Source organism: Dendrobates tinctorius, unplaced genomic scaffold, assembly GCF_039654945.1.
Source record: "Dendrobates tinctorius isolate UK_male_01 unplaced genomic scaffold, ASM3965494v1 ptg000086l, whole genome shotgun sequence".
Lineage (NCBI taxonomy): Eukaryota > Metazoa > Chordata > Amphibia > Anura > Dendrobatidae > Dendrobates > Dendrobates tinctorius.
The window spans coordinates 29,520,172-29,642,067 of NW_027361754.1; the positions used below are offsets into that span (position 1 = coordinate 29,520,172).

At 45.4% G+C, this 121,896-nt stretch overlaps 2 protein-coding genes across 8 annotated transcripts; one reads left to right on the top strand and one right to left on the bottom strand.

The window, feature by feature from the left end:
• Positions 1 to 6,373: 6,373 nt before the first annotated feature.
• On the bottom strand, positions 6,374 to 60,326 carry SMIM35 (small integral membrane protein 35). 3 transcript variants are annotated; one of them, XM_073585251.1, is made up of 5 exons: positions 60,190 to 60,323; positions 32,491 to 32,592; positions 14,192 to 14,302; positions 12,212 to 12,245; positions 6,374 to 6,963 (listed from the first exon to the last, which is right to left on the bottom strand). In XM_073585251.1, the coding sequence occupies exons 1-5, from the start codon at positions 60,239 to 60,241 to the stop codon at positions 6,846 to 6,848; spliced, it is 417 nt and encodes a 138-aa protein (XP_073441352.1). In that variant the 5' UTR covers positions 60,242 to 60,323; the 3' UTR covers positions 6,374 to 6,845. The 3 variants fall into 3 exon arrangements, with proteins under 3 accessions (XP_073441352.1, XP_073441351.1, XP_073441353.1); XM_073585250.1 differs by having other exon boundaries at positions 32,491 to 32,607; XM_073585252.1 differs by lacking the exon at positions 32,491 to 32,592 and having other exon boundaries at positions 60,190 to 60,326.
• Positions 60,249 to 121,682, top strand: TMPRSS4 (transmembrane serine protease 4). 5 transcript variants are annotated; one of them, XM_073585246.1, is made up of 15 exons: positions 60,257 to 60,272; positions 61,952 to 62,018; positions 62,121 to 62,260; positions 75,583 to 75,625; positions 76,090 to 76,464; positions 76,919 to 77,071; positions 77,436 to 77,559; positions 78,195 to 78,293; positions 88,628 to 88,668; positions 88,791 to 88,953; positions 114,755 to 114,921; positions 117,492 to 117,590; positions 117,708 to 117,844; positions 119,315 to 119,470; positions 120,029 to 121,682. In XM_073585246.1, exons 3-15 carry the CDS (start codon positions 62,258 to 62,260, stop codon positions 120,038 to 120,040), a joined length of 1,572 nt encoding a protein of 523 aa, XP_073441347.1. In that variant the 5' UTR covers positions 60,257 to 60,272; positions 61,952 to 62,018; positions 62,121 to 62,257; the 3' UTR covers positions 120,041 to 121,682. The 5 variants fall into 5 exon arrangements, with proteins under 5 accessions (XP_073441349.1, XP_073441347.1, XP_073441348.1 ...); XM_073585245.1 differs by lacking the exon at positions 60,257 to 60,272 and adding an exon at positions 60,430 to 60,523 and having other exon boundaries at positions 61,954 to 62,018; XM_073585248.1 differs by lacking the exon at positions 61,952 to 62,018 and having other exon boundaries at positions 60,249 to 60,272.
• Positions 121,683 to 121,896: the final 214 nt, after the last annotated feature.

Below are 121,896 nucleotides of genomic sequence, written 5' to 3' on the forward strand. Positions count from 1 at the left end.
TTTACAATGCACATATAAAATAGTACATATTTAACCATTTTGTGGTGACAAAGACACAGGGCGCCACACAGGAGTATCAGTAAGTCATGGCGAGTTTGTCGGAAGGCAAAGTTCTTGAAAAGAGAGGCACAACTGCAACATAACAGTCAGAATGTGTCATTGCTTCTATCTTCTAACCAGAGAACTGTTTTCCCCCAAAAAATGAATAGTGATCTGTGGAAAGTTACAACCTTATCGTTTCATCTATTACATCCACCCTGAGGGACCTTTCGTAAGCTTAGGTGAGAAATACATGATCAAACACAATACCGCAGAGATCTATTGTAGATGTGCCAATGTCTGGTAAGAAAGGTTATGCAGTTTACTTTGCTTAATACTAGCAAATAATAAAAAGCTAAAATATACGGACACAAATTAGACTAATAACAAACTGATCAGAATGACGTGTCTATTGTTCTTAAATATCAGGAAAACCACATAAAATGGAAAACGGCATTTCAGAATTTTAAAACCTGTGAAACCAAATATAAAAAGGGAAAGATTAAACGATCAAATTCTAAAGAATTGAGTTTGTAATAGAATTCTTGGGACTTGTATCATGTATGTATCATTATTCTTAGATAATGAGTGGCTTTATCAGCAGTTCTGTGAAAAGCCACAGCTAACAAATTGACCACATATTAACCCTGTTTCCAAGTTCAGTGTTTCCTCTCTAAAAGGAATTTATCATTTATCTTAATTAATTATTAGAACTACAGTATATACTAGAGATAAGTGAATCTGACCAAATTCGATAAATAAAACTTGTTCTAAATATATTTGATGCAAATCAAATGGCTAGGAAAAGCAATTTATTGTGCTCTTCTCTCCAAACTTCAGAGTGTGTAACAAGGTGGCACGGGGTGGTAGTCCTGAACGAGTCTATTAAAGCAATAGCCCATAAGCACTCCAGCACCTTGCACATGAAAAAGACAGGTGTGGTCTCAGTCCTACTGCACAGTCAGTTACCTTATTTTCACGTTCACTGCAGCCACTGGGGAAGAGGATTCAGGAAAACATGACAGGCACAGTACTGATCCAACAGGGAAAATATTTACTATACATGAAACAATGCTTCCTGCTCAGTCCCTGCAGCTACTTGATGCCGGTCAGTATCAGTGGCTCCATTCCGAGCTCGAGAGCCACAACAGTCTTTCTGATGATGGTCTCACAGTCCCAGGGTCCATCTACACTGCCTGGCAGACTGAGGCAGCGGTCTGCGACAGCTTTGTCCCGTCAACCGGGACACCTTCTACGCCTGACTGTGGGGAATGTCCTGCCCTGGGCAAGCCTGCCCAGGCACTGACTGGGAGACAGGAACTTCCTATGTATCTTAGGCTGCTAATCCAGCCCCCTTTTTAACCCTTGCTGTCCCTGAACTAATCATGTTGAATACAATATAATACAAAGACATTAAATAGGGTAAACATCACACAGTTCACATACAGCAATAAAACAGTAGTTCATAATGGTAATATATAAGCCAAACTATCATGACACAGCATGGGGGCCACGTGCCCAACATAAAGGAGAGAGGGAGCAACTAAAGGTCCAACCTACAAGTGTAATAAACATAAAGGTTAAAAAATAAAACTATAATACTCAATAGGCCTCAAGCAACACCACATAAGGTCTCATCAATACCAGAAGAGCCAAAGAGTGAAGACTGAAGACAAAAGATAAGACTGGAACCTGAGAATGGTAGTGAGCCAGCAGAGGGATGCTTGGGTTGGAGAGCTTCTGAGTGATGGGTTTTGTTTTTTAATTGTGGAGAAAAGTATTCTAAGAGTAATACCATTATTGGCTAACCAGAAAAATTATACTTGCAATCTTTCAGAGCACAGAGACTCCTTCATCAGGCAAGGTTACAAAGGAGCTTCTGTACTCTGAATGCTTGCAAATATAATTTTTCAGGTTAGCCAATAATGGAATCACTCTTAAAGCTTTTTTGCCTTTTGGGGCTTAAATGCATTCACATAGATTTTTTTATAAAAATAATTGTACATCTTAATTGTGGAGATTCAGAGTAAAACTAAAAGATCCTTCCTTACTTCATCCCCTTCTTTCCTTTCTTCTGTCCTTACTTCCTTCTATCCATCCACCTCCTTTTCCTGCTTTCCTCCTACCCTCCCTCTCTTTCTTCTTCCTCCCCTTCCTCCTCCCCGTCCTTCCTTGCTCCATCTCCTTTCTTCTTTTCTTCCATCATCCCTTTCCTTCTTCCATCCTTTCTTCTTCCTTCCATTCTTTTCTACCTTCCTCCTTCTCTCCTTACTTCCATCCACCCCTTTCCTCCTTCTCTTCATTCCTCCTCCCCTTAATACTTCATTACCTTTCTTCTCCTCCTCCTCTACCTCTTCCTACTTTTCTCCTCCCCTTCTTCCTTCTTTCCTGCCTTTTCCCCTTCCTCATATTCCTTCCTTCCTTTCTCCACCCCATCCTCCCTTCCTTTCTCTTGTCCTTCCTCTTCCCCTCCCTTTTTCATCTTCTGCTTTTTTCCTTCTGTGGGGAAGGTGACTTGACGGACAGACGTGACTGGCAGTAGGAGGGGACGGTTTGTACACCAGGGACGGAGATTGACGGCATAGAAGGGTGACAACTGGGAAGGATAGATAGGAGAGGTGCAGTACTGCAAAATGACCACAAGATGGCAGGGGAGAGTAGTGCAGGACTATACATCAGCTTATGGCTCGGATATGCTTAGTCATGGGGGGCGGGGAGATAGGAGCCCGGGTGGGAAATTCCCCTGTGAGAGAGGGGATAAATAGAGGAAGGTGGGGCTCCAGATTAGATTAGTCCCGGGAGAAGCTCAGAAGAAGATGGGGAAGTGAGAAGAGCTCGGCCAGGGGACGGACAGAGAAGAGACAGTCAGGGAGGTGGCCCTGACCCGACGGACTGCAGGACAGACGAGGCCCCGGGGGTACCGATTGGAAGACGACCTCGGGCAGGTGAAGCGCTGGGGGTAGATTGGTCTAGGACAGCCCCAAGTGAAAGATCCATGAGGTGCGTTACTGCGACTGGAGCTAAGGAATAGGTACCCGGGCCTGGAAACAGTGGTGTAAAGAAGCTGCGGTGCGTGTTTGGTGGTCGTCAGGAGGACGATGAATAAATCTGGAACTGTTACAAGTGGAATCGTCTCCATCTCGTCTGTGCCTCGTCTGGTAAGCAGTGGTCCACCCCCCGTGCCTGGCCTCCTACCACACTTCCTCTTCTTGTGGCACCCCAGGAGTACGGTTGCCACAGTGGCATTGCCTCCCACACAGGGGGTGATGACATGCCTGGAAGCAAGGAGCGATCCCTTAGCCAGGTAATACCAACATCCAACACTTTTCCTTCCCCAGACCAGAAGGGGGAGCATTAAACCCAGTTTCAGAGGAGCTTTCCTATAAGTTCTGGGCTGGAGGTGGAGTTAGTTAATTGCAGTCTGTGAGAGTCTGTTCAAGATACAGGAGCTGTGAAGAGCTCGTCCCAAGAGCAGAGTAAAGAGAGAGGAAAGTGGAAGTTTAGGAAAGCCTGGGGATTGGAGCTGTGACCAAGCTCACCCCAGGGAAGTGTGCTCAACACCAGACGCCAGAGTCCGTGGCTGCATGGGTGCAACAGTCCTAGCAGCCAAATCTGGAGGGCAGGAGACAGCGGGCCTCCTAGCCCCATCATACACCTGAAGGCACAGCAGCATACTAGAGCTGGAGCCACCACGAAGAAGTGACACCTGTAAAAGGCTAAAGCTGCCTGTCATACAGGCAAGGACTAAAGAACAGTAAGGAACAGAGGACTGAGCATGGCTTCAGGCAGCAAGGACCTCAGACAACAGCACAGTAAGGAGGCCTCCAACACCATCTGGCTTAGGGAATCCTAAATTGCTTCCAGGCTGCCCGGATCTCCATTACCATCTGTACTCAGTGCCCTGGTCTGCACCTCAAATTGTGGGTAAAAGTGTGAAGACTGCACCCCGCTGTGTCCTCCTGTTTATTTGCTGCATCACCTCAGCCCTGCACTACAACCACCATTACCATGATTTTACACTATTACTGCCCTGGGGCTTAGCTCTACCTGTGGAGAGCTGTAACAACTCTGCTGCATCATCATCAGCCCCAGCGGTCTCTTCAAGCAGCGTCGGCTAACATCTAATTGCCGAATACCACAGGTAGCGTAATTTTTCATAAACTTTATCATCCCCTTATCATCATTTAGAAGAGGAGTTCCACTAAATGGCAGCAACTTAATTTTTGCACACCTGATAAATCCATATTTTTAAACTGTGACAAACACTGAGGAGGCAGAGCTGCAGAAAAGAGAGCAGCAGTCTGAGCCAATAATGAGGCAGAAGGTGTGTCTCAGACTAAGGCTGGTTTTACACTTACCGCATTTTTGCGGTCCATTATTGCAGCCCGTTTTTGCAGGCTGTATCGACGCATTTTTTGTGTTGCACCAAAATAACGGGCTGCAAAAAATGTTTGCGGATCGCCTTTTTTTCCCCCAATACTATGGAAATAGTATTGGGAAAAAAAAAGGCGCTCTGCAAAACCGGAAGTGACGGCGCGCCACAAAAGCAAACTTCCATTTGTTTTTGCGGCCCCATTGATTTAAATGTGGGCTGTGTCCGTACGCCGTGAAAAAGACTTTTTCACGGCCACAAAAATGGCCCTCGTGGCCATACGGCACACGGCGCACCACTGAATTTTTGTGGGCCGATTTTGCGGCCCCATAGAAAGCTAATGGGGCCGAAAAATCGACCCCCAAATACGGTAACTGTAAAACCAGCCTACCACAAACTTTCTGTAGGCATTGTAGCTAAGCTGTAGTCAAAGATACAAGCTCTTTTTTTATAAACAAAGAGCTAAAAATCAATCAAACTACAAGAAAATGAAAACAAAATTGCAGGTTATCCCCATCTAGGTATTGACTTACTTCTAATTTCTAAGCTCCTGATACGACATTCACGTTCATTTAAATGGAATCTGTCATCAGGTTTTTGAGATAGAATCTGAGAGCTGCAGGAACAGATTCTGATTTCAGTGATATGTCACTTACTGGAATTCTTGGGGCAGTCCTGATAAAATCCCTGTTTTTTCTGCTTTAAATGTACTGGTGCTGAGCTGTGCATAACCTCGCTCACACTCTGACCATTGGTTATTTTAATTAGTTCGTTCTACAAGTTGGTGGTTACTCTGCAGACACAACCTGAGAGTGAAGTCCAGGGGTTGTATATGGTGAAAACCAAGGAAATCCTTAGATTTTTCCAGAGTGGCCGTCACCAAATCTGACTGTGGAAGCCAATTTTGGACACCGGGATTGGGCTGTCAAATTCCTTAGCAGCAACAATGGATGCTATGGTAGTAGTCCCATACAATGATACACTCAATCCAACTGGCCCTCAATTATTGCAAGTCTTCAATAACAATGGTCTTTTTGGATAGGCAAAGTGGACTTTACAGGCCCCCGAGGAGCCAGGGCCCAGGTGTGATTGCTACCCATACATCTATGTAGTTACCTCCTATGGGGTTTGGGGCCCCTGCATCCAGCTAGCTACTCCACTATCTAAACTATGACCCATATGTCATCTCAGTTCCCAGTGTTATTATTGGTTTAATCAGATTATAACAGACAAAAATGTGTGCAAATGTGTCGAGAAAATGTAAGAATATCTACAGAATAAAAATCTGTACAACAAAAAGGTCTGGAAAATGCCAGGCACTTAATGTCAGCACTTCTCATATTGCACAGTATTACAATGAAAGAAACAGGAAGATGGCAGTGACATTATCTGAAAAAGGAAATGAAACCGGAGTTTCACTTATTGCAAAAATTAGAACGAAAGTTAATTTTTGTTGGCAACAGTTAACGAAAGTAACAGAATGTAAGGAGTGTGAAGAACATTCTATATTATACACAGCATTTGGAGGTCACTACAAAAAATCTTGGCGGACGGTGTCCATAATTAGACTTATACTAAACAGTCTGCAGTCATCCAAGCAAAAATAACATTGCTTCTTTGAGCTTGAATGAACCGTGGAACGCTGCAGCCAAACAGTAATTTTTTTCCACCTTTTTGGGACACAAAACATGGGGTTGTCCCAAAGTGGACAACACCTTTAAGCTTTTTGCCTGTCAAGAGCTTCATGTAATGAACATTACATCTGATGGGATCAAAAATAACTCAGATTCAGGCGCTTTAACCCCTTTAAATAAAAAGATTGATAGCAAAGAAATGTATAAACCTTCTAATAGTCCAATATATTAATAAAGTGCCTAGATGGCACACTTTTGCCTACTATATGTAGTCGTTTTTTTAACTGAATAGAAAATCTTTTAAATACAAAAGATGCAAAAGAAAAAATTACAGCAACTTTTTTTTAATTAAAATGATGGGAATAAAGTTATATATGTAAGTGCAGACGTATGGCAGAACACTTCAGATGTCTATGCTTTGCATATAAAGTGAATGGAGAATTACTGTCACCTGCCCCCCTGCCAAAAACTGGATGGAAAGCATAGTTCCTCAATGACAGTACAGGACAGTACTCGGCATGGAATCGGGGTTTCCCCCTATCACCCCCAAGTTGCTGGGTCCTTGGGTATTGCCGGATTACTCAACCCCCCGTGTGTCCATCACATGACTCCAGCTCATCTGATCCGTTCTCACAGACTTGCGTTGTGATCTTGTACTATTGCTGGTTAACCAGGACATGTTCACTTCTACTTTTTACAATGAGTGTGCAGGACCAGTTTTTAGTAAGGACTTTAGATAAAAGAGAAGGTAGCAATGTATTCGCTCATGTCGTCACCATGTCTCTATTTATCACCTGCTCCTAGACTTCGCTGTCCTGGAATTGAGAATAATGGTAACCAGACATGGGACCATGCGCGTGCATTGTGCCGCTGACGGTAAAGGGAGGTGCCAGCTCCAGGTCCATGGACTTCAGCTGTCTGCAGGGAAAAGGACACAAGCAATAATAAGAACACAATTATACCATTTGTAACTGCAGAATAAATGTTGTTATTTATTACTCTACCCAGCTCACAACAATCGAAAAAATGTAGTCAGATTCCAGAAACCTCCCAAACCGCATCCATAATCCAGCATCACCATCATGCCTTTGTCCCATACTGTTATTGATTTATCCACAAAAACAACTTTTTTTTGCCATTGTCAAGCTTATGCAAATTCTCTCAGACTTGTGTACCAGGACTTGTCAGGTCTCAGACGCTCTAGTCACAACCTCCTTGAGAATGATTGACATTTTCCACCCGGCCCACATAATCTCAAAGGTGATCAAAATCTTGCTCATTTTCAGGACTTCATTTCTAGCTTTGCTGTGTCTGCCAACTGGTTAGAACATGGCGACACTCAGGGGCAGATATATCATTGGTGCAACCAGTGCAGTGGAAGAGGGGCCCAAGAGGTAAGACGGCCCATTTCTACATGCAAAGCATGTGTAATTGTGCATTATGATGAGCTATTGGGTTGAAAAGGGCTCATATATTGTTCTTGCACAGTTGCTACCTACCTGCCTGTTGTGCTTGGTGCCAATATTGTTACAGACCACTCCTGCTGGCGATTAAGTGGCTTCTGCTGATGTCACGTTGACGGAGCAAGCTGCTTGTCTTCTATTTTGCTCTGTTGACAGGACGTGACTGCCGACATCATGGTGATTGCCTAATTACAGGAAGCATGACGTCAGCAGTCACGCCCTGTCAACAGAGCAACCTGAAAGAGGAAGAGCTGCTCTTTTGACGTTCAACAGCTAAATCGTCGGCGGGAGCAGTCGGTAACAGTTCTGTGCCGGTGCAAGGTAGAACAGGCAGATCCTGGATAAACCCTTTAATTATACCAAATCCAGGAAGACTTAAATGGAGTGCTGGTTGAGAATACATCCTGCCATTCCATTCAAAGTTTGTGGCACTGAGTGACATAGATGACCACCTCCAAGTATTCTTCATGAATTGGATTCACAGCAGAACATATGTTGGGAGAACACAGCTTTCCAGGAGGTTTCTGCAGGTTTTCTCTGGCACTAAGCCCTGTTTCACACATCCGTTTTTTGTGTCCGCCAAACGGATCCGTTTCCGTTTTCTGCCGCTAACAAATGCTAACGGATCTGTTTGGATCCGTTTTTTTGACGGATCCGCGGTAGCCGTTCATGCAAGTCTATGGAGAAAAAAAACAGATCCGCCAAAAACATGGAGGATCCGTTTTTTAACGGAAAACGACGGATTTGGACTGATTTAAAAAAACAGAAGTGTGATCCAGGCCTAAGAGAGTTTCCAAGTCTTCTAGGAGTCAGGGAACTTTCCAAATAATAGAGTTTGCCCACCTGTACCTCTTCTTATTGCGTCTCAGGAGTTATTGGAATCATTAATATACAGCTCTAGCAAAAAGAGACCACTGCAAAATTTTCAATTTGTCTGATTTTTCTCTTTATAGGTATATTTTTGAGTAAAATGTAAATTGCTCTTTTATTCTATAAACTACTGACAACGTCTTTGAATTTCCAAGCACTAAATTTTGTATTTATTTTCAGAAAATGAGAAATGGTCAAAATAACAAAAAAAATGCAGTGCTTGCAGACCTCAAATAATGCTAAGAAAGCAAGTTCATAATCATTTAGAAACAATAACACTAATGTTTTAACTTAGGAAGAGTTCAGAAATCAATATTTTGTGGAATAACCATGATTTTTAATCACAGCTTTCATGCGTCTTGGCATGCTTTCCACCAGTCTTTCACACTGCTTTTGGGTGACCTTATGCCACTCCTGGTACAAAAATCTAGCATGTATAGAAAAAAACAATGAGCAAGAAGCCCCAGCCAGCTCACTGACAGCCTGTGGTGCTCGGAACTCCATCTGGACAGGACATATAGTATCCAATGAAATGTGAAGAAAAAATGTTCCAGCTCCTTAAAATTAAGACATCTTTATTGATCCATAAAATTGATAAATTTGGCAAATCCACTACAGTGAAAGTGTACACCAAGCATACAGCGACGTGTTTCATTCTCAAGGGACTTTTTCACAGCTCAGCTTTTACAGTGAAAAAGTTCCTTGAGAACGAAACGCGTCGCTGTATGCTTGGTGTACACTTTCATTTTACCAATTTTATGGATCAATAAAGATGTCTTAATTTTAAGGAGCTGGAACATTTTTTCTTTACAAAAATGTAAGCAGTTCTTCTTTGTTTGGTGGCTTGTGACTATCCATCTTCCTCTTGATTACATTCCAGAGGTTTTCAATGGGGTTCAGGTCTGGAGATTTGGCTGGCCAAGACAGGGATTTGATGTGGTGGTCCTTCATCCACACATTGATTGACCTAGCCAGTGTCAGACTGAAGAACATTGGGCCCACCAGAGAATTTGATTCTGAAGGCCCACCTTTCTCCCCCACTAAAGAGCCCCATAGCAACTGCAAGGTTTACACTATGAACGCTCCTGAAGTAGAAGCCAGGGCCCACCGGAGGATTCTCCAGGTCTCTGGTGGGCCAGTCCAACCCTGCCTAGCTGTGTGGCATGGTGCATTGTCCTGCTGGAAAAAACAGTCCTCAGAGTTGGGGAACATTGCCTGAGCAGAGGGAATCAACTGTTTTTCCATGATAACCTTGTATACGGCTTGATTCATATGTCCTTCGCAAAGATTAACCTGCCCAATTCCAGCCTTGCTGAAGCATCCCTAGATCATCACCGATCCGCCACCAAATTTCACAGTGAGTGCAAGACACTGTGCCTTGTACGCCTTTCCAGGTCTAACCATTGTACGCCTGTCTAACCATTAGACGACCAGGTGTTGGGTAAAGCTGAAAATTAGACTCATCAGCAGGTAGGGACTGGGGCTGAAATTCAGCCCTGGAATTTGAAATTACGCAGGCCCATGTTGTCCCCATCCCCAAGCACCAGATGCGATATTTTACTAGTATTACCTGGATGGAGGAAAGGAAGATTTACTATAAGACCGATGTTTCTATTAATACCCATGGCCTGCTGGGGTAAGTGACGGAGTCATCAACTTTGTACTCCATCACAACTCTTAATAGTATGGGTGTCTTGAGAACACCGATTCTGTTAGCAACATAGCAGACAAGGCAGCCTATGACCAGATAGGCCCTTCTGGCATTTGCCAGAATTGCCGATGGCCAGTCCAGCCCTGCTCACCAGAGAAGATTACCTTACTCCTGTAATGACCGGAGGTCCGAATAAGATCCAGTGGGTCACAAACCGAGACTGAGGCAGAAATCCCAAAACAGTCTTTTACTCAAACAGCAGATGAAGTAGAACTTAGTATATGGAAGAAACAGATTGAATACCCTTATACAGTACACTCACTCAGCCAGAGCTGAAATCACTAGGCCAATCCAAGGTTCCCTGAAGAGTGTATTACACAGTGATTTGTAATAAATTTGCCTATCAGAAAGGTCAATTCAGGTACTCAGATAACTGGTGTAAATGGAATGTAGTGATATCAAGGGACCCCCTGGAATGGCACACTGAGTATAACCTATACAAACCTACAATAACAATACATATAAATATAATACAAAGGTCCTTAAGCGCTTCAACTAGGGATACCCGGGTATTTAGGACTGTGGTACCTTTAACCTGAGGTGAGTCTCCTCTCAGGCATATAGATTGCATAGGCTGCAGCCAGTCTCAAGTCTTTGGCACCAATCAGTTGCAGCAACACAAGGTTCCTTGTCTTGTCAGCTGGTGCCGAGCCCAAACACCGGGGACTTATAGTTTTGTACCCTCAAGATGCCGTCTCTCCTCCTGTAGTCCTCACAAATTCTCCTAGAAGCAATACGCCTGTTTCTGTATAAAATGTCTGTCCAATATTGCTTCCCAGCTCATCACAACAGGGACTCCACAGAGCTCCAAAGTCACACAGCTCTCAGGTATGCTCAGTCTTTGTTCCACAGCAAGGTCTCAGGCTCCCAAGATGAAGGGTTGCACTGCACAGTTTCTTACAGCATTCAATCTCTTTGCTTTTCCAAACTGCTCCACACACACAGTGTCTCTCAGGGCAGTCTCTCTTCTCCTCCTAGAAGCTTCCCTTACAGCTCTAGACAGCTGACACTAGGCCCCACCCCCAGCACACACAGCTTCCCGGGCACTCGCAGCACCTGCTCTTAGCTGCAGCAGGCAAACACCACAGGATCCTAGTGGTCTCCTGGTGTAATCACAGTTCACTCTCTAACACTCCAGTCCTCTATGGTCTAATCTTTATGGTCTTTGGCAAACTTCAGCCTGGCTCTCTTTTGCTTCTCATTGATAAAAGGCTTTTCTCTAGCTTTACATGTCTTGAGCCCTGCCTCTAGGAGACTGTTACAAACTGTTCTTGCCATGGACCCGTGGAAGCGCTCGAGTAGCGTGAAACGGCCGTAGTCAGCCATTTGACACACTCTCCTTCACATCTCCGACGTGACATGTAATTCAGTGTCAATAAACATTCATCATTATCCCGCAGAGTGCGACCTTTTTCTCTTGGCAACTTAAATAAGATTTAGTTCAGGTGATCACCTAATCAGAAGCACATTAAGAAGAATGAGGTGTAATCTGGTTGGAATTCAACTGACACCGGAATGGAATGGCTGTCAGACATGGAGAGAAGCTGAATTTTAAAAAACTGTGCAGTGGTCTCTTAATTTTTGCCAGAGCTGTATATCAGTCAAGGTGGTGATATTGGTATCACTTAATACAAGTATAACTAAAAACGTGTTAATTGTTGGTCCCACCACTGATTCCGAATGCTCTTGACCGTTACATGCAACGTTACCGTTTTTGTTTTCTAAACCTTTATGGTATGTGCACACCAGACATATATTCATTATGCATCTCCCTTAGCAGAAAAGTCAGAGATATCCATAGATGTCAATACAGCTGCAGAATTCCTTTTAGACACAGTGTGATGAATTAGGAAAATTTCACCATTGGAAACTGAAAATTCGCAGTATAAATTGACATGCAGGCTGCAGCAGATCTATTAATCTTTACACCACCGATATTCCATTGTGGATTTTTACACAGTGCGTGGAAGAGATTATGTAACATTTCATCCGCAATGCGGATACTGTAATCAGCAGCGCATTTTCAGTCCACAATTCCAGCACGAATATACCTGTTATATACTAAGCAGCTGTCATAACCAAGTTTAATTTGATGGAAAGTTTGAGCCGTCGCCTCACTTACCGAATGTTGTAAAGATTGAAGACGAAACTTGTCTCTAAAAATGAAAGCAAAAATTAAATCAGTGTTTATGTCGATTAACCTTTAGCATATACAGTAAGGAGGGGGGTATCGGCACCATGTGAGTGAAATATCACGCACACCACAAAGCCGTTTGACAAGAGGCTCTTTCTTGCAGTTTCTTTTTTACTGTTTATTTTGGTTTGTGTGATTTTACAATCAGACACTGAACATCGTTGTGCACGGTTGGATATAATTTCATAAAATGGTGGTCCTGCGCTGCTCACTTGGGGGCCACACTGATGACCCACCTACCAGGACATGTACCGCAGTGGACTAACTTTAACCTTATGGGACCCCAATGCAAACGCAGAAACGGGATCCCCAATTATTCCAAATCTAAAATTAGTCTTTTTATATAGTCCAAAATGACTTTTTGGGCCCCTTAGGCTCTCAGACCCGGGTGTGTTTGCAACCTCTGCATCTTTTGTAGTTACACCGCTGCACAATCGGCAGGTATCATGTACATGGTCTATAATGACATGGGTCCACGTGTTCTGGCAGATATACACCGATATAACATCATGAAAGCCAACCATTGAAAGGCGCAGAAGTGATAACCCCTTTAAAAGGGACCCAACCTGTTTTTTGTTGATTTTTTTTTTTTACCAGTATTCACATATTTTACCAAAACAACCCCAACTGAATTGGCTGAATTGCTGCAGATTGGCTCTGTTAATATCTGCAATGGATCACAGTAGCGGGCAAATGGATCTGATTTATCAAATTTTGTCCACATGCTGCAAATTCTGCCATGTAGGTATTAAATAAAAAAATCTATATCATGTCTGGGATTTTTTTTTGTGCAGATTTTCACTGCATCTTCACCCTTTTCAACCTAGTAGCAGGTGATATGTGCTCTGTGAATCATCAGCAAAATCATCTGCAGATTTTTCTGCTGCTTGCATATTTACGGTAGACAAATCTGCCACATATGGAGCTACCCTGAACGTTTTCACCATTTAGGCTATGTGCCCACGCTAGCGTTTTTAAACGCTCAGGAAAAGGATCCCCTTCCCAGAAAACGCGCGTCTTTTTCCATGCGTTTTTTGCGCGATTTTTGACGCGTTTTTTGACACGCGATTTCTGGGATCATTGGGGATGGCTAAAAACGCTCAGCAATGCGAGAATTAATGAGCATGCTGCGTTTTTAGCCGCTAAGCGATTCCTGAGCGGTTAAAAACGCATGCATTGGCACAAAAAGCCAAAAACGCATGCTAATTAATTTGATGCATCTTTTAAGCGTTTCTGCAGCGTCTGATCCGGCTCAAACGCTGCGGAAACGCAAAACAAAACGCATCGTGGGCACACAGCCTAAAAGGGTTTTTTACAAGTTACACTTGTTTTTTTAAGGCATTGTTTTATTAAAAATAACCAAATGGTCCCTACTTAACCCCTTCCGCCCCAGCGCTGCCTCTGGTTTTTGTTGACACAGCTGAAAATAGGATGCAGCTAATAAAGCACTTGACTAATGCAGTCAATCCTTTAGCTTGGCATAACTACTGAGCCCAGTGATTGGCGGCAGCGGTCACATGCAGTAGTCATGATATCATCGTCTCAAGACTGGAGGCGTCACTAGAGGTTGGGTATGAATAATTCAGTATGCCTTTAAGATAAAAAAGAGGCCTGGAAAACCCTGTTAAGAACCTATGTATTATTGTAGAGGCAATTCTAAAATGGACTGCAGTGCAAAAGGGTGCGATCGGTGGTCGTTTAAAGCAAGTGTCGGCACGTCTAAATGTGCCCTTAAACTCTGCGAGAGTGACACTTGTCAGGATTCCCGTCACTGTTGCCCATAGCAACAAATCACATTGCACCTTTCATTTCCCCCAAGCTGTTTATAAAATGAAAGCTGAGCTCTGATTGGTTTCTATGGGCAACACAGTTTTGATAATTTAGGCCTGCTGAAACATTTATACTCACCATAGCAACAACGTCCGCTCTGATACCAACGAATCAAGATGTACAGGGCCGTGGCGCCAAGCATCACTGTCAAACTACTGCCCAACACAACACCTAGCGCATCCACCATGGCTACGGGAGAGAGGGGAGATAACAATTACTATATGACCGAGCCAAACTACCTGACAGGCATAAACCTCAAAATAAAATCAATAACAAGGCCCACATCTGCAATGTTTGTCTAAAATGCTGGCACGTTTTTGCCCCTTCAGGTTCCCCAATCCTGATGCCCCTACTATCATTGCATCCCTACAGCCAGGGCCGGCTCCAAGTATATGAGGGGCCCCTGAAACCACAGAGCACCAGGGGCCCCTCTTCGCTTTTTATATTTCCTCCTCACATTCCTATAGCTATGTTTTTTAGCTTTTGCTCTATATGAGCTGTAGTTTTTTATAATTACCATGCTAAGGTCCGTACAACTTTCTTTTTATTTCATTTTTTAGATTTTTTTTATTTTTGGCGAAAAACATACAGGATAAATATTATAAGAATTTATCAGTTCACATAGAGCAAAAATGTTGATTTTTAACATGTAATTTTTTTTAAGTTCAAGGAAACGGGAGTTCATATGAACTGATATATACAGTACTGTGCAAACGTTTTAGGCAGGTGTGGAAAAAATGCAGAAAAATATGAATGATTTAAAAAATAAAAGTATTAATAAGGTATTTTTATCAATTAACAAAACGCAACATGATTAAACAAAAGAGAAATCTAAATCCCATCACTATTTGGTGATCGCCCGTCACCTTCATTAATTTTTTTAGGTTCTTGCACACAACTTTTGAAGGAGCTCAGCTAGGACTTTGGAGAGCTGACCCCAGGTCTTCCATGTATGGGGCTTGTGCAGATTCTTCATGTGATCCCAGACAGACTGGATGATGTGAGATAAGGGCTCCGGGGTCAGGTCATCACTTCCAGGACTCCTTGTTTTTTATTCTTTGCACTGAAGATCGTTTAGAGCCAATCTCTGATGTATTACATGATGGCTAGATATCGGCCTGTATCTCTTAGCATTGAGGACACCATTAATCCTGACCAAATTCCCAACTCCATATGCTGAATTGCAGCCCTAAACTTGCCAGACCCTCTGCAAGGCCGGAGTCACACTTGCGAGTCTCTCGCATCAACACCATGCACTGCCGCCGGCAATTGAGTCGGAGTGTGCGGCTGCATGTATTTCTATGCTGCCGCACACTCCAGTCCCGAATGCCGGCAGCAGCGCCGGGTATTGATGCAAGAGACTCGAGCCAGTTTCTCGCATCACATTTGTAAGTGGGTACAGAGACTGATTGATCCCCTACCCTTCCTGAACATGTTCTCTGTAAAGCTGCTATATTTGGTATTATAATACTGCTGTATAGTGCAATATATATATATATATATATACACAGTATATATATATATATATATATATATATATATATATATATATATATATAAAGATATATATATATTGTATTGTGTAGATAGGGAAAGTGTAGTGATAGGAATAGCCCACTAGAGGGGGCATTGTAGGACAGCAATAGGAATAGGATCTTAGAATAGAATAGGAATTAGTTAAGATTGGAGGGGCCAACTGGGATAAATTAGTAAGCTTCCTGGTTTTCAGTCAGTAGGGCCTGGTAGCCCGGACAGGGCAGTTGAGCCCTGTAATGTTACGTTCAAGTAAAGGAGCCCAGCTCGTCCAGGGCCTAGGAGTAACATTTGTCAGAGAAGCCAAGGAATACAGGGCAGCTTTGTCATGATGGCGGTCAGTTACTTAGGAAGACATCTGCATGTCTGGAGCTAAACGGACCGGGAACTCCTACAGTTAGTCAGACAGGTCATACAGAATGCTGATGTACCAGGGACAACGGTGTGACCCTGCAATATTCCTGGAGAAGTGAGGGACAGCACAGGGACAGAAAATGTTGTGTCTTGTGAAGTATCTTGTGCTGCTCCTAAATGTGAACTGGACGAGCTGAGAATGGAACTAAGTAAAATCGTTTGTTTTAAGCTGGAATTTGACTCTGTTTCTATTTGTGTGGAACCCCAAGAAAGAAATCCCCAGTTGACCAGAGAGGATCCAGATGGACAGGAGAGTGGACAAAAAGGTACGCTACCACTGGGACATTATGTGTTTGTGACGGAGGGCCAGGGAGCAACAGCAACCCCATTGAGAGTCACGACTACAGCCCTAGTCCCCCTCACACTCGCAAGTGTGACTCCGGCCTTAGGAAGAAAACCGGGCTGCGGGTACCTGTACAGGGCCAGGTCCAAAAGTATCGAGGTTCACATTGAACAGCAGGGGGTGCGGGGAATATAAAGAGGACTGAGCACAGGAACGGGTCAGACTCGGCAGGAAAGTGACAGGAGAAGGTTGACTGCTCTAGCTGACAACTCCACGCTATTGAGATATTGTCTGACCCTGCTCTTGTGGACAGTCCAATCATGCCTGTAGTGACTGATAAGCTGATTTGCTGCATTCCTAGAGACTATCCCAGAGAACCGTCCACTACCGCGGTCTGTGAGCGGACACACGGCTCGTGTTCGGCGCCATCGCTGAGGAATCCACACAAAGGACTGTTTCTACAACCCAGCGCACTCAAGCCAGCCAGGACCGGATCCATCAGCATCGTTGGAAGGCAGTGCTTTTCGTTTCTCTGTAATAGAGCCAGAAACTTTGTTTACAATCTGCGACGCCGTCAGAAGATTTTCCAGCCTTTCCTCTGCAAAGACTGCAAGCGATAAGTTAACCCGTTTTCTTTACATATCTTTCTATCGTGCATGGTGGTTGTGTTTAGTGGAGTTTTCCTTGTTTAGCTTCCTCTACAGTAAAACTCTGCTAACCCCTTGTAGCAATATGTTATATGTTGATGTGGCCTCTAGGGGTCTCACTACTTTGATATGTGTACTATAGAGTGTAAGAACTTGTTGGTTAGTTGTTGTTAGCAGACATCTTGTAATGGAGGAATGTATCACAAGTCTCATGTAATAAACAAGCCTGGAGATACCCAAGGAGTGTGATCCTTGACCGGAAATACATAACAGAACATGGTGGCAGCTGGGCACAGAACCTGCAAATCCTCAGAGCTTCTGTGAGGCTGGGACTGTACAGAGGATCACAGAGAATCACAGCACCTGTAAGTACAGACTCCCTGACATTACTGCAAAATGGAGACTGGTCTGAGGCCCCCTCAGGGACTGGATGTGACTTCATGTAATTTGTCCCAGACTTGGAGACATTGGAAGGAAGAGTTTGCACTGTATGTGGATCTCACAGTGGCCCCCACTGATGACAAATGAAAAGTGAAGCTGTTTTATTACCTTATTGGGGAAAATAGCAGAGAATTAGCCCACACCTTACTCCCAGACACAGACAACCTCCTGCTAGCAGATATTGTGCAGGCATTTGATAAACACTGTGACCCAAAGAAGAATGAGACAGTGGAAATATATAACTTTTTCACAAGACATCAGGAGGATGGTGAAAATGTGGACAGATATCTGACAGAGCTGAGGAGGCTGGCAACAACATGTGGTTTTGGAGAGATCAGGGACAGTCTAATCAAAGACAGAATGGTGTGTGGCATGAGACAGTCATCTCAAAGAAAGATTACTGAGAGGAAGACATGACTTTAGAGAAATGCATGCAAATCTGCAGGGCTGCTGAACTGACAAAACACAGCCTGAAGATGATGGCAGGCACCACTGATAATGATGATGATAAGGTACATGCAGTATCTATGAAAGGAAAGACAAGACCAAGCTCCCCTATAAGCACTGTCCACTGCAAGTATTGTGGGAAAAGACATGAGAGAGACAAAACCAAGTGTTCAGCATATGGTGAAACCTGCAGATTGTGTGGAAAGAACAATCATTTCTCAGCTGTCTGCAGGCAAGGAACAGGCAAACAGTACAGACAGCTCCACCAGACACTGACAGTGCAGAGGACATTATGGGTCACCCTCCCAGGGCTGTGGGGTACTCGGTACCTGGCCCGATGAGCTTCAATTGGAGATGTCACGGCAGCTGGGACCCGGCCCGTGGCCCTGGGCGCCCATTGTAAACAAGGGAAAGTTTATGAATGATTCGTGACGCCACCTGTGGTGTTTGGCAATACAGATGTAAGCCGACGCTGCAGACAGATCCTCTGGGACAGATGGTGAGGTGCAGCAATGATGTTATAGCCCTCCACAGGCAGGGCTGTAGTCCCAGGGCAGAGTAGGTGAAATGACACTTAGATAGTGTAGTGTCGGGCGCAATGGATGTAGCGGTGCTGGGCGTGTTGGCGCAGGAATAAGTGGAGGACACCAGGGCATGTAGTTCCAAAGCTTTACTCACAGTCTGTTGCAGGTACAGGTGCCCGCATCCGTGCCGTGTCCTCCGGGTCAGGAGCTCAGCCAACTTCCAGGCAAGATGAAGTACTCCTTTCCAACACTCCGCCAACATATGTGCCTTTTCTGAACGTCTCCTCTTATAGCGCCTTTGAATGAAGTACTCCTAGTACTGAGTTACACTGGAGTTCCTCCTATCAGATGTTCCTATGAACTCTACTTGTACGGCAGACAGCTGTAGCCTGCTTCGGGGACACCTTCTACCTAGTCACGGCTCACTATCGTTGCTGTTGTGCCCCCAAGTCTGGTGTGGGAATAAAGTGGTCACTACATTAGTTCTATTCCTCCGGTGTCTGCTGCAGGACCATTAGTATCCATACAACCTCGGGGACCGGACCCCGGCCTTGCGCTTAGAACTTGGGAAGGGTTCTCTCTTCCAACCCTGATCCTTAGTCCTCCTATTCTCCTTACGTTCCGTACTAATCCTTCTTTCCAATGGAGAATCAAGCTTCCTTTTTCTGTCTCTTTCCTGTGCCAGCAGACCCAGATCACTGTGGCCTGCTGCAGCACTTACTTCTTCCATCCCTCTCCCGGGGATCTTCTCTGTCTCGCTCTCTGTCCTTCTACATCCTCACTCACTGACTGAAAGAATGACTGACTGACTGACTCAACTCTTCCCGCTCTTTTATGTAAACTCAGCTCCACCCACCTCCCAGCACATTTCGTGTTCCAAGCAGGGAGCCACCAAGGGGTGCTATGCTACACTCCAAGCAGGGAGCCGCCAAAGATGCTTTGCTACATTACTTTGTGGTGTGGGGTGCAGGTGTTGGAGTGTGGTCAGGTGTCTCCACCTAACCTGAATGGTGGGGCACCACACCTCAGGAGGAGGTGCAGCACCTCCGCGGCGACCGAACCCCCAGGGGCACCACAATTACATGGCTACAACTGCAGCCTGCAGAAGAGAAAGTCAATGTAGTCAGGCAGTCAGTAGGCAAGGATGCCAAGCAGCTTTATGCAACATTCTTGTTGGATGAGAAACCCATTAGATTTCAGCTGGATTGTGGAGAAAACTGCAATATAATTCCATCTGCTCTGCTGAGCAAACAGGTTTCTATTGAGCCAACTGACAAGGTACTGGTGATGTACAACAAAAGTGTTCTGAAACCGATGGGGACATGTAAGCACAAAATACGGAACCCATTTAACAGAAAGAGTTATAGAGTTGAATTTACCGTGTTGCGTGGTGGTAACCATGTACCATTATTGGGAGTAAAAGCTGTTCAGGCAATGGACTTAATAAAAGTACAGTCAAAGAATATTATGTCTGTTGAAGCTTCCCAGGATATACCAAATCCCAAACTAAATGCAGAGCACAACTTGGATATTCAGAAAATAAAAACGAAGTATGCTGCTTTATTTGAAGGTGATGGGTGCTTTGAAGGTAAATATAGGCTAGAAATTGAAAACACCATGCAGCCTACCCGATTACCTACAAGGAGAGTGCCTGTAGCTTTAATGCAACCGCTGAAAGTAGAACTGCAACATTTACAGAGAAGAGGCATGATAGCACCAGTCCAGTAGAGCACAGATTGGATCAGCAGTTTGGTCATAGTGCAGAAACCATCTGGCAAGTTAAGAATATGCATTGATCCTAAGCCACTCAACAAGGCGCTGAAAAGAAATCATTACCCCATGCCGAAATTAAATGATGTTCTACCAGATCTATCAAAAGCTAAAATATTTTCTGTATGTGGTGTGAAAAATGGATTTTGGCATGTGGCACTGAATGAAGAATCAAGTTTATTGACAACATTTTCTTCACCATTTGGACGTTTTAAATGGCTGAGAATGCCCATGGGACTAAAACCTGCTCCAGAGGTGTTCCAGCAGACGTTAATGCAGGCTTTGGAAGGACTTCCTGGAGTGAAGACAATAGCAGATGATATACTAATAGTGGGAGAAGGTGAAGATATGGAATCTGCAATCAAGGATCACGATCAGAAGATGATACAATTTTTGGACAGATGCAGAGCAAAACACATAAAGCTGAACTTGGACAAATTCAAACTGAAAATGACAGAAGTGGCCTATATTGGACATCGTCTGACTTCAAACGGTGTAAAAGTGGATCCTGAAAAGGTGAGAGCAATTCAAGATTTGCCTACCCCTACTGATGTTTGTGGAGTACAACGATTTTTGGGCATGGTAAATTATCTCTCCAAATTTTGCAGTCATCTATCAGACATGTGTGAGCCACTGAGACAGCTAACCCACAAAGATGTGCTCTGGGAATGGAAGGAAATCCAGGAGACTGCTTTCCAATCAGTAAAGAAAGCTATTGCAGATGCGGCAACACTAAAGTATTTCGATCCAGATCAAGAAGTAGTGGTACAATGTGATGCTTCAGAAAAAGGCCTTGGAGCTACATTAATGCAGAACAAACAGCCACTCACATTTGCAAGGAGAGCCCTTACAACAACAGAGCAGGGATATGCTCAGATTGAGAAGGAACTACTGGCTGTGGTATTTGGGTTGGAGAAGTTTCACCAATACACCTATGGTCGACGGGTAAGAGTACAGTCGGATCACAAACCCTTGGAGAGCATTACAAAGAAACCACTACTGAATGCCCCAAAGAGACTACAGCGCATGCTGTTACGACTTCAGTAATATGATTTTGACATCGGGTACTGTCCAGGAAAAGACTTACTGATTGCAGATATGCTAAGCAGAGCTTACCTTCCTATCACAAATGATGAGGAGAAAGACATTGAAATGTGTAACTATCTTGCAGTGTCAAAAGAAAAGTTGAAGAAAATCCAGACTTTCACAGAGAAGGATAAAAGTCTCCAGAGTTTAAAGACTGTCATCTTGCAGGGCTGGCCAAAATACAAGCAACATGCTCCAAGGGAAGTTTCACCATTCTTCCACATAAGAGATGAATTGTCAGTGCAGCAAGGAATCATCTTTAAAGGAGACAGGGCGGTTATACCAGAAGTTCTCAGAAGAGACATACAGAAAACATTGCACTCTTCCCAATTAGGCATGGAAGGATGTCTACGTCGAGCGCGAGAATCTGTTTATTGGCCAGGTATGAATGACCACATTAAAAATTATATACCACAATGTGAAATATGTGCATCCTGCAGTGATAAACAACCAAAGGAGACATTGCAACCACATGAAATTCCACATAGGACATGGTCAAAAATAGGAACGGACTTGATCACATGGAATGACAAAGAATACCTGATTACAGTGGACTATTTCTCTAACTTTTGGGAGGTTGATTTGTTGCAGGACACAAGGGCGGGAACAATGATTTTGCCAGGTATGGCATTCCAGATGTCGTTTTCTCGGACAATGCGACGCAGTTTACTTCAGAAGAGTTCAAAACCTTCAGCAAGAAATGGGAATTTGAACACCAGACGTCTTCTCCCAGATATCCTCAGAGTAATGGGAAAGCAGAGTCAGCAGTAAAAACAGCCAAAAGACTCATGCAGAAAGCAAAATAAGCAGGTACTGATGTATATCTGTCTATACTGGATCATAGAAATGTGGCGCCCCTGAGGCTCAGTCGCCACAGAGGTACTGCACCTTCTCCTAAGGTGTAGTGCCCCACCATCCGGGTAAGTTGGGAACTCCTTTCCACACTCCAACACTCGCACCCCACACAACAGGGTAGTTCTGCACAACCACATTGCGGCTCTGTGCTTGGAGAGTAGCAGAGCACCTTTGGTGGTTCCCTGCTTGGAACACTGGACGTGCTGGGAGGTGGGTGGAGTTAAGAAACAAAAGAGTGGGAAAGTGTAGGATGACAGGACAGTCTGAGGTCAGTCTGACAGAAGGTCAATTGAGTAGGAAGTCACTCGGACGGGAGTGAGGATCCCTGGAAGAAGGGATGGAGGAAGGAGTGCTGCAGCTGCCTCAGTGACCTGAGCCAGCTGGCACGGGAAAGGAAAGAAGGTGGAAAGATGTAGAACTGAACCCTAAGCTTCCATAAGAAAGAGAGATTTGTACGGAACGAAGGAGTAGAGAGAACAGAGAGGACGTGGGTTGGAAGAGGAACCCTGCCTATAGGTTCTCAGCGCAAGGCCGGGGCCCGGTCCCCGAGGTTGTATGGACACTTATGGTTCTGCAGCAGACACCGGTCGAGTAGTTGGCTGTAAATGCACTACTCCCATCTAGGACTTGGGGCACAACAGCAACTGTATAGAGAGCCGGGACTCAGGAGAAGGGAGTCCCCGAAGCAGGCTACAGCTGTCTGCCGTACAAGTAGAGTTCTTGGGAACATCAGTCAGGAGGAACTCCAGTGTAACTCAGTACTAGGAGATCTTCACACTTTAAGGCGCTATAGAGGAGTTGTTCAGAAAGGTACATGTTGGCGGAGTGCTGGAGAGGAGAGTCCTAACTTGCCCGGGGGTTGATTGAGTCTCTGACCCGGAGGACACGGCCTGGAGGCAGGCACCCGTGTGTGTGTACAACGGACTGTGAGTAAAGCTTTGGAGCTACAAGCCCCGGTGTCCTCCATTCATTTGTGCGCTAACACCTTCAGCCCCGCTGTGGCTGGGTACCATTCTCTACACTGCCTGCGCCTCTCCTCTTCCATTACAACTACACTGCCCAGGGGCTACAGCTTCACCTGTGGGGAGCTACACCATCTAGGCTGCAACACACCACCAGCCGCAGAGGATCTGCATGCATCGGCCTAACATCCCACTTGCCGAACACCACAGGTGGCGTCACGAACTATTAATTTAAACTACATTACAGACCACCCTTGATTTGGGCGCCCAGGGCCACGGTCCGGGTCACCGCTGCTGTGACACGTCCCCCTGACGCCGGCCCGGTACCGAGTACTCCCGCTGCCCTGGGAGGGCGACCCAACTTGGCGTCACGAACAGGATGACGAGACCCGATGCCATCGGGTTCTGTGTGCGTGAAGTTTGTTGGACTTTACTCTTTTGAAAATGTGCAGAAGACCTAATTTAATAGACTGTAAAATGGACATTAGAAATGGCCGCTGGTGCGGAGAAGAGGGGCGTGAAGAGATGGGAGGTCCTAGGAAAAGACCGCGAAGAGTCTTGGGCCTCCCCTGCCTGGATTACTATGTGAAGGCAACGTGTCCCACCCCCCGAGGGGTTCGTATACTGGCTTGGCATGGAGGCGCTGGAAGAAGATGCCGCCCCCGGAAGGAGGGGCAGAAGAAGCCAGTGGCGGGAAAGGGGCCGAGGCAGGAAGAAGAACGCCAGAACACCATGCTGGAAAGAGAAAGGAAGACAGAAGAACGGGGGGAGGAGAAGCCACTCGCCCCCAGGCCGCCCCTGCGGAGGCTACGACCGCTGATCCATCCTCAGCAGCGTCCGCCACCACCTCACAACCGATATTGCCACTGGGTGAGCCCCGTCCGGAGGAGATATATGAGGGCCCTAGAACAGAACAGAGGGCCGGGACCGCGTCTCCGTCTGGACCGGGCGCGGTTGCACCAGACTCCACCGACGACCCCGGCAGAAGCCGGCCGTGCCCCTGCCCGACTTCAGCTGCGGTCCATCCCGTCAAGAACTCTGGGAGTTGCAGCCGCTGCTGTCCACCACCAGGTACCGGAGCCGGAACCGCGGCTGGGAGCGCCAGGTACGATTACCGCTCCAGGCCTGACCCTAGCTTTTGGAGCAGAACCCACGAATAGGGGTGGCCCGATTGACCTCCGCCAGCGACCCCCGACTGTCACGTTGTTAGCTGAGGTCCCGATGGACACGGAAGAGTCAGACCCAGAGGAGTCAGCGACAACACCGGCAGAATCACCGACCGCGGCCAAGGTACCATTGGTGGTAGCGGATATGCCGTCTCCGCAAGCGGTTGATGTTTCCATGGCCCTTTCCATTACCCCAACCAGTCCTTATTTCACCCATTGGGAGGCAGAGTATATGCGTTTAGCAAGAAACCAGCGACAGGATGAGGACATTCCAAGTACCACATCTGGTAGCAGTTCCATTACAGCTTCCAGAGCCCCAGGAGGGGATCAGCATCTCGTTACCCAGGAGGGTATTCAGCACCGTTGTGCCTTTTTGTTCTTATATCATGGTTTAGTTTGTTTTTCCAGAGTTGCCCTGTTTTGATTGGCAGCGTTTCTACATTTGGAACTGAGGAGATCATGAACGCTGTATGCTCCAAAACTGTTATTGTAAATAGTTGCGCCTCTTTAGGTGCCCTCTCTTGGTTTTACATAAGGACACTTTTCGAAGATAGAAGTCTACCTCAAAGGACACTGCAAGAAATCCCGGCTGGGAGCGGTGTCCAGCACTTACAAGAATTATTGAATGTTTTAATGTTAAGTATTTGATAATGTTGTGTCTTATAGAGTAAATATCTTTTATATATAGAATTAGGAATGTTTTAATGAAGCAGTGAGAGATTTGAATAAAGAATTGAAAATGACAGGTGACGGACCAGGTATTTGCGGTTGACGTCCTAAGTCTAGAAGAGACAGTGAAAGTGATAAAGAAAATGAAGAGTATTGAAGTAATAGAGCGTAATCAAGTAAATTTTGCACTTTTGACTTAGAATTTTAGATAGGTAAATAGGAATTGTTTGCAACGTTAAAGAAACAGTGCCTCTCATATTGGGAAGTTATAGTATAAGAAATGTTGTTCAGCATTGAAAAATTTTGTATGTTCCTGTACTGTCAACTTTGCCTTGCAGCCCACGGACGTGCTGTGTTTAACGGGGGGGTATGTGGCGCCCCTGAGGATCAGTCGCCACAGAGGTACTGCACCTTCTCCTAAGGTGTAGTGCCCGACCATCCGGGTAAATTGGGAACTCCTTTCCACACTCCAACACTCGCACCCCACACAACAGGGTAGTTCTGCACAACCACATTGCGGCTCTGTGCTTGGAGAGTAGCAGAGCACCTTTGGTGGTTCCCTGCTTGGAACACTGGATGTGCTGGGAGGAGGGTGGAGTTAAGAAACATAAAAGAGTGGGAAAGCGTAGGATGACAGAACAGTCTGAGGTCAGTCTGACAGAAGGTCAGTTGAGTAGGAAGTCACTCGGACAGGAGTGAGGATCCCTGGAAGAAGGGATGGAGGAAGGAGTGCTGAAGCTGTCTCATTGACCTGAGCCAGCTGGCACGGGAAAGGAAAGAAGGTGGAAAGATAAGAAAGAGAGATTTGTACGGAACGAAGGAGTAAAGAGAACAGAGAGGACGTGGGTTGGAAGAGGAACCCTGCCTATAGGTTCTTAGCGCAAGGCCGGGCCCCAGTCCCCGAGGTTGTATGGACACTTATGGTTCTGCAGCAGACACCGGTCGAGTAGTTGGCTGTAAATGCACTACTCCCATCTAGGACTTGGGGCACAACAGCAACTGTATAGAGAGCCGGGTCCCCGAAGCAGGCTACAGCTGTCTGCCGTAGAAGTAGAGTTCTTGGGAACATCAGTCAGGAGGAACTCCAGTGTAACTCAGTACTAGGAGATCTTCATACTTTAAGGCGCTATAGAGGAGTCGTTCAGAAAGGTACATGTTGGCGGAGTGCTGGAGAGGAGAGTCCTAACTTGCCCGGGGGTTGATTGAGTCTCTGACCCGGAGGACACGGCCCGGAGGCAGGCACCCGTGTGTGTGTACAACGGACTGTGAGTAAAGCTTTGGAACTACAAGCCCCGGTGTCCTCCATTCATTTGTGCGCTAACACCTTCAGCCCCGCTGTGGCTGGGTACCATTCTCTACACTGCCTGCGCCTCTCCTCTTCCATTACAACTACACTGCCCAGGGGCTACAGCTTCACCTGTGGGGAGCTACACCATCTAGGCTGCAACACACCACCAGCCCCAGAGGATCTGCATGCAGCGTCGGCCTAACATCCCACTTGCCGAACACCACAGGTGGCGTCACAAGCTATTAATTTAAAATACATTACAGACCACCCTTGATTTGGGCGCCCAGGACCACGGTCCGGGTCACCGCTGCTGTGACACGTCCCCCTGACGCCGGCCCGGTACCGAGTACTCACGCTGCCCTGGGAGGGCGACCCAGAAACACACCCACTCAAGGCCTAGACAGCAATCCGGCACAGAGGCTCATGAGTAGGCGTACAAAGACACTCTTACCAGCTGCTAGTCATCTGTTAAAGCCAAAGTTGCTGGGAAACTTCAAAGCTAAATTACAGAAGAATCAAGATAGGCAAGCTTTCTATTACAATAAATCTGCAAATCATCTGCCTGAGCTCCAGAGAAATGACAACATTCAGCTGCAGCCAAGCAGCTCGTTTGACAAACACTGACAAAAGGCAAAAGTTGTCCAGAAACTAGGACCTCGGTCCTATGAAATCCTAACAGAGGAAGGAAGAAGACTAAGGAGAAATCGGAGATATCTGAGGAAATCACAAGAAAGAGATAATTCATTTTCATGGCCTTTTGAGCAGTATCCTGACACCCAAGACAACGAGGCAGCAAGTACAAGTCAAGTACCAACAGTGACAGCTGACCATCAGTGTGAGGATTCTGGCCAGAGACAGACAATATCAGAAGGCATATTACCAGAATCAGAAGAACTACCAGATGTAGGCAGTGACACATCTTATGTTACTAGAGCTGGCAGAATTATCAGAAAGCCGGCGCACCTCAAGGATTATATCTAACTGGACTTATTATGTTATAGCTCTAACTTGGCCATGGTATACATTGTTTATTAATTTTATTGTTCTTTCAGTTAAAAGAGAAAGGATGTAGCAATATGTTATATGTTGATGTGACCTCTAGGGGTCTCACTACTTTGATGTGTGTGCTATACATTAGAGTGTAAGAACTTGTTGGTTAGTTGTTGTTAGCAGACATCTTGTAATGGAGGAATGTATCACAAGTCTCATGTAATAAACAAGCCTGGAGATATCCAAGGAGTGTGATCCTTGATCGGAAATACATAACAGAACACCCCTTCTCTGTCTCCAGCTCTCCTCTGCATCCAATGAACTTCTCTTCTTACAACTGTTCTTGAAGACCCTCATTATTGTGCAGCTCTCCAGCCTTCCGGCAAACTGTCTTCTGCTACAGCCACACATTTCACATTTTACTCATCAGTCTAGAGCACCTGCTGCCATATTTCTGTATCCTTATGAAGCATACCCACAAACTGCAGTAGACCATGACAATGCCATCTCTACCCCATTTCCAACCTCTTTAATGCCACTGCCAGAATTGACAGCTGCATCTAAGGGGTTAAACTGCAGCAATCAGAGCAAACAGCTGTTAGACCTAGGTTTCATTTTTCATATTTATAAGGCTATGTTCACACTAGGCGTATTTTCAGCTTTTTTATGCTTTTTTTTTAAGGCAAATTTTCAGCTGCATTTTACAGTACCAGCAAAGTCGTTTAGATTTCAGAAATCTCATGCGCACAGCTTGTTTTTTTGTATCAGTATTTTGTGCCTTTGCTTGGTTTTTGCAGAATAGATCATGCTCTTTCTTTCAGCGCTTTTTCAGCATTTTTTCAGTATTTTTCATCCATTGAAAGTAATGGGTGGTGAAAAAAACGCTGAAAAAAATGCAAACATCAGTTGTTTTTGCTGCGTTTTTTGTGCCAAAACCAATTTTGTTGTTTTTAACTAAACTTTATCAGCATGCACAAGAGACAAATGTAGCATGATAAAAAAGCAGTAAAACACAAAAAAGAAAAAGCAAGCAAAACCCATTTTTTTCTGCAGCTTCTTTACTACCAAGAGAGCAGTATTTTGCTCCAGAAAAAAACAACTGAAATAACGTCTAGTGTGAACATAGGTTCATACAGCTCTTGACTGTGCGCCATACATGCAGTGTGCAAAAGGGCAAGTGGACCCCCCAGAATCAGAGGGCCCCCACAGTTACCTGGATTTTCCAGGTGCCCACCATGCCCAGAGATACCCTGATGATTTACCATATACACACTACTATGAATACCCTAACATACAACATGCAGTGGTCATTTGCAGGCAGCCATGCAGATGCACGGCTTAGGGCTCATACTAAAATGCGAGAAACTAGGACGAGTCTCGCACCTCAATATCCAGTTCTGCCACTGGCACTCAGATCGGAGCGTTCAGCTGCATGTATTTCTATGCAGCTGAACGCTCCGATCCGAGTGCCGGCAGCAGTACCGGGTATTGACGTGTGAGTTTCTCGCATGTGGGTATGAGCCTTTAGTCAGTAACTAGGATTTATTGCCATATTATAAAGTCATCATACGTTGTAGATATTTTACGGATTCCTGCGGACGATCCTTCACAACTGCAGAAAGAAGTTATACAGAGTAATTTCCATCCCTATTAAGCTGTCATTGTCATCAGGAAGCACTTTGTGATATTGTCGGAGTTGAAATTCTGCTCCCTCGGGTCGATCTCGGGAACTAATTAATATAAAGAGTGCCGTATGGTCCCAGGACATGCATAGAGATCTGTGGATATATCTGTGCAGCAGGCAGATGGTTTATATCAGCTACACAACTCTTTATTACAATTTAGCTCAGACAAGTACACGGAGAATTTATATTTTGTAGGTCCATCTTTGCCATTCATGTGACATCCATTTTTCATATCTCTGCGCGACTGTTGTCTTAAGGGCAGAAACACGGCAATCACTGTCCACACCCTTACAGCTGTCAAACTGAATGTTGTCATGCATTTTTGTACATGCATTGTGATATGTGAAGTGTGAACTATGTCATGCGCTTCTAGGAATGTATGTAATAATGCATAGTGTTTTAGGCAATGGCACTGCTGTGTAGGAACTGTGAAGGTACTGCATAGTGTGAGTAAGGTATACTCCAGCACAAGTATAGGGTGAACACAGGATAGGAGATGGTTTAGTGTTTAGTTTAAAGGTAGGTAGTGACTGTAGGTACATTAGGACTAGATAAAGTTAATGTTTGGGACTAGGCCAGATTGGAAGGGGGTTGGGTAAGTAAAAAGGGAACCACATTCTGTTTTAGGGAGTAAGTATCACACACAGTGTGGAAGACTAAGTGCCACACGAGGGGAAGGAAGCCCAAATGCTAGAGAAAGGGGAAGTGTATACCCCTAGGGAGATGTAGTAGCACCCTGCCTCCACTAAAGTCCATATATTGTTTCCACACCAATCATGGAGCAGGAACCTAAGCCCTGTATATCCTTAGAGCTAGGCCCTTAATAGGGAAGCAGGGGATGAGCACTGATCAGCCGCCACGGCACACTAAAGAGAAGAAGGGAGACAAACAAGGGGAAGCAACCAGGGCGTAACATCCGCGGTTGCAGAGGTCGCAGTTTCGACGGGGCCCGGAGCGCTTAGGGGCCCAGGCCCCAGGGCATATGGAGCCCAATGAGCAGAGGGGGCCCGCATTGGGCCCCAGCGGCAGAGCAGTCTGGGCGGGAGGGGGCGTCAGAGGGGCACCATGTCAGGGACCAGTGCAGGTAACTGCTCTGCTCCTCAGCTCTGCACCGCTGCAGCCCGGCTCCGCCCACACACGTGACTGCTCACGTGAGCACGATGTCAGCGAAGGTCCTTTCGCCCACCAGTGCCTGATGTTGCAGTGAGGTAGTGTACAGCTGTGTGGCACTGGCAGCGCTGTGCTATATACTGTACCATGTGGGGCTGTGCTATATACCATGTGGGGATGGGCTATATACCATGTGGGCTGTGTTATTCACTATGTGGCTGTGTTATATACCATGTGGGGTACATTATACATTATTCTATGGGGGAGGCTGTGTTATATAATATGGGGGGGCGACATTATATTCTATGGAGAGGTGGGCTGTATTCTATTCTATTTGGGGCTACATTATATTCTATCGGGGGCTGTATTATATTTATTATATTCTATTGGGGGTGATTGCATCATACTCTATAAAGGGGCTACATTATACTATATGAGGAAGCTACATTGTATTCTATGGGGGGCTGCATTTTATTCTATGGGGGGCTAGATTATATTGTATGGGGGCTTCATTGTACTTTATGAGGGGGCTACATTATATTCTATTGGGGCTGCATTATACTATATGAGGAAGGCTACATTGTATTCTATGGAGGAACTACATTATACTATATAAGGGGCTGCATTATATTCTATGGGGGGCTGCATTATACTCTGAGGGGGCTGCCATATATTCTATGGAGGGGCTGCATTATACTATAAGAGGGGGACTGCATTATATTCTATGGGGGGTTACATTATATTTTATGGTGGGGCCGCATTATACTCTGTGGTGGCTGCATTATGCTGTATGGGGTGGCTGCATTATACTATATGTGGGCTGCATTATACTGTATCGAGGACTATGGGGAATACATTATACTGTATGAAGAACTATGGGGTGCATTCTACTATGGGAAGTGAACTGCACTACAAGGATGACTGGCGGTGTATTATGCTATATGGAGCACTATGAGGAGTGTATTATACTATATGGAGGACTATGGGGAGTGTATTATACTATATGGAGGACTATGGGGAGTGTATTATACTGTAGATGTGCTGCTGATAACATGATACTGTATGGTGATCTGTTAGTGATCCATTAGTGATCATTCTGTCCCCATCATTCTCTCTCAGACGGTGGAAAGAGGCCGGGAAACAAGTGTTGAAAGACTTCAATATTGTCGATCACACTCAATTAGTGGCCTGAACTCAGCGCATGTAAATACAATCGAAATGCTTCTGTGTGATGTGCAATATGTTAGCATTTGGGGCCCCATTTTAAACTTTGCCTAGGGCCCCACTTTGCCTAAAATCGACCCTGCTGTGTGGCCCCAGGGGTGCACGGGAGAGGGCGGTGCTCAGTTTCTCCGCTGTCGGACATCGCTGTGGTGTGGTGTAGTGTGACCTGCGCTGTACACAGCCCCAATCCGCAGGGAGAGTCTCCACAGTGTGTATACTCACAGAAGTTGCATTTTTAGCATTTGAGGGCAGCAGAGCTGGAGTTCTGTCACTGTGTGCAAGAGATCTTTACCCCGCAGCAAACAGACAGGGGCAGATTGATGACACTGTCTTAAAGAAAAGAAAAAACTTTGTTGTCCATAGCAACCAATGAGACTGCAGCTTTCATCTTACTAGTGCTGTTTAAAAAATGAAAACAGTGCTCTGATTGGTTACTGTGGGAACACAGAGATTTCATGACCGTGCCCCATAAGAGCGGCTCCATGTGTGTTGTGCTCAGTTGTTGAGGCTTCTTCTTCCTCCTGGAGGAAACCCGAGACAATATTGCTCAGACACCCCAGACTGAAGAACCAGCCACACAGTACCGAGCTGATGCTTTGGAAACATGGTACTCTTCCCATTTTTGCGCCATGACTGCCATCTGTGGGGCTCTTTTCACCCCTACATCAGACATATAGTCTTGTGTCAATTAGAATAGTACACTATAACATTAGTGGGGTCCTCCTCATGTTGTCACCAGCTGCAGGATATCCATGGCATAGATGGTAACTTGGGTAATGACTGCCGAGGGTCTGCACTGATCAGCATTTCTGCGGACTTGTAGGTAGGCCCTTTACAAGATGGCGTAGCAAATCAGACACCTGCCCTCCGCTCCTGTCATTCTCTATGTGGGAGTGGAGTTATGGGGGTGGTGGGGCTGTGGACAGTTCGAGGGATGGAGCCTGGGCTGGTCTCAAGGGGGCCCCGAACATTTTGCCAGTATGGGGCCCCGAAATTCCTAGTGGCAGCCCGCGGTGGGGGGGACCCATTTGAAAGTTTGCACCGGTGCCAATAACTTTGTAGTTATGCCACTGGAAGCAACTTAGCTTGAGCAGATTCAGAGAGGTAAGGATTGTCCGGCACCATGAGCGGGTGGGCACGTGATTGCACGTAGGCAATTTGCACACGTGCAGTCATAAGCCGACTAGATGGGTGCTGCCTTGCTCAACGGAAACAAATAGAGTGAGGCTGGATACGTATACGTAGTCAGAATGTGGCCGGGAATATGCATATTATATACTTACATGACAGACTGGTCTCTGCACCGGCTCCGGAGAATCCTGACTGTGCGCTTTGCGCGCTTTGTGCGGATTCACAATCACATAAAGTAACTCCAGACTTGTAGCCTAAGGAAGGAAAACCTGGATGATGTTAGACAAAATGATCTCTTACAGTAGGATCAGGAATTTTTAGTACGGCACCAGTTTTTCCGTAAATTTGCTCATCAAATTGCCATCCGCTGTGATTGATACATTCATGACATTAAAAATTTAGCTCCAGTGCAAAGAAACCACAGTAATTTCACCTTACTACACCTAAACTCTTAGTTCATCAGGCCACTGTCTTCTCTTCTATGCTGCCAGGTACCTGGTCCCTTTCTAGGCTTTTACACAGCAAAATGAATATTTACCCCAATACATCACAATTATAACTTTTTTTTATCATAAAACTTCCTCCTAGTGGCTGAATGTTTGATGTCGATCACTGCTTTATCTAGTATGCATTAGCTATTACCATGTGCATTCTTCAATAAATTACTTGTACATTTCTGATGATACCATCCTTGAATAACAGCTCCTCCATGCACGCTCGCTTCTCCTTTTCCTGCCACTAGAGGACGCCCATTTCCGTAAAATAAATCCGCTGTAACGGTGTTGACGTTAAGTCTGATCAGTGTCGGACGGATGTTACTTTCAAGACAGTATGGAAACATGAAATGCGCAATAAAATACACGTTTTTTTGCCGCATTTGCGTATTTTTTACCAATTTTGCAGTTTTTTTCTAAACGTAGTATGGATTTTTTATGCTTTTTTCTATAAGCGTTTCTATTTGAAATAAAAACAGCATGAAAAAGCTTCATGTAAAAAAGAAAATAGCTTATAAAGGCATATAAAATTCATGATTAATTCTTAGTATATTATATTATATATCTTTTAATATTATGAGATTATATAGGATCACTTGCTAAGACCAAAATTGTATCTCATCAGAGTAAAATAGTTTATTGTGTTTTTTTTTCCCTCTACGCTTTTTTGGACTTCGCACAAACCAAATACATGGCAGTGTCAATACTGGCCATTACAGTGCTTGGCCACCTTTCAGGACATTTTTTTTATAACTTAGGCCCTATTGACACTTCCATCTTTCTGGTAGGTGTGATGTCTGTTTTCACGTACAGCCATTAAAATGTATGGGGCTGCACATACAGTGGGGAAAAAAAGTATTTAGTCAGTCAGCAATAGTGCAAGTTCCACCACTTAAAAAGATGAGAGGCGTCTGTAATTTACATCATAGGTAGACCTCAACTATGGGAGACAAACTGAGAAAAAAAAATCCTGAAAATCACATTGTCTGTTTTTTTTTTCATTTTATTTGCATATTATGGTGGAAAATAAGTATTTGGTCAGAAACAAAATTTCATCTCAATACTTTGTGATATATCCTTTGTTGGCAATGACAGAGGTCAAACGTTTTCTGTAAGTCTTCACAAGGTTGCCACACACTGTTGTTGGTATGTTGGCCCATTCCTCCATGCAGATCTCCTCTAGAGCAGTGATGTTTTTGGCTTTTCGCTTGGCAACACGGACTTTCAACTCCCTCCAAAGGTTTTCTATAGGGTTGAGATCTGGAGACTGGCTAGGCCACTCCAGGACCTTGAAATGCTTCTTACGAAGCCACTCCTTCGTTGCCCTGGCGGTGTGCTTTGGATCATTGTCATGTTGAAAGACCCAGCCACCTTTCATCTTCAATGCCCTTGCTGATGGAAGGAGGTTTGCACTCAAAATCTCACGATACATGGCCCCATTCATTCTTTCATGTACCCGGATCAGTCGTCCTGGCCCCTTTGCAGAGAAACAGCCCCAAAGCATGATGTTTCCACCACCATGCTTTACAGTAGGTATGGTGTTTGATGGATGCAACTCAGTATTCTTTTTCCTCCAAACACGACAAGTTGTGTTTCTACCAAACAGTTCCAGTTTGGTTTCATCAGACCATAGGACATTCTCCCAAAACTCCTCTGGATCATCCAAATGCTCTCTAGCAAACTTCAGACGGGCCCGGACATGTACAGGCTTAAGCAGTGGGACACGTCTGGCACTGCAGGATCCATGGTGGCGTAGTGTGTTACTTATGGTAGGCCTTGTTACATTGGTCCCAGCTCTCTGCAGTTCATTCACTAGGTCCCCCCGCGTGGTTCTGGGATTTTTGCTCACCGTTCTTGTGATCATTCTGACCCCACGGGGTGGGATTTTGCGTGGAGCACCAGATCGAGGGAGATTATCTGTGGTCTTGTATGTCTTCCATTTTCTAATTATTGCTCCCACAGCTGATTTCTTCACTCCAAGCTGGTTGGCTATTGCAGATTCAGTCTTCCCAGCCTGGTGCAGGGCTACAATTTTGTTTCTGGTGTCCTTTGACAGCTCTTTGGTCTTCACCATAGTGGAGTTTGGAGTCAGACTGTTTGAGGGTGTGCACAGGTGTCTTTTTATACTGATAACAAGTTTAAACAGGTGCCATTAGTACAGGTAATGAGTGGAGGAGAGAGGAGACTCTTAAAGAAGAAGTTACAGATCTGTGAGAGCCAGAAATCTTGATTGCTTGTTTCTGACCAAATACTTATTTTCCACCATAATATGCAAATATAATAAAAAAAAAACAGACAATGTGATTTTCTGGATTTTTTTTTCTCAGTTTGTCTCCCATAGTTGAGGTCTACCTATGATGTAAATTACAGGCGCCTCTCATCTTTTCAAGTGGTGGAACTTGCACTATTGCTGACTAACTAAATACTTTTTTTCCCCACTGTATGTCCGTGTTTTCACGCGCTCTTCACAGTCGCCGGGTCTCGCTGAACGCAGCATGAGCCTGATTCGGGGAACGTCATGGGAGGCTTTGGACTACTCCATTCCTGCATTTGGGAACATTTTTGTGAATGGCGGACAGAGTCTTGTTTCTCTTTCTCTCTCTTTTATGTCTTTCAGATTTCCATTTGTGGACTAAGGCCACGTTCACACATTCAGTATTTGGTGAGTTTTTTACCTCAGTATTTGTAAGCCAAAACCAGGAGTGGGTGATAAATCCAGAAGTGGTGACCTGTTTCTATTCTACCTTTCCTCTCATTGTTCCACTCCTGATTTTGGCTTACAAATACTGAGGTAAAATACTGACCAAATACTGAATGTGTGAACGTGGCCTAAGCCTGGTTCCCTGGACTACGTCAGACCTCCGTGGGATTTTTTTTTTTTTTTTTTTTTAAATTAATTGATGAATCAAGGAAAATGTGGGGGAGTGTTTATAAATATTTTTGTGAGGGTTTTTTTTTCTTAATTACTGGGTTAGTAACGGGGGTGTCTGATAAAAACAGACACGCAGGTGACACACTGATGGTAAAAATGGACACACTGAGGGCGCACTATTACAAAATACTGATGACGCCTGTGCCATTTTTCCACGTGCGTGTTTAAACATGGACGTGTGAATGAGGGATAAAGGAGGAGCTGTAATAGCTGGAGACCTTGTGGAGAGACAACATAACCTCTTTCTATAGAAAAATGCCAAATCTAAAAAATTAAGTCCAAACAAACTGAGCTAACAGGCAAAATTTTTCTGGAAGAGGACAACCCCTTAAATTGATTGGGACAGGGAATACTTTCCTCCATGTTTTTTCACTTCTCAGGATTCCCAAGCATTTCATGTAATCTCCTCTGTCATGATTCAACCCGTCTTGTAAAATTACTGCCAGGGTATCGCCCTGCCGTGCCCACTTCTGATGTCACCACAGTGTAATACACCGATAAATATGCTTTTATGAGATTTGTTGCTGCTGCTGCACCACAAAAATACTTTTTAAAGGGGTTGTCTGCTTCAGTTTTCTTTTTTAACAGATGTATAGTGGATACTATTTTGTGGCCCTTCCTGATGATTACATATTACAGATTCTCCTCCTGTACTTGTTAGCACAGATTTCATCACAGATTGCACAGTTCTCTTGTCCTCAATATGGCTGCCGATGGAGGCGCACGAGAACGGACCTGTGCATCCCCCTCCTCCAATAAAGAATCAGTTTATCTATTTGCAGTCATTTTCAAGTGGAGGAAGTTGGTGGAAAAGCATACATAGTGTCCAACATTGAAAAAAAGTTTTTTATGGTTCCAGCACACGATGTGAAAAAATTAAGAAAAGCCTTTATTTAATCCATAATTAAAAAATGCAATTCCAGTGATGATAAAAGCATGTGTCCAACATTACCTTCAAAGAGTGCCCACGGGGAATACTGTGCTATAAAGAGCCCTCTTTGGCCCACAAAGTAGCATTCTGTACCCACTTAGTGCCGAACAGTGACATCGTAGTATCACACGCTGGCCAAAGTGTTATTTATTTCCTGCAATTTGCTATACTTTGCCCACAAAGTGCCATCCTATCCTAAATTAGTGCTCAATATCGCCCATATAGTGCCATACAGTGCCCAGAGTTGGATACCTTGGAGAATTGGATATTTGGGGCTCCAAACAGCTCAGGGAGTCCAGTGATGATGAATCCAATACTGGATCCAAGAAGTGATTGGTCTACTTTACATATTAACTATGTGGATACGTAGAATTTACATGATCTCACCAACTAATTGTATCAGTTGCTCATTTTATATTTGCCACTGCCTTAATGAGGTCATGCAGGAAGAACGCTGCCGAGTCTGACTGATACACAGTGTGCCCTCTACAGCACAGCAAAATTCATTAGCAAATGTAATAATGAGTAATCTGTGCTAATTATTTGTAGTGATGAACATGCAAAACTGATTAAAAGATACAGTGTATGAAGAAAGTATAGGACACACAAGTCTTATTCATTGAATCCAGGTTTCTCCTTCTACCACATTGCCCCTGGTGTATAACCTTCGCCCCCATTGCCCCTCAGTGTATAATATCTGGCACTTCAGCCTTCCCGTGTATACCCTCTGGCTGACGGTAAATAACCTCCGGCTCCCCACCTGCCATCCACCTTTCTAACGTGACAGAGCAGCCGGTGATACCAATGTGATCCTGTAATAGGAGCCACCGGTGTAACATGTCCGTTAATGACATTTCTTCCCTGAGTTTTCCCCCACCACCTGTGAGTCATATTATTGAGAAGTGGAAGAAACTGCATCAACTCAGCCATGAAATGGAGACCCCGTAATGTTACAAGCAGGGGGACGAGTGCTGAGGAGCACAGGGCAGAAAAGTCACCACTGCTCTGCTGACCCCATAACTGCAGAGACCAGACCTCATAGAATCATAGATCATAGGATCATAGAATCGTAGAGTTGGAAGGGACCTCCTGGGCCATCTGGTCCAACCCCCTGCTCAAAGCAGGATTCGCTAAATCATCCCAGTCAGATGTCTGTCCAGCCTCTGTTTGAAGACTTCCATTGAAGGAGAACTCATCACTTCTCTTAACTGCAGAGACCAGACCTCCTCTGGTATTAACATCAGCACAAACACTGCACCCTGCCAGGAGCTTCATGGCCGAGCAGCTGCATGCAACTGTATATCACCAAGCACAATGCCAAGCGTCGGATGAAGTGGTGTAAAGCTGCCACCACTGGACTCTGAAGGAGAGGTGTTCTGTGCAGTGACAGATCACACTTCTCTATCTGGTGTCTGATAGAGAAGTCTGGGTTTGGTGATTGGAGATGTTAGGTATCGATTCAACATCTATCTAAGGTTGCATCAAAAGTATCTTAGACCCTTTAAAATTGAAAATAACTTAAGGCCCCTTTCACACATCTGTGTCTCCGGCACGTGTGGTGACAGTTTTCACACGTACCGGAGACACGTACACATGTAGGCCCATTCAAATGAATGGGTCTATGCACATGTCAGTGTGTTTCAACGGACCGTGTGTCCATGGACAAAACACGTTGACATGTCCGTTTTTTGCCATCATCACGGATGGCGAAACGTCCCGTACGCATGCACACAGAGAACACACTTTGATGTCCTCCGTGTGACACAGACGGCCGCCAGGGAAGAAGCGCTACTGTAAGCCGGTGCTGTCATCATTCTCCCCTGCTCTGCCGGCGAGCAGAGAATGATGAGCATTGTATTAAAGTTCGAACGACAGCAGGTGGTGGCTTTTGGGACTCTTACCCCTATCATCTGACACCTGCTGTCGCGAATAATAGTGACAGTAGGTGCGGATGATGGGGTTAACATTCCCAAAAGCCACCACATACTGTCGTTCGGACTTTAACCCCTTCCTGCCATCCGACGTACTATCCCGTCCACGGTACCCGGGCCCGTATGACCGGGGACGGGATAGTACGTCGGCGCGATCAGCGGCGCCCACGTGGTGAGCGCCGCTGATCGCGGCCGGGTGTCAGCTGATTATCACAGCTGACACCCGGCACTATGTGTCAGGGGCGGTCACGGACCGCCCCCGACACGTTAACCCCTTGCACACCGCGATCAAACATGATCGCGGTGTACCGGGAGTTAAAGGGAAGCATCGGCAGGGAGGGGGCTCCCTCCGTGCTTCCCTGAGCCCCCCACGGCAGCGCAATGTGCAGCGCTGCTGCGGGGGGCTCCTATCCTCCAGGCCCCCGAATCCAAGATGGCGACGGGGGCCTTCGGGGACCTGAGGAAGCTGGCTTCCTCAGTGCCTGCAAAGCACAGGCAAGAGGAAGTCTGCTTCAATGCCTGTGACAGATTGCTGATCTGTCACAGTGATCTGTGATGTGACAGATCAGCGATCTCCCACCTGGGACTATGTAATAAAGTAAAAAAAAAATTAAAAAAAAATGTAAAAATAAATTTAAAAAAATCGCCAAATAAATTAGAAAAAAAAAAATATTCCCCAATAAATTCATTTTTTGAAAATAATTAAAAAAAAAACAATAAAAGTACACGTCCGTAATGACCCGCCCTATAAAACTGTCCCATTAGTTAACCCTTTTAGCGAACCCCTTAAAAAATAAAAATAAAAAACGAAGCAAAAAATAATGATTTATTATCATACCGCCAAACAAAAAGTGTAATAACGCGCGATCAAAAAGACGCATATAAATATCCATGGTACCGCTGAAAACGTCATCTTGTCCCGCAAAAAACGAGCTGCCACACAGCATCATCAGCGAAAAAATAAAAAAGTTATAGCTCACAGAATAAAGCGATGCAAAAATAATTATTTTTTATATAAAATAGTTTTCATTGCATAAAACCGACAAAAACATAAAAAAACGACCTAAATGAGGGATCGCTGTAACCGTACTGACCCGAAGAATAAAACCGCTTTATCAATTTTACCGCACGCGGAACGGTGTAAACGCACTCCCCCAAAAGAAATTCATGAAACGCTGGTTTTTGTTCATTCTGCGTCCCAAAAATAGGAATAAAAAGCGATCAAAAAATGTCACGTGCCCGAAAATGGTACCAATAAAAACGTCAACTCGTCCCGCAAAAAATAAGACCTCACATGACTCAGTGGGTCAAAATACGGAAAAATTATAGCTCTCAAAATGTGGTGATGCAAAAACTATTTTACAATAAAAAGCGTCTTTTAGCGTGTGACAGCTGCCAAAAATAAAAACCGCCATAAATAGTAAATCAAACCCCCCGTTATCACCCCCTTAGTTAGGGAAAAATATTAAAACTAAAAAAAAAGTATTTATCTCCATTTTCCCGTTAGGGTAAGGCTGTGTGCACACGCTGCGGATTAGGTGCGGATTCATCCGCGCGGATTTTGTAAAATCCGCAGGTGAAACCGCAGGTCAAAAGACCTGCGGTTTTACCTGCAGATTGCTCTGCGGTTTTGTCCTGCGGTTTTTCATCTCCTCAATAGAGGAGATGGCAAACCGCAGGAGAATCCGCAGAAAGAATTGACATGTCAATTCTTTCTGCGGATTGAAAACCGCAGATAATCCGCGCGGAAAATTCCGCACCGTCTGCACTGCGGTTTTTGATTCCCATAGGGAATCATGGTACTGGGGTCCGCAGCAGCCAAAACCGCTGCGGAACCGCAGCAAAATCCGCAGCGTGTGCACACAGCCTTAGGGTTAGGGCTAGGGTTAGGGCTAGGGTTAGGGTTAGGGTTAGGGCTAGGGTTAGGGCTAGGGTTAGGGCTAGGGCTAGGGTTAGGGCTCAGATTAGGGTTAGGGGTGTGTTGGGGTTAGGATTGGAGTTATAATTGGGGGTTTCCACTGTTTGGGCACATCAGGGGCTCTCCAAATGCAACATGGCGTCTGATCTCAATTCCAGCCAATTCTGAGTTGAAAAAGTCAAATGGTGCTCCTTCCCTTCCAAGCTCTGCCATGCGCCCAAACAGTGTTTTACCCCCACATGTAGGGTATCAGCCTACTCAGGACAAATTGCAAAACAATTTTTGGGGTCCAATTTCTCCTGTTACCCTTAGGAAAATAAAAAATTGGGGGCAAAAATATCATTTTTGTGGAAAAAAATGATTTTTTTATTTTCACGTCCGAGTGTTATAAACTTCTGTGAAGCACTTGGGGGTTCAAAGTGCTCACCACACATCTAGATAAGTTCCGTGGGGGGTCTAGTGTCCAAAATGGGGTCACTTGTGGGGAGTTTCAATAGTTTAGGTACATCAGGGGCTCTCCAAACGCACATGACACCCGCAGACCATTCCATCAAAGTCTGCATTCCAAAACGTCACTGCTTCCCTTCCGAGCCCCGACGTGTGTCCATACAGTAGTTTTCTCCCACATATGGGGTGTCAGCGTACTCAGGCCAAATTGGACAACAACTTTTGGGGTCCAATTTCTCCTGTTACCCTTGGGAAAATGAAAAAATTGGGGACTAATTGATCATGTTTCTGGAAAAAATACGATTTTTTTATTTTCATGCCCTGGCATTATAAACTTCTGTGAAGCCCTTGGGGGTTCAAAGTGCTCACCACACATCTAGATAAGTTCCTTAGTGGGTCTAGTTTTCAAAATGGGGTCATTTCTGGGGGGTTTCCACTGTTTAGGTACATTAGGGGCTCTCCAAAGGCAACATGACACCCGCAGACCATTCCATCAAAGTCTGCATACCAAAACGTCACTACTTCCCTTCCGAGCCCCGACGTGTGCCCATACAGTAGTTTTCACCCACATATGGGGTATCAGCATACTCAGGACAAATTGGACAACAACTTTTGGGGTCCAATTTCTCCTGGTACCCTTGGGAAAATAAAAAAATGGTGACTAAAAGATCATGTTTGTGGAAAAAATACGAATTTTTTATTTTCACGCCCGGGCGTTGTAAACTTCTGTGAAGCACTGGGGGGTTCAAAGTGCTCACCACACATCTAGATAAGTTCCTTGGGGGTCTAGTTTACAAAATGGTGTCATTTGTGGGGGGTTTCCACTGTTTAGGTACATTAGGGGCTCTCCAAACGCAACATGACACCCGCAGACCATTCCATCAAAGTCTGCATTCCAAAACGTCACTACTTCCCTTCCGAGCCCCGACGTGTGCCCATACAGTAGTTTTCTCCCACATATGGGGTATCAGCATACTCAGGACAAATTGGACAACAACTTTTGGGGTCCAATTTCTCCTGGTACCCTTGGGAAAATAAAAAAATGGTGACTAAAATATCATGCTTGTGGAAAAAATACGAATTATTTATTTTCACGCCCGGGCATTATAAACTTCTGTGAAGCACTGGGGGGGGTCAAAGTGCTCACCACACATCTAGATAAGTTCCTTAGGGGGTCTAGTTTCCAAAATGGTGTCATTTGTGGGGGGTTTCCACTGTTTTGGTACATCAGGAGTTTTCCAAACGCGACATGGTGTCCGATCTCAATTCCAGCCAAAAACGTCAAATGGCGCTGCTTCCCTTCCGAGCTCTGCCATGCGCCCAAATAGTGGTTTACCCCCACATGTGGGGTATCAGCGTACTCAGAACAAATTGCACAATAACTTTTATGGTCCTGTTACCCTTGGAAAAATAAGAATTGAGGGTGAAAAGATCATTTTTGTGGAAAAAATATGATTTTTTAATTGTATGGCTTTATGTTATAAACTTCTGTGAAGCCCATGGGGGTTCAAAGTTCTCACCACACATCTAGATAAGTTCCTTAGGGGGTCTAGTTTCCAAAATGGTGTCATTTGTGGGGGATTTCCACTGTTTTGGTACATCAGGGGTTTTCCAAACGCGACATGGTGTCCGATCTCAATTCCAGCCAAAAACGTCAAATGGCGCTGCTTCCCTTCCGAGCTCTGCCATGCGCCCAAATAGTGGTTTACCCCCACATGTGGGGTATCAGCGTACTCAGGACAAATTGCACAATAACTATTAGGGTCCTGTTACCCTTGGAAAAATAAGAATTGAGGGTGAAAAGATCATTTTTGTGGAAAAAATATGATTTTTTAATTGTATGGCTGTATGTTATAAACTTCTGTGAAGCCCATGGGGGTTCAAAGTTCTCACCACACATCTAGATAAGTTCCTTAGGGGGTCTAGTTTCCAAAATGGTGTTATTTGTGGGGGGTTTCCACTGTTTTGGTACATCAGGGGTTTTCCAAACGCGACATGGTGTCCGATCTCAATTCCAGTCAAAAACGTCAAATGGCATTGCTTCCCTTCCGAGCTCTGCCATGCGCCCAAATAGTGGTTTACCCCCACATGTGGGGTATCAGCGTACTCAGGACAAATTGCAAAATAACTTTTAGGGTCCTGTTACCCTTGGGAAAATAAAAATTGGGGTGAAAAGATCATTTTTGTGGAAAAAATATGATTTTTTAATTGTACCGCTGTACGTTATAAACTTCTGTAAAGCACTTGTGGGTTCAAAGTTCTCACCACATATCTAGATAAGTTCCTTGGGGGGTCTAGTTTCCAAAATGGGGTCACTTGTAGGGGGTTTCCACTGTTTAGGTACATCAGGGACTCTCCAAACCTGACATGGCGTCCGATCTGAATTCCAGCCAATTTTGCATTGAAAAAGTCAAACGGCGCTCCTTCCATTCTGAGCTCTGCCATGCGCCGAAACAGTCATTCCCCCCCACAAATCAGGTATCAGCGTACTCAGGACAAATTGCACAATAACTTTTGCAGTCCAATTTCTCCTGTTACCCTTGGTAAAATAAAAAAAATTGAACCTGAAGTATTTTTTTTGTGAAAAAAAGTTAGATGTTCATTTCTTTTTAAATATTCAAAAAAATTCCTGTGACGCACCTAATGGGTTAATAAACTTCTTGAATGTGGTTTTGAGCACCTTAAGGGGTTCAGTTTTTAGAATGGTGTCACTTTTGGGTATTTTCTATCATATAGACCCCTCAAAGTGGCTTCAAATGTGATGTGGTCCTAAAAATAAAATGGTGTTGTAAAAATGAGAAATCGCTGGTCAACTTTTAACCCTTATAACTTCCTAACAAAAACAAATTTTGGTTCCAAAATTGTGCTGATGTAAAGTAAACATGTGGCAAATGTTACTTTTCAAGTTTTTTGTGTGCCGTATCTCTGTGATTTAAGGGCATAAAAATTCAAAGTTGGAAAATTGCGAAATTTTCAAAATTTTTGCCAAATTTCCATTTTTTTCACAAATAAACGCAAGTTATTTGAATGAAATTTTACCACTAACATGAAGTACAATATGTCACGAGAAAACAATGTCAGAATCACCGGGATCAATGGAAGCGTTCCAGAGTTATGACCTCATAAAGGTACAGTGGTCAGAATTGTAAAAATTGGCCCGGTCATGAACGTGCAAACCACCCTTGGGGGTGAAGGGGTTAATATACGGTAACGCTCATCATTCTACTCTGCTCGCTGGCAGAGCAGGGGAGAACGATAAGAGTCGGCTTCAGCACCACCTGATGGGGAACAGCGCTTACTGTAGCGCTTCTTCCCCGGTGGATGTCCGTGTGGTACTGATGCAGCAAACGGTTGCCACACTTGTGCCACACGTAGTACACACATGGACACGGATATCTCCGGTACCGGTATTTCCGGTACCAGAAATATACGGACGTGTAAAAGAGGCCTAAGGGAAAGTTTACCAGGTAAAGTGGACTCACTAAGCTTCATTCCGGATATGCACACAGACCCCTGGTATTGATGCAGCAAGCAAGAGTCTCAGATGAATGAAGCAGATCCCAACAGGAATGAATGCAAGCACAAACACAGAAGCACAGATGATGGCGCTCACCAAACATAGGAATAGTCTCAATTCCAAGACACAGGTGTGTATCTAAATAGACCTTAAATAAGTCTAGGGAGATTATGTCAACTGATCAACTCCAAGCAACCTGCAAACCCCAGTGTGTAGCACAACAGGGGCAGTAAAACCAGGGAAGGAAACAGAGCCTGGAATACCTGGGCAGGTGTGTAACTGTAAGTTGTAAAACTTGTATTTCATGTAGTCAGCCCACTTACAGCCCTCCATGATACAAAATACACTTGAAAAAGTCCTCAAGTTGGCAAATCTGGTGCACGCATATTGTAAGCAGTGTGTAAATGCTCAGAATAGTTGAGGGCTATGCTAGCGGTATTGACAATCGTCACCTCCTCAGGTGTCATCACCTGTGACCTATTTCCACCCTGAGAATAATGAAGACACGTGAGGGGCCCTAGATCTGCCAAAGAGGCTCGGGTGATGCATCACTCACAAAACTCGTCCTACAAGAGCTCGGGTACAATCACTCATGATACATGTCACCTGAATTTCTCGCATCCTGACGTGTAATCTGTATATTTCACACACAAACAGAGAGTAACACAGTGACACACATTTAGGCTATATGCACACGTACCGGAACTCTCGCGGAAGTTACCGCGAGAATTCCGGAATTCCATTCCAATTTTAAATTCCTGCGATTTTCCCGCGGAAAAACTAGTATTTTGCAAGCGTATTTAGCTTGCAGAATTGCTAGCGTTTTCCAAGCGATCTGTAGCATCGCTTGGAGAACTGATTGACAGGTTGGTCACACTCGTCAAACATAGTGTTTGACAAGTGTGACCAACTTTTTACTACTGAGGCTGCCTATGCGGCATCAGTAGTAAAAGATAGAATGTAAAAAAAAATAAAAAATGGTGTTATTCTTACCTTCCGACGTCCCGCGCAGCCGTTCCTAGTAATCCTTTGCGAAAATGCCCGCGATGACGTCCGTTCTCGCGGGATCGCGACGTCTCGCGGTCATTCGCGATGACGTCGCGCGAATGACTGCGAGACTTCGCGATCCCGCGAGAACGGACGCCATCGCGGGCATTTTCGCAAAGGCTTACTGGGACCGGGAGCGTGGAGAGAGGCGGGAAGGCTGCGCGGGACGCCGGAAGGTAAGAATGACAATATTTTTTATTTTAAATTCTATTTTTTACAGGATTATGGTACCCAAAGCCCGGAGGACAGTCTCCTCTCCTCCGGACCGTGGGTACCATCCACAAATGTTCTGCTTACTTTCCGCATGGTGTGCACAGCCACATGCGGGAAGTAAGCGGAACAATGCATTCCTATGGGTGCGGGATCGCCGCGATTCCGCAAATTAATGAGCATGCTGCGTTTTTTACCGCGAAGCGATTCCGCCGCGGTAAAAACCGCAGCATTAGCACAGCATTGCGGAATCCCATATGAATGCCTGGGATGCTTATTTTTCGCGTTTTCGCAGCAAAACCGCCACAGAAACGCGAAAAAAACGCCACGTGTGAACTCAGCCTTAAAATCAATGTAAAAAAAAAAACGCTGTGCAGACGCTGTGGATTTTCCGGGCGGTTTTCCCGCGGTACAAAATCTGCAGCATGTTACTTCTTTTGTGCGGTTTTCCATCTCCCCTGTCACCAAGTCCGCAGGGGGAAAACTGCAATGGAAAACCGCACAAAAACCGCATGAAAAATGGAGGAAATCCGCAGGAAAAATGCAGGTCATTTGACCTGCAGATTTCTTCCATTCTGCGCGGAAAAATCCGCAGGGCCAAAAAGTACGTCTGCACTCAGCCTTACACTGAGGATTCCAGTGATCTGTCCCCACTGTGTGTAGAAACGGCTACAACTTTAAGGTTATATGAGGACTTGATGTTATTGTATGGTGCAGAAATGACAAGTCCTGACTAATGCTGGATCATCACTATGGCAATATAAATAAATGATCTGCCCGAGTTCGGCATTGTGGTGGTATCACTAGTGGCTCCCAAACATCTCTCGGATGTCATCACAGTGAACAGACCTGCAGTCTTAGCATCCTCTCTTCCAGCTGTGGCACTTATTCCAGACCCTACACCCATCACTCAGCTTGTTATTTAGAGAATAGGCTCTTAGGACAAGGCATATGCTAACGTTGGGGCTTGATTACCCACCTTAGGTAGCCATCTCATGGTACTAGGCGCTGAGCCTATCTCTACAACATGCCAGGACTCCCCTCCCTAATATAGCATCATCTCAAGTTTTCAGATGTCACTCATTTGTTGGCTAACACTGTCTGCATATTAATGGGTTAGGCTTGTTTGAATGTTAATGTGGGCTAGTACTCCCTCTTGGGAAGATATGAAGAAGGGTATGGCCCTTTAAATAAATAAGGATGTAGGGGACCATGGTGGTCAAATGACTCCCCCTCAGAGATGGCAGAAGGATGCAGTCACACACAGATTTCAGTTCAATACTTTTGCGTACAAGAAAGAAACAAACTTAATAATAAACAGTTTTATACGAGACAACAAGCTTGATGGTTACACAGTCTTACATGAACAACAAGCTTGATGGTTTTAGGGTGTGTGCAGACGATGCGGAATCCGCTGCGGATTAATCCGCACGGATTTTGCAAAAACCGCAGATAAACCGCAGGTCAAAAGACCTGCGGATTATCTGCGGTTTTGACTGCGGTTTGGTCCTGCGGATTCACTATCTCCACAATGGTGGAGATAGGAACCCGCAGCGGATTCCGCAGAAAGAATTGACATGTCAATTCTTTCTGCGGTTTCAAAACCGCAGCAAATCCGCGTGGATTTTTCCGCAATGTCTACACAGCGGTTTTTTTTTACCATTCATTTGAATGGTACTGTACACCGCAGCTAAAACTGCTGTGGGTCCGCAGCGGAATCCGCAGCGTGTGCACGTACCCTTAAAGTCTCACAAGAGGCAACATGATAACTTGAACAGAGGTAGGCAATTCATCCCCATAACAGTGGGTTACATTTGTGATAATTTGCTGATACTTGCATTGGTGTGCTGGCAAATTCCTCAGCAGCCCATCCTTTACTCTTCAATAGTCTTTGTGTCACTTTCTCAGTGTTGGTTCCAACATGCTTTATGGTCCATTGGTTTTACACTTGTAACACTTGGCTGAGTGGTTACACGTGAAGTTACAAGCTTGATGGTTACAAGGTCCTATATGAGGTAATGATCTTGATGAAACAAAGCCATACATGAGGCAAGAATTTACTCTGCAACAGTCGGTGTGTCCTTTACTCAGCATCTCAGCATACCCTTGTGGGGAGGAGGACCCCCATACAGTGATTGGGCTAGAACCAGGGGGACCGCCATCAGGGTTGTTGAAGAAACCACATCAGGGGGATTACAAAGGGAGACATGCGACTGAAGTTGTCAGGGCAACAGGGGGCGGGGCGAGGGTAAAAGGAGCAGGGGACGCGCTGAGGTGGCAGTTGGCAGAGAGCCTGACAGGAGAGAGGAAGCCGTGCGGCAGAGAGAGGACTGTGGCAACTGACGGTGTGGAAAAGAGAGACAGGCAGGAGATTGAAAAAGGGAAATTTGAGACTTACCGAAGGTTGACACGTAAGAGACTCTCCCCGGGAGTTTCCCCCCGCAAAGATTCAGATAAAGTGACGGCCGCTGATTCCCTCCGTGGTGTGACAGGACCGGGATCTCAGGCGACCGCTGCGACGACACAGCAATCCGGTACAGTGGCCAGGACACTGCCCCCCTGTCTTCTCCCACAGCTGCGGCCCCGTCATCACCGACCTCAGGGGACGTCACCTCGCTATAGGCGGCCGCAGAGCCCGTCCCGGTTACTGAGGGGACACTGAGCAGAATTTGTTAACGTTTATGTCTTTTTTGAAACTGCGTCATGACCTGGCTGGGGAACGAGCGCCTCTAAACGGACGCCTGGGAGATTGACCCCCTGAACAGTTTCTTCAGGGCCCGTTGTGCCCCACCGACCCCACTTCTTCAGGGCCTGTTGTGCCCCACCGTGCCAGCTTCTTCAGGGCCCGTTGTGCCCCACCGACCCCATTTCTTCAGGGCCTGTTGTGCCCCACCGTGCCAGCTTCTTCAGGGCCCGTTGTGCCCCACCGACCCCATTTCTTCAGGGCCCGTTGCGCCCCACCGCCCAGTTTCTTCAGGGCCTGTTGTGCCCCATCGTTCCGGTTTCTTCAGGGCCTGTTGTGCCCCATCGTTCTGGTTACTACAGGGCCCGTTGCGCCCCACCGTCCAGTTTCTTAAGGGCCTGCTGCGCCCCATCGTTCTGGTCTCTTCGGGGCTGGACAAGCACAAGTCCTTCCGGGAAGTCGTGGATTACAAGGCAGCCACATCTGCAACCCCTGAGTGGTCGTGAACTCGAGCGACGCCCGGAAGGCTAAGTGTATTATAGAGAAAATAAGGACCCTTTTTGTTTTTTTTAATGTTGTTTTACGAGTCCCTGCGAGGACAAATAAGTGTTTCCCCTTTTGCCTGATTTAAGCAGTTTTAGCCCTTGCGGCTTTAAAACTTATAAAAGTTTATTTCACCCCACATTCAGTCTCGTGTCTCGTCACTGCATCCTGTGAGCCTGCTCGAACCCTACACCCTCACAGTGCTGGTTCCAAACTCCTTCATGGTCACTTGGTTTTACACTTATAACACTTGGCTGACACCTATAACACACTTGGCTTTCCACCATTTACTGATACTTACAACTGTAGAACCTCTGTCACACTCAGGTTGTTATGAATGTAAACCAAATGTTGAAAGTGACAATTTTCTATCTCTCCAACCTGTTGACTCTGTTGCCTTCTTGAGACCAAAGTTTTTCAACTGATAACTGTAGGTGTGTATTCTGTCGCCATCTCTGAGTGCGGAACCACCCTACCACAAAGTGCCACTACATCCGAATACTTTTAAAGAGGCACACCATCTTATTTCTCTTCTTTAAAGGTGATTAGTCACCACATCAACATCCAACAGTAGCAACAATAATATCCCATCACAAACCAAGTGTGAAGGAAGTCTTATGTGTGTTCAAAAGAACTTCCAGTCACTTCGAGATTTCCTTGTCTCCATTCTCCCTTGTCCCAATTGACCAGAGTGTTGTTTCGTCTGCAATGTTTCAAACTTACCAGAGAACTCATCAACAAATGGATCATCCGGATACAGGTACAGATACATAGATAATGGATAGATAGATAGATAGATAGATAGATAGATAGATAGATAGATAGATAGATAGATAGATAGTGTAAGACAGCACTTACTGAATGTGTTGGGGGTCACTCGCTTGGCACTGGGATGAAGGCACACAGGAACGTTTTTTCCACTCAAACAGTCCATGCGGTTTATTATACACTCATAAACCACTGTAGGCCATGTTATATATCACAATAATATACAGAAACTTGGCACACAATCGTGAATTCTGATGCAGAAAGGTGATTTTTAATAAAGTACAGTACATACATACAGACGTTTCGGTCTATGACCTTCATCAATGTACAAAGGCTGTACTGTGAGCTCAGGAAAACTGGGCATGAATAGAAAAAATCCGGTGGGTGAGGAGGCACAGGAGGCCGTCTCTCGTGATTTAGTTGTGGCAGGTGGACGCGGTATCCGCCGCGAATCAATAGCGCTATTGATTCGCGGCGGATACCGCGTCCACCTGCCACAACTAAATCACGAGAGACTACCTCCTGTGCCTCCTCACCCACCGGATTTTTTCTATTCATGCCCAGTTTTCCTGAGCTCACAGTACAGCCTTTGTACATTGATGAAGGTCATAGACCGAAACGTCTGTATGTATGTACTGTACTTTATTAAAAATCACCTTTCTGCATCAGAATTCAGGAGTGTGTGCCAAGTTTCTGTATATTACAAGTCACGGATTGGGATCCTACTTGTGCACCACAAAATACTATAGGGTTGTGCCAACGGTCCTATTTTCTCATGTTATATATCACAGACCTAACATATAGTCCATAGCACTTTATAGTTCACGGCTTTACGTCGCAGTCACTAAACATGTCGGACTTCTCTTTGTCCAGTTACCGTGGGCGACCGTACACCATGCCAATGTCTCTTTCACAGTTTACTTCATGACACACAACGTTAGACTGCAGTTTCTAAACACGCTGGACCTTACTTTATCCAGTTACCGTGGGTGACCACACAGTTCATTAACTGACCCTCACCAGTACACACAGTTCCCCCATACTCTGGGTTACCTTCCAGAAGCTCCGCTCCACACGCTGACTCCTTGTCAGTCCTAGGTTCCCGGGGAAGCTGCCTAACTGGGATCACTGTCCCAGACTATGACTTGTTCCGCAGGCCAAACCCGACAGTCCAGACCCTCAGAAGGATGGTAACTTCCCCACCACAGTTAGCCATCACAGGCTCTGCAGGTACCTGGTCTCACACTGTGCTCTTCAGCAATCCACCCACAGGACCTTCCAACACAGAGACCATTCAGGTCCATGGCCTCACCATGTGCTCTTCAGGAATCCAGTCCACGCACAGGATCTTCCAACACAGAGACCATCCAGGACCTTACAACATCAATCATGTGATCAAACCACAGTTACATTATGCAGCTGAAACCACCCCCAAAGGTGGGAGGTGTGTGTGTTTAGCCAGTCCCCCCCAGCGCTCCGATTAACCCTGTAAGCCACCCTTTAGAAACAAAAACAAGACTCTTAGAACTGTAGGTCCCAGAGCAACATATCAGGCTTACAGCTCAGAGGACCTTCTCATTTACGACACATACCAGACATTTACAACAATGCAGGTCACTGTCTCACAATAGACAGATAGATAGATAGATAGATAGATAGATAGATAGATAGATAGATAGAAAATAGATAAATAATAGATAGATGATAGATAGATAGATAGATAGATAGATAGATAGATAAAAGATAGATAATGGATAGATAGATGATAGACAGATGATTGATGGTTAGATAATAGATAGATATTAAAGTTTTTATCCTCTTAATATATTGCAGTCATCGTATTATATAGCACTGTGCACTTACAATTGCTCATTTTGAATTTCTACCAAGATGATTCTTCTCTTTTCTCTGCTCTATTTAGAAACAATGTCACAAAGGAGGAAGAAAAAGATCGGGTTTTTCAATGTATCTGGGCTAGCCACACAAGGACAGAAATATTCTTCATAGCTTTATTGTGCCAATGCGTTTCGTGGCAGATCTGCCACTTCCTCAGGGCCAAAGGAATTCTTTTTCTTCCTCCTTTGTGACATTGGTATCTACGGGAGTCTGCAGCGACCACTGGTTCCTTTCACATTCTGCAAGGGGTTGTGACTGTTCACAACCTATAAAGGTGAATGCACTAACCGTGTATTGTCACCCCAAAAAATCACTTTTATTGCCCTATGTGCGCTCTCTTTCCTTAATTTCTATTTAGAAACAGGAAGATTCTTTTTCCCTGCATTTATCATTCCCTTCTTCATCTCCTGACCCAGCTGCTCCCTCCTCCCTCTGCCAGGGACTTTTGCAGTGACTTATATGTCATACAGGGAAAATTGACCTCCTGTTTCTGCATAGAACTTAGAAGGATTCAGCTAGTCTGGCTTTAATCAGGTGATGTCATAGGTCTAATGGAAAAGAGAAGAATTAGCTGGGTAGGAAGGGAAAATGAGCAATTGTATGTAGACAGTGCTGTATAATATGCAATATATTAAGAGGATAACAACTTTGATGGGAGGAGGAAGAGGAAGAGTGCTTCTTTAAGATGTAAACATGATCCACATTTCCTATGCCATTCTTAAACCATACCTTGTTATTTAACAAGGATATTGTTATTTAAAAACTCACCTCTCAATAAATTTTGTCCATCAAATTTCTAGCATAAGTTATAGTATAATCTGCCAATCTGGAAGCCTCCGCTTATACTGCCAATCCCCTCCCACTTTTCTAATCAATTTTGAAAAGTGACAGGTGGAAAGCAAAATAGCAGAAAGTCGCCATCACTGTATGATAAATGTTCTGAGACATGAATTGTGATGAAAGTGATGACATATTTAAGAAAAAGTGAAAAACAAGTAGACCTCCTAAGTGACTTGCCAACATCCAAGCGTAGCTTCCTCAGCCAATATGCATCTATTAAAACCCAGGAGCTGAACTGATACCTTGAAAATCGCTTAGCGATCAGTGACTTAAAGGGGTTGTCTCAACTTCTTAAAATGGTAAAAAGCAAAGTGGTTGTTAAAACATGCAATATAGCGCTTCTTAAAAATCCTCTTCATTCTCAAGAACAGATACATTTTTATGGTTTTGGTTTCTGCATATTGCCTAGGTTAACAGCCACAGTTGCATTGCTTCAGAGGTGGTCAGTCTCCTAAGCAATGTGCACACATTTTTCAAGCTTGCAGTTGCAGCTCTGCACCTCTGTGCCCCTGCGCTTCCATGCTGCCGAGGTAAAGCCATCTCTGCTTGCAGCGTCCGAAGTCTGTAGTTCAGACGACCATGTCACTGGTCTGAACTGTCAGTCTTCTGGAGCGCACCGCCCTCTGGCAAGCAGGAGGCAGCGATGTAGAGGAGTGGCATGAACCTGAAGAAAGTAGATTAGACAAGGGCTGGACATAACTTTGGTGCAGCCACACAGGGGCCCAAGAGGCAAGGGGGCCACCACCACCTCCAAAGCAAGAGGAATTGTGCATTATGATGAGCTATTGAATTGCAAAGAACCCTTTTCCCTTTGTGTCTGCCCCTGGATTAGACAACCCCTTTAAGTACAAAAAAATGTTTTCTACAATCCCTAAAGATACGTTGTAGCCTATAATTAACCCTCCTTTGTGCTACTGATACTGCCGTGCTCAATACTATTTACAGCTCATGCACGCGTTGTAGATTTGTGTTGTCCGCAATAGGGCTCTCACAAACTGCTCCTGCCCCGTGCTGAAAATTTGTGTCCTGCTCATTTAAAAAAAATACTAAGGTTTTTTTTTTTGTACTAATCTTGCTTATTTTATTGCAGTCAATCTCAACTTTTGAACATGGCTTTACCAAATCCAGTCTTTTTTCTACTCAGTTTTCTGGAATGCCTACCTTCAAGTAAATTCACCATGTAGAAAAGAGAGCATGGCACTCACCGTCCCCAAAAAATGTCCTTTATTGTGGATACATATGAAAAAAAGGCAGGAAGGCTTACAAGTGGAAAATGCACCGTACGACGGCCATTTTGCACTGAGTTTGTGCTAAAAAAACGGAAACCGGTAATGGAGATATCCGTGTCCATGTGTGTACTTCGTGTGGCACAAGTGTGGCAACCGTGTGCCGCATCAGTACCACACAGACAGCCACCGGGGAACAAGCGCTACAGTAAGCGCTGTTCCCCGGCGGGTGGAGCACAACCCCCATCTGTGGACTTCAGGCACTCAGACCATCCTCATGGTGTTAGGAGTGGCGGAAGGCACTAAATAAAAATATAAATAAAGTGCCTTCGCCACTCGGGGTCCACCGTGCAGAGGATGTAATAACTGCTGCTAGGTGACGACAGAACAATCTGACAGAAGTGTGTACAAGGTTAACTGCACCCAAAGTGCACTGCACAGACTCTGTTAAACTCAAAGAGTCCTGGAAACAATAATAAATACAAAAGCGCTGAGTCTGTTTAGGAGACACAGAACTACAGCGCTGCACCCGCGGTATCTAGTCACCGGAGTAGCACTAGATGGCGGTACTTACTCTGTCTAGACCTACCGACAGGAAACGGGTGTAGAGCGTCGCAACCGCGAACGCACGAAGAGCTGCAACTGCAGCGTGGCAAAGACAGAGCCGCTGCAATGACACTGCTATCTAGCAGGCGCAATGCTGACGCTAGGCTGCTGAAGCAATGGAGCAATAGCGCGCTGGCGCTGACACTGGCAATAACTCTGGCACTCTCACAGATGTAGTATCAGAGGGTAGGGGTCTGCAATGAGTCATTATCCAGTCCATGCATCCATCAACAAACATACAGCAGAAGTATGGCTATACTAGCGCATGGCGGAATAGCCATGCATGCTTTTTATAGCGAACGGGACCTTCCGGAAATCTCCAGGTCTCCAAGAGGAGCTAATGAGATCCGACACAGGACCTGAACACCTGACTCCCGAACTCCAATGGGAGTTCGTCCCATGAGCATGCTCAGATGCAGGGGTAGAGGACTTAGCCTCTGGAGATAGTCGCTGCAAGGCAATCTCCTCTGCAGCCTCCTCTACAGCAGAAGAAGAGCAGGAGACTGCAGAATGTGAGGATCTAGATTTCAGCAAAGGAGAGGCAGAAATCTGACTCCTAACACATGGAGTCAGTTTCTAACAGTTTGTGCAGACACATGCACATTTGTGGCCTGCTGGAGTTCATTTTGCAGGGCTCTGGCAGTGCTCCTCCTGTTCCTCCTTGCACAAAGGCTGAGGTAGCGGTCCTGCTGCTGGGTTGTTGCCCTCCTACGGCTCCCTACACGTCTCCTGGTGTACTGGCCCATCTCCTGGTAGCACCTCCAGCCTCTGGACACTACGCTGACAGACACAACAAACCTTGCCACAGCTCGCATTGATGTGCCATCCTGGATGAGCTGCACTGCCTGAGCCACTTGTGTGGGTTGTAGAGTTCATCTCATGCTACCACGAGTGTGAAAGCACAACCAACATTCAAAAGTGACAAAAATATCAGCCATAAAGCATTGGTACTGAGATGTGGTCTGTGGTCCGCACCTGCAGAACCACTCCTTTATTGAGTGTGTCTTGATAATTGCCAATAATTTCCATCTGTTGTCTATTCCATTTGCACAACAGCATGTGAAATTGATTGTCAATCAGTGTTGCTCCCTAAGTGGACAGTTTGATTTCACAGAAGTTTGATTTACTTGGAGGTATATTCTGTTGTTTAAGTGTTCCCTTTATTTTTTTGAGCAGTGTATATGCTACCTTCAAGTAAAGTTTCTTCAGCCAATACATGTCTCCTAAAATTTGAGAACTAGACTTGAACCTTGAAAATTGTAGCCCAGTTTTTAGGAATGTGTCTTCGAAAACTTTGCATTTTTGCAGTACAAGTTGAAAGGTCTTCTGGTTTTTCAGCGCAGTATTTAGCCACGCGGCACAAAGACGGTATCATTAGTACAATTGTTCAAAATAGTGTTGGGGGAACCACAATGTTTAGGACACAATCCCAATCCTGCCCGGGGAACGCAACCAGACTCTCCTAAGACCACCGACTTTATGACAGGGCTTTTATGGTCTAAAAAAATAGGGACTTTCCCAACAGATTTAGGACTGTAGGGAGCCCTGAATTTCACCTGGGAAAGAACCTTTGTGAAATCAAATTAAATGTTGCAACAACAGACAGTGTGATGTTACTAGATGGCCAACAAATCCCAAGCGTATAAAATCCTCTGCTGTTTCTCGACAATCTGCACATGTTCTGATCCCCAGCATGCTCTATTGCTCTGTGGTTTTGTGGGCTTCATTCATTGCAATGTTATATGAGAAATCAGCTGCTAGACCTGGCACCAAATCCAAGTAACACGTGAGAATTTGGTGCGGATTTTTAAGCCACTTTAATAATAATAATAATAATAATAATAATAATCTTTATTTTTACTTTCATGGCAATCCTTCACAAGCATGCTGTGCGCCCTGCATTCATGCACTTAGCCATATATTTTAACCCTTTTCTGACATCAGACGTACTACCCCGTCCATGGGACCCGGGACCCTATGCCCATGGATGGGATAGTACGTCTAGCGCGATCAGCGGCGCCCATGTGGTGAGCACCGCTGATCGCGGCCGGGTGTCAGCTGATTATCACAGCTGACACCTGGCACTATGTGTCAGGGGCGGTCACGGACCGCCCCCGACACGTTAACCCCTTGCACACCGCGATCAAACACGATCACGTTGTACCAGGGGTTAAAGGGAAGCATCGGCAGGGAGGGGGCTCCCTCTGTGCTTCCCTGAGCCCCCCACAGCAGCGCAATGTGCAGCGCTGCAGCGGGAGGCTCTTTCCCTGCAGGTCCCCGGATCCAAGATGGCGACGGGGACCTTTGGGGGCCTGCAGGGAGCTGGCTTCCTCAGTGCCTGCAAAGCGCAGGCAAGGAGGAAACCTGCACACTGCCTGTGACAGATTGCTGATCTGTCACAGTGATCTGTGATGTGACAGATCAGCGATCTGTCACAGGACAGTGATGTCCCCCCTGGGACAACCTAATAAAGTTTAAAAAAAAAGTGTAAAAATAATTTTTTTAAAAATCGCTAAATAAATTAAAAAAAAAATATTCCCTAATAAATTCATTTTTTGGAAATAAAAAAAAAAAAAACAATAAAAGTACACATATTTGGTATCGCCGCCTCCGTACCGACCTGCTCTATAAAACTGTTCCATTAGTTAACCCCTTTAGCGAACCCCTTAAAAAATAAAAAATGAAGCAAAAAATAATGATTTATTATCATACCGCCGAGCAAAAAGTGCAATAACGTGCGATCAAAAAGACGCATATAAATATCCATGATACAGCTGAAAACATCATCTTGTCCTGCAAAAAACGAGCTGCCACACAGCATCATCAGAGAAAAAATAAAAAAGTTATAGCTCGCAAAATAAAGCGATGCAAAAATAATTATTTTTTATATAAAATTGTTTTTATTGCATAAAAGCGCCAAAACATAAAAAAATGACATAAATGAGGTATCGCTGTAACCGTACTGACCCGAAGAATAAAACCGCTTTGTCAATTTTACCGCACACGGAACAGTGATGCACCCCCCAAAAGAAATTCATGAAACGCTGGTCATTCTGCGACCCAAAAATCGGAATAAAAAGCGATCAAAAAATGTCACGTGCCCGAACATGATAACAATAAAAACGTCAACTCGTCCCACATAAAATAAGACCTCACATAACTCAGTGGGTCAAAATACGGAAAAATTATAGCTCTCAATATGTGGTGATGCAAAAACTATTTTTACAATAAAAAGCGTCTTTTAGCGTGTGACAGCCGCCAAACATAAAAACCGCCATAAGTAGTAAATTAAACCCCCCGTTATCACCCCCTTAGTTAGGGACAAATTATAAAATTAAAAAAATGTATTTATTTCCATTTTCCCATTAGGGCTAGGGCTAGGGCTATGGCTAGGGTTGGGGCTGAGATTAGGGTTAGGGGTGTGTTGGGGTTAGGATTTGAGTTAGAATTGGGGGGGGTTTCCATTGTTTGGGCACATCAGGTGCTCTCCAAACGCAACATGGCGTCTGATCTCAATTCCAGCCAATTCTGCGTTGAAAAAGTCAAACGGTGCTCCTTCCCTTCCAAGCTCTGCCATGCGCCCAAAGAGTGTTTTACCCCCACTTATGGGGTATCAACCTACTCAGAACAAATTGCAAAACAACTTTTGGGGTCCTATGTCTCCTGTTGCCCGTAGGAAAATAAAAAATTGGGGGCAAAAATATCATTTTTGTGTGAAAAAAAATGATTTTTTTATTTTCACGCCTGGGCGTTATAAACTTCTGTGAAGCCCTTAGGGGTTCAAAGTGCTCACCACACATCTAGATAAGTTCCTTAGTGGGTATAGTTTCCAAAATGGTGTCTTTTTGGGGGGATTTCCACTGTTTAGGTACATCAGGGGCTCTCCAAAGGCAACATGACACCCGCAGACCATTCCATCAAAGTCAGCATTCCAAAACGTCACTACTTCCCTTCCAAGCCCCGACGTGTGCCCATACAGTAGTTTTCTCCCACATATGGGGTATCAGTGTACTCAGGACAAATTGGACAACAACTTTTGGGGTCCATTTTCTCCTGGTACCCTTGGGAAAATAAAAAAATGGGGACTAAACGATCATGTTTGTGGAAAAAATACAATTTTTTTATTTTCACGCCCGGGCGTTATAAACTTCTGTGAAGCACTGGGGGAGTTCAAAGTGCTCACCACACATCTAGGTAAGTTCCTTAGGGGGTCTAGTTTCCAAAGTGGGGTCACTTGTGGGGGGATTCCACTGTTTAGGTACATAAGGGGCTTTCCAAACGCGACATGGTGTCCGATCTTAATTCCAGCCAAAAAAGTCAAATGGCGCTGCTTTCCTTCCGAGCTCTGCCATGCACCCAAATAGTGGTTTACCCCCACATATGGGGCATCAGCATACTCAGGACAGATTGCACAATAACTTTTAGGGTCCTGTTATCCTTGGGAAAGTAAGAATTGAGGGTGAAAAGATAATTTTTGTGGAAAAAATATGATTTTATAATTGTATGGCTGTACGTTATAAACTTCTGTGAAGCCCTTGGGAGTTCAAAGTTCTCACCAAACATCTAGATAAGTTCCTTGGGGGGTCTAGTATCTAAAATGGTGTCATTTGTGGGGGGTTTCCACTGTTTTGGTACATCAGGGGCTTTCCAAACGCGACATGGTGTCCGATCTCAATTCCAGCCAAAAAAGTCAAATGGCGCTGCTTCCCTTCCGAGCTCTGCCATGCGCCCAAATAGTCATTTACACCCACATATGGGGTATCAGCGTACTCAGGACAAATTGCACAATAACTTTTAGGGTCCTGCTACCCTTGGGAAAATAAAAATTGGGGGTGAAAAGATCATTTTTGTGTAAAAAATATGATTTTTTAATTGTACCGCTGTATGTTATAAACTTCTGTGAAGCCCTTGTGGGTTCAAAGTTCGCATCACATATCTAGATAAGTTCCTTGGGGGTCTAGTTTCTAAAATGGGGTCACTTGTGGGGGGTTTCCACTGTTTAGGTACATCAGGGGCTCTCCAAACGTGACATGGCGTCCGATCAGAATTCCAGCCAATTTTGCATTGAAAAAGTCAAACGGCGCTCCTTCCCTTCTGAGCTCTGCCATGCGCCGAAACAGTGGTTCCCCCCACATATCAGGTATCAGCGTACTCAGGACAAATTGCACAATAACTTTTCCAGTCCAATTTCTCCTTCTACCCTTGGTAAAATAAAAAAAATTGAACGTGAAATATTTTTTTTGCGAAAAAAGTTAAATGTTCATTTTTTTTAAATATTCAAAAAATTCCTGTGACGCACCTGAAGGGTTAATAAACTTCTTGAATGTAGTTTTGAGGAGTACAGTTTTTAGAATGGTGTCACTTTTGGATATTTTCTATCATATAGACCCCTCAAAGTGGCTTCAAATGTGATGTTGTCCGTAAAAATAAAATGGTGTTGTAAAAATGAGAAATCGCTGGTCAACTTTTAACCCTTATAACTTCCTAACAAAAAAAAAAAATTTTGGTTCCAAAATTGTGCTGATGTAAAGTAAACATGTGGGAAATGTTACTTATTAAGTTTTTTGTGTGCCGTATCTCTGTGATTTAAGGGCATAAAAATTCAAAGTTGGAAAATTGCGAAATTTTCAAAATTTTCGCCAAATTTCCATTTTTTTCACAAATAAACGCAAGTTATATGAATGAAATTTTACCACTAACATGAAGTACAATATGTCACGAGAAAACAGTGTCAGAATTACCAGGATCCATGGAAGCGTTTCAGAGTTATTACCTCATAAAGGGACAGTGGTCAGAATTGTAAAAATTGGCCCAGTCATGAACGTGCAAACCGCCCTTTGGGATAAAGGGGTTAATATTTACCTTTAGCAGAGGGTGGAAAAATCTCTGTTTTTTTGTCCTTTTTCTGGCTCATGAGTGTATACGTCGGACTTTAGGCTCAGAGGGTATGTGCATTTAGCTTTACAACCGCCAATGCAAAAGTTACGAAAAAGTTTGCAGATCACTGGGTGTGACTCTAGCCTGATAATACTCTATTATTTAGAAGATAAGACCTAAATAAATTTGCCCTGCTCCCCTCCCCTTTGAATAGAGGTCTTTTTAATTAGAGCAGTAGATAGACAGACTCCTAGACCTAAACCCAAGAGGAGGTACCATAAGTCTCCTGCTGGCTTATAAACGCTGTCCAAATGTGATGGTAGGAAATTCACCTCTCAGGGTCATATTCCCAAACTTGATGTTTATTTTTTGGGGGAAATTTTCTAATTGTAATTTGAGCTTGTTTTTTGCTTTTTTCTTTTTTTTTTACTGCACACTTTTTCTTATCTTTCCTCGGGTGTCTTTTTTTTCACCCAAAATTTACTATAATAATGATAATTAATAAAACATTATTATTATTATAATAAAGAAGATGTAAACCTCTTGAACTGGCATTTTTTCCAATTATTCCAAAGTGTACATCCGGGAAAAAAGCTTTGAAAAAAAAATACCTTAAGATCATGAGCACAAAATAAGTTTCACCCTCCTGCGTTTTTCAAAATGTGGACTAACAATCTGCTCTGATTTTACTGCAGAGGATATTTATCCATTTTTCCCTTTTTGATGCAAACTTGAACCAGCTTTTTTTTTTTCCGTGTGCAGAAATTCTACACCTTAAAAACACAACTCCATTTATGACACATTTTTCAGACTCCCTAAAGGGGTGGGGGGGAGTGCATAAACCCCCCCACACACACGCAAAGTTTAAGGTTATTTTTCTATGCGGAGCAGGCAGCAATTTTCATGAAATCACATCTACTCTTGCTTGAACTGTTAAATGAAGCGGATTTACCGCACCGAAAAAAAAAGTTTTCGCTGAGTGACGCCTAAACCGTTGCTGTTGTCTAGAATGGGGCCTTCTCTGCCATCGCTTCGCTAAGTAGGGGATGATTATCCCATGACATTAAATAGCTCTCCGCCTTCCTATAAAACACATACCGTAGGTTGGATACTCTAAGGCTACTTTCACACATCAGTTTTTTGCCGTCGGGCAGGATCTGGCTATTTTTAGAAAAAACGGATCCGTTTTTCTGCCGGATCCGTCTAGCAGGTTATATCTGTTTCCTGGGGGCTGGCCAATTGGATCTGAGCATGCGCAGACTTAAAAAAATGGATCCGGTGGCTGGATCCGTCTTTTTCTGGATCCGGCGCCCATAGACTTTCATTGTGGCAAAAAGCCGGAAGTGTCGGATCCGGCGCTTCCGGCTTTTTCACCGAAGACAAAAAACGTTACAGTAGCTGTTTTTTCCAGACGCCAGAATGAGACAAGTAGCCGGATCCGGCAAAAAACGGATGAAATGCAATGCCATCAGGCACGATCCGGCGCTAATGCAAGTCAACGGGGAAAACTGGATCCGGCATTGCATTTCGCCGGATCCGGTTTTACAAAAAAAAGCCAGATCGCGCCTGACGGCGAAAAACTGATGTGTCGAAGAGGCCTTAATTTTACCCGGATGTACGTATTTTTTATTTTGTTGGTAAGCCGCCATTTTTCCGGTTAGTTGTCACTACAAGAGATATTTTGTAAGAACTCGGTAAACATAAGTGAGCTCATTCTGGATTTACTTCCTTCTTTCTAACAATGGAGAGGCCTGAAAGCCATTGACTGTGCTTGAAGACCTGTCAGGAGTCTCTGCCACCTCTGGCATGTCCAGGTGAGTCAGGGCGGAAGGAGCCGTGTAGTCAAGGTGTGCGAGGCAGGGCTAAACCAGTTTGACAACTTTCAATGCTCTTATGCTCGTTTTTTTCTGAAATAGACATGCAGATAAGGAAGAGAAAGAAGGAAACCGTCATGCTGAGGTAGATAAAGCCAAGTCTGGACTTTGGAGAAACCGCCAGATCTAGTGTCCCATAAGTGATCTGGAAGTGGAAGGGTTGACAGTCCAGGATCACCATGGTAAGTGTATGTGGTGCCTTCACTAGCTTGGTCATCCGCTCTCCGTTGTCATTCTAGGAAGAATCGGGGTTTGTGTGTTGGGTTCTTCGGGGAGTCGGAATCAATCCTGGTGTATTGCTAAAATCTGTCTCGACTGTAATCAATCAGTGCCATATAGGACTGCGGACACTATGAGGACACCGATACAGCCTGTAGGGTAGTTATGGAGGTGACCATGACCCAAACAGATGGTCCATAGTTGTCGTTGGCTTGATACATACCGTTTGTTGTTTGCATCACTTTTTTGGCCAAGAACGCCAGATGTTGTGCCAAAGTTGGTAATATAATATAGAACTTTATAGAAAGTGTTTTTTGTTTTGTAAATTTTTTTTTTTTGCGTTTGTTTTTATTATTAAACGCTCCATATTCTAGAGTTTTGGGTGAGTTCTTTATTGGAGTTTTTCCCATTGACTTCTCTGTAGAACTTTTGAAAATCAGCAGGGGAAAAAAAAACACGTACACATTGATTTATAAAAGAAAAAAACGCACAAAATGGAATGTCATTTTACTCTTGCATTAGTTTTCTTTTTCTTTTTTTTTTTTTTTGGAACCCAAGATACATGTTACGTTTCTTTTTCCAGGTGGGCTTTGATAACTGTGTTTGTGGCTTATATTCAAAATCGCAACATACTCTAGAGTTATTATTCTTTTTTTTTTTTTCTCCTAACACAGTATACGCATGTGCTACTATGTCACTATGTGCTTATATGATTCCACGAGAAATTTAAAAAAAAACAAATTAAAAAAAAAAAAATCACATGAATTGTAATGTTAAAGGCTGCATGCCCACGATGAGTTTTTGGTGCTGCACGAAGAAATCTCATGCCAACTGAGATTTTTTTTTTTTTTTTTTTTTGCTGTGCATAAATTGAATTATTGTTATTTAACTGTGATCTGATTTTTTTTTTCACATGCGAGAGTCGGATCACAGGTGTGGGGAAGAGGGACACCTTACCGTAATTTCTCCTTTGTACGAGTTGGCGTATTACAGACTGCACTCAGATGACATCCAAGTGCAGTCTGTCCGATTGTTTTCCCTGCATCCATAGACTTGTAAGGGTGCGGCCGGTCCAATATACACTGCCAAGCACAGCATGCTGCAAATTATTATTACTTTTTTTTTCTTTCTCATGCCATCTCTACATGAGAAAATAAATGCTAGTCGGCACTGATTCATAGTATAAGACATGTTCACACATTCAGTATCTGTAAGCCAAAATCAGAACTGGGTAAAAACTCCAAAAGTGGTGCCGTGTATCTATTATACTTTTGCTCTGATTGCTCCATTCCTGGTTTTGGCTAAAAACACTGATGTAAAATACTGACCGTGTGAACATTGCCTAAGGCTGGAGTGAGTGTTCTACGCTGGCTACTCGTCAGTGTGAGTGTGCCTTAACTGTGTGACCATTTTGGTAATCTTGTACACACATAGTATCAAATTTGGTTACCTTTTGTGTTCTGATTTCTATATTTTTCACTTTGTATCTGTTCATTTCTTTAAACATTAACTGTTTTTTTTGTTTGTTTTTTTTACCACTGAAGCACAGAAGATAAAATCAAAAGGGTATGTGCCCACATTGCGGATTCGAGTGCGGATTTTTCCGCGTGGAATCGGCAGAATCCGCAGGTCAAAATGCCTGTGTTTTACCTGCGGATATACTACAGATTTCGCCTGTGTTTTTACACCTGCGGATTCCTATAATGAAATAGGTGTAAAAACGCTGTGGAATCCGTACAAAGAATTGACATGCTGCGGAAAATAAACCACTGCGTTTCCGCACGGAATTTTCCGCAGCATGTGCACAGCGGTTTTTATTTTCCATAGCCTAACATTGTACTGTACATCCCATGGAAAACTGCTGCGGATCCGCACACGAATCCGCAACGTGTGCACCTACCCAAACAGTTCTGCGAATAAAAACTATGCAAACACATAACAAGAATTTTGAAAATTCAACCTATTGCTTTTCATAGGCTAAAAATGGTCCAAAATGACCTGCTTTGTATATTGCACATGTGAAGGAGTCCGATAGTGTGGTCACACAGAGGTTTTTCTATGAATTTTTAAAGCCAATCCGCTTCCAAATCCACATCTAAAACTGCTTCAAATGCTCCGTAATATGAATCTCGAAGTGGATCTGTTTACAAAAACCTGCTTCTATCATAGCTGTAAAAATGACATACATCAGAGGATGAATGTGGCGAATGCTCCGCGCAGCAGGTTTATAGTCGGACTTTCACCTTTATATCACGTGAGATGTATTTTATGCGTCCTAACCTCATGCCTTTTGCTTTCGGTTTTCTAATGTTTAATCTTTGTTCTGTTCAATGGTTTTGCAGCTTTTATTTTATCTTGTTCACGCATTTTTCTTGAAAGTCAGTAACGCACAAAACCGGACTCATTCTGTGCTGGTAATTGGCAGCAGAAAACATGGAGAACTCTTTGCCCTAATTCATCGAGATGAGCATTTTGCTCACGTGTCAATCAATTTGGCGATTCTTTTGGCTACCGCGCTCCACCGCACAGACTGGAGTACATTTCTGTTATAGTTTACACCACCTTTCGTGGCATAAATGATGGTGACTTTGCTTTCCGTGCTTGGCCATTAACCTTCCTACAACGTTATGTCCACTATGCAAAAAGTTGGCGGAGCGGCCAGAATTTACGTAACTTTTTTGCACAACTTTGAGCAAAAATCTTGCTGCAGTTTTGCACCTGATTTCTAGCATAAACTGTTTGACCACCATATACGTTACCAAAAAATGGACCCGTTCTTCGATCAATAGTCCAAAATCCAACATGCCAGATTGATGTTTTGACCTAATGCAAATATTTGTTGGACAATCATCAGATTCAATTTGAAATAGTATTGGAACCATAGGAGCAAAGAAGGGAGACCTGTAACCACCTAGATGCCACAGTTGCTATTGACCACAGCATCCCAGGAGTGAGTACCCATGACTGATGCTAGCTCTGATTCCAGCCATTGCAATCGGCACCCACTGAGGTTCGCAGACCATCCACTACAGGGTGGGCCATTTATAAAATGGTCACCACCTATCTAGAAAAGTCTTCCCCCTCCCATATACTACTGTGCCACAAACAGGAAGTTGCTATCTCCAACCATTCCCATTTTATTTAGGTTTTACCATATAAATCGCCCACCCTGTAGATTTGCATTCTGCCATTTGCAAGACTGGGATCAAGTCTGGGGATACACGTATGCTTTCCGCCATGCACACCTTTGCTATTGCTTTGCCTTTTACGTATTCCTTTTTAAGGCCGGGGTCACACTGGCGAGGAATACGGCCGAGTGAGAGGCGCTAAAAGCACGCATTAGACACGGACCAATGATTCTCTATGGGGTCCCTCGCACCAGCCGTATATTTCTCATCCGTATTCTACGCTCCGTGCCAATCGCAGCATGCTGCGATTGTCAGCGTACTACGCCCATAATACGCCAATGCAAGTCTATGGGTGCGCAAAAAATACAGATTACACACGGACCACACATGTGACCTGCGAGAAATACGCACCCGGTGTCTTTTAGCAAAGCCGGCAATTCAGTGCGCGACACAGTAAACTCACCCTGACAGGGTTAATAAAGAAACGAAAGAATAGATATAGACACATAGAATACTCTCGATATACAGTACTTCTACACAAAATAAGCCCAAAGGTGACCAGAATTACAAATGGCGTGTGTTTGGACCTTATCCATGTAATTTCAGGATTTCTCGTCAATGTTTTCTGTTCTATTTCGCCTTGGATAAACACTTGCCAACGCTTCATCTCTACATCACAATTACTTCATGTTGATGTTTCAGACTGCAATGGTTTCGACAACTGTGGGAAATACCTCGCAATCACTCCTGGTTGTATTTCTGGTTTTCTACCGTCTGACCACTGTTTTTTTTATTTTTTAGCCAACTAAAACAGCACAACGCCCAGCCCTAGTAAGATTTCCATTTTAATAGGAGGTAAACTAACCAGTCGTGCCAGGATGTGACCTATACTGAGATAGTGACGAGGAATGGAAGGACATAAGTTCATCCGGTTCAGTTTATTCTTCTGCAATGTTGATACAGATGTAGGTAATCTCCCTGATGAGACAAAAGCCAATTCTCCTAGTTCTTGGAATCTGCACTTTACCTGATCAAATAACTTTGGTAGCCCACTTTTGAACCCACTGAAGCTCTACTACTTCTTTTAGTAACACTGGTGCCCAAAATCATACATAATCTTTGCAATCAAATGTGAATAATGGCACAACCATTGTCTTGGTTTTGGTGCACACCGTGATCTGTCTCGGAGCAGCTGGATGCCACCATTACCTTTTTAATGCTCGCGATAATCCTTTATCACCTGCTTGCTGATTGGTGAGGATCTGAGTGCTGAGACCCCTGCTTTTCCCAAGAATGGGCCATACAGTGCCCCACTGGAATGGAGCGGTGACAGTGCATGAACGTCACCTCTCCATTTATTCTTTATGGGACTTAGAGACTCGACTGTTGTACTTGAACAGTAGCAGATGAAGCAAGATATGGCCCAGGGCATGGTTCAAAATATGGGTCTTTTTCAGGGTAAATTTGGCATTCAGAAATCAGGTTGTTGCACGGTTTCAGCGGATGTGCTACAAACGTGGCTGAGAGCTGGAATTTCTAGTTCCATTCTGAATTGTAGGCCAAGTGGTAGTGATGACACGCATAACAAACCATCCACGTCATTACTGTCGGGTGACATGCCGATCACTGCCACCTGCGAAAAATAATCTCCAGCATGACCTGACCACGAACCGGGGCTGGAAAAGCTCCTGGCTGTATGTATTGTGAAATGCCATAAATGGTGGCATCTGGTGCCAAGTCATACAGCACACCAATACATCACGGGATTTGGTTCTTGGACAACAGACTTAAGGAAAATTGTATATTTCTTGGATACAATATCTCTTAGAGTAATTCAGAAAAGTATTAAAGCAGAAATTGATAACATTGATCAAATTGTGGTGTTTATAGATTTAGGTCCTAATCACAACCTTATTTTTCTATTTATTTCGTTTATCCTCCATATTGCTCTCCAGACGTATACCCTCGATATTTAAGTAGTCGCAATTTCAGCATTTTATGGCTATCTGCTTCATACATGGGGATTAGGGGGCTTAATATGACCGATTTGGAGCACGTACCTGACTTATACCCCGTATCTTCTTCTGCTTAATACAGAGATCCTCAGTGATTTTCGATGCGTGATATCAGCAGGTGCGTCCTCATGGCAGAAAGTCTTGTGTCTTGTGTTGTTTTTCCGCCTTGCTATATATATTTTTTTCTATATTGCCCTACTATAAAAGAAATAGAATCTGCTGAGAAATATGACGCCGCAAATCCAAGGATTGTGTGATTTGTTTCCACGGTCTCTTAGCACCCGGTGTGGTCTCCCTGGTCCCCACTCGTGATGCTCTGGGCCTCGGAGACTCGCAGCGTTCACGTTCTCCACTCTCTGCGACACATAGTTAACTCCTTAGCTTCTGCAGATGTTGCATGATTATTTTATAGATTTTGCAGTCAAGTGCAAAAGTTCTAGTCATCCGATTTAAATTTAAAAAAAAAAACAACCAAAATATGGGGTAGTAAATTCTGACATGGTTTTATCATTAACAAAAAAAAAACTGCTATATCATTTCACATTGGAGTCAGTAAGAAGAGTATTCAATGAGTATTTGAAGATTTTTTTTTTTTTGTTTGTTTTTTTTTATTTTGAGGGTGTTTTAAGGGTGTTTCAACCAAGGTTTTGAAAATTTTGGGACAGAGGGGAAAAAAAAAGAACATTGATGCGGATTCCTAAATAAATCCATGAATTCCTGATATGGATTTCTCTTGAAAACCACATTTGTTTGCCATAAAAAGATGATGTTGTGTGTGTTTATTTTTATTTTTTTTTTTAATCAGACCTTGGGGCATTTCTGCTACAAAATAAAATGATCAAAATTTTACTGCTGAATTGATTGAGGAAGGTTTATACATCAAAAAAGGCACCCCCCCACTTTTTTTTTACCAGTAAAAAAACAAAGCAATATGAAAATGAAATCAGGTCCCCCCCCTGGAGTTTTTGGAGCAAAAATGCTCTAAAAAGTCCAAGACATTCAAAAACCACACATTTTGATTGAGGGTTTTGGTTCCGAAAACTTCTGGGGGGCGGGGAGAAATTGTGTGTGCACTTAGGAAAGGGTGCACACAGGTCTTAAAATGTCTGCAGTGAAACTGTGAATGGTAAAAACTGTTGGAGATTTGTTGCAGATATCGCTCACATTTCACTCTTTGCAATACTCGTAACCGCTCCTGATTTTTGTACGTACAGCTCACAAAAGGGGCCATTCCTGGGGATTTTGGAGGAAGGCGTTCCCTCAGGGGTTGGGCTTAAATATGTAAACTTTTGTCTTGCAAATCTTGGTATGTCCACAGAACTGGTCAGTTTGCGCTTTGCGTTGTGTGAATGAGATTTTGCGAGATACACGGTGTATTCATCCTATGACAACTTTCCTTTAAAAAAAAAAAAATCTAGATGGAAGGAACTAACTCATTCTGTCTTTTTCTCTTCACTGTAAAATTCCATATGCAAAGCATATACCATAAGTTAGGACCATCCATGTTTTCACACTCTTCCGGAATATTCTAGCAGAAAATTCTGCTGCACAAATGCTCCTTGAGAAACTGGATACCGGATAACTTAGCTTCTTCTGTTACCGTAAGGCTGGAGTCACACTAACCTGCGCAAAATACGGTCAGTATTTTACATGCGTAATACGGATGACAGACCCCTAAACAGTGCTCCGTATGTCATCCGTAATCAAGGTGTGGTCGTGTATTTTGCGCATGTCAGCATCCGTATGTAATCCGTATGGCATCCGTATGCTGAGATTTTCTCGCAGGCTTGCAAAATGGACATATAATGGAGCCCTATGACAGTTTTAATAAAGAAATGAAAGAATAGATATAGGCACATAGAATGCATATATATATACTGTATATGCAATGTGTATATATCTATTCTTTCTTTCTTTATTAAACCTGTCAGTGTGAGTTTACTGTATAGCGCACTGAATTGCCGGCTTTGCTAAAAGACACCGGGTGCGTATTTCTCGCAGGTCACATGTGTGGTCCGTGTGTAATCCGTATTTTTTGCGCACCCATAGACTTGCATTGGCGTACTACGGCCGTAGTACGCTGACAATCGCAGCATGCTGCGATTGGCACGGAGCCTAGAATACGGATGAGAAATATACGGCTGGTGCGAGGGACCCCATAGAGAATCATTGGTCCGTGTCTAATGCGTGCTTTTCGCGCCTCTCTCTCGGCCGTATTCCTCGCCAGTGTGACCCCGGCCTTTGCATAGTCTGTTAGACTATAAAGAATGTGACAACAACATTGCAGAAATAGCCCTGACCAAATTTTCTAACCATTTGTGGTATTTGAATGCAGAGTTGGTGGGATTATCGTTTTTTGATCCCACCATTACAGACAATGAAAAGTTGTTAATGGCTAATAAATTGCTCAGTAGCACAGATGAACCATCAGAGCACGCTAACCTACATGAGTTGATAATTTTACATATCTAATCTATTCTAGAGCTTTTGTTAAAGTAGTTTTTGAAACGTCAGAATATAATGCTCGGCATTTGCTTACAACTTGCAGGACATATTGCTTTTGTTCTTCATCTTTTGTCAGAAGGTCGTTAAAGTCGGTTACTTCCTACCTCTTTTAATTTTTCTTTCCTAACTTTTAGATTTACAACCCTAGCATGCTCTGATGGTTCATCTGTGCTACTGAGCAATTTATTAGCCATTAACAACTTTTCATTGTCTGTAATGGTGGGATCAAAAAACGATAATCCCACCAACTCTGCATTCAAATACCACAAATGGTTCGAAAATTTGGTCAGGGCTATTTCTGCAATGTTGTCACATTCTTTATAGTCTAGTAGAAACTGAAAGAAAAAGAGCGCAATAGGGTCTTACCCGAGAAAACACAGATATAAGTCAATGGTTTATACTCACCCTCTGCAGGAGAGTATCAGGCATAAAGGAACAAGGTCAGCTTGCTGCACATCCAAATGACCACGCCGTGGCCATAAATCTTCAGATTCAAGGAAGGAATTTTTATGGATTAAACGTGCGCTACCAGACCATCACTCCTCACAAGTTGTATAGTTAATACATTTATTTCCCTACGCGTTTCAAAGTTAAAAACTTCTTCCTCAGGGGATGATATGTACGTCGTTTGATCGAGCTCAAATTTTGGCTATCTCAATATCTGGAAAGGGGAATCGTTTTGTGGGGTCCAGACGGACAAAATTCCGACATCGATTTTTTGCGGTCACCCTAGTGAACACCTTCCCCAAAAGTCTACCTACCAGATATCTCCACCTTGTATTGGGCTTATTGTGTTAGGAGACACCATGTCTCTGTTTTTCATTTATCTTTTGCGGGAACTCTATAAGTTTTGCTCTGTGATTACATCAGAAATTAGTGCAAATGATGGTAAATTCCATGGAAGTCACTGCCTCTCTAGACCCTGCCTAAATGTATTTATTTTTTTTTTCAAAGGCGTAGTGTTGTGAATATTTTTAGAACAAATGTTATAAGCGCTGCAAGTCCTTTTCCTAAATTCTCCCCATTTGTGTGTATAGAAAAAAGTGCCCCCACTGCTTATATTTGGACTGGTGTGATCCTCTGTTGCGTATGGAGTGAATTTGGTCCCGAGGGTTACAGTGGGAGGGTGTCTTCTAATGATGATCGAGCATGCTCGTGTCTTAATCGTGTGTTTTCGGCATGCTCGAGTTACTGCGGTTCCATGTCTCATGGCCGTTCGACAGCCGCAACATATGCAGGGATTACCTGTTTGTTAGGCAATACCTGCATGTGTTGCAGCTGTCGACCAGCCATGAGACATGGAACCGCAGCAACTCAAGCATTTTTTTTTTCGAGCGTGCTGAAAATACTCTATTAAGACACAACCATGCTCAGATAACACCTTATCCTAGCACGCTCGCTCCTCACTAGTGTCTTCCTATCCCGTCACTATTATGGGGACTAGTTTTGTACCACTCTGATGTAACGTTGCCCCCATAAACTTGTCTTGTGTCTATGTTCACAACCAGAAATGGCCGCCCAATAATCCAATTGCACCTTACCAGTAAATCGAGTGACACAACATTTCAGCGCATGATTAATCAATAACAAAATATTTTCTATACCCGTCGGGTGTTGTGTAGTGAATCACTGATAACTTCTTCGTAAGTCTTCTTACCAGAAGATAAGCCGGAAAGTTTCAAAACAGCATTTACGACACCTGTTTGTTGGCTATTGTCATTTTGGAGCATGTGTGACGTCATCTGCTGCTCAGGTCACGCTCTTCTGTACTGTAATCAAGAACGGAGAACATTGGGGAAACCCTTGTGAAATCTTCGGCCTCTGGGCCTATAGGGTAATAGGATGGGGTCTCTAGACTGTCGGCTTTATCTTGCCCACTAACAAAAGTATAGACACTCTGATCATAATGGTGTTACATTCTTCTGACAACATCATCAGTTTTGGTGTCCCCTATTGATTCCCATTACTTTTTTTATTTTATATATTCTTGATTACCTTGTGTAAAACTGACATCCATTTTATTAAACCCTGCCTCTTCGGAATTTAAAAGGTGATTCCCGTAGGGTAAGGGGGTTAACTTGCTAATCACTGAGGGTCTAATTGATGGGACCTCCAGCCTCTGGAACTGGGGTTATCCCTTTTAGTAGTGGTACCAAAAGTGGGAGCAATTGTTAAGCCCTTGACTGTCATAGGAAGTGTAACCCATCAGCACCCAACAATCACAATGGTGGTAGGCAATAGAAAGACCCCCTTCCCTCTGACTAACCAATTAAATGCAGCTGTTGCCAGCAGCAGTTAAGTGGTTAAAACTCAAATTAGGAAGCTGCACCCATACCTGGCATTTCTCTCACTTCTTTACCGACAGCACACACTGGATTATTCTGGTTTTAAAATGTAAGGGGTACTTCACACATAGCGAGATCGCTGAAATGTCACAGGTTTTGTGACGCAACAGCGACCTCACCAGCGATCTCTCTATGTGTGACACGTAGCAGCGACCGGCCCCCGCTGCGATATCGCTGATCGTGCTCGAATGTCCTAGGACATTTTTTGATAGTTGGTGTCCCGCTGGCCAGCGCGCATCACTGTGTTTGACGCTATAACAACGACGAGCGACCTTGTTGACGACTCAGAACTCAGGGACACAGGCGTGATTTTGCTTTGTCTTTTCAACACCCCCTCAGCTCCGATTGGTGGTCTGAAATTAGGATCTTTGTAGCGTTTCCTTTTATAGGTCAGCTATCATTTATATGCAATCATAACATTCAACATGTACAGTTATAATAATTGCGTGTCCCTGTGTCAGTGACTGTGGAATCACGAATAAATGGCGCACTAGCGACTGAGACAGGGACGCTGAAGCAAACCGCGTAGTGATAGCGAAGTAGTGGCCACCAATCGGAGCAGAGGGGCGTCAAAAAAGGCAACGCTGAATCATGCCTATTGAGGTCTGAGTCGTCAGAATAGCTGCTGTGTGACAAGGTCCCAACAACCGCCGAGGTTGTTATATGGATCGCTGTATCGTCGCTGTGTTGTTTAGTAGATCTGCCTGTTTGACAGCTTACTAGTGACCATGTAGCGACGTACCAGCGATCCTTACCTGGTCGTATCGTTGTCGGGATCGCTGAAGCGTCGCTATGTGTAACGATACCCTAAGTCATGATGCAGGAACTGGCACCGCACTATGGTATACATTTTTGTCTCGTTCCCATGGGGTAATCTTTCCTTTCTTTCTTTGCTTCCTTCCTTCTTTGCTTCCTTCTTGTTTCCTCTTTTGTTGCTGTAAGACAACTCTCTGCAGCAGGAGCCTCCCCCCACTGCTCTGTCTGAAGAAGTACAAAAGATTAACCTCTTAAATAAAGATCAATACTTGGGTAAGAGATGGAGGGTACATTAAATCTTACATTCCAAAATTAGAGAGAATGACCGTCCCAGTGTCCCCTTCCTCTCCCGAAATGCAGTGATCTGAGTGATTATTTCTTCTCCCCTAGGTATTACAAAGCTGGAAAAACATGTCTGTCTGTAGGACCAAAAGTTCAGCCTAAGGCAGGCACACAGCAAAAACAACTAAACGACATGAAACTAGGTGTGACCTCACAAGAGATATCACCTGTATCAATATAGACCTTTCGTTAGTTTCTGGGTTGGTTCTTCTCTACAACTTTTGTATTTATTCAACATTGCTTTGATATAGTCTGGATGTTACTACTATTACTGAATGGTGTCTTTTGTTTGTTTGGTGTGTTACTCTTTAGTCGACTTGTTCAGTGCCGTTCTGGACACTGTAGGACCAAAGTTTGTCCATTGATATCAGCTCAATTGAGCAATGACTGAGCTGCTTCATATAACAGCAGCAAGGAGAATAGGATGAGACCTCCTATGATCAGCTGCTTTCACGGGGACCCACATTAATAGATCCTGTGTAGCTGGGAGAGGAAGGATTTGACTGTCAGACACAGCCAGAAGGAAGAGATGGTTTATTACCATCACTGCCTTCTCAATCACTGTATACACAACGCTAAACAATCGCTTCCTCCTCCATACACAGCAGTCATGTGATCATTGTGTGTATGGCAGAATCAGGAGATTGCACGGACATGGGAGACTCAGACAACACTGCAATGCAGACAGGACACTGCATTTCCCCTGTAACTGGGGTTAGTATATTGACCCCAGTTACAAGGTAAATGAGATGAACATTGTCTCTTTAGGGAGAAAGAGGACTTGAACTCTAGTGCCACTTTACTTGACGTAGCAATCCTAAAAGCCATTAGCGACCCTTTAACGAGCTTTGCCACATGACGTGCGATAAAAGCCAAAACAGAATCTCAATTTGCAGACAGTGTTTCTGGGTATTGCCCCCTCGTCAGTGGAAAGTATGAGATCTGATTTGGTTAGGTGAGAGGATAAGACTGAGATCTAAGGGGTAAAATTTTCTCCTTGGGGAGAGTGGCATGCCAGGTCTGGCGACACAAATGCCTTGCATGCTCCTCTGGAAAACTGAATATGCAAATTGTCTGTTCAAAGAGGACTAGAACTACTTCCAATAGGTGGCGCTAAAGTTCAAGTCCTCTTCTTCTCTGAAGAGACAATTTGCATATTTAATTTCCCAGAGGGGCATGAATGGCGTTTAAGTCTCCTCATACTGGAGTGCCAGATTTGGCATGTCACTCTCCACAAGGAGAGAATTTAAACTAATTTTAGTCATTCTTTCTGGTCATAATTAATAAATGGGGAAAAATAAACACTTATTTACTTTCATTTTTCCACAAATATAGCTCAATATTGCCTAAAAAAAAAAAGAGAGAATGACATTGAGAAAAGTTGAAGCCCCATGCATCAAAAGAAAAAAAAGTAGAACATTATTTGACTATCCGAATAAGAATAAATGTATATATTATAAATATATATTATATTATATATATATTATTATATATTTTATATATATATATATATTTAATTTTTATTTTTTTTTTATTTATAACCTGCATGTATGAAGGAGAAAAAAAAGTATGCCTGGTCAGGAACTAGGATAAACGGCCTGTGTTGAACTGGTTAATCTGTGTTGTTGTGTGTGGGGTTTTTTCTTTTCTTTCTGAGTTTAGAATTTTTTTACATGACTGATAGAAGCCAGAAGCCATCTATCTTACCCACACTTCTGATCACAGCATTTAGGGAGATTTTTTTTATCTTTTACAGCAGCCACATAGATCATGGGAAACGATTCAGCTGAAGATGTCCATTGACTCCTATTGGAGAATGTTGTGGTTATGCTCTGTGACTTGAGCAGAGGCCATAATGCAGGGAGGGGGAGTAGGTGAGCTGTGTCATCAACTATTGTGAATGGTGGATCCTGTGCTATCTACTCTATATAGAGGTGTTATCAGACAGGGTACAGGAGGAGGAGGCAGTGAGCTGTGACATCACCTATTCTGAATGGCGGGTCCTGTTATTTATTTACAATAACTAACACTTATGCTACCTGTTATGATTTGATGACTGTTGTAGATTGATCTCTGCAGAACAGGAAGTGTCAGTCCTACTATGAGGTTCCGATAAAAACTGCAAGAATTAATCTGTATTTTTTTGATTGTTTATAATATGTTCTTTTTTTAATTCTATTCTTTTGTTTTACAGAGTAGGAGCGAGGAGGATATTGCATCTCCTCTGAACAGTACAGGTAAGACTAGGCTGTTTCTCTGGATGGGCCCAGGCTTGGAGCTCTCGTGGGATATGATGAGTCATTATCCTATAGTTACTCACAATGGGTCTATTCAGGATACAGTTCTGCACTATATACCTCAGTGATGTAGACCCATTATTGATGATGGAGCCTCGCTGGAGAACATGCTGTTTACTAACTACAAGTGCCGCCATGCTGTCGCCATTGTATGAAGCACATGTGTCCTACCATGTGTAGATCTCATGTGGCACATACCCATATATATCTAAAAACAAAAGAAAGTTCTGCAGCAGTGGCAAAAACTTGTATTTTCACCCCCTGCCCACCTCCACCTTTGATCGCTCCTCGTAAATCTCATGAATCGGACATTAGAAAGAACCTGTACGTTGTCTATGGGGCTGAGTGTGGCACAATGAATTTTTTTGATTTTACAATAGTGACTTTGGTTTTGGTCGTTACAGGTGCTAATGAAAGAGCAAGCAACCCTGCGCAACCAGCTGTATCATCGCAGCCAGTGCCTGCTGCCCCAAGGACTAACGCTCAACCCTCAGGACCTAATAGTACCCCATCAGGACCTACTCGTGTTACCCCAGGACCTGCCCGTAATCCAGTTCCGGCCAACAGACCATCAGGACCTGCCCAACCTGCTGCATCTAGGCCGGCAGGTCCAACGAGGACACCGGGCCCTGTCCGAGGTACCCCGAGACCGAATACAAGACCTGGAGCCAATCCTTTAGTCTACAAGATCAGAAGAGTTTCCGCACTTAGAAGATACTGTGTCCCAGTGACAACGGTAGTGCTCATTTTGGCTTCCCTCGCAGTTATAGGTATTCTAAGTAAGTACAGGAGGTTTTTTTTTTTTTTTTTTTTTTTCTTTCTGTGGATATATACGGTATTTATTCTACTTTTTTAATAAATTGAAAGAAAATATATTTATTATATATAGCTTGTTGAGCTCAATCTTGCAGCTTTCTCTGCCCAGAGGAGGTTCTGCAGGTGTCCTAACTGCATCAGTCATATACTCCAAATAGATCCTGTGCTGTCAGCAGCCACCACTAGGGGGAGCTCACTGGAGACTGATGAATACAGATCCAAATGATTCTATCCGCCGGTTAGGTGACAAGTATCTAATTGCAAGGACACCTCACGGGAACAAGCGTCCACTGTATCCCATGCACACTATTTGAGCACTACCTTTTCTTATTACTTTACACTTTACCGAGATGGGGGGAGGGGGGGTGATTTTTCAAAATAATTACATTTTACTTTTTTTTTTTTTTTTTCTTACAGTTAAGGTGGTCCTAGATAATTACTACTTCTTCTGCACCAAATCCTTTAAGTTCATTCCCCTGGATAAATGGTGTGATGGGACGCAGGACTGTAGCGGCAATGAAGATGAATTGCGTTGTGTTCAGAGAGTAGATTATAGCAATAACTCCATAGGTGAGTATTACCCAACACTGTTCATTACATAGACTGTAATGCTCACCTTCACCTGCGGAGTCGCTGTGGGAGATTTGGATGTTTTGAGCTTCATTACATGAGCTTCTGCCACCCTATCTAGCACCACCATGAGCTTCTTCCATCTCATATAGCCGCCTCTTGCGCTCCTGTCACCCTATAAAGCGCCACCCATGAGCTTCTGTCACCCTATACAGTGGCCCCACTCTCTGTACTTAAAGGGACTGTACATTTCAGTCTGAATTTTATAGATCAGTCGGATCCGAAACCAAAGCATAGTAATCGCACAATAAAGTTCTTACATTACCAGGCGCAATACTCTTGTTTGTTCATTCTTGTTTCACAGTCCGGCTGACAGAATCCAGCTCCATTGCTCAGATCTACGCCTATGGAAGGTGGAACTACATTTGTTATGATGGTTTTGATGCTGCAAGAGCCAAAGTTGTATGTGCGGAGCTGGGATATTCAAGGTATAGACACAGAAATTAATAATTACCACTGACTGTAATCACCAGTAAATATAAGTGGTCATGGTGTATCATAAGTGACCTGTGCAAGATTAGACCTGGGTAGTAAAAATTAGAACTAAGTTTAGGTTTTTTTGTTTTGTTTTTCTTTCTTTTTAATCATTTCGTTGAGTAACTTTCAAGATTTTCTTTCTTTCTCCTTTTTTTTTTTTTTTTTTTTTAAGAATTGTAGCTGAATCAGAATCTTGTTTGCTCGCCTCTGTAACATACAGCTTGCTCAGGCTTGCAGCTCTGCAGAACTTGCAGCAAAGCCCTAAAAGCAAAGAATGTTCCTTGCTTTGACTTGTCCCAGACCAGACTCCTTTAATAAAATAAGAGGTTAGCTCCTGCCCTCTAGTGATTGAAGTTAGAGTAGCATCTTCTCTAGAACCTCTATAGCACGTAACCTATAAAATATTGAGCACAGCTGTACAATATTGTGCTGATTCTTGATCTGTGAATGGATTTCTGTATATTTACACCCTATCCGTTAAATAGTCCGTAGTCGATGCAATGACGCATGCCCGCTCGTCGTGTTGTACGCTTCACATATAGAGGCAGACGCTGAGAATATAACTTATTCTATTCTTCTGTTTCAGTAACCCTACATTTACCTCTGTAACCAGAAGTGATATCAATGGGCCGTTCAGTACCATTCTGCTCGGCAGTAATGGGATAGAGGTGACTCCTCTTACTGGGTGAGTAAGTCTAGAAATGGCCAATGTACATTATCGTGCCCATTAATCCCTCTTGGGCTAAGTTCACACTTGGGTCGGAGCCTCTTCTAGCATGGTACGCTATTTATTTTCTTATAACACGACGGCCACCCAAATGAAAACTTACCTGAACCTGTCTGGTGCCCTTTGTGTCGTTTCTTGCAGTAATGTTTCGAACGTTAATTTTGTCTGTCCTTTCCTAAAAAATGAAGTAGACAAAACTCCAAGATGATCCTATCTTTACCATAGCCAGGACTTGGAGTCCAAGATTGTTTTAGCCATGGGCTACGTTCACACTTCCTTTAGGACATTCTGTTCCATTTTTATGAATAGACAGGATTAATGTTCAAAACGGATGAGTTGCGTAACATTTACAAATGGAAATAAAGGGGCAACGTGGATTATTATGGGGTTTCTCTGGTTCATGTGCCAAGTTTTTAGAATGAAAGAAAAAGCGAGTCATGCAGAACTTCGGTTCTTATTACTGGAAGATAAAGGAACCTTTTTAAGTGTCAGTAAACACTGCGGGTAGGATGCTGCTTATATCCGCCGCGTCCAGATGATACAGCAAAATTGATGGGATTTCAAGAAACTCCATACCCACTATGCGTGCTAAGATGCCTGCGGATCACCCACGGAGACGGACATGCAACGCGTCTTTTCAGACCGCAGCATGTCTATTTATCTTGCGGAGAAAAATATCACCCATACGATGTATTGGACGCGGTGATTCCGCACAGTTATATGAACACATGCGGAATCGCCGACGTTCAAAAGCCAGCAGTGCTTTCGACATGGCAGACATGTGCTGCCTATTCCTAACCGGGGGCACATACCCATAGGGTTCCTGTTTATCTGGCCGTTTTTGGGTTCCTTTTTTATCTGGCCGTTTTTGGGTTCCTTTTTTATCTGGCCGTTTTTGGGTTCCTTTTTTATCTGGCCGTTTTTGGGTTCCTTTTTTATCTGGCCGTTTTTGGGTTCCTTTTTTATCTGGCCGTTTTTGGGTTCCTTTTTTTTTTATCTGGCCGTTTTTGGGTTCCTTTTTTTTTTATCTGGCCGTTTTTGGGTTCCTTTTTTTTTTATCTGGCCGTTTTTGGGTTCCTTTTTTTTTTATCTGGCCGTTTTTAGAAGAGACGTTTTACATGACACACTCTCACTTCCATTCTAAACACTTTACGCATAAATCAGAGAGACCTCATAATAATCCACCTTGACCCTGTTATTTCAATTTTTAAATATGGGCAACTCCTGAGCTCTAGGATTCACCGGGGCCCCTCTGCTTCCGTTCGTAACAGTTACGGTGAATTCAAACATCCGTATTAATCGAACCGAATTGTAAGAACTGGCCGACGTGTCATCCAGCTTCATAGAAAGTTGGCACATTGCTATCCAATCTCAGTCCGATTTTATGCGGACATCCAAATGGACACTAATGCAACAAATCCGTTATGTTTGCATGTTTCTTTTTGGGATCCAGAACAAATCAGATTTTGAGTAACAGATCCAGTAGAAAGAAATGACTAAATGGATTCAAACAGATACTGAATGGAAATCAAAGTTTCCATTTTAAAATTGTTGTGTTTAAAAAGGAAAACTTTGGAATCTATTCGCATCTGTTTTGTTTGCTTGTTTTTTTTTAACTGCAGAAACACCTTCGAGTGTTCTAGGCGTGCGCGCTGTTTAACAACGGATCCATTAAACAGAAAACCTAATGAATGGTTTTCTAATTAGATCCATTTCGTATAGACTTAAATATTTAAAAATGACGAGGGGATAAGAAAGGTGCGCAGACTTTTTTTTTTTTTTTTTTGCTATCCCAAAAAACAGACCAATTAAACTTTTAGAAACACAGAAGCCATTAATTTTTTTTTTTGGGGGGGGGGCTGTTTTTCAAATAGATCATGAAAACAGAAATACAAATATATGTGAATAAAGAGTTTTTTGTTCCTAAAAAAGTAACAGACAAACGGAATAGGTAAAAACTTGTGTGGATTTTGCATTACGGCACATTTACATATTTTTTCATATTCTTTAACACTAAAAATGGACTATTTTTCCGTTTTTATATCCCTTTTTTGTACTTTTTTATAAAACTGAAGGAAATATAAAGTATTTGAATTTTTTTATGTTCAAATTGTCACTCAGCGACGGGTCAACTAAAACCGGATGAAAAACGGTTCACGTTGACTTTTATCGGTTCTGCTTGGACTGAGAGCCGCAGAGAACTACTACCCAAGATTCCCAGCCCTGCAGTGTGAATAAATCATAAGCGATTGCGGGTCGGGATCTGTGGCCGCACGATATGAAGGCCAGGATGAAGCCCTTCAGTGATTGATCCGAGTCTGTGGGACGCAGAAGAGTGTGCCGTCTTATCAGGCGGTAGGGGTCATCAAGGCCCCTGGGAAGGAGTCTGTAATCCTGCCTCCCGAATGAGAAAGTTTATTACACGTTCCAGTGGGAACGCCTCACAACCTTGACGGGCTAGAGGTGATAGTTCAGCCTATGGTGGGCGGAGGAGTGGACCAAGAAGTCATGATAGCTCGTATAATAGCTGTGGTCCAGCGAGGACACGTCCCCATAAGAGCTTTGAACATGGGCATCGGGGAAGTCACCTTGCCCCGGGGGACAGATCTGGCCCGGGTGTACCTACACAAGGGCGAAGTGGTGAGTCAGAAGGAGTTGTCTTTATTGCCGATCGAAGGTGTGGGGTGGACCCTTGCAGTCGCTACGGGGCCCGAAGAGAAGCCATCCCCAGAGTGGAATGGGCGGATCATCCTTGACCAAATGGAAGTGGATGTGAAGGCTCTTGGCCCTGAGCGTGTGCGGGTGATAGAAGCTATGCTCTGGGAAAATCAGGCCGCATTCGCCTGTCACACCGAAGATTTTGGCTGTACCGAAGCGATCACACACGAGATACCGATCGTGAACGCTCGTCCAATTCGAGAACGATACCAGCAAATCCCACCTAAGATGTACCAAGAGGTGAAGACATTATTGAACCAGATACTGGATTCAGGAGTCATGCAGAGTAGTCAAAGCCCTTGGGCAGCACCGTTGGTGCTCGTCGGGAAGAAGGATGGGACCACCCGGTTCTGTGTAGATTACAGGAAACTCCATGCCTGCTCTGTGCATCCCCGCATCGAGGAATCCTTGACCGCATTGGGGAAAGCCAAGTACTTCTCCACCTTGGATCTAGCAAGCAGATACTGGCAAGTGGCTGTGGCGAGAGACAAGGAAAAAGCTGCCTTCATCCTCTCTATGAGATTGTTCGAGTTTAACCGGATGCCCTTCGGGCTCTCCAATGCTCCGGGCACGTTTCAACGGCTGATGGAATAGTGTTTGGGAGACTTAAACTTTGAGGCTTCCCTGATCTACCTGGATGACATCACTGTGTTCTCTGCCTCAATCGAAGACCATCTTGCCTGGCTTGGACAGGTACTCTGAAGACTGCGGGCTCATAACCTGAAGGTGAAGCCAAAGAAGTGCCACCTCTTCAAGAGAGAGATAGTGTCACAAGACGGAGTTCTGCCTTCACCAGAAAAAGTGGCTGCTATCCAGAAGTGGCCAGTTCCTCGAACCGTGCGGTAACTCCAGGCCTTCCTTGGACTCGCCGGGTACTACCGACAGTTTGTCAAAGACTTTGCAAAGGTGGCGGGTCCTCTGAATGAACTGCTGAGAGGGACCGCCGGAGTGCCGAAGACCCAGTGCATTACTTGGGACCAGAGGCGAGAGGAGGCCTTCCAGGCTATAAAGAATGCTCTTACTTAAGCCCCGATTTTTGTCCTACGCAGATTTTGATCAACCGTTCCTGTTGTACACAGACGGTAGCCTTAATGGACTCTGTGCAGTACTTTCCCAAATACGGGATGGACATGAGTCATCGGGTATGCCAGTAGGTCCCTACGAGACAGTGAAAGAAACCCCCATAATTACAGTTCTTTCCGGTTAGAGCTCTTGGCCCTCGTGTGGGCCATGACAGAGAAGTTTGTGGGCTTCCTGGGAGGGACCAAGATTCAAGTTCGAACGGACAATAATCCCCTGGCCCACTTTGAGAATGCTAAATTTGGGGGCCTTACAACAACGGTGGGTGGCTCGCCTGGCCAAGATTGACTTTACCATCCGTTATCGCTCTGCTACTGAAAATGCAAATGCCGATGGCCTGTCATGAGTGACGGTGGAAACTCCAGTGGGGGATCTCTATGAACAACTTGAAGAGGCACAAACCCCAGACTTCCGTATGTTCAAGACCCCAGTGGTTGCGGTCCAGTCAAGTAGGGAGGCCTGCGCACTACCCCGATCTCTGGGGAGAACCAATGAAGAGTGGGGAAATGTTCAAGATGAAGATGGAGGGCTGAGACAGATGAAATGCTGGGTAGCACAGAAGCGGAAGCCAGGCAAACGAGAGACTCTTCATCTCAGCGTCCAGACTTACACCAGTGGGATAGGCTGGAGGGCTGAGAATCAATGCTATATCTAGCCTTGCTAGAGGCTATTATAGTGGTCATCCTTAAGCAGGGTAAGGATCCCCTCCATCTAGAATCTTACAGGCCCATTTCTCTACTCCAGACGGATGTTAAAATTCTTGCCAAAGTTCTCTCAGTCAGACAGGCTAAGGTTATTGCTGGGCTCATTCATGAGGATCAGTCGGGGTTCATGCCAGGGAAGTCTACTGCCATTAATTTGCGTCATTTGTTCCTCAATATGCAGTTAAGTTCTCCTGAGGCGGGGACCAGGGCGGTGCCATCGCTCGACGCAGCTAAGGCCTTTGATACGGTTGAGTTATCTTTGGAAGATTTTAGAAAGAATGGGGTGTGGCCCTAACTTCTTGGCCCTCATTAAGCTACTCTATAATGGTCCATCAGCTAGGATTAGGGTCAATGGTGAGTTGTCTGGGGTGGTGGCGATGGGGAGGGGAACGAGACAGGGATGTCCTCAGTCGCCCCTGCTATTTTCCATCGCTATTGAACGCTTAGCATGTATTAGGGCCTCTAAGGAAGTGCGGGGATTTAGGGTGGGGGACCTGGAGGAATGCATCTCGCTCTACGCTAACGACATGCTTCTGTATCTGGGGGATGCCTCTTCCTCTATTAGACCAGTTATGGCTATCCTTCAGGAATTTGGTAAGTGGTCGGGCCTCCTTTATAAATTGGAACAAATCAGTACTTATGCCTATAGACCCGTGTGTAGACACGCAGAGGTTAGAGGAAACCAATATTAAACTGGTAACAGAATTTAAGTATCTGGGGATCAATGTTACAGCTAAACCTGTTGACTATGTGCCTCTTAATCTGACACCCCTGGTAGATAGATTTGTAACTAAAATTGATGCATGGTGTAGACTTCCCCTATCTGTTGTCGGGAGAGGAAATCTCATCAAAATGGTTTTAATGCTCCAACTGCTCTATATATTTCACAACTCCCCGGAGTGGATCCCGGCATGGTGCTTTCAGAGGGCTCATAGGTTATTCAGATAATTACTTCGGAAAAAAAAAAGCAGGCTCGTATCCGTCTGGAGTACCTACAAAGAGAAAAAACAAATGGGGGGCTGGCTATCCCGAAAGCTTGGATCTACTATCTGGCGACTCAGATTCAGCAACTGAAGGGTTGGGATCAGTGTGGTGCACTGGAGAAAATTGGGCGACTGGCAATTCAGAATAGCCCCTGTAAAGTAGCAATGTACACTCACTGGCCACTTTATTAGGTACACCTGTCCAACTGTGTGTTAAGACTTAATTTCTAATCAGCCAATCACATGGCGGCAACTCAGTGCATTTAGGCATGTAGACATGGTCAAGACAATCTCCTGCAGTTCAAACCGAGCATCAGTATGGGGAAGAAAGGTGATTTGAGTGCCTTTGAACGTGGCATGATTGTTGGTGCCAGAAGGGCTGGTCTGAGTATTTCAGAAACTGCTGATCTACTGGGATTTTCACGCACAACCATCTCTAGGGTTTACAGAGAATGGTCCGAAAAAGAAAAAAAATCCAGTGAGCGGCAGTTCTGTGGCCGGAAATGCCTTGTTGATGCCAGAGGTCAGAGGAGAATGGGCATACTGGTTCGAGCTGATAGAAAGGCAACAGTGACTCAAATTGCCACCCGTTACAACCAAGGTAGGCAGAAGAGCATCTCTGAACGCACAGTGCGTCGAACTTTGAGGCAGATGGGCTACAGCAGCAGAAGACCACACTGGGTACCACTCCTCTCAGCTAAGAACAGGCATCTGATGGCTACTTTCAGCAGGATAATGCGCCATGTCATAAAGCTCGAATCATATGATTGGTTTCTTGAACATGACAATGAGTTCACTGTACTCAAATGGCCTCCTCAGTCACCAGATCTCAATCCAATAGAGCATCTTTGGGATGTGGTGGAACGGGAGATTCGCATCAGGGATGTGCAGCCGACAAATCTGCGCCAACTGTGTGATGCCATCATGTCAATATGGTCCAAAATCTCTGAGGAATGCTTCCAGCACCTTGTTGAATCTCTGCCACGAAGAATTGAGGCAGTTCTGAAGGCAAAAGGGGGTCCAACCCGTTACTAGCATGGTGTACCTAATAAAGTGGCCAGTGAGTGTATATGGTAGATGCCTGGGAAGGGGGAAACAAATTATCTCAAGCTCCAACTCTGGCCATGATCTATAAGGTTTGGGATAGAGGAAAGCACCTGTTGGGTGGTTCTGATTGCTCTTTGCTTACACCATTGTGGCATAATCCTAGTCTCCCGAAATTTCAAACTTTAGAAGGGTGCTCTGATTGGGAGGAGAAGGGGGTGATGACAGTGGCACACATTCAGTCTAAAAATACATAAAAACAGTTTGAACAACTGCGCACTGAATTTACATTCCCCATAGGTTTTTCTACAGATTTTTACAGCTCCGTTATGCGTATGCAGCTCAAATCAAAACTAGAGATCTTAGTAAAGATCCTAATCACTTGACAATGTTGGTGGGGGGCTTGGGCTCCAGAAGAGAACTGATTTCCTCCATCTGTAGAATACTTCTCTATGCATTCCACAATAAGTACCCCCTTTGCACCAAAGCTAGATGGGAGGCGGATGTTGGCCAGCTCTCAGATGATCAGTGGGACTATGTGTTGAGTTCAGTGCCCTGTCTTTCGCTATCGGAGGCCCAGAGATTATCGCAGGTGTATCTAATACATAGGAAATATAAAACGCCTGCGTTCTTGCACAAAATCGCGATAAGGAGTGACTCGTGCTGCCCCCGATGTAGCCTACCTGATGCACACCTTATGCATATGTTCTGGGAGTGTTCTCGGCTTGGACGGTTCTGGAATAATGTTCTGAATACATTGGCAAGAGTTTATGGTACAAGATTGCTCCCTGATCCAAAGGTCTGTGTGCTGGGTATTATACCAGATATTCCTGTGGAAGACCCGTTGGCGATCGGTACTGCTAGAATTTTATATATAGCACGGAAAACTATTGCCTTGCACTGGAAGCAATCTGAACCCCCGACGTTGGAGGAGTTTATTAATAAAGTCAATAGTTCTATAATGCTGGAAAAAGGAGTGTATATTAAAAGAAAAGCTATCGGAAAATTTGATAAAATCTGGAGCCCCTGGCTTAAGACCCTGGGTTTGCCATCCCAAATTGTGCTGCTGGAGAATCTGTTCCCTATGCTTCGTTAATTATGGTACCCCTTATTCCATCTTGGTTTCATATGATCTCTTGCTCTATGAATAGGTTTCATGATTATGTCTATTGCTCATTTTGTACTATGTGCCTGATTGTTCATAGTTCTATGCTGTACAAGTCTTATCTTGTTTCATATTGTCCCCCTTAAGAATTGTTTTTTTGTTTTTTTTTCCTACTATACATTTATAGGTCACATTCTAAGGGACCCATGGTTACATTAGTTATAATTTGATAATGGGGGGGTGTTGGGTTCTGTATAAGAGGTATGTCTCAAATCTGTATGTTAAAACTGTGTGTGCCTTGTCTCAATTTTGTAAGCTAAAACTGTTTAATAAAAATAATCTGATTTAAAAAAAAGAGTACTGAACAAAGGGCACCCATTCAGACCATACATACTAAGGAACCGCTAGAAGTCTTGATGATCGACAATCTCCTCGTGGGACTCTCAGCCCGGGGTCCACAATACTGTTTGATGACCGACCATTTCTCCAAGTTCGCGGTAGTCACCCTGACTAGAGATCAGACTGCCGAGTCAGCGGCACGTGCGAACTGTCAAGACTTCATCAGAGTGTATGGGTGCCCAAGGCGCATCCACTCTGACCAAGATGCATGTTTCCAAGGCAAGGTGATGGAAGAACTGTATCATTTGTATGGCATCGAGCGGTCCTGGACCACCCCTTACCATCCTCAAGGCAACGGAGCATGTGAACGCTTCAACCGAACCTTACTTCAAATGCTGAGGACGTTGGAAGAGGACAAGAAGGCATGCTGGCCAGATTTCCTGTCAGAGTTGGTCTGGACCTACAACAATTGGGTCCATTCCACTACGGGTTACACCCCCCATCTACTGCTGTTTGGAAGAGCTGGACGAGAGATCATTGAATTGAAGTTGGAACAGCCAGAGGAGCTGATGGAGCGAAGCCTCACTTCATGGGTGAAAGAACATCGGAAACAACTGCAAACAATTCTGCAATTGGTGAGTCAGCAGCTACAGGACAAAGAACATACGGCCCATAAACCTATTCAAGAGATACCAGTCTGGCTCGGTGACTGAGTATTAGTCAGGGAGAAACACCCCAAGGGTAAACTAAGCGAGAGATGGGAAGTACAGCCTTACAAAGTCATCGAGCAAGTGTATTCTGACGGTCCAGTCTACAAGGTGCAGGTTGAGAATGGGGCGTCCACCCCTAGAGTGCTCTACAGAAATATGCCGGTCTGAGGCCCGTTCTGTACCATTGCCGCCTGAAGGCGCTGCCCCACTTCCAGAACCTGTCTTGCCTGCTAATGAAATCATTGACGAATGGTGGACCAGCCCTGACACCGTGGGGGGTCCTCAAGCACACAGAAGGTAATCTTCTGGATGTACCACTACCGCCACGTGATGACCAATCCCAAAAAGAACCTACTACAACTCTTGCAGCAAGTGTTCCTCTGGAAGATGGTCAAGAGCTCCATAGATCCCAGAGGTCTACTGCAGGGATTCCACCAGTCCGATACGTAGAAGTGTTCTCTGTTTTACCGATTTTGTTGCCTCCTCTATAGGTGCTGTTCCCGCTTTGCAAGTTTCTTCGTTTAATTGCAACCTTGATGCTGTGATGGCCGAGGACGACCATTTTAAAGTAGGGAGGCATGTAAGGGGCTGACATTGCTATGGACAGCAGAGACACGCTGCCCCTTTAAGAGACAGCACCCCCTTGGCTGATGCAATGGTACATTCGATTCTACCCTTCAAAAGACTGCTTTGGTTTGCTCTTCCAGCTATGGAGAGGGGAGGGGCTGTTTTCCCAGTGAGTTTCTGGAGCTGGGAGTCTGCAGAAGACTGACGTGAGGAGAAAAACAGCAGCTTAGAACTGACTGAACCTATGGGATTGAGTATACCCTTCTCGGGATAACGAAGGTGGTTTTCCTGTGTTACTGCGAGGAGCCACAAGGAAGGAATTCAGAAGAGGGAATTCACTGTTTCTAGGAACAGGCTCGGAATCTTCACACAAGGACAAGACCACATTGCACAGAGCTCCCAGGGAGGACATCGCATCATCTTGCAGAACTGCAGGGGGCCCCCAGGAACGAACTGAGACACCATCTTTACCGTGAGTGTTAACCCCGTGTGCGCACATGTTTAGGGCTTAGGATAGGCTGCAATAGAAAGAGCACAGCAGCCATGCGGCCGAAGGAACAGTGGCCAGTCGGGCTACAATTAGGGTAGCAGCATACTGTACTTTATTGTATTGTTTTGCCTTTTGAAAAAATACATTGATCTGTAACAGTTGGTGCCCTGTGCCGTTTGTATGGCCCAGCTAGAGAATATCACTTTTGTAAATTGTTTTCTGTCATTGCATATCCCTGTTTACACTTTCCTAACACTGCATTCCTTGCCTGTAAATAAATTAACCCTTTGTTGTTTGCACCTCATCTTGTGTACCGTAGTCTCCCTGCAATGTGGTGGTCCCCCGGTCATCACTTCACATATTTTTTTAAAAAAAAATGCAAGTAACTTATTTTACTTAATGGGTGCTGAAAATCTGCAACATAAAAACTCACCAAAAGCTCACTGTGGGAACGTAGCCAAAAATTGGGAAAACTGGATGTGTGTAGAGCAGTGGTCATATTGGCCTTTTATCTAGACTCTCTACTTATTGGGGTGTCTTCTGATCTTTCAGGACCTGCTCGTCTGGCAGCATTGTGTCGATCAGATGTATAAGTGAGTATGTCCGTGATCGCTGTCTATACGGGATCTCCTGACGAGTCCTCAGTTCACATGTGGGGTGCGTTGATTCTTCGGAAGTTCTTAAGTCTCATCTATTTTACTTTGTCCCTTTTTAGCCTGTGGTGTTAATCATGATAAACAACGAATTATCGGAGGACAGGACTCTTCTATCCAGCTATCCCCCTGGCAAGTCAGCCTGATATACATGGGGCAGCACTCATGCGGAGGAAGCATCCTTAACGCCCGCATTATCCTAAGTGCGGCACATTGTTTCCAAAGGTAAGTCATGGATATATATACTAGAGTATAAGCCGAGGCACCTAATTTTGCCACGGAAAACTCTCCGTGTTGTATGCATGGCTCACCCCCCGTCCCATTGTTATATGCATGGCTCACACACCCCTCCCCCATCCTACTCACCCTCCTCGTACCTTCCTTGCATCTCCTTCCCGGCACCGGCAGCACCCCTGTGCTGAGCGGTCATGTGGTACCGCTCATTAAAGTAATGAATATGCGCTCCACGCCTATAGGTGTGGAGACACATGCATATTCATTACCTAAACGAACGGTACCACATGACCACCCAGCACAGGGGAAGAGCTGCCGGCGCCAGGATGGTGGAGATGCAGCGACGGAGGGTGAGTATGACGTCTTCTTGACGCTTGGAGCTGTCACCGTGCCACAGCCGCCGCTCCCCCCCCCCCCCCCCTCCCCCGCCGGCTTTCTGGACAATGACTCATGTATAAGCCGAAGGGGGCATTTTCAGCACAAGAAAATGTGCTGAAAATCTCAGAGTCTACACTGTATATACAGCTCTGGTAAAAATTAAGAGACCACTGCAAAATTTTCAGCTTGTCTGATTTTTCACCTTATAGGCTGTGTTTTTTTTTTTGGGTTTTTTTTTAAGTAAAATGTAAATAGCTCTTATTCTAAAACTACTGACAGCATGGCTTCGAATTTCCAAGCACTAAATTTTGTATTTATTTTCAGAAAATGAGAAGTGGTCAAAATAACAAAAAAATACAGTGCTTGCAGACCTCAAATAATGCAAAGAAAACAAGTTCATAATCATTTAGAAACAACAATACTAATTGATTTCTGAACTCTTCCTGAGTTAAAACATATTTTGTGGAATAACCATAACTATATATTATCATATTATATATTATCATGGTAATATATAATATATTGGTGTAGGTAAGTGAGCCGACTCTGGGGTGGTCCCTTTTTTCGCCGTGAACAGACTAGAGACAGAAACCGTGTACGTTCAACAGGTCCTCTTTATTGGCCATCCTCCCGACGTCCACAGCAGCACGACAGCTTCCGTACACACAGGCCTGGGTACCTTGCTCCTTCTTCTCTTTCCTCAATTTACGTCCCTCACGGTTCTATCGCTGTGGCTGCCCTAGGCCTACCACCACAGCGCTTCGCCTGTCCGAGTCCATCCGTCTGGTACCCCCCGGGCTTCCTCTGTCCTGCGTCTCTCCTATCAGGGCCACCCCCCTTGACTGTCTCTCCTTCCAGTTCCTCTCTCCGTCTCTCCTTCCTTCAGTCTCCTTCTCTGCTGAGCTCCTCCTCCTGGACTGGCTCCCTTCTGGAACTCTCTCCCGCCTTTTATTCCCCTCCCTGGAAATTCCCCTCTCGAGTCCCCGTAACTCCGCCCACCATGACTATGCGGTTTCCTAGCCTTAAGCTGCTGTTAAGCCCTGTTCTCACTGCTCCCTGCCTCCATCTTGTGGCCAAACCTTAGTACTGCACCGTGTCCTTTTCCTGCTGTTCTCTGTCGCCCCCTAGTGGCCAAAACCCAGTACTTTACCATCTTTCACTGTCTCTAGCTGTGTGTATGTGTGTGTGTATATATATATGTATGTATGTATATATATATGTATATATGTATATATGTGTGTGTGTGTATGTATGTGTGTATATATATATATATAATATATATACACTCACTGGCCACTTTATTAGGTACACCATGCTAGTAACGGGTTGGACCCCCTTTTGCCTTCAGAACTGCCTCAATTCTTCGTGGCAGAGATTCAACAAGGTGCTGGAAGCATTCCTCATAGATTTTGGACCATATTGACATGATGGCATCACACAGTTGGCGCAGATTTGTCGGCTGCACATCCCTGATGCGAATCTCCCGTTCCACCACATCCCAAAGATGCTCTATTGGATTGAGATCTGGTGACTGAGGAGGCCATTTGAGTACAGTGAACTCATTGTCATGTTCAAGAAACCAATCTGAGATGATTCGAGCTTTATGACATGGCGCATTATCCTGCTGAAAGTAGCCATCAGATGTTGGGTACATTGTGGTCATAAAGGGATGGACATGGTCAGCAACAATACTCAGGTAGGCTGTGGCGTTGCAACGATGCTCAATTGGTACCAAGGGGCCCAAAGAGTGCCAAGAAAAAATTCCCCACACCATGACACCACCACCACCAGCCTGAACCGTTGATACAAGGCAGGATGGATCCATGCTTTCATGTTGTTTACGCCAAATTCTGACCCTACCATCCGAATGTCGCAGCAGAAATCGAGACTCATCAGACCAGGCAACGTTTTTCCAATCTTCTACTGTCCAATTTCGATGAGCTTGTGCAAATTGTAGCCTCAGTTTCCTGTTCTTAGCTGAGAGGAGTGGTACCCAGTGTGGTCTTCTGCTGCTGTAGCCCATCTGCCTCAAAGTTCGACGCACTGTGCGTTCAGAGATGCTCTTCTGCCTACCTTGGTTGTAACGGGTGGCAATTTGAGTCACTGTTGCCTTTCTATCAGCTCGAACCAGTCTGCCCATTCTCCTCTGACCTCTGGCATCAACAAGGCATTTCCGGCCACAGAACTGCCGCTCACTGGATTTTTTTTCTTTTTCGGACCATTCTCTGTAAACCCTAGAGATGGTTGTGCGTGAAAATCCCAGTAGATCAGCAGTTTCTGAAATACTCAGACCAGCCCTTCTGGCACCAACAATCATGCCACGTTCAAAGGCACTCAAATCACCTTTCTTCCCCATACTGATGCTCGGTTTGAACTGCAGGAGATTGTCTTGACCATGTCTACATGCCTAAATGCACTGAGTTGCCGCCATGTGATTGGCTGATTAGAAATTAAGTCTTAACACACAGTTGGACAGGTGTACCTAATAAAGTGGCCAGTGAGTGTGTGTGTGTATATATATATATATATATATATATATATATATATATATATATATATATATATATATATATATATATATATATTACACACGCACCAGTTCACATCAGGTACTTTAACTGCACATCTTGCAGTCACCTTCTTGCTGCAGAGAGGTCCATAGGTCAGTCCACTTCCCTACATACCCCCTTCCTTTTACCATTGTCGTCCCCGACAATCTCGTCCCCTTCGTTTTTCTTTCTTATCTTTCCCACCTTCTTTTGTCTGACCAGTTGTTGAGCAAAGCCCGCGATACGCGGGGTGCTGAACCGAACCGAGAGCAATCATGCTCCGAGCAGCTTACGGCTACTAGCCGACGCGTACGCCTCTATGACAATTCCCTTTCGTTGGGTCAGGACCACCCGGCTTTCTCAACAGGTGCTCTCCCCTACTTTTCTCACTTTCAGAACCATTTCCAATTTGGGGCACAATGACCGAGGCTCCGGCCTACCAGGTCACCGTAAGCTCCCCTCTTTTACTTTTGGGGTGTTTGTGCTACTTAGGATCTGATCTATGGACCGCTGTCTTTCAATTCTATAAACCATCTTGTACCTTCAGTTAAGATCAGTCATGGCAAGCATTTTTTTTTTTTTTTTTTTTATTTAGTACCCAGGACCTGTTGAACATCTTCATTTTTAATACAAACAATTTTTAAACCATTTGTATTAGTCACTATCCCCGTTTCTTCACGGACATCATTCCTACACCTTTATCAAATTGCAAATCATTATCAAACTGCTTCATGATGCATCTTTTTAAACATTTTCCCACAATACTTTTAAACAGTGGTGTGCCCCTTCCTTTGTGGGAAGCACTCCCACACATCCCCTCTGTATCAAGAGTTGGGTATTTTACCCCGAGGGGATGCGGAACAGTCCCCATGCTGTGCAACAGCGCACAGCAGTCCCAGTAGTCTGTATTCAGCGGTGCTCCGGGCCGTCTCCTGATGGCCGATGTTCTGCCAATAGCAAGGAACTCCACAACCGTGGAGCTCCCGGGATGTCTGGTGGTTCCTGGGCCCGAGGTCCAGGAGTCCTCCTCCCCTTTATGGGGGGTCATGTCCTTCGGGGTACGCAATGACTGCCACGGCGTAGTAGCCGCGGGGGCAGTATTCTTTACAAAAGGATACCTGGTCTCCCATCCGCAGGGCCTGCCCATGCTTGATGGAGGCCACGTTCAAATACACTTTTTGGCTGGATTCCGCCTCTCTGATGAAACCGTAGGCCTTCTTGATATTGGTGTACACGAGCTGCCCAGTACTCCGAGGAACAGACATGGCCGCCTTCCCCTTTTCATGCAGCAACGCCCAGATCTCCCGCTCTTAGATCTTCTTCTGTGAGATGACATCAGCGATCCAGACAGAAGGCCCGGTATAGGCCACGGAGCCTGGTAAGTAGGCGGCAGCCGCAACCGAGGGCGGGGCAGAGGCGGCTGCAGGTACCGGCGGATAGGCCGCAGCTGGAGCCGACAGTGGGGCAGAGGCGGCTGCGGGTACCAGTAAGTAGGCCGCAGCCGGGGCAGAGAGAAGGGCAGATGCGGCCGCGGATACCGGTGAGTAGGCCGGGGCCAAAAGTGGAACACAGGCAGCCACAGGCGCCGGTGAGTAGGCTGCAACTGGAGTCGAGAGTGGTGCAGAGGCGGCCGCCGGCGAGTAGGCCGAGGCCAAGAGTGGAGCAGAGATGGCCGCGGATACCGGTGAGTAGGCCGTGGAGTCTGGCGGCCTGGCCGCCGCGGCAGTCTGGAGCCGGGCCGAAGTGGCGGTGGACCTCAATGGATAGGCCGCCGCCGGGACGTGGAGTGCGGCCGGGGTGACCGCGGGCCTTGGTGGGCAGGCCGCGGGTCCGCTCCGCGCCGGAGACGCGTGACAGGATGCCACCGTGGGGCAGCTCGGGGCCGATTATGTGGACAATGGTCGGCCCTGCATGGGCCGCGGATCCATCGGGAGCTGGTGACGCTAGACGAGGGGAGGCCGCGCAAGAAAGCTGAGGACTCTCAATCCTATAACAATAATGCTTATAAAGTGCCCGCTTAACATTTAATATGGTCTCATGTCCCCAAAATGTACAGCTCCCCTATAAACAGTATGAGACCGACAGCTCCACTATACACAGTATATTTTCCCTATAGCTGCCCTAAATACAGTATGAGTGGCCTACAGCTTCCAAATATACAGTATTATGGGCCCACATGTTCCCTTTACACAGTATGAGGGGCCCACAGCTCCTCTATACACAGTATGAAGGGCGCAAAGCTGCCATATACATAGCAGATCCACAACTGCACTATACACAGTATGATGGACCCACTGCTTCCTCAGACACAATATGACCCCCACAGTAACACCCACACTATATAATGGCATCCACACAGTCTAATGCAGGGGTCTCAAACACGCGGGCCGCATACGGCCCCTGAGGCAGGCATCTGCGGCCTGCGGTGCCCCACATGTCTCATGCTAGAGAGGAGTGCGCTGCTATGTTGTGACTAGACTCCAACAACCTCTTCATAACAAAAACATCCCATCTCGTGACTCCTCCCTCCCATGTGACCACATGACCGTCATCACTGCAGGTCTTGTGGGAGCTGTTTGCAGCTTTCTCCCGGCGCATTTGTGAGAGGACTCGGGTACATTTTATAATGCACAACGCTGTGTGCTGGTGCTGGCTGTGGACTGCTCCATGTTACATAGTGGGGACGGCTATAGAGGGGTTAATAACTGCGTGCTTGTGTTACCCGCACTGCACTGTGTCACGTGTGCTGCCGCTCACTGTCGGGATTAGTGACTGGATGTAAAGTTCTGGCTGGACGGAGCAGGAGCAAATCAGCATCTCATCACAGCAGGCTCACTGCAGGGGTTATCACACCGCTCTATAGGCGATGACTGTCCGATCAGTGGGGTCTGTTGTGAACTCATTTTCTGCTCCTCCTGTTCTCCCTCTGGTGGTGACAGTAGGTAGTGAGGTTGATTTAATTGGTAGTGATCTGCCACCTGATGAGGAGGATAACGATTGGATCTCTAGAGTATCAGACTGGATATAAGACAGCTGACGCTCTATCCTGGTGCTGGTGATTCAGTCTGCTTCTCAGGTCTTGGACTTCAGCTCTGTTCCAGTCTTCTCAAGTTAAGTTTGTTTTTGCTATTGTTCACACTTGCTCTTGTTGGTCAATTCAGTTTTTTGTGGTCAGCCAGACCCTGCTGGGGTTGTGCTGAATTTCCACTCCTATTTATCTGTATTTGCCTTTTGGTCCCTTATTAGATTGGCCTCTTTTTGCTCTGTCTCAGAATATTTCAGAGTGCTGATATAGTGGGAGAAGTCTAGTGACTTCAGGGTTAATTTTGCTATCAGAAGTGTTGGACATTATTTTGGTAGGGTTTTTGGCAGATTGCAGACAGTGTCTTTCCTTTCCTGTCCTTTCTAGTTTGTCGGGCCCCATCGTTTGCTCAGCCTATTTTTCTGCCTTTGTTTGTGTTTTCATCTTGTTTCACCGTCAATACATGTGGGGGGCTGTCTTTCCTTTGGGGTCTGCTCTGGGGCAGTTAGTTTTCCTTTATTCCTGCTTTAGGCTTATGTAGCTCTCCGGTTGTGACGAGGTGTCTAGGATCATCGTAGGTACACTCCACGACTGCTGCTAGTTGTGTGGTAAGATCAGGGATCTGCAATCTGCATAGTTACCATCCACTCTGGTTTTCTGAGACTTGGCTTGTGTTGTTTTTTCCTCCTCGGTGACCCATTCATAACAGGGGTCTGTATGCATTGTGTGTGTGTGCGCGCGCTGTGGTCATAAAAGGTACAGAGCCTCCATAACTGTGCTGTAACTGCCCGTACATACAGGTACAGAGCCCCCATACCTGTGTTGTAACTGCCCACACATACAGGTACAGAGCCCCCATACCTGTGCTGTAACTGCCCCTACATACAGGTACAGAGCCCCCATACCTGTGCTGTAACTGCCCCTACATACAGGTGCACAGCCCCCATATCTGTGCTATAACTGCCCCTATATACAGGTACAGAGCCCCCATACCTGTGCTGTAACTGCCCCTACATACAGGTGCACAGCCCCCATATCTGTGCTATAACTGCCCCTATATACAGGTACAGAGCCCCCATACCTGTGCTGTAACTGCCCCTACATACAGGTGCACAGCCCCCATATCTGTGCTATAACTGCCCCTATATACAGGTACAGAGCCCCCATACCTGTGCTATAACTGCCCATACATACAGGTGCACTGCCCCCATACCTGCACTGTAACTGCCCATACATACAGGTGCACTGCCCCCATACCTGCACTGTAACTGCCCCTACATACAAGTACAGAGCCCCCATACCTACTCTGTAACTGCCCCTACATACAGGTACAGAGCTCCCATACCTGTGCTGTAACTACCCCGTACATACAGGTACAGAGCCCCCATATCTGTGCTATAACTGCCCCTATATACAGGTACAGAGCCCCCATACCTGTGCTATAACTGCCCATACATACAGGTGCACTGCCCCCATACCTGCACTGTAACTGCCCATACATACAGGTGCACTGCCCCCATACCTGCACTGTAACTGCCCCTACATACAAGTACAGAGCCCCCATACCTACTCTGTAACTGCCCCTACATACAGGTACAGAGCTCCCATACCTGTGCTGTAACTACCCCGTACATACAGGTACAGAGCCCCCATACCTGTGCTGTAACTGCCCCTACATACAGGTGCACAGCCCCCGTAACTGCATTGTAACTGCCCCTACATAAGTTTAAACCTAGCAGTATTATAGTACAGTAATATAAAATTGTTATAGTAGTTCAAATAAACAATTGTTTAACAATAATTTTGTACTGTATTAAGTTTGAAAGGAATGCGGCCCGCCAGCTTAAATTTTTTTTCATGTGCGGCCCATTTACTCTGCCGGGTTTGAGACCCCTGGTCTAATGGCTCCCACAGTAGCCCCAATACTATATATTGGCCCTCACACTTTTTATATTAGCCTCTGCAGTAGTCTCCATACTATATGATGGCCCCTAAACTGTAGAATGGTGCACATATTGGCTCTCACACTGCATAATGGCCCTACAGCAGTCCACACACTTTATATTGGCTCCCACACTATATAAGGGCCCCCTGAAATTTTATTCATATTGGACTAATTGGATTGTGAATATAATGTAATTCTTGTTGCATTCCTCTCGAGTACGGAGTTCTACTTATAATAACATTTAATAATGGTCCATGAGTCCCCCCATGTACAGTAGTAATGGCCCCAGTATCAGTGATGTGGGCAGGAGGTCATGTGACCGCAGGTATACAACTTGCAGTCGTGTCGACTACACTCTTTCAGCTTCTCTCAATTCTTTTTTTTTTTTTTAATTGAAAAACGCCAAACATATCTAGTCAGCGTGTGCAAATAGCATACAGGAGCTTACATGACCGCCTGATCGCACCTGATGGAAGTCAGGGCAGCAGGCGCACTGCACCTTATCATAATATTGCAGTCTGCAGTCACATTGACTGACTGCAGACTTTTATCCCAAGCCTAGACTACCCCTTTAAAGGGAGCCTGACAGGTGATACAGGCTGCCCAAACTATGGACAGCGTGTATCAGCCCCAGCTGTAGTATCTCACCAGGTATGAATGTCTCTGTAAAAGTTGTGGGGTTTGAGAGAAAAACATACTAATGGCTGCTGGGGAGCGAGCGGCGCTGTGCCCTAGTCCTACAGACAGGTCCCTGGCGGCTTCTCCTGCCCACTAAGTGACTGACAAGTGTCCTCCTACGTGTGCGTATAGCAAAGAGTTGTCCATCACTGTCAGCGGGTGGGGAGATGCTGCCGGGGACCTGTCTGTAGGAGTAGTGCACAGCGCCGCACTGTCAGTGGGCGGGGAGAAGTGCCGCTCACTCCCCAGCAATTAGTATGGTTTTTCTCTGAAACGCCGCAGCTTTAGGGTAGGTGTGTAGTGACCCGGTCCAGACTGGGTATGTCCCTTTAAGTAACCCTGGACCGTGAGTAGCTTTTGTACACCTCAACTCACTCCTAAGTTATCCTCTTACTGTTATATGGTTTAAATGAATCCATTACTCACTAATCTTATATATTCATGATTTATATTGTTCTCACAATGTGAAGTCTGACACGAGAATTGAGTGTTATCCTATTGGTCGGTGACCCTGTCACCAAGGTTCAATGGGAGGTGCTACCTCCAGTCTCTGTCTAGACAAGAGAGGGTTCTGGAAGGTTCTCTGAGGAGTCTGGTACAAGATGTGACCCAGAGCAGACCTCATGTGAGGGGTCTCCCGACCCCCTCCAGGCTCCAAGCCTGAAGGTTCATCCTTCTCTTCATCTCAAGACTCACAGCCAAGCCTAATGCGTTGGATCTTCTCCTGACTTCTACAGCCAAGATGGCTGAAGACTTTTAACCTTTTTTTTTTTTTTTAACCCTGGGTCCCCGCTGTCCGGTTTAAGGCGTGCTTCTACAGCATTAGGTCACACTAAATGTGTACAGAATAACCTATTGCTCTGCGTGTTGAGGAAATTGAGGGTCCCCCGCCTCACCGCAAATGATCCGTTATTTACTTCAAGTATATTTCTGCACGTACCGTGACCAGCTGAGAAAATGAATACGGGATTTCAGGTCTGTGTAATAACGTGCAGGAATGAATATATGTCACCACGGAGCAGACGGACCAACAGTTAAAGGGGAGGTTTATTTACAGGGAAATATACAGAATAATGGTGTAGATATGAATAATATGTGAAATGGGTTTAGCAAACAGCCAAAAAGCATAAACAGTATTCAAACAGCAATAAGTTATTTTCCTATGGTGCAACTTAACAGTCTGCAGGGTCTTGATTGAAGGGATCACTCTTCTCCAACGTTAGCGTCAATTCACAAGCAGCGCTTGCAGTGTACTCTGTATCCTGGGACTTTAACGTTCTCCAACCGGGGTACAAGACGGACCATATCCCCTTTGCTCCAAGTCCTGCTCTCTTACTCTGCAGCGGTGCTTCCTCACCGGAATCAGCAGCTCTGCATTAACACAAGTCACAAGGACCTTGTACGTGGCTCAGTCTCTCTAAACAGGTCACAGCACCGTTACTGAATACAGTCTTTTTGATCGGAAGCGTTCTGCCACATAACACAGTCTCTCTAAGGCCTCTTTCACACTTCAGTTTTTTACATCAGTCAAGATCCGCCAAAAGGACGGATGGCGGACCCGTTTTAGTACTGATGACAACGGATGGCACCCGTCCGTTTTTTTGACGGATCCGACAAATGAAGAATTTTAAAGGAATCGCAGCCTGAGAGAGAGAGAGAATTTTTTTTTTTTTTTTTTTTGTTCCGGCACCCAGAAAGAATATCGGGTTAAATGAGTGTCTGGAGGATCCGCCACAGAAAAACACGTTGCAAGCTCCGTTTTCAAATCTTTGAGGATGGTGATGGACAGGAACTTTTGGCGGATCCGCAAAAAAAAAACGGATGCAACGGACGGCAATCCGTCACAATCCGCCAATAATGGAAGTCAATGGGGGAAAAAAACGGATCCTCAAAAGAAAATTGCGGATCCGTTTTTTTTCAAAAACTGGCGGATTGTGACTGATTGTAAAAAACGGAAGTGTGAAAGAGGCCTAAGGAGATCACAGCATACAGCCTCTTTGTAGGAAAGCCTCTCCCAGGGGAAACGACTCTCCGTCCCCTGCTAGATCTCCCAGCACATATCACTCCCCCTGCACATGCTGCTGTCTCCACTATAGCTGTTGCCTTTGCTCTGGACACAGACTTCACACGGGGCTCAGGACACACCTCCTCTGTCACTGCAGACTCCAACTTTACATAGTCATGGGCTACGGTCTCTGATTCTCTGCAGGTCTCAGTCTGTCCAAGGGGGTCAGGGCGCAGCTCTGCTGTCTCCACAGTACACAGTCTCACGTACTCACGATCTGCTGTCCTATGCGTGGTACCCTGGTCTTTACTCTGTGACCGGGGCTTTGGCTCTTCCCCAGTCTGCGTCAGCGTCCTTCCCTGTCTCCTGCCCTGGCTGCTCTGAGGAAAGCCTGTAGTGATGTGTCGCTCGCGAACGATCCGACACAAAGAGCCGGCTCCCTGCTGTGAACAATGGGAGCCGGCACCCCAGTAAGAGCCACTAAAATCCCTGAATCGCTCTCGCTGGGTGTAAAATCCCGGTGTTCGGCAGATGTAACTCCGCTCACCCGAACAAAACTCCGCCCATTCAGCAATGTAATTGGTCCCTAGAAAGTGGGTGGGGTTTATGTGGTAGGTGGGCGGGGTTTCGGACGCCTGCACACACATGCAATAGGGATCCATTTAGGATCCAAAAAGAGCCAGATCTTTTTGGTGAGCAGAGCCGTGAGAGCCAGATCACCAAAAAGTGCCAGACTGCCCAAAACTAAAAGCCTGCACTTTTTTCCCGCCCCGTGCTCTGCTGGCTTCCTGTGAACAGCCCCTCCTCTGTCCCCCAGGGAACCTGCTGCCCTGCTTAATGGTTCCAGGCATGGAGCAGAGGAGGCAGCCCTCTTCTGGCTCTTCTTGCCCTTCACCCCCTTACATCTGTACATATTACCATATATTCCCTCTTCTGCCTTAATGCCACAAAGAGACTTTGAACCCTCTTATAATTACCTGCAAGTACTGCTCCTAACTAATCCAGGTTCTTAAAGCTCCAGAACCTTAATTCTGTGTCAGAATCAAATCCTGAACTGTATTGGCCGTTGATTCCCCATGTGATCTGAATACTACTATTTCCATGTTATATTTCCCCGTTCTGCTGAAGTAAAGCAGCTGTTATCCCCGAGACCTGTTGTCTGTGGTTATTCAATTGGATGTGGACACTGCTTGGGAGTGGATAACAGTGAACAAAATGGCCCCATACCAGGGCTGTTGCAGGTGCACACAGTCAGTAATTGGCAGCGCTTTGGACATTGCACATGTCCGCTGTGTCTAAAGCGATGAAGTCTATTGAACCCAGGTGATTCCGCATGTGTTCATTGAACTGTGCGGAATCACCGCGTCCAATACCTTGTCTGGGGGAAATTTATGCGGAGACTGAGCATCTCCATGAGATAAATTGACATGCTGCGGTCTGGAAAGACATGCCGCATGTCCTTTTCCGTGGGTGATCTGCGGGTGTCGCAGCATGCATAGTGGACATGGGATATCCACTATGCTGTAACATCTGGACGCTGCGGGTTGGGCGCTGTGGATGTACACAGTGTCCATCCCGTAGCATTTACTGACCATGGGAACATACCCAGCTGGGACACTACAGCCGTCACTGATAGACGCTTCACAAACCATGAGCGTCCTGTATCACTGGTCAGGAGAGGTTTAATAACTTTATTATAATAAGTCACTTACTGTTACATGCCGTGATTACTATATGGGGGCCTGTTATACTGACAGGCTGGGCTTATAATAAGACCCCGGCTGTAAGAATAAGCCCCCTACATCCCCATCAGCCCCCCAAACAGCACATGTGCTGTAGTGCATGTGTGGGAGGAACGGCCCCCGTCGAGTGTCCGGGCCGGAACCAGAGAAGTCATCTGGGTTCCGGGGGAAACTGTTCCCGGGGGACAGGATTCGAGGACGGACCGTTGTCACTGACAGGTGGGCTGGGGGAGGGACTGGTATAAAGGAGGCGGGGAATTCCCTGGACGATGAGTCAGCAGACCGGGACAGAGACAGAAGGAGAGCGTGGGAGCGACTGCCAGCTAGAGCGACTCACCAGCGCCAGGGAGGACGCCGACTGAAGACTCCAGAGGGACGGTATCCAGAGAGCCGTCCGAGACTTGTTGCCCCTCTCCAGATCGCGGCCACTGCGGTCCCAGTACAGCTCGCGGTCGCTGTCGCCTCCCCTCTGCCCACGGCTGCGACCTACCCGTGGTCGCCCGCGGCCGCCTCCCCTGAGCTCGTGACCGCAGCCTGTTCCCTGCCACTCGCGGCCGCCCTGCTTTCACCAGTGGCCGTGGCCAGCACCGCGCCATCGGCGGCCACGACTGTCCCGCTCCGGTCCGCAGCAGGAGCCGGGCCTCTCTTGATCACAGCCGTTAGCTGTGCAGGTGGCCTGTCACTCGCCACTATACATCACTGCCGCATGCCCAGGTCCGGGCGCTGTGGCCCATCCGTCCAAGGACTCCGCCAGTGTCCTCAGCGCGCCAGAGAGCGCGACGACTGCATCAACACCTCAGCAACTGGGCCCAGCAACTATTTCGCCGAAAGACCACCAGCCTGAACGGTGAGGGACATCTGGACGGCTAAGTAGACTCTAGACTTAAGGACCTGTAGTTGGCCAAACCACGGCCCTATAGTGACCGGCCGTTGCCGGGAGTAGTCGTGTGCTGTATTACTGTGTTTGCTTGTTTAAAGCCCCTGCGTGGGCAACCTGTGTTACCCCTGTTTTGGTGATCAGGCCGTGACTGAGGAAAGTCCCCTCAAGTCCCATAAATGTATTCTTAAAAAGCACCGTAGTTGTCTCGTGACTCGACACTGCATCCTGCGTACCTGCAGGTACTACATTTTGGTGTAGTCAGCAGGATGCAACTTCCGAGTGCAGATGGCGGTGCGCCTGATCAGAGTGGGATTGCGGGCGCTGCTGATGAGGGGGTCCCCGCTCCAGCATCTCCCTGGGGGCTATGCTAAGTAACTTGCCCCAGTTTTCTGGCTCCGATACGCTGTTGTGGAGCTGGACAGAATGAATGCGGGTCCTTTTCCGTATGCACCCTATGACCCCCGATTTAGAGGCTGAGGTAGCCCTTATGGCGCTAGATGGAGAAGCTTGGAAGTCGGTAATGTTGAGACCCCCGGGGCGCCGTAACACCTTCGCCAGGGTCTTGCAGATCCTGGAAGAGACCCACGGGGATCCAACAGACATGGGGGAGCTAAGAACCCGGTTGTTTAGTCGGATGCAGGGGGAAGGGGAGACCATCACCCAGTATATGAATGCCCTCCAGGAGTTACACACCGACATAGAGAGGAAGGACGGAATGGGTGTAGGGCCCATCGACATTACTCTGCGTGACCTGCTAGTGACTGGATTCCGGGACCCTTTAATCAAACAGGCATTGCGGGAGCAGATCCGAGTGAACCCACGTTTAGCCTTCTCCGAAGTGGGGAGTCAGGCCCGGGTGCGAGAGCAGGAGCAGGGGATGACGGCTCCTGTGGGAAGGCCTGGAGCATGGAGTCTTCCGTAAGTGTTGTCGAAGAACCTCAATGGATTGCAGAGATGAGACAAGAACTGAAAAGTATCCGGGGCAAGCTGGCTGAAGTAAAGAAGAGAACGGAGCCCGCGCCTGGCTGGCCTAGCTACAATTCCAGGCCCTTGGGGCCTCGCAATGCCCGGGGTGGCTGAGCCTCGCAGCCCCGGTGTTATGAGTGTGGCGAACTGGGCCACTTCGCCCGGGAGTGTCTGCGGCGTGGGAAGTGCCCACCCCGGCGGACATTAAACTAGAGGGCTCCGGGCATGGGGGACGCCGCTCGGAGCAGGAAGCCACAACGAGGGGTGGTGGAAGTCCCAAAGAACTGGTCGCTGAGTGCCCAACAGTATGGGCTGAAGTCGAGGGTCGGTGCCTCGTGGATACAGGGTCGCAGGTGACGACCATGCTGGCAACATACTTCCGGCAACCTTTCCCGGAAGCGGCCAAGCCCCAGTGGGGGCCCATGATACGACTAGTGGCCGCAAACCAACTGCCGGTACCTGTCATCGGCGTGGTGTGACTTCAGATGACATTGTGTGGAAAAGCCCTCGGCCGCCGGGGAGTGGTCCTGACCCAAGGAGACACTAACGACCGCCACCCGGTCATCTTGGGCATGAATATACTGCGGGAGTTCGGCAATCTACTCCTTAAAGATTCCACACAGGAGACCCTAAGTCAGTGGGGTTCTCGCACGGCCCAGGGGCAGGTCTTCCAGCGGTTGGTGCAGGAGGTGCGAGTGCTCCAGGAGTGACAGGAGGGTGAGGCGCTGAGCAAGGTTATTGCGCCCGCCCCCGCACTTGTGCTTCCTCCGGGGCAGAATGTGGTGGCTCTGCCAATCCGCACCCCGATACCACTGGAGGGCGTGGAGGTGCAGGTGGAACCTTGTTACTCGGAACGCCTGCATCCTGGCATCCTGGTGGCCCGCTCCCTGGCCACAGTGCGGGGAGGGACCGTCTTGGTACGGTGCGTCAACCTGGAAGATCAAAATATCGCCCTGAAGCCTCGGGCTGAAGTGGCCAAGCTACTCCGGCCATTGGAGGAGATGTTGCTGGACCCCGCAGTCCAGTTGCGGGTGCAACCCGAAGATCCCTGGGCAGGCACGGTGCAAACCCAACAGGCCGCCGCACCTGCGGCCCAAGAAAAGGGCTGAGTCATCTTGGAGAAAATGCGGGCTGAACTCTCCGGTCTAGCGCCGGCCCAGCTTCTCCAAGTGGAGACACTTCTTGGACAATTTTACAGTGTCTTCGCCAGCCACGAGGACGACTTCGGATGCACCACGGCCATCACCCATGGAATCCCCACGGCGGGAGCAGCCCCCATCCGGGAGCGATATTGGCAAATACCACCACAGCTATATCAGGAAGTAAAAACTCTATTAGCCCAAATGCCCTGGAAGGGGGTCATACGAGAAAGTCCAAGCCCTTTGGCGACCCCTATCGTCCTGGTTAGGAATAAAGATGGCACTCTACGTTTTTGCATGGATTATCGGAAGTTGAACGCCTGCACCATCAAGGATTCGTATCCGCTGCCCCATATAGAAGATTCTCTGTCCACCCTGCGGAACGCAACGTACTTTTCCACCCTTGACCTGGCAGGTGCCAATGTCGGAGGAGGACAGAGCCAAGACGGCATTCATCCTTCCCATGGGACTGTTCGAGTTCAATCGGATGCCGTTTGGGCTGGCCAACGCCCCCGGAACTTTGCAGCGGTTGATGGAGCAGTGTCTAGGAGACCTCAACTTCAAAGCCACGTTGATATACCTGGACGATATTATCTATTCCGCCACCTGAGGGGGTTGGGGCAGGTGCTCGGCTGGCTGCAGAAGTACGGGCTGAAGGTGAAGCCCCAGAAATGCCATCTATTCCGCATCCAGATCGAGTACCTGGGGCATACCGTCTCGGCAGAGGGCGTTCGACCATCCTTGGAAAAGGTCTCTGCCATCCAGGGGTGGCCCACCCCTGAGACGGTGAAGGACGTGCGGGCCTTCCTGGGGTTGGCCGGCTACTACCGTCGGTTCGTGAAGAATTTTGCACACCGAGCTCGAGCCCTGCAAGACCTGCTGAAGGGGGCTCCCGCCGGGACGAATGGACGGAAAATCCAGTGGCAGCAGCCGCAAGAGGATGCGTTTCAAGACCTCAAAGCTGCTCTCTCGGACACCCCGGTATTGGCATAAGCGGATTTTTCGCAACCGTTTATACTGCATACCGACGGGAGCCTCCAGGGACTAGGAGCTGTGTTGTCACAGGTGCAGGATGGTCGGGAGAAAGTGATCGCCTATGGTAGCTGGTTGCTGCACCACTCAGAACACAACCCGAACAATTACAGCTCCTTTAAGCTCGAGTTCCTCGCGGTAGTGTGGGCAATGACGGAGCGATTCGCAGAGTATCTGGCGGGCTCCGAAGTAGTAGTGCGGACTGATAACAACCCGTTAGCCCATTTGGAGAATGCCAAGCTGGGGGCCCTCGAGCAGCGGTGGGTAGCTCAGATGGCCAAATTCAATTATAAGATCATCTATAAACGGGGAGCTGAAAACGTGCACGCCGACGCGTTCTCCAGAATCCGACACACCACCCCAGGGAGAAACCGAGACGACAAATTAGAAGCAGATGAGACGCCGTTCGCCTTCACCACCGCCACGCTTGCAGTCAGCACGCCGGAAGTGCCTAGTCCGGGACTCCTAGGGGGGATGCTGGGACAGCCCCGCGACCACTGGATCCAGCAGCAACAAGATGCAGAAATTGGACTCCTGTGCCGATGGGTGGTCACCAGTAAATTGCCCACGGGCTCACGGAGGCAGACTTTGACCCAAGATATGTTACTGATGCTGCGCCAGTGGAAAAAACTGTTCATCAAAAAGGGACTCGTATCGAAAGGCCATGTCACGAGCCACGTCAGCTACGATATGGCAGCTGATCGTGCCCGGAGACCATCTCAACAAACTGGCCCGGGAAGCCCATGAAAAAGGAGCTCACTTTGGTGCTCAAAAGACGTTACAGTGGTTACAGCAGATAGTGTACCACCCACGCTTGCACACTGCTGTAGAAGAAGTTTGTCGGACCTGCCGCCCGTGCGAGCTTGCTAAACCCCCTGCGCAACGAGCCCCGGTGCAGACTATTGTAACATCAGCCCCCCTGGAGCTTCTTACTGTGGACTACCTGACCATCGGTCCTGCCTATCAGGGGTATGAACATTGTCTCGTAATGGTGGACCATTTCACCAAGTTCGCCGTAGTCACCCCCACCCGAGACCAAACAGCGGAGTTGGCTGCTTACGCGATTTGTAAGAACTTTATTCAAGTGTACGGCTGTCCACAACAAATACATTTGGATCAAGGAGCGTGCTTCCTAGGAAAAGTCCCTGAAGAGCTTCACTATCTGTACGGAATCGATAAATCGCGAACTACGCCATACCACCCGCAGGGAAACGGAGCCTGCGAGCGATTCAATCATCCGTTGATCCAAATGCTGCGCACCATGGAGAGCGACCGTAAGGCCCGCTGGCCTGAATATGTCCCCGAGCTGATGTGGGTGTATAACAACCAAGTGCATCGAGTAACGGGTTACATACCCCTATTCATTGCTGTTCGGGCGAGAAGGCAAAGGAATTACGGAGGTGGAATTAAACCCGGAAGAGCCACAACCCTGGACCGGGGTATCCTCATGGGTCCGAAATCATCGGCATCGGCTGCAGACCCTCCACCGGATCGTACATACGAAACTCCGGGAACTAGAACACCCCGGGGGGAGCACTACCCCCACCTATTGACTTTCAGGCTGGGGATCTTGTACTTGATCAACGTCCCCAAAACAAGTTAGAACCACGGTGGGAGGCAAACCCGTACCGAGTGTTGCGTCGGGTAAGCCCCGATGGGCCTGTATACGAAATACAGTCTGAAGGAGATAAGGCACCTCTCACTCAGACTGTGCACCGAAACATGTTACGACCTTGTACGTCTGCTGATTCCCCGCGGCCCGAACCGACCCTCCAGGTCCCCGACCCTCGGTCCACGGTCTGGGACCTGGATGACGAAGAGGACTTCCCCGTCACATCTACGGGGCGTCCCAGTAGTGGCACTACAGCAGACCCGGACATCCCACCAGAACCAACTATTCGACCACCCTCCACCACCCCAGAAGACTCTACTACACCCGAGCTTCGACGCTTCGTCGTGTGCTGCGTTACTGTGTTTGCTTGTTTAGAGCCCCTGCTTGGGCAACGTGTTACCTCTGTTTCGGTGATCAGGCCGTGACTGAGGAAAGTCCCCTCAAGTCCCAGAAACATATTCTTAAAAAGCACCGTAGTTGTCTCGTGACTAGACACTGCATCCTGCGTACCTGCGGGTACTACACATGTACTTTAGAGCAAAACAGTAAACACTAATAATAAGGCCTCTCGCCCTGTCCTCCCTCCACCATGTATTTAATTCCCACCCTGCCCCATCCTCTCATATTCACCCCACAGAGATCATTACATACCTGACTTTAATTATCATAATATATTCTGGCCGCCCTCAGATGAAGTTTGCAGGTAGTTTATAGATGCCCCAGGCAATTTGTAATTCAAGTGCTGCAGGCTAACAGGATGTGATGATTTCAGGCCCAGGCAGTGTCTGAGGTAACTCAATGGTGAGCACTAGGACCCAGGGGAGCCCCAGCCTGCATGAGTCAGAACAGTGACCTGAGCTGACTGAGCACTGACAGGGAGCCTGTCAGAAACAGTAAGCTCCTCAGCAGGTTACACTGCATTGAGGACTCTGCCACTGTTCTAGCCAGTGTGCCGAGTCTCAGGAAGATAGGAGAGCAGGCAATTTGCCGTGCTCACCTTCAATGCAGCCTTATGACAGAAGTGGTCATGGATCCGAGTGGGCCCCTGCAAGGGAAGGGGCCCGGGGCGATGGTCCCCTCTGCCCCCACAGTAGTTACGCTACTGCCGTCGCCAATCCGTTGGTTCTCCTGGAGCTCCCAGATCTCCTGTCACAGGGACCTATCTTCCATCTACAAGTGTCCAACCTACATCTGACGGTGTGGAGTTTGAAAGGGCACTGCTGAGGGAGAAAGGGTTTTCTCGGGCCCTAGTAGATACTTTGTTAAAAACTAGGAAGGCATCCACGACAAGAATATACACCAGAACCTGGAGCAAGTTCCTGTCCGTCTCTGGAGCGGAGATTGGGGGCAAGGTTAAGATAAACCAGGTGTTGGAGTTCCTGCAGAGGGGCTTACCGATGGGTCTGGCCACGAGCAGCCTTAAAGTTCAGGTGTCGCCTTAAGGAGACCTGTATAATTGTGATCTAGTAGGCAATTATTGGGTATCCAGGTTTATTAGACCAGCGGCTAGATCTTAAGCAGAAGTTACAGTAGTTCCGTGGGTTTTGAATCTAGTGTAGGTACATGCGCTGACTGGGGGTGGTCCTTTTTTCGCCGCTAACAGACTGGAGACAGAAACCGTGTACGTTCAACAGGTCCTCTTTAGTGGCCGTCCTCCCGACGACCACAGCAACACGACAGCTTCCGTACACACATGCCCAGGTACCTTACACCTTCTTCTCTCTCCTAAAGTGACGTCCCTTGCGGTTCTATCGCTGTGGCTGCCTTAGGCCTACCACCACAGCGCTTCGGCTGTTCGAGTCTGTCCGTCTGGTACCCCCGGGCGTCTTCTGTCCTGCGGCTGTCCTGTCAGGGCCACCCCCCTGAATGTCTCTCCTTCCAGTCCTTTCCAGGGCTCTTCTTTCTTCAGTCTCTCCCTGTGCTGGACTCCTCCTCCTGGACTGGCTTCCCTGAGGCTCCCTCTCTCCCTTTTTATTCCCCTGCCTGGGAATTCCTTTCTCAAGTCCCCATAACTTCAACCACCATGACTATGTGGTTTCTTAAGCTTTAGCTGCTGTTAAGTCCTTTCCCTGCTTTCTGTTAGTGGCTGCTGGTGTCTTGGGAGAGCAGGAGCTCCCACATAGCTCTCAGAGGAGCTAGAGGACTGCTATGGACACTGAGGCTTTGTTTTGCTGCTCTAAAGGCTGTTTTCCTTTTTGTTGGTGCTTCCAGGTTCATGAAGTATATAAACCCATATGGACTTTGAAAGGAACTTGCCTCCCGTCCTCCTCCTGTCGCACCTGAGTACGATCCCTACTGTGTGTATGTATGTATATGTGTGTGTGTGTATATATATATATATATATATATATATATATATATATATATATATATATATATATGTATGTGTGTCTGCCTGCTCTGGTAGAAGTTAAGAAACCACCACATCAAAACCCTGTCATGGGCAGCGCATTCTACAGATCTGAACCCCATTGAAAATCTCTGGAATGTAATCAAGAGGATGATGGATAGTCACAAGCCATCAAACAAGGAAGAACTGCTTACATTTTTGCCCAGAAGCAGTGTGAAAGACTGGTGGCAATCATGCCAAGACGCATGAAAGCTGTTTTTAAAAATCATGGTTATTCCACAAAATACTGATTTCAGAACTCTTCCTGAGTTAAAACATTAGTATTGTTGTTTCTAAATGATTATGAACTTGTTTTCTTTGCATTATTTGAGGTCTGAAAGCACTGTTTGTTTTGTTTTTTAATTTTGACCATTTTTCTTTGTCAGAAAAAATACAACATTTATTGCTAGGAAATTCGGAGACATGTTGTGAGAAGTTTATAGACTAAAAGAACAATTTACATTTTACTCAAATATACCTTTAACCCCTTCACGACCTTTGACGCCACGTAGGCATCATGAAAAGTCGTGCCAGAACGACCCATGACGCCTATGTGGCGTCATGACTTTAAAGCCCCCCTGCGGGTCGGGTGACCTAGGTCACTGAAAGGTCACCCGACCCGCAGATACAGGGGGCTTTGTTCTTCGCCACAGGGGGCGTGGCTTCGCCCCCACGTGGCTATGATCGCTCTGTTTGGCTGTTAAAAGTGAAACAGCCAATCAGAGCGATAGTAATATTTCATCAATGAAAATTGATGAAATATTACAATCCAGCCATGGCCGATGCTGCTGTAGCATCGGACATGGCTGGAGACACCAATTCCACCCCCCCACCGGCGATCGCCCCCCCGCAACTGAATGACAGCGGCGATCTGCCGCCGCTGTCATCATCTGCCCCCCTCCCATTCCCTCTGCTCCCCGCCAGCTTCCGATAACCCCCTCACCCCCTCTCACCTCCCCCGGCACCTTCTAAGTCCCCCTGTCGCTCCTGGTGTCCGGCGGGTCCGGTTCATGGGCTGCAGATTCCATTCTTTCATTTTGATCACTCTCACAGTGATCAAAATGAAAGAAAAAGTAAATAAACCCCCCGATTATCACCCCCATAGGTAGGCACAACTAATAAAGTAAAGAAAATATTTTTATTTTTATTTTTCCATTAGGGTTAGGGTTGGAAAGAGGGTTAGGGTTGGAAAGAGGGTTAGGGTTGGAAAGAGGGTTAGGGTTGGAAAGAGAGTTAGGGTTGGAAAGAGGGTTAGGGTTGGAAAGAGGGTTAGGATTGGAAAGAGGGTTAGGGTTGGAAAGAGGGTTAGGGTTGGAAAGAGGGTTAGGGTTGAAGTAGGGTTAGGGTTGGAATTAAGGTTAGGGTTGGAATTAGGGTTAGGCTTGTGGTTAGGGATGTGTTAGGGTTAGGGCTGTGGTTAGGGGTGTGTTGGGGTTAGGGTTGGAGTTAGAATTGAGGGGTTTCCACTGTTTAGGCACATCAGGGGGTCTCCAAACGCGACATGGTGCAACCATTGATTCCAGCCAATTTTGCGTTCAAAAAGTCAAACGGTGCTCCCTCCCTTCCAAGCCCCGACGTGTGCCCAAACAGTGGTTTACCCCAACATATGGGGTATCAGCGTACTCAGGAAAAATTGCACAACAACTTTTGGGGACTAATTTCTCATGTTACCCTTGGGAAAATAAAAAATTGGGGGCTAAAAAATTATTTTTGTGGAAAAAAATGATTTTTTCATTTTCACGTCTCTGCATTATAAACTTCTGTGAAGCACTTGGGGGTTCAAAGTGCTCACAACACATCTTACATACGTTCCTTGGAAGGTCTAGTTTCCAAAATGGGGTCACTTATGGGGGTTTCCACTGTTTAGGCACATCAGGGGTTCTGCAAATGTAATGACGACTGCAGACTATTCCATCAAAGTCTGCATTTCAAAATGTCACTACTTCCCTTCCGAGCCCTGACGTGTGCCCAAACAATGGTTCCCCCCCACATATGGGGTACCAGCGTACTCAGGACAAACTGGACAACAACTTTTGGGGTCCAATTTCTCCTGTTACCCTTGTGAAAATAAAAAATTGCGAGCTAAAAAATCATTTTTTTAGGAAAAAAAAATGTATTTTTTATTTTCATGGCTCTGCGTTATAATCTTCTGTGAAGCACTTGGGGGTTCAGTGTGCTCACTACACATCTAGGCAACTTCCTTATGGGGTCTAGTTTCCAAAATGGGGTCACTTGTGGGGGGTTTCCACAGTTTAGGTACACCAAGGGCTCTGCAAATGTAACATGATGCCCGCAGACCATGCCATCAAAGTCAGCATTTCAAAATGTCACTACTTCACTTCCGAGCCCTGGCGTGTGCCCATACAGTGGTTTCCCCCCACATATGGGGTATCGGCGTACTCAGGACAAACTGTACAACAACTTTCGGGGTCCAATTTCTCCTGTTACCCTTGTGAAAATAAAAAATTGTGAGCTAAAAAATCATTTTTTGAGGAAAAATAAATTATTTTTTATTTTAATGGCTCTGCGTTATAATCTTCTGTGAAGCACTTGGGGGTTCAGTGTGCTCACTACACATCTAGGCAACTTCCTTATGGGGTCTAGTTTCCAAAATGGGGTCACTTGTGGGGGGTTTCCACAGTTTAGGTACATCAAGGGCTCTGCAAATGTAACATGATGCCCGCAGACCATGCCATCAAAGTCAGCATTTCAAAATGTCACTACCTCCCTGCTGAGGCCCGACGTGTGCCCAAACAGTGGTCCCCCCCCACATATGGGGTACCAGTGTACTCAGGACTAACTGTACAACAACTTTTGGGGTCCAATTTATCCTGGTACCCCTGTGAAAATAAAAAATTGCGGACTAAAAATATTTTTTTTAAGAAAAAAAAATATTTTTTATTTTCACGGCGCTACGTTATAAACTTCTGTGAAGCACCTGGGGGTTCAAAGTGCTCACTATGCATCTAGATAAGTTCCTTAGGGGGTCTAGTTTCCATAATGGGGTCATTTGTGGGGGAGCTCCAAAGTTTAGGCACACAGGGGCTCTCCAAACACGACATGGTGTCCGCAAACGATTGGAGCTAATTTTCATTTCAAAAAGTCAAATGGCACTCCTTCCCTTCTGAGCCCTGCCGTGCGCCCAAACAGTGGTTCCCCCCCACATATGGGGTACCAGCGTACTCAGGACAAACTGGACAACAACTTTTGTGGTCCAATTTCTCCTGTTACCCTTGTGAAAATAAAAAATAGCATGCTAAAAAATCATTTTTGAGGAAAAAAAATGATTTTTTATTTTCACTGCTCTACGTTATAAACTTTTGTGAAGCACTTGGGGGTTCAAAGTGCTCCCTACACATCTAGATAAGTTCCTTAAGGGGTCTAGTTTCCAAAATGGTGTCACTTGTGGGGGAGCTCCAATGTTTAGGTACACAGGGGCTCTCCAAACGCGACATGGTGTCCGATAACGATTGGAGCGAATTTTCCATTCAAAAAGTCAAATGATGCTCCTTCCCTTCCAGGCCCTGCCATGCGCCCAAACAGTGGTTTATGACCACATATGAGGTATTGGAGTACTCAGGAGAAATTTTTGAAAAAAAAAGTACTTTTTTTTTTTTACGGATCAATTTGTGAAGCACCTGGGGGTTCAAAGTGATCACTATGCATCTAGATAAGTTTCTTGGGGGGTCTATTTTCCAAAATGGGGTCACTTGTGGGGAAGCCCCAGTGCTTAGGCGCACAGCGACTCTCCAAACGCGACATGGCAAGCGCTAAATATTCCAGCATATTTTCCATTCAAAAAGTCAAATGTGCTCCTTCCCTTCCGAGCCCTGCCGTGCGCCCAAACAGTGGTTTATGACCACATATGAGGTATCGGTGTACTCAGGAGAAATTGCCCAACAAATTTTAGGATCCATTTTATCCTGTAGCCCGTGTGAAAATGAAAAAAATTAATGATAAAAGAAAATTTGTGGTGCAAAAAATAAAATGTCCATTTTTTCCTTCCAAGTTGCTTTAGTTCCTGTGAAGCACCTGAAGGGTTAATAATCTCCTAGAATGTAGTTTTGAGTAGCTTGAGGGGTGCAGTTTTTAGAATGGTGTCACTTTTGGGTGGTCCCTAAAAAAAATGGTTTTGTAAATATTGTTGTAAAAATGAGAAATTGCTGGTCAACTTTTAACCCTTATAACTTCCTAACAAAAAAAAAAATTGTTTCCAAAATTGTGCTGATGTAAAGTAGACATGTGGGAAATGTTATTTAGTAACTATTTTGTGTCACATCACTCTCTGGTTTAACAGCATAAAAATTCAAAATTTGAAAATTGCGAAATTTTCAAAATTTTCGCCAAATTTCTGTTTTTTTCACAAATAAACGCAAAAATTATCGACCTAAGTTTACCACTAACATGAAGCCCAATATGTCACGAAAAAACAATCTCAGAATCGCTAAGATGCGTTGAAGCGTTCCAGAGTTATTACCTCATAAAGGGACACTGGTCAGAATTGCAAAAAATGGCCAGGTCATTAAGGTCAAAATAGGCTGGGTCATGAAGGGGTTAAAGAGAAAAATCAGACAAACTGAACATTTGAAAGTGGTCTCAATTTTTTGATATATGTACACCAGTTATTAGGGAAGGTGCAGTCAGACGTATTTTTTTTTTTTTTTCTTCTGCTCCAAGTGTGATCTGACAAAACATTTGGATTGCTCTCAGACCAATGTTATTCTATGGGGCCGTGCACATGTCCCATTTTATTTATCTTTTTCCATCGGACCGTCCAAGGGAAGAATAATAATCACATCCCAATTGTCATCTGATATTTGGCCAAACCATTTTTTTTGGATGAGAAAGTCTGGTTGTGTGACTCTAATCCTTAAAGAGACTGAATTACCAAATATATGGTGTCTTATTGGCCACGCAACATATAGGGAAAAAATGCAGATTAGTTTACTTTCCTCTGCAAGAAGGCTGTCGCACTAGTCACACCATTTGGAAGTACTGTAAGTACCATTAAATAAGTCAATGTCCGAACTATACAAAGGCGGGACCTGCCTCTAACTTCAACAACTGAGCAAGTTTTAACCCTTTAGATGCCAGTCGCTTGGCAAGAGTCCTACTGAAGACCCCCCCCCCCATAGCTGCCATGATTATTTTGTTTGTTTTTTTTAAAGTCACTATTTAAAACTGTAAAATGTATACAATATATTATATAATCCATTTTCACTTTCACTCTTGCTGTTGCTCTCACCCTGGCTGTTTCTCTTCCTGCTGCCCTCGCCCTTGCTCAGGCCCTCACCGTTTCTCTCGCTGCCTTTCCGTACATAATATGATAAACTGAATGTTGTCATCCAAAACTACAACTTGTCCTGCATAAAACAAGACCTGGCACGTTGGTGAGATATAATATTTCAGCATGGTGATGTTACCTATAGATAATTCTGACTTCCTCCACATCTAGGAGCGAGCAGCAGGTGGACCGATGGCGAATTCAGGCCGGCCACTCCACTCTTAACTACCTCTTTGCATCACAAGTGGATAAGATCTACATTCACACCTTGTACAACCTGGACCTAAAGCCATATGACATTGCAATTCTTAAACTGAAGAGCGATCTGACCTTCTCGGGTAACAAGGTTTTGTTATTACTGTCCATTCTGCACCATTTTTGTGACTGATCACTTCCACCTCTGTTTCAGCCGAGATCCCCGCCGATCAAAACTTCTCACCTGTTGAATGTTTTTGTGAAAGTGGAGTATGGGTACCGTTACACCTAGTGATGCACCAGCGATCCCGACCAGCGATATGACGCGGTCAGGATCGCTGGTGCATCGCTAGGTGGTCGCTAGTGAGCTGTCACACAGGCAGATCTCACCAGCGACATCGCTGGGGACGGGGATCGCTACTTACCTGTCAGACGAGGCGAAGAAGACGTCCTCCCGCCCGGCTCCACGCGTCGCTCGTCTCTCCACAGGAATCCCAGCAGGAAGTGGCCGACGAGGAATGGTCCAGGAGCTTCTCGCGCGATCAGCGATAATCAGCGGGGGAGCCGGTCAGAGGTAAGTATCACATGCAGCGATATCGCTAGCAATATCGCTGCAACGTCACAAAATTGGTGACTTTACAGCGATATTGCTAGCGATATCGCAGTGTGTAACGGGGGCTTTAGACTTGAGAGAAGGTGTTTATGCAGATTACATCTGTGCTAGAACAGCAGAGACTGGAGCGAGCAATGATTACTGCTGTTTAACCACCTCGCTGGTCATTGCCTGTCTTTGATTGCAGCATTTAAGCGGTTTTAACAACTCTGGGTAAATAGGTTACGTTGGCATTTGGGTGCCAACTAGTGATGAGCGAACGTGCTGGGATTAGGTGCTAACCGAGTGTCTTCGTTGTGCTCGAAAAATGTTAGTCCCTGCGGCTGCATCTCTCGCGGCTGTTAAGCAATCCCTGCCACGGGGACTCAAACATATTTTTTGAGCAGCTCGTTCACTCATGACTAGTGCCTATTATAAGCCCAATATATGACTTATGTGGAGCTGTGTTAAATTTAATATATACTGAATTAAGGTATTTTATAATATAGTATAAGCCATCAAGTCCCTTGGGGGACTAAAAAAAAAAGAGCACATTTAGTATCATTGAGTCCTTAAATAAAAATTCACCCATATAGCAAAAGAAAGTGAAACTTGCCGCTTGCTCCCTGCCAAAGTGTGCAATTAAGTTATCAAAACTGAGTGCCAATAAAAACTGCAGCTCTTCCTGCAAAAAATAAGTCCTAAAACAGCTGGATTGAGGAGAAAAATAAATAAGCTGAGTCTCCGAAAATGGCGACACAAACCAAATTTTTTTTTTTACAAATTTCTTAATAATTTTTTTTTTTTTTTTAAACTGTAAAGGTTCGGCATCTCCATTATTGTACGGACCTGGAGAATTCCTATTGCTGGATCATTTTGCTTCAACTCATTCTGAAAAAAAGAAAAAACAAGACTTCGAACAATTGTGTTGGTGGAAAAATAAAACATTATGGCTCTTAGAGTGGGTGGAATAAAGGATAACACAAAAAGTAAAAGGGGCTAGGATAGTTTTTGAGAGTAGTTTTAGATTGGCTGGTCAGTGGATGTAGAGGTAGAATGAATCATGACCTGTGTGCAATCTGTACCGCTGCCATTCATCGAAGACCTTATAATTCGGAGGTATTGTCATCAGATTAGACAATGATTGGGTTAGAGGCTTCTATTAATGGACTGGTCTACATGTAACTGTGCAACAATCCCGAAGAGCAAGCAGGATATTTTTGGATAAATCTTCTCACCTTCCACTCTCCGTGCACAGTGCTTTATGACTACGCAGTTTATTTTTTAGCTTTCTTTCATATCTGCACTATATCCTTATTTCAAAACAAAAAAAAAGTCTGTGTTGCAGGAATCTGCACATGGCGGACAACAACTGCATCCAGTGGATCCCATTGAGTATCATGGAGTACATTAAATTTCTTTTCCGGCGACCAACATTATTTTTTTTTTTTTTTTTCTTAACGCATTGCTCGATTTGGTTCCAAATTTTTGGCAGAATCTGCGATTTAGACTCCAAGGCGAATGTGATCTGAACTTTTTAGAGACAAAGGTCTATCCTGAACAAACTCATGAATAACTACCTAAAATTAACAGTTCAAACAATAGCCGGCACTCACATCTTCTTAAAAGAATTTTTTTACTGATCCAGTATAAAAGATACAAAAAATGGTTGAACACAACAGCACGAAAATTAAAAAGTCAATAAAAGAAATATCCGCTGCACTCCTAGGCAACATGTATCAGACCTGCATGGGCAAAGGTCAAGATCAAAGGACCATGTAGGTCTGAAATGTTTCCTGGGAGCGCAACAAATATTTATTTTCTGCCTTTTTAATTTTTGTGCTGTTGTATTCAACCATTTTTTTTGTCTTTTATACTACCAGATCAAAAAAGCAATTCTTTTAAGAAGATGTGAGTGCAGTATTATGAGCAGAGTACTGTTCGATAGTCAATGCTCTACTTAGCTGTCCTTTTCAGCTGGATGCTATATAGCCTTCAAACCACCAAAGTTGATAAATGAGAACTCCCAGCATTCGCTGACCATGGATGGAGACAGACTATTCTTGTTTATGTCCATCTTTATTTTCACTGACCAAACTCTCTTCATCTTTTACATCTCAGATTCCATACAGGCGATCTGTCTTCCAGGGTTTGATATCAGCTTGCCGGATAATGCACCACTGTCGGTGACTGGCTGGGGTCACACTGTGGAAGGAGGAGGTACGTTCATGTTGGGAGTTATTTGATCTGTCCTTCCTCTAATTTGACTTTTTAATCCAATCTTTATTTATTTTTATTTTTTTGTGGCTCATTTCTCTCAATTTTGCCCTTTTCCAGCCACTTTGGCCTCCACCCTTCAGAGAGTATCTATCAATTTAATATCCAGAAGTGTTTGCAACCAGGAGTATTACGGTCAAGTGCAAGACACTATGATGTGCGCCGGCCGACTCTCGGGTGGGGTCGACACTTGCCAGGTACCTTTTTAACTTGCTTTCAGCACAGTTTTAAGAAAATTGGTTCCCTTTTGGAAGGAAAGCTAATTCTGGTAGTGTTCTAAGAGGGGACCAGGATGGTAGTCGTAGCCGAGGACACTGGGGCTCAGGTGTCCTGACCTCCTCCCACACAAATACCATCAGCTTCTACCGGCGTATCTGTTCAAGATGCTGGTTCACCATCAGGGATTCCACAGCTGTGTTGCACAGCTCCTGCACTCTTAGTTCCAGTGCTCTGGGTTGAAATAACAGACATAGGTACCGGTTCTGATGCGAAACCATTGATTTTACTTTCTTCTTCAACGGTCCCGGACACATCAGTTACATTACAGTTCACACACAGCCTTCTTCCTGCACTCTCCCTTGCTTAGTTTCTACGTCCTCAGCACTATCCGAGGTAGTAGTGCCCTAGGCGGTACCGCAGCATCACTCCAGTGAGACCTCAATACATAGGGGATCACGTTCATCCGCTTTGCCTCACACTTGCAGGCTTCAGCCCTACTTAAGACCTGCCACATGGTGAATCCTCTGCGCCCTGCATGACTCTTGGACCACTCTTTCCTTTTCCGTTCCTGCTGCTGTCACAAACTGTAATTTCACGGGTGCTCCGTTCTTATACAGTACACATCTGACTGTACCCCTGCTTTTCTGCTTCTCCACAACGTTACGCAGCTGCCGTGGCGTCCTGGGCCTAGAGCCCTTGTGGACTTGTCGGGCGTACTTTCCCTTCTGACTTATTCCTAGAACCTACACTGACTTAACCCACAGCAGCTCCTCCTACAGTTAACCCTTATATGAACTATCAACTGCACCTAACAAGGCCCACTAGCATGCCCCCATCTAGTGGCCCTTTGCAAAACTACACTTACCCAGTCTATGAATACTATATGCTGCAAGTGCCCTCCTCTAATGTTCCCAAAGAATGCACTAACTTACCCTAATCTATATATAAATGCAGAGGAAATAATATGGCATACAACAAAATATAATGCATCATGGCAACACATAATGTGGCAGTACCAATGAACAAAAGGTAATGCACCGTAGTGTAGCGGTAGTGAAACATCATAAGATCTGTACATTATTTACAATACGTATTAACATTAGAACTCCTTAAAGGGAGGAGGCATTAAAGGGATATTCTTCTTCTATCCCTTACATCGTCATTGTTTTAATTCTAGATTGCTTTCTCCAATGTCCAACCCTTTACGAGGTTTTCAACGGGATTGCCATAAGCAAAACTACTGCTGGCTATTTTGGGATCTTGCTCCTCAGCAATGAGACCCGATATCCTACTGCTCTCCAGGGCTGATCGCCACCAAAACTAATAGCATTTGAGAGAATAGACCGCTACGTAACTGATGTATTAAATTGTAAAATCTCAATAATATTTTATAATATACAGTTGCTTATGTATCAAACAAAAGGATGAAAATAAACTTGCTTTTTTAGGGCGACAGTGGAGGCCCCTTGGTGTATTTGGGTGACTCTTTGCACTGGGAACAATGTGGTATTGTCAGCTGGGGAGAAGGCTGTGGGCGACCAAGCAAAGTTGGAGTATATACAAGTGTCCCATCATTTCTGCCATGGATATCTGGAATAATGAAGGTAACTGCTTCTGATGCCAGTTCTTTATCCTGACAAATATGCTTCTTATAGGGAAATTACATGAGAGGGGGGGAGAGGCAAAAGGAGTGGGGAGAGGAGGGGTGAGGGGGAAATTTAGGAGGAGAGAGAAGGGGCGAGAGAAGCAAGAGGAGGGGTAGGACAAGGGAGCAAGAGGCGAAGTGAGAGGGGCAAAGGGGCAAGAGGAGGGTGAAGAGATATGGGGCAAGAGGTGGGGTGGGAAAGGGGGGCAAATGGGTGAGAGAAGAAGGGGCAAGAGGAAGGGTGGAAAGTGGGGCAAGTGGAATGTGAGAAAGGGGGACGAGGAGGAGTGGGAAGGGGAGACTAGGAGGAGTGAGGGTGCAAAAGGGTGAGAGAATGAGGGGGAAGAGGAGCGGGAGCAAGAGGAGTGAGAAGGGGAAGTGGAGGGTCAGGAAGTGGGATGAGGGGGTGAGAGATGGGACAAAGGGGAAGAGGAGGAGTCTGGGAAAAGCGAGGGGGTGATGGAGCCAGACAAACATGAATTAACCATATTCATATTTTTCTGTTTTTTCTTTTCAGGCAGAATTGTAGCCCCTGCAGAGCATCTGCCCTGGTCGGTCCTATTTATTACATTGACTTCTTCCACCTCCTTCTGACCTAGTAAAGATTATGGGTCGAGCACGAGATACGACTACTGTGTTAGTCTCTATGAAGATGATGATGGCTTGGTCCTCCGCTCTGTGGGTCCAGAGCTGCTGATTCTTCAGTTCTCTCCAATTACAAGGAACAAGACGACTATAAAATATTGAACTGCATTGTCGTCCTCCTCATCAGTCTGCGAGTTGTTTTGCAGCAATGTTGTCCTTTTGTAGACCTCCATTAAGTTTATATAGGAATTTCTCAGCTCTCGCTTGTAGCACCCAGGCATTGCTGAGATGGTTGCACTGTTACCAATAGTCACTTTTAATATAGCTGCTGCTATTTATCCTGTATGACACTTAATGAGTCACTGCCGTCTTCATTTTTTTTAATAAATGAAAGGAAAATTAGAAACTTTGTAATATATTTTATCAGAGAATTTTGCTTCTTTCTCCTCCTGGTGGACTGATCATTCATTCTCAATATACTGGTAATATGTGTCTTCACATGTGTAAATACAGATTTTGCCATTACTGAGAGAGATGACAGTTGGTGCTCATAAAGTTCTATGGAGAATAAAAGAACTTACAGCAAAATGTCTATGCCTCATCCTTCTCCATAGAATTTTATGAGCACCAATAGTCGTCTCCCATCACGGTAATGGGGGAAGGTCAGTGTTCATTAAAATACAGAATTTATAGCTTTTACCAGTAAATTGAGAATGAGCGATCAGTCTAGGAGGAGAAAGAATCAGATATCTCTTATAATATATATTACACAGTTGCTTATTTTTATGTTTTTACGAAAGAAAAATTGAAGCGACACTTAAGGCCCCGTTACACATAACTATGTCCCAGCGATCCGACATGATAGGATCGCTGGGACATCACTAGACAGCCCCTCCAGCGATCAGGACCAGCGAGCAAGCTGGTATCCAACGTAAACATCGGGCTTCTAAGAGCCGCGTGGCTCTTAGAACCCCGATGTTTATGTTGGATACCAGCGTGCAGCGTCGCTGATCGCTGGCTCCCGCTGCCACACGCAGCGATGCGCGCTGGCCAGCGGGAGACCAGCGACGAAAAAACGGCTCAGGACGATCCAGCACGATCAGCGATACCTGGCAGGGGGGCGGCGGTCGCTGCTGGATGTCACATACAGTGATATTGCTGGAGAGATCGCTGATGTGTCACAAAATCAGCGATATCGCTGTGTGCAAGGGGGCCTTTACACTTAGAGAAAGGTGCTTGTTTATCCTTTAAATTAACCCTATAACTTGATATGTTAATGTGCGCTACCCCACAGTGGGGTCACTGGAGGTTTATAGCTCATAGCTGTCGTGTAGCACCAAACAAAGTGCTCTCCTTTTATTACATTGGAAATGGGCTGTATTTTGCAGGTGTTTTTATTACCGCAGATCACTGGAGACGAAGGGTAAATCTTAGTTCACACTGTGGCTATTCCTACGTCTTCTGATTTTTGTACATAATGTATTTAGGAACCAAGTGAGCTGTGTATATACGTTTGAGTGCCAATTAAATTCTATTACTGTAACTTTTATGTATTTGTGTAATAAAAAGTATGACTCCTAAACCAATTACTTCTCTTATTTGCTCTGACTTTTTTATGCATTTTTTTTTTTAATCAAAGTCCCTTATTTAAAGTGGTTCTTGGTTCTGTGCGAGATTAGAGATGGCATCTCTCTTGTCCACAAGCTATGGCTGATACTGGAGCTGTAGATTGACTTACCGTAACATTTTTATTTTTTTAAAGAAATTTTGCAATTCTCGCACTGAACACTAGGTGTAATA

Excerpts from the sequence above, each read along its gene's own strand:
- TMPRSS4 (XM_073585248.1), top strand. Across the intron at positions 76,465-76,918 it reads CGCAGTTATAGGTATTCTAA|TTAAGGTGGTCCTAGATAAT; the intron begins GTAAGTACAGGA and ends TTTTTCTTACAG. Across the intron at positions 117,591-117,707 it reads TCACACTGTGGAAGGAGGAG|CCACTTTGGCCTCCACCCTT; the intron begins GTACGTTCATGT and ends GCCCTTTTCCAG.
- SMIM35 (XM_073585250.1), bottom strand. The coding sequence starts at position 60,241 with ATGAGCCAGAAAAAGGACAAAAAAACAGAGATTTTTCCACCCTCTGCT. Across the intron at positions 32,608-60,189 it reads TTTTCCACCCTCTGCTAAAG|GTTTTCCTTCCTTAGGCTAC; the intron begins GTAAATATTAAC and ends AACATCATCCAG. Across the intron at positions 12,246-14,191 it reads GAGCGGACGTTGTTGCTATG|AGACAAGTTTCGTCTTCAAT; the intron begins GTGAGTATAAAT and ends TTTCATTTTTAG.